We start from the raw sequence: 144,179 nt of genomic DNA on the forward strand, positions 1-144,179 counted from the left end.
CGCATTTCGACGCTATATGTCTCTTCAGTGATATTTGATGAAAAAATATTTGAAAATGCGAACCCAAATTCAGACGTTGAAGAGCTTATATAACCAAATATAACCATATACTAAAGTAACTAAACATGAACATTGAATTAGACGTTTTCATGAGAGAAATGCATTCCTAGATTCAAATTGACTAGTTTTAAATTTTGTTCGTGTTTTAAAAATCATAATCAACAAAACAATAAGTCATATTGAAATTGATAAGATATATTTGTTGTGAATGAGAGGCGGAAGATATCAAAGGAATATTTAAACTTATAACAGAGAGGCAAGGGATACCAAAGGGACATTCAAACTCATAAGTCGATAGAAGAAAACTGGCAATGGCATGGCAAAAAACGAAACACGACCAAAACACCTACAACAGGCTACAAAACACAAGGTAGAAAACTTAAGGCTGTGCAACACGAACACCCCCAAAAACCAGGGTGATTTCGGTGGTAACTAGACATTTCATAACTTAACCATTTCTTACCAAAAATATTACCATATCGTAACCAACTTTTTCCAATTCGTATCTATGATCAAAATCATTTCGTACCCTATTGGCCTATTATATAAACCATTTCATACTTTATTGACTAAACAAATGTTAACAATACCGTATCATATATTTGTAAATCATTGAAATTTTGTAATAACATCGGTATTGGATATTTTGTAAAACACAGATTTGTGATCCAAAAAAAGAAAGATCCTTTATACTGTCTAATCATACTGTTTTCTGCTCTTTGGTCGGGTTGTTGTCTCTTCGACATATTCCCCGTTTCCATTCTATATTCTATTATTATCAGTTTTTTTAAATGTTTTATATTTAATGTACTACTGGTCAATTCGACAAGGAAAAACAACAATTCTTTAAGATAACAAGGTAAATAAAGGCAACAGTAGTATACCGCTTTTCAAAAGTCATAAATAGATTAAGAGAAAACAAATCCGGGTTACAAACTAAAACCGAGGGAAACACATTAACTATAAGAGGAAAACAACAGACCAACAGAAACACTAAACTGCAACAAAAAACAAACGCCAAAATACATAGAAACGGACTATATGATAATAACTGTCATATTCCTGCCTTGTTACAGGACATTTTAAGAAAAAAGATGGGTTGAACCTGGTTTTATGGCTAGCCAAACCTCCCGCTTATATGGCAATGTTAAAAAATATTGCTAAAATGACAACACTACGTGACAGGAATACAATACAAACAAACGCAAGAACATACATATAATCTTAATAATATATAATTAAAATAGAATAGTTGAGTCTTCTAAATAAAGTTGTGTAAGGAATTTATTCACAAATTAGTTAAGTCTGTCCATTATAGCTATTTGTAACTAATTATACGATAATTTAACTGCGTCCTTAACGCTTTGTTCATTTTCACTTTTAAATACCTGTGTATAAAAAAGTTGAAATAGCATTGAATGTTTTAATTTCAGCAGCCAAATAGCCGCAAATGAAGTCAAATTAACCATCAGAAAAATAAATCCTTGAGAGAATATATATATTTCTTCAATCAAACTTGAAGGCTGGATGAAAGATCCTCTATTTTTCATTTTAATTGCGATATAAAAATTTAAAGTCGAATACTTCCCAGCCAATGAAACCTTAAATATTCATACGATCGTAATTGATATATGAAAGAAAAAAAATATTAACACATCGGGGTCGGTGTATAGAATAAAAGCATAGAAACCCATAGAACATTCCATTTTGCATCTTCAGAAAGGTCGAGTGAAGCAGCTGAGATGAACAGGGATGATGTAAGTGTTTTATGATATAAATAATACTCCAAACAGTAATTAAAACTTATTATCAATATCTAATAATTTAGGTTTGAAATGTTTTCATATTTTTTGTATTCATTTGTGAAAATAATTCAAAGTTATGCAAACACATCTTCTTTAAAAAAATAATCTTTTCGACTTTATTCAACCTGAAAGAACTGAAGAAAAATTTGTAGAATGCGAATTCAACTTAAATTACTGTTTCGAAAAAAAACAATTGTTTTTGTTTAACACATATAAGCATTTTATTCCCTAATATTATAAAATTCATAATACTGTGAACATGGACACCTTGGCTGATATGCATAAAACTACTTAAGTTAAGATTTGTTCCGAACGGACTGATTTTTCTACATGTCCTACGATAAATTAGTACTAGTACGATTGGATATCTTAACTTCAGTGGTTTTATGTATATCAGCCCTCGATTTTAATTGTTATCATGTCTGTCACTAACTGACGACAACAAAGATTAACGCAAGTACAGTATATTCTTCAAATTACTATTAAAATGAATTCTGACGTCAAAATTCTTGTGGTATCGACCTGTTTGAAGCAAAATCTTTTCATGTTTACTATTTTTACGTTTCCTTTTTCTGTATATTTTTCTCATGGAATTTCTTTTGATTTTTTGTGTCGCTATGATGCTGTCATGATCATTATAATACATAATATACCTGACATCTCTTTTAACATCGTTCTAAACATGCATGAAATATTTGCCACTGGACGTAAATTAACAAACAACCAATCAATAAAACTCCTTTAATCATATTCTAAGGTAATCAAAACCCTAGTTCTTTCCATAAACTATATAGTTATTACTACAACGAAACACATTAAAAATTACGAACTGCGATTTGTGTTCAATCAAAACATCAAACATGTTATGTTTTATAATTCAAGTTTCTTGCACACAACAACTTGATTGATATGCTTCTTGAAAGATATTTCCACGAGTTAAATTTTGTTAGCATGATATTAAAATGGCCAGGAAAAACTTATCATTGGATTCGTCTATGTGTTCCGTGCAAAACATTATCTAGACTAGAGGACTACAATGATTTTTGTGATTAAAGGTCCGGGGTTCTTATTACTAATAAAAAATGAGGAAGAACATTGATTGTAGGTTTCTCTGATGTTCAAATCGTACGAATAGATTTTTTCGTATCTTTTATAAGCCATAGAACTTAAGTTTTGTGGAAAGAAAAATTATAACTTTTTTTCTGATTACTTGATGATATAACCTCTGAATAAAATATTTCAAAATAAACTTTTTGGTGTGATTATATATATCATATTTAAAAACAAATTGTTATAAACTTTTACGCAAACACTTTTATTTTATGAAAAATAGTAATTATGTACATTCTCAATGAGAGGCCCCTGACATAAAGTAATTGCGTGAAATCTTTGTTGTCGACATGCAGTGACACACATGATATAGATTATAGATACTGACGTTGTATATCATCTTAATTACGTGTTATAGTGTTCTTTTTTTTTGTCTCTTTATTTCTTTAACCTTTACTGTTTATTCCATTTTTGGTAATATACTTTTGGCGAGGCTCGGTATTTATACACCCCACCATTGTGTTATTGTGCTTTATGGTCATTTTTTGTATTCTTGACTTTCATTTTTGCTTATGCACTTTGTCTATAGAGTGTCTATAGGCCATTTTGTTTTTCTTTGTTGAAATATTTTTTTTATAGTGATTAAGATTATAAGACAATGTTGACTGCTGTACCCCAATTTTTGACATTTTACCTATTATGTATATAGATATAAGAAGATGTGGTATGAGTGCTAATGAGACAACTCTCCATCCAAGTCACAATTTGTAAAAGTAAACCATTATAGGTCAAAGTACGGACTTCAACACGGAGCCTTGGCTCACACCGAACAGCAAGCTATAAAGGGCCCCTAAAATTACTAATGTAAAACCATTCAAACAGGAAAACCAACGGTCTAATATATATAAAAAACGAGAACCACTGAACATCAGGTTCCTGACTTAGGACAGGTGCAAACAAATGCAGCGGGTTTAATAGTTTTAATAGGCGCCAACCTTCACTCTACCTGAAACAATAGTGTAACATCACAACATAGAAAGACACACTATAGAATATCAATTGAAATGGCTTAACTCAATCAAAAGACATATTAACAAAAACAAGTGAACATACACTGAACGAATAAATTTGATCTATGACACAATGTAAATACAAAATTAGTAAAACAAGGGGGTTAGATGTAAAACAATACCAGAAAGACAACCATAACCTTGGACAAAATGCCGCCCAAAAAAATAACGTACACAGGTAAATGAAAATAATTTTGTTGTAAGGTAAACATGGAGTACGGAAATAATTTTTACAAAATAAAGAATTTTGTTGTTCCTAGTGCGAGAACAAAAGTGAAAATATATCGTCATACTAAACACATATCAAAGGTGGTATATATTAAAAATAGTGAGACTAAATATAACACTGAATAAGTAAACATTAAATAACAAAAATACATTACAAATTGTATAAACAGGTAAAATTAACCCGAAAGTACGATTTGAGAGTACTCGCAGTTACTGAAAGCTAGTTAAAAGCCAAAAACAATTAATAATAAATTTTTGTCTGTTTGTTTTGCTCACACATTGTTGTCAATATAATTGAATTCTATGCGACTGTCATACAAGTGAGAGGTTAAGCTAGCTTTAAAACCAGGTTTAATCTACATAAGGATAAGGAAATGCCTGTACCAAGTCAGGAATATGACAGTTGTTTTCCATTCCTTTGATGTATTTGAGTGTTATATTTTGCTATTTGATAAAGGACTTTCCGTTTTGAAATTTCCTTGGATTTCGGTATTTTTGTTATTTTACTTTTTATATTTAAATACCATGCGTCTATGTCCTTGTTGTTATGAACTACATTATATTACCTGTATATAATTTTCTTAGTCATCCAGGTAACAGGCTACGAGTTCATATTTACCAAAATGAGCTTTTTAACAACGGGTGAAAGAAGGCTGATATATATAGTCTACTTTTAACATTTGATTTACAATAATTTAAAAAGATATATAACCATTTCCTATGCGTAAAATTTCTAACTTTACACTTGAACTTCATCTCAGCAAGTTATATGCTTTAAACAGGTACGCGCTCCAACACGTAATTTTGAAATTGGCAATGATTCAAACATCCTCTTCATTAAAAAAGAAAGACAAATAAAATATCTCCCCTACTCCTCCCAGAAATAAAACAGAAATATTTTATAGTTGTTAAATAATAATTCAAAGTTTATTCGTCAACACCAATAAAAGTACACATATTGCTTACAAATTAAATAGGTAAACAGATAGTAGTTCATGAGAGAACACAATAAAAATAATCAAAGTAACGGAAAACGCTTAAAACGCTGTAAATTTACTGAAAGCCATCGCAAGGTCTAAAAAATGGGAACAGCTTATAGCGAATTTATAATAAGCCTATAAGATTATTAAATTACTTTCCTTGTGATGGATGCAGATCTAGGTATGTTAGCGGTATTTCAATTGTCATGGTTGTATCAGAACGATTCCACTTATTCATTTAAAGAAGACTTACAGAATTTTTCAATTGTAAGTAAGAAGTAACACACAAAAAGAAGAAATCTGTCTTAAGCTGCACTACTTATGTAACATCGATATCAGATTAGTTGTAATGACCTTTTTATTTATAATATAAATTTTCTCTTTTTTTAGTTACAGATTGGAGAGGTGTTATTTGGGATTATATTGTTTTTCTCTTTTGTGTTATCAGAATCCGGAAATGTATTTCTTCTGTACATCCTATTTGAAAAGAAATTCAAAGGATCCATAGGTTTGTACCATGTCACGTATTATACACATGAGATTGTTTTTGTTTACTAATAATATAATCCCATGGTAACAAAACATGATCTTCATGTTTGTGTGTATATCAAATTGTGTGTGTGTGTTTGTTTGTTCAACGGACATAATCTTGTGTCCTAAACAATATCTTTTCAAAACTTTGTGTGATGGTACACTACGGTTGAAGGAAAACTCGTAGTTTTTGGGGTAAAATATAAAAGGTCAAGGTCAAATTAGCTATTTGACTAAAAGAACGACACAATTTGGTTTGCCGGATTTTATATTCTTAACCATATGTAAACTTGTTTCAAACATAGTTTGACAATGTCACATTGGGTAAGTATTACCACTTATAGATTTATTGTTATTAAGTCAAATGTCAGGGTAACTGATATACTAAAATTTCATCTTTTGAACAATACGTCTGACTAGTACCAAACTTCACCATTAGGAGGGTCAAGGTCAATGTAGTTATTGATAGACAAAAATTGTGCATTAAATGTGTACAATTCTATTCAGATTGCAACTCAGCCTATTAAACAATAGTTCTCTGTAATATCATGAAATAAGACTTTTAATAGTGAACCTCTTTATTATCATTCTGATTTACGTGAATATGTTTTTTGGCACATATCATTTCCGCCGTCATTCAAAATTGTATAATTCATGCAGGTAAACAAATCATCTAGTTGAAAAAGTACAGATTTTAGGAGCGGATTGTTACCTTCTTTTCGTATGATAACACTGAATACCAAATACAGATTGTTGTATTTTTTCTATTATATTCAGGAAACTGGTTGAAAGTTATAACTGTTGCCAATTCATTGACTGGTATCTTCTTGGTTTTACCACCATGCATTAGTATGATAGCCGAAACTTGGTTAAAACAGAAGCTAATTTGTCAACTTCAAGGATTTCTTGGAAATATGTTTTTAACAACAACATCACTACTACTGCTATGTCAGGCTATAGAAAGGTACATACGATATGTATTGTAATATGAAGCGATGAATACGGAATAAATAAGTAATATTCAAATGCAAGATTTTATACTACATCATTTTAATTTGATGACGTCTGCCGTGAATTCCACTGCTGACGGCCGTGGTAATTGGAAACAGCATTGCGCAATAGATGTCAATATTTCATTTATGTTCAAAGTAACTACAAGTATTTATTCGTGTATTGTCCATTTGATCTTTCTACTATAACGAAATCTATTTAAACTTATAAAAATCCAAAGATTGACATGTATCGGTGTATTGTTGTCTATAGTATATTACGTAGGAATAGGAACGTAACATACGATGTCTTTTGTAGATGCAGTGTCACTCTCTCTTCACGTTATAGAGCCCTTTAGCAACTGTATCAGTGGTCCGTAGGCAGCCTATTGAAATATAAAATTAATCCACTGTTCAACAATCAATTTTTCGTGCCCTTCATTTTGGTCGACACTATTACTGGAGATATTTAATTTGATTCTTAATTCGTTCTTGTCTCGAATAATTATGATATAGCTACCACTAGGCTTTTAGCAAAGAGCAATCAATCAACTCGTAATTCATTCCCTTAGTTGTTTTTTTGGTGAACTTGTATATTAGCTTGAACAAATGAATAGCTCTTGGTTTCATGTATTGATGCTTTATGTTCGTAGTTGCCATTACACTTATTATGATATATGTCATACATTTTTAAGATATGCTGTTGTAAGAGGTTGTCGATTTGAACGACTGAAAACATTCTATGGAAGACTGTTGGTTGCAATGTTCCCAATTTCAGGTATGTTTCGTTTTATAATATTTTGTTTTATAGTTGTGTTTATTATCGCCTTCAAAACCTATACTGTAGGGTTCAGTGCCTTTTCTTGACTGATTTGATGTAAATCATTCTATAGACAATTTTTTAATATTTTGGAGTCTTTTTTGCCCAAGAAAACTTGATTATTTATCTGCGTTTTCCATAGTAAAAAATCTCGTCATTGATTGTCTTTGTTGATTTCTTCTGTTCTTGTAAATAAAGTTTATATTCACACATACATATTCATTAGAATTATGTAAAATAGTCCTTGTTCAGTTAATTGCAGTTTAACAACTGCATTACATTTTTTTTATAAATATATATGTACTTTTTATTTTTATTTATTTGAATTATTCTTCTGATAATAAGTCTAAATGTGTTTAATTTGATTAAAAGGAGTACACGTTTTCTACTATAATTTTAATCGGGCCTATCAACAGTTGCCGGTAAAAGTGTTTTGAAACAACATATCAATCAGTAGTGAACAGTCTTCTAGCCATAAAACATTTGTTCAGTTACAATACTCGCGCTAGTATTTCGAACAATTCAAAGTATTGTGTTTTTGTGATGCAGTCGTCGTAAGATGATTTAGTCAACTCAGTAAGAAGTTTCTTGTTTCTGATAAGATCTCTTTAATTTAACACATTCTATTCGTCAAATTTTTCTTTCATTTCACTGCAGAAATGATATGACATTATGCATGTTTATGGATAATGATTAACGTCTTGAACATATGTTAGCTCATAACTCCTATTTATAGGAGATATGAGCTAAAATATATTAGAAAAAAAGATGTCATATGAAACTAAGCACCAGAGACTAAAAAATGTGGATGTAAGCAACTTTAGGTCACTTTCAACATTAATCCCCAATCTGTATATTACGATCTTAAAGGGCCAGATGTTCTGTTTTTGATAATATCTTCAAATGGTTGATATCCCCACTACTTAACATCACATATTTCATGCTTTTCATGTCATGATGAGTTGAATGATATATAGTTCTAAAAGGAGTCATGTTCCTAATCCCTGTCATTTATCTTACAAATTGTTGAGATCATTTCTTGTTTTTCATGTTTACATGAAGAAAATGACATAAGGGATCATCCTCACCCTTTGCCGTTTAATATATTGAAGTATCTTAAAAAAAGTTGAAATCTCCTTACCGTAACCATATAATTTCTTGTTTCACATACCAATAACAATCAAATGATATATAAGGTGAGGCCAAAGGATTCGTTTCCTCTATGCCATTTGCGAATCACAGCCACACCATTATATAATGTATTCTGAAATATCTGTTTAGGTCCAGGGGTTTTCTTCATGCATGCAATTTTTGAATTGTCAAATACCTTGAAAACGACAAGGATCCTAATATAAACCCTATATTTTCTTTTTTATCACGGGTCAAAAGAAACTGACGTATATTTTAGGGACAAAGGGTAAACTCTAACCTCTGCCACGTGTGAATTTTCAACTGTATCTTCCTTCACTGTATTTGATACATGTCTTACATAAGAGTATTAAATATATCGCTGGATCTTCTAAGTACTCCACAAAACCTGTTTTCCAAAATATTTACATCATTTGTATCACAATCAAAAATGGGCTACAAAGTTCTTGTGAAACTGTAAGACAAATTGAAGAATTGGTGCTGCTTTGTTAAAAAAAAAAGGGCAATGTATATACAAGTACCTTGTCTTAGGGAGGGTTAAATCGTACTTAGTAAAATATTCCTCTGATTCAAACAACAAATTCTCTGAAACTGACATTATCAAGATTCTCTTGAATTCGTAATTGACAACATATTTGTTACGTTTGGAGGACGTATTTTTCATTAAACAATCGGTATCCCCATGGGAATCAACTGTGTTCCTCTTTTTTTTGACTTGTTCCTTTAATTTTTCAGTGATATCCATTTGACGTGGCTCGGTACTTATACATCCCGTCAATGTGTTTGTATTATCTTTCATTTTTGCTGGTGTGTTTTGTATATGCGACTTTTTGTGTTTCTTTGGTTCTTATAACGTGACTCTGTAATTTAAAAGATCCCGTCATTATGTTATTGTTCTATTATATGTCATTATGTTATTGTTCTATTATAAATTTGAAAATACTTTGAACGACTAACGACAAATTTATTTTACTCGCGTAGTGGTATTAACCATATGTGGATTCTTAAAAATTCTAAAGAACTTCTGGAGAATTTATAATCTCGGTCTATTTCTGAAATTAATTCTAACATAACTTTTGATTTTTCAACCCTACATACCTACATTCCCCATGTGAAATTATAAAATTGTTTTGAATAAACATTGAACGACAAAATTTCTTCTTATGTGACTTTTACATTTTCTGACGTCAGACACGCGAAGCGATGAATGTGGTTTTTAATTTGATAGATGCTTTTGTGCTTTTTTGTAAATGATTGTTTGTTTTGATATTGTAACACAGTGATGACTGCTGTACCCATATTTTGACTATTTTATTTATTATGTCTGTTTTGTTCACGCATCGTTGTAAATATAACGGAATTTGATGAGACTGTCGTACAAGTGAGAGGTTTAGCGCTATAAAACCATGTTCAATCCACCATTTTCTACATTTGAAAATGCCTGTACCAAGTCAGGAATATGACAGTTGTTGTCCATTCGTTTGATGTGTTTTGTCATTTGATTTTGCCATGTGATTAGGGACTTTCCGATTGAATTTTCCTCGGAGTTCAGTATTTTTGTGATTTTACTTTTTATTCATATCAGGGAGACATCATACAGAAGTTTCTTATGAAGAATGAAAAGAAGCTAGCATTATCCTTTAACTTCAAATTCCGCTATATATATGATGTCATCTCAATAAATAATTCAAAGTTTGGTGACTATGTTGAGTGCATCTATCCCATCGAACTTGAAATAAAGGATACAACAGATACAGTTAAGTCTGCCTCATATCTTGACTTACATCTACAAACTAGCAATGCATTCGAAAGAACAAAACTTTACGACATAGGAGATGGTTTCAGATTCCCAATTGTGAAATTTGTATACTATGTAGCAGCATTCCAGCAGCGCCTACATATGGAGTTTATATCTACCAGTTCATACGATATTCTAGATCTTGTATTTCATATCAGGATTTCCTTGATAGTGGGTTACTACTCACATGGAAGCTATGAACCAAGAGTTCCAAATCGTGAAGCTTAAATCAGCCCTTTGAATATTTTACGGACGTCATCGCGAGGATGTTGGCCGTTATGATATATTTGTTTAACAAATGACGACGGATATGTTCCAATTGTCGTAAACACATTATGTCCTCATTTCCTCGAATATGACTAACCAAATTAAACTTAATACATGGTTTGTACTTACATGACCAGCACAACGGGGGCCACATGTGGAACAGACTCTGCTTATCCTTTGGGAGCACCTGAGATCACCCCGGTTCTTTGGTGATTTTTGTGTGTTACTTACTCGTAGTTTTCTATGTTGTGGTTTGTATATTGTTGTTTGTCTTTTGGTCGATTTTCGATTTTTGCCATGGCGTTGTCAGTTTGGTCTGATTTATGATGTTTGAATGTCCCTTGGTATCTTTAGTCTCTCTTTTAAAATATTTTGAAAATGGTTGATTTTACATATACCGGTATTTTCATGTTTCTCATGTCGAGATGAATTAAATGGAGTATGACCTAGGAGTTTTCATCAGCCTGGGTTTAAAAATGTTGAAAAGATGTTCAGTGTCAAATGTGATTAACCAATATTGATCCCCAATCTCTTTTCAGGCATTGCAGTTGGATTTGTTTTCATGGAAGAAGATCCTATTTCGTATATTCCTGGTTATTTCAGCTGTGGCATAAGGAAGACGGAATTTTCCATAGTAATATCTACACTCACAATAGCTATTCCTTGTCTTATCTGCATTCTGATATCGGTGTTGGTCGTATACAAAGTTCATTGCAATGATGGAAATTTAGTAGAAGCAGATTTCACAAGAGATAATAGTTTGGCGACGGGACACTTACATTTGGTACAACCATCACGTATGGAAAACGAAATTTACAGACAAAGAAGTGATAACATGCCAAGAGTTAGTATCTCGCATTTCAAACGCTCAATAATGGTGGTATCCTACCTACAAGTTATTCTAGCGACGACAATTTTTATATTATTTATGTTAGATCATTTAATGGTTGTAACACATGAGAAAATGTATAACACTAGATTGTTTTTAGCAAGTCTCACATGTTTACTTCATCCGAGCATTGTGCTGGTAATATGTAGACCAATACGAAAAAATGTTATTGATTTTTTATGCAGTCAGAGAACGGTCAATAATACGCTTGGGCCATTTTCTTTAACATCGTCCGTCCCAATGCCAAGAATTGATGCCAGCTATTCAAATGTTTTGCCAAGATTTCTTAATCAAGGCAATGGAATGAATATTGAAGTACAGATCGCTTCTGATACAAGTAATGAAAACGCAACTAAAGACGATAAACGAAGACACACCATCGGTTCTAATTTTTCACTCGATTTCAACATAATGCCTACACCTCAAAATCACGTATCTGAAGAATTCGGAATGACAAAAACAGTTGATAAACGGTTGTCAATCAGAAGTTCGATAACAAGCTCAGATTCCGGGTTAGTTCGTATTAATACTTCGATTGAAAGGAGATTGCCAATTCAACGTTCATCTCAACGTAGCCTCAAGTCAGATAGCTCACATATATTTAAAACCTATCTATCTATAGAAAATCTGACCGATGGGAATAGGCCGTATTTAGAATCAACAGTATCTTCTCCGGATCACGATCTTCCAAGGTGTCAGACAAGGTCAATATTGAGCTATAACATGGTACATAAAATACTTCCACAGGTTTGGGTGTCGGAACAAAAACACAAAAGCCGCCCTTTATCAAGGCGACACTCGATGCAGATAAGTTCGGCACGCTCTGTACATGAACGTCCTGATTTGCTCACCCCAGTAGAAAGTGTCGGATCATTCACGTGCTCACCTCGAATAAGTATACAATCAAACGCTTCTTATATCCGTTCTTCATTTAAAACAAATAGGCTCAACTATTGTCTTGGAAAATTGCAAGAATTTTCGTTTGATAATCCTTCGGCATCTGGGTCCAATCCGGAGCTCTCTCATTCATAAGAATAGCCATTAAGATAAATGATAAAAGCTTAAAAAAAATTGCTTTCTGTGTGATTCAAAGATATGAAATACATTTCGTTATTGTGATAATTGTTACCTTGAACGGGGGGAGGGGGTTACTTCCTATTATTGGGTATACGGGGATGTGCCAAAAATATGGGTCATAATTTTGCGAGATTTTATATATAAATGACCCTCCTTTTTAATGACATCCTATATTAAAATGCATTTACGTTTGATAACTGTATATTGATTTGGGGATTGATTTAACGTCACAGTACCCAAATTGCACCGAGTACCCAAATTGCACCTATTCAACAAAAATAGCTTTTTTTTGAGACTATTAAACAATTTGTATTTTTATGATTTGACATTATACGTTTTTCAACATAGGTAAATATATTCAAATATACACAAAACGTTCACAGTATATATCAACAGATGAAGTATTCACTGGAAAAAAAATATTTACGGAAACGTCGCCATGCGACGTTCACAAACAGTCATCTTTTAAAAATTAGCAAATAAAATATGTTACAAGCATTCATTTCTTAAAAAATGAATACTAAGCATGGACTAATGTCAAATTGTTTTAAATATTTGAAGAGATAAAACAAAACATCTGTTATTCGATTTTTAAGGATGTGAATTTAAGCATGGATGCAATTTGGGTACTCCTCATTACAGAACCCTTGATCGTTTGAAGGTCGGTTCAAAATTATTTTTCTATGATTCAACATGGATTCAAAATTAAATTTGTGTAACCATATAGTAAATAAGGTCAGGTCTACAAAATAATCACAGAATGGAAACTTTTGTCTGGATCATAAAAAAACGTAGGTGAAAAAACAGTCAAAATAGGTGCAATTTAGGTACCCTCACGAATATAAATATGCTATATAGAATCTTACATTATTAATGGTCAGTTATTATATAAGATTAAATCAATTTATTTGAAAGTTCGCCTTTCAAATAAGTTCCCAAATGAACGCTGGATGTCAATTCATATATAAAAACTTAAGGGTAGCTGTATATTTATGAATTATGAGTGATGATATAGATTTAGTGCTTATACAAGTATAGGTCATTCTTTCTTAAACATTGTAAATAACTATAGGTACTGAATTTCAGTGAATGTTAAATTAAAATGGTTACGTTTTTTGAGGCAAAAATGGCACACCCTACCAAAAAATATTGAAGTAACCCCCCCTGATCTTGAACGAACGAAGTCTTATAAGCGTGCTATGTGCAACTGTTATAATTTGTCTCTTATGATATTTTGAAAGTATTTTTTCTAATAAACGAAATAATAACTGTTACATTTGTTCAAAAAGTAATTTGAAATGTAGACACTGGAATAGCTAAAATCCTAGTTAGAGTTTACTCTGACGTCCATCGGCCTGTTTTGGTGACTTATTAGGGTGGGGAGATGTCAGAACACAATCCATATAGAAAACATGAGAACTGCAGACCCATTATTGTGAGGGCAAGTAAAAGAGAGGCAAAATATACCAAAGGGACATTCAAACGCATAAGTCGAGAACAAACTGACAACGCCATGGCAATAAAAGAACGTCTGTTTACAAAACAAAACACAACATAGAAAACCAAAGACTTCAAGCAACACGAACCTCATCAATAACTGTTTCAAACTCATTGTCACACAGAAAATACATTATGTGTTTCTTAATACATTTTATCCATATATATTTGCCTTTTATTCACTTACTACACCTGGTAGATCCACAGAAATATTTTGTCGGCAGCCAAAGCAATCTTGGACTATAAAAATCATATGTAGCATTTGTTGCGAGTTAAGTAAAAAAAGGCGTTGAAATCGACAACATAACATTTGACAAAAAAAAAAATAGTGTCACCATATTAATCCTTACACAGTCTTATATGACTGACATAAAGATAAAATGATAAAAGTTTTATTCTGAATTAGTCATTAATGAAAAATAACTAGAACAACTTCCCGCACAACTTGTAAAGAAGGGAAATTTTGAAGATCAGTAAGATGAGTCAAATCATTGGCACTCATACCACATCTTCTTATATCTATGTAAAAAAAAAGTTGAAAGGAGCTATACTTATCCAAGATTGCTTTGACTTCTGAAGGATTTTTGGGATTACTTGGACCGTAGGATGTCTGAGCGCAATTTATATTAAACATTGAAATTACCGACCCTTACTTGGGGCAGAACTATTCTGTTTGGAAATCTTAGTAGATCGTTTGCAAAGCAGATATTCAAATTGGTTCAATATGCTCAATTCCTTTCAAGTATGCGGAAATATTAGTATTTTTATCTATATCTGTGTCCATATCGTAAACTTGGATATGTAAGATGGCTCGTATCAGGGTATCACAGGAAAGGCTCTTTGTGATACGGCTTCACGAAATGAAAAAATCCTAATGTCACATGATGAAATTGTCTGAAAATTATTTTTTTTTGCAAACATTTAATTACTCTATAGTTTCCTTCTATAATGTATTATATGATCTTCTGCACTTCAAAACACAGAAATTGTAAAGCTCGGTTATTTATTGAAAATATCAACATTTTCTACATCATAACAGAGAGATGTTCTTCATTACGCGACTATGTACATATTAGTACCCCTTGTAGCACAAAAAAGGCTTATTCTCCTTATTCCTCCATATTGCTTCAGCAAATTCTTAAAAGACCGTCAGATATCAGCAATCAGAAAAAAGCTTTGAACATAATGACACTGAAAACCAAAAAGAACATAATTGCACCATCAGAGATGATACAAGTTTGTTATGGATAGATTTAGGTCCTCTTTGTGTCAATAATTTAAAGCAGTTTTATGTATCAATAGTGAGAACACTTTTTTTTCAGATTCGTTCCCAACTGTATTTATTAATCTGACAATACATTTTTTTCAAATTTCATTTTTTTTACCTGTAGGTGCTTGATTTCGAAGACATGAATGTTTTTTCTAGATATTGATTTTAACAATCCTCTGTGTGATGTGCGATAAATCGCTAATAGTTTATATCACTTTATTTGTACCTGTTACCAAAATTGTCTATGACGAGTTGCCGTCATTTACCAATTGAATTAACCAGGTATTTCATGCTAAAACTAAAACGTTATGTAAACTTGGAATACTTCTGTTACCTGTAGACACATTTGTTTTTACTTTATTTGTAGAAATTATGTTTCGTGCGATCACGAAAAAAGTATAATAACAAAAATACCGGTCTCCAAATGAGAAGTTTTATGGATATTATTGCACCATGGGAAGAAACGCGTACGGGTCATGAATGAATCGACTAATGACGTGCTTGATTTTTGAGAACGTACGTACTGCTCTGAGACAACGCAACATCTATGTTTTCTTTAGAATACAATTTCTTTCATGATTTAGCTCTATGGTTCTATTCAAAACAGTTTAACTTTTTGATTCCAAGTAACATCGATCTTGGTAATTAGTTCAAATTTAGAAACGGAAAAAGCCTTTAAAATTAATGGCCGGAATGACGACGAGTTTGGTTCATTTGTTATACTTTCTTTTCTTTTTGCTTGACAAAAGCAAAATACGACATTAATGTCCCGATTAAATAGCAATTGATCCTTGATTTAACAAAGAAATATCATCAGATGATGTTAATCGCCACTTAAATCGTAGAACCAAAGGATACAACAAAAAATGTTTAAATGCCCTTTTCATAACACAAGTCTCCGGGTAAGGCGTTATATGTCGATCAACATCCAATATTTTTACTTTCATCTGTTAAACTCATTCATGTTTTGTTTTGTTTTCTTCTCTTTCCTTGATTTAATAAAATTGCCATTGACAACTGTAATACCTTGTTTCACATCGGTGAACTCATACATGCATAGATTGATTAAAAAAAAATTATTGACCTGAAAATTGAAGAATTTTAAATCTTTATAGTGTCGAAGCCCCATAGCGTCGAAGCTCCTGGACTGAATATTATGTTAACATACACATTAGGAATTATAGTTTAACTTGAATGTTTTGAGTAACATGACGGGTGCCACATGTGGAGCAGGATCTGCTTATCCTTCCGGAGCACCTGAGATCACCCCAGGTTTTGGTGGGGTTCCTGTTGCTAAGTCGTTAGTTTTCTATATTGTGTTGTGTGTTGTTGTTTGTCTGTTGGTCCTTTTCTTTTTTAGCCATGGCGTTGGCAGCTTATTTTCGACTTATGAGTTTGAATGTCCCTTTAGTATCTTTTGCCTCTCTTTGGCATTCATTATTTGCGTTCTTAGTTTTTGTACGGAATGAATCACTGATTAAGACGCCTCGGTGTCGTTTTGATAAAATGCTATTGAGAATGACAATCTGACATAGTCGTTTTGAAAAATACTGACCTCCTCTCGGGGATACAACTAAGTTCCAGAGTCCCAATCTAACGAGCGTCAGCCTAACTAGTTAATTTTAAGTTAATCTATGTTTTACATAGTTTTAATAGCACAATTATTTGTTAACAATTACTGGCCACTTTTTTAAGACTCCATATTGGATGCAATTATGGAATTTTCCTTGAAAGTGTATCCATTTGGTTTAAAAATTCCGGAAAATTTAATCAATATTGTATAAATTGAAGAAATCATATTCATTGAATCTAAGTTAAAATTGTCCTTTATCGTTAAGTCCAGAATTTGGAAGCATCAATAACAACTGCATTTTAGTCAGCGAGAGGCTGAAACTGGTTTGAAGAGTAATCGTTGAGAAAATTTATGTTCTCGAAGACAGAAAAGACAATGGACCCCTTTAGTGCAAATAAACATGTTATAAATGGTGTGATCCCTGTTGAGAAAGAAAATAAATAATTGAATAGTAAACAAACAGAAGGAATGTCACAGTTCATTGTAAAACGTTTTGTTGTGCTGTTATCAGTAAATAAATGTTTCAAGCAATAGCTTTGTCATACATTTTTAAAGTTAAAATCAATGTTACTCTTATGGCCGAAGTACCGACATACGAGTCGACAACGGTCTCCTGTTTTATATGTCAAAACTATATATATGTTAGATAAATCGAATAAAACATTGCAATTATTGTCGTAATTCTGTGCCTACAAGGTTCTCCAATTAAGACAAAAAATACTTCAGAATCTAAATGCGTGGATTTATTAATCCTTATACACATCTCTGTTAAATAATCTATTATATAAAATTAACACCCTGCGAAGTAACGCAATTTTGTGTTTTCGATTTTTATCCCAGGGGAACTATTGTTTAATTTCTCTTTTCAGGAAGAATTTCACATCTCCTTAAATTGAAAATAACACTTCATAAATTTTGTGAGTCCATAGGGTATTACTAGTGTTACCTTCGTCCAAATTAAAAATATATATCAGGAACGTATAAATACCCGACGAACCAAAGGCGACCTTAAAAATAGGCAAAACCATCTAATAGGAAAACAAAGGATATGGGGTATCCATCCATGCGCAAAATCATTACATGCACAGCGAAAAACACACAAATCAAATGAACAACACTTTTATTGCTGTTTATTCATCTCAAAGTCACAGCGAGGCCTACAACACGGAGCAAAAAAAAAGTCTCACCTCACTGCCAGTATAGACGGCCCCTAACACCGGTTTGAGTGGAATTCTTTGCAAAATGATTCGGATAGACTTTGTAAGATGTATCATCACCAAATAGGGCCTGGTAAAAAAGTACATACTAGAAAGAAGTACATTATTAAAACAAAATAGTTCCTACACATATGTGTAAATATAAAACTATGCAGAATATACTTTATTTAATACGGTATGAAATGAAAGGTGAAGGACTGGGGATCCTTGTAGAACACATATTGACTGATAATTTTGAATAATACAATAAATTGAGGGTATATATTACAAGTTTCTCAGATATGAAGTACCGGTTTGGTGTATCCAAATTTCCGGTAACCCGTACGGTCTGTTGTATAAATAACTGTATGGTGATCCCGCCCCCATAACATACTTGGAAGTGAAAAATTTCACGTGGATAGGAATGAAGGCCAAGAATAGGTGGTGTGCGTCTTATTAAAATTTAGTAGACAAACTGCCCTAAAATTGAGAGAATGATGTGGTACACATAAGAGAGGTTATATCAAAAATAAATACACCATAACTTAAAAAAAAAACAGAAGAAAGTCAACTTTGCCTGAGTTGGTTTGAACCTTTCTTTACTTAATAAAGGACAATATTTAAATTTTTGTAATAAATGTTGCCAGTAGCCAGTAGAGAAGCGCTGCCTTTGAGATGATGATGTCCCGATGGACTATTAAGCCCACGAGCTGCGGTATCGATCACGTATTGATTATCCTTTATCAGGAACGCTGAAATAAAAGCCAAAAAAAAGATAAAAAAGTATTTAGGTTGTAACTTTGAAATTTTAAAACGAGAATGTAAAGCATTAACGTTGAAAGTTTTTACTTTATGTACGCTACAGATAAAGATAAAATTTTGAAATAATAAGTATTTAAAATTGTAATAATATGTATTATAAACTAGACATATTTTGAACATTTCAAATAAGGGGAACAGCTTTTACTTAGATGGGGAAATTAAGGCGACAATAGTTTACCGATGTTCAAATCTCGTAAATGGATAAGGAGACAAATCAAGGAAACAAACAGAAAGCAAGGGAACCACAGGAACTCAAAAAAGAGCAAGACCATGTGCGATGACATGATAAGCATCCCCTGCTATGCATACATCACCCACCATGCTGATTCACACTCAGAAAAATGTCAGAATCGGGAAATGAACACAATCAATAAAATTACAGATTAGACGACTATACTGGTATCTAAAAAAACAGTATTGTTCAATGTCACGTGGGATAGTCATAACCAAACAAATGTCCACTTATCCATGATCTTTTACACAAAGTGGAATAGAATGTTCCATTGCCTAACACATAAGATAATATGCAATTTGTTTTAAAGAATCTAAAGTTCCAACTCCTACAGGCAAAGTTAACTTCAGATGAATTAGCTATTATTTTTATGTCCCTTTTGGTGATATAGCTACTAGCATTTATACGTATGTATACATTCCTGGCTTTAAATTATCTTGGTTTTGGCGATCCTGGTGAAGGTAAGTTAAGAGAAGCGCTTCGGACGCACACACTTTATAAAGTGTTATTATCATTAAATATAAAAGAAGTATTTATTTGTCAAAACGTCGAAAAAGAACCTTATTTTAAGTGACGTTACAAAATACAACAATTTGTCATATCAAACAAGCCATCCATGTGATTTACGGTCGATATCGGGTATTTATGGACCGGATGATTATCTCTCAAGACCGAAGCGAAACTGAGGTCAATATAGATTTTGAAAATGACCTTACTTTGAGTAGTTTGTTACTTGACCCGTTCTTGATGACTAATGATGTATCTTATGATATAAGACCGCAAATATATGTCGCTAGTATATCCACGTCATTTGAATTATGGTGGATAGTAAACTCATTGGTCATCATAACCTTATTTCTATATATTTGTAGAAAGTCCGTAAAGTGTGATAATACACGAGCGTAACATATTGAGATATGATCAAAAGATCGAGATATGAATCACACTCTTTTACCGGCTATCAATACAGCAGATGCGATAAGCAATGCAGTTCAAAATCTGTACGAGATTGAAAAATCCATTGTATTGCAATGGCAATCGGGGTCGCCAAACATCTGTTGTACACGATATCAAAGCAATTGTTTTAATAGCAATCGGGAACACAGAACATGCTGTATCGATAGCCTGTAATAGGGTATGTGAAGCAGACCTTATAGTTTTGAATGTATCTTTCATCTCACGTTTTCTTGGATATAAGAGAGGAGCACACTTTCTGAAATTTGGGTTATCTAGCGATAGGACATCATTGATTTACAATGACACGTAAACCACATTACTTTTGTATCATGCTTAATATTGTTGTCTTTGAGATGTTACTGTATGAATACAAAACAAGTTGGTCCCTGGGGGTGCACAATTGGTACCCATTTGAATACCGACTATCTGTTGAAATATCAATCCAACGAACTCAAAAATTATGTTGTCGATCAAAAAGTCGAGCAGTTTTATGATATCCTCAGCTGTACTCGTTGTTGAATAAGTGTAGTTCTTCGTGAAGTAAGAATGTTCATGACCTAAAACAATGATTTTGTAATCACGATTCCCAATGTTGTACAAAAAGCTTTATTAGACGATGTAGTCGCTCTTCACTTCAGAAGTGTAGAGCATAGAACAATCATACGTTTTGATATTACCGCAAAATTGTTACGATTGTTATTGAAGTTTTAAGGAAGAACTTCTGGAGCACCTGAGATCACCCCCTGTTTTTGGTGGGGTTCGTATTGCTCAGTCTTTAGTTTTCTATGTTGTGTTTTGTGTACTATTATTTGTCTGTTTGTCTTTTTCTTTTTTAGCCATAGCGTTGTCATTTTATTTTCGACTTATGAGCTTGAATGTCCCTTGGGTATCTTTCGCCTCTCTTTTAGATTTTCAGAAGTCCCATCTGATTGACACCACTGGTTGAATACACCTATCTCATTACAATGTTTCAGAATGGAAGTATGAACTTTAGAAAGATATTTAGTCGAACATCTAGACGATCCGACTATATATCGTTCGTTTTAAGGAATTTGTGAAGTTTATGTATCAAGTATAAAGACGGGATATTGTCATCGTCCGTTTGTTATGTTAATACCAATGGAAAGAAGGACGGGTTTGTTATTTTCTAAAAGCTCCTCTTTCGGGAATAATGAATACATGTAAAAAAAAAAACATCATTAATGATACCAGGCTTATTAATTTGCAAGCCAGACGCGCTTTTCGTTTACAAAAGACTCACCAGGGACGCTCGAATCTAAAACGTTAAAAGGTCAAATAAAGTAATAAGTGGAAGAGTATTAAGGACCAAATATTCCAAAAGGTTTTGCCAAATAAAACTAAAGTAATCTGTTCCTCGAAGAATTCAGAGTTTTGTAAACAGTTTTTTCATAAATTTGACAATATCGATGATAATTCATGTCAACACAGATGTGCTGACTACTGAAAAAGAGAGGCGAAAGATACCAGAGGGACATGAGTGATAGTATTATGATGATACAGTAGTAAAAGAAAAATATATGGAAAACATGCCACATAGATACCGATCGTCAAATTGTATTATTGTCTTAGATGAGCCTTAACATTTCAGATTCACATACATGTAAAGTTTCCTTCCAACTTAACGAACGGTTTGTTTGCTTATTCCTATACCAAGTAAAGGTATTATTTCAACTCTAAGGAAAACGGTATACGCATTTTTTAGATTCATTTGATGTTGTTTATCATAAATATAGAACTTTTCATTTTGTATCTTCCTCAAACTGTGTTCAGTGTGTAGAAGGCTGAATTAATGGTAAATCAATGCCAGGGTTGTATTCCTTATAGTGTGTTCGTACGCACCTGTAATGATAATAATAATTTTTACCAAGTTATAGCAGACCGATTATCAAACACACTGATTTCCTTCAATTTGAACAACAATTTCAACATAAGTCACGAGTTCCATTTTTTTGTCAACGTGAAAAAAAGTTCGATGGTTTATAATAATAATAATTTTGAATTCATCACATTGATTTTATGTAAACAATGAATTCTAAATCTGTAACAGCAAGACATAGTCTTCAAGAGGGACTTGTATTTTTGGGGTAACATCAGTAATAAATCCAAGGGAAATTTTAATTTATTTTCCTTATTCTAAATATTTATTTGTCATAGTTATGTTGCGGTAAACCAGTAGAGACCAATTAAAATAGTTCAAACGGACATTCAGATTTGATCCAGTCGAAAAATAAAAGGCTTTCTGCCTAATTTTAAATTTTTGTTTGCTGAAAGATTTATCAGACAACATCCGAAACATTCTTAAAACGCCTGATAAAAAATATATTGATATCTTCCAGTTAATAAAAGATTTGTGGTTAAATCAGTTTTTTAAAAAACGTCAAAGAACATTATCAAATTTTGGTTAAAACTTAATTACTAATCATTTTCCAGAATTCTTTGTATGATATAAAATTAATGAACGAACATTTCTTACAATAAAATTTAAGTCTTGGATTACAAATAGACATTCCAACGAAGAAATGTGTAGAAAATATTCACAAACAAGTCACTTCTTGTCACAATTATTATTTTCAGTTTGTATTTAGTGATATTTTGAGAAAATAGTGGTACCAATCTGGTGGAATTTCTTGAATTTAAGTCTTCTGTTTTGACTGTTGTTAACATCAGTCCAATGTATGAACTTCATCCTTGTAAGGATTTGTCTTTCCGTGTCCTGTGAGTTTACTATTTTTTTTATGTCATTCAACAAACGAAGCGGGTATTTATAAAACTTGTAAGAAGAGTTACCAGTTTATTTACTTATTTATTGAATAATTCAAGTTATTTTTTTTTTAAACTTGATGTATCGGTTTTAGATAAATATCAACCAGAACTGCTAATGGCCACCCTGATGTTTTATGTGAGTCTTTTTAACATAAAATTTTCGCTCGCCATCACGAATTGGTTGACCGATCCGATATGTCTGTGACTCAATTTACTAGCATCAAATTTTTGCCGTCTGAGAACAGCAGTTGTTTAATCTGTGATTATATCGATTGTTTCATATTACCGATTGTGAAATTTTGAATGAGTGTTGATTCGCATGGCGGGTGATTCATGCATAACAGGAGACGCTTACACTATCAACGCACCCGGTCTCGTTCCTTTTGGGCTTCATGCGATTCCCTTAATCTATGTTTGTTTTACCTTGATTTATCTTCTGAAGCGATTTTAAGATTTTAACATCGGTAATCTACTGTTGCTTAAATGTATGGACTTTTGATGATAGTTAAATTTGTAACCAATACTTTATTTTGACTTATCTGTTGTTGAGTTGCTGTCTCATTGATGGCCATGACGTTGTAAGCCTTTCTTTGACTTGATTTTATATTGTTGTGTCTTATTTTTAATACAATAACACCATTTCCAACATAACTACAGTGCTTACCATACAATTGTAATCAAAATCATCAACAGCACAACGGAGACAGCAGCTATTACAGGAACTTTTACTGGAATCACTTCTTTATGATGTAAAACATTCAAATCTAGAAATAATAAAACGGTGTAAATACATTTGTACTTTTGCGGGAACCTCTGAATTGTATGCGAGTGTTATAGAATTCATAACTGTGTGGACATGGACACCTGGTTTTTAAATGTTATCGTGACTGTCACTGGCTGACGACAACAAAAATCTCACGCAATTACAGTATGTCAGTGGTCTCTCAATGGGGATGTACATAATGACTATCTATACACATGTTCTTTCATGAAAAAAAAGTTTTTGCATGCAAGTTCATAGGAATTTGTTTTAAATAGATTTATATAATCACAACAAAAAGTTTCTTTTGAAAGAATAAGTTTATTCAGAGGATTTTTCAAATCACTATGCAAATGTGTTCTGACGTCAAAATTCTTGTGGTATCAACCTGTTTGAAGCAAAATCTTTTCATTTTTACTGTTTTTACATTTCCTTATTCTGTATATTTTTCTCATGGAACTTCTTTTGATTGTTTGTGTCGCTGGGATCGTTATAATATATAATATACCCAACATCTCCTATAATATCACCCTGAACATGCATTAAATATTTTCCACTGGACGTAAAGCAACCAACAACCAATTAATCAATCTCCTATAATTATATTCTACATTAATCAAAACTCTAGTTCTTTCCATAAACTGTATAGTTATTACTACAACGAAACACAATAAAAATTACGAATCGCGATTGGTGTTCAATCAAAACATCGACATGTTTTTTTTTTTTATAATTCAAGTTTTTTGCACACAAACGACCGGATTCATATGCTTCTTGAATGATATTTCCACGTGTTAAATTTTGTTAGCATGATATTTAGATGGATAGGATAATCTTATCATTGGAGTCGTCTATGTGTTCCGTGCAAAACAATTTAGTAAGAAAATTGATCGTAGCTTACTCTGATGTTCAACTCGTACGAATAGATTATTTCGTATTTTTTTAATGAGCTATAGAACTTATTTTTTTACAAAGAAAAAAATATAACTTTTTTTGATTGATTACCTCTGAATATAATATTTCAAAATAAACTTTTTGGTGATTATATAGATCATATTTAAACAAACTCTTATAAAATTTAGCGCAAAAAAAAAATGTTTTAGGAACGATAGTAACTATGTCACAGCCAGTGAGTGACAGAAAAGATAACATTTAAATACCATGTGTCCATGTCCACGCTGTTATGAACTTCATTCTATTTCTCGGGAAACGATAACACGTAATGTACTATTGTGTTCACCTTAAATATGCCTTATGCTGGGATAAAAAGTATGTCCGAATGAAGAAAGGGATCATGCCGTTTGCCGTTATATCTTAATTTTGTATAATCCATCAGCAGTAATTTCAAGAAAATAAAAATGATGGAGATATACAAAAGATATCGTTGTCTCTGTATACATTCTCAATTTCAAAATAAAATAACCTATGAGATGCAAGGACAGACTAACAAATACAACATTCTATATCAATAATAAACAATGATATTCTTGAATTCAGATGGTAATTTGCATCTTAAAATGGTTTCCTGGCAGACTCGAAACTGATACCTAAAAGTATGACCGCAAAAGATTTCGTTTTTTTTTTATTTCTGTCGAAGTACATTTGTTACAATTAGGTCAGACGAATATTATATAATTACTGTCTTTTGATGAGGTAAATGTGTGGTTTTATTGACTTTTGAAACACTGATATTCACTGAGGCCAACGACCGAAGTGAATGTCACTAGGTTTTTCAAAAGTCAATTAAACCACATATTTACCGAAACAAAAGACAGTAATTGTTTTATTCCATGTTCCGAGAGAGAGAAAATATGTTTAAAATAACAGTTATTTACCAAAACCAACTAAACGTCATACATTGTATCGTTATAATTCACGTAAAAAGTACGCGACGTTTTGCGCGGTGAATATACTTTTTCGGCAGGTGAATATGCTTATTTATTCAAAACCCCATTCATATAGAAAAACCTACTAAAGTTCTTTCAATATGGAAAAATATACAATTACTGTCTTTTGATGAGGTAAATGTGTGGTTTTATTGACTTTTGAAAAACTGATATTCACTGAGGCCAACGGCCGAAGTGAATGTCACTAGGTTTTTCAAAAGTCAATTAAATCACATATTTACCGAAACAAAAGACAGTAATTGTTTTATTCCATGTTCCGAGAGAGAGAAAATATGTTAAAAATAACAGTTATTTACCAAAACCAACTAAACGTCATACATTGTATCGTTATAATTCACGTAAAAGCACGCGACGTTTTGCGCGGTGAATATACTTTTTCGGCAGGTGAATATGCTTATTTATTCAAAATCCCATTCATATAGAAAAACCTACTAAAGTTCTTTCAATATGGAAAAATATACAATTACTGTCTTTTGATGAGGTAAATGTGTGGTTTTATTGACTTTTGAAAAACTGATATTCACTGAGGCCAACGGCCGAAGTGAATGTCACTAGGTTTTTCAAAAGTCAATTAAACCACATATTTACCGAAACAAAAGACAGTAATTGTTTTATTCCATGTTCCGAGAGAGAGAAAATATGTTTAAAATAACAGTTATTTACCAAAACCAACTAAACGTCATACATTGTATCGTTATAATTCACGTAAAAGCACGCGACGTTTTGCGCGGTGAATATACTTTTTCGGCAGGTGAATATGTTTATTTATTCAAAATCCCATTCATATAGAAAAACCTACTAAAGTTCTTTCAATATGGAATAAACGTATATATTGATGAAATTTGTTGACGTCATATTCTTTTGTTGAAAGGAATTATTGTTATTTCGATTCTTACCACTTGGACCTGTATAAACTGTGAAATTAGTTGCTTTTCCATATTGCAATGATCTAGAACTTATTCTCCATGAAATGTTATACGTTTTATTGTCCTCTACATCATTCAGTTCAATTCTCCTCAGATACGGAGAAGCAGCAGTTGTTTTGTTCTTCACTTTGATACAACAAATAAAATTTGGTAAAATCAGTGTGATAGTGAAAATAAAATAATGTTAATTCTAATTGAATCAAGCAAAGGATGCTAAAATAAAGTTAAAAAAACGTTATTAGGACTTTATGACAGAGTCAAACCTACAGTCTTAGTGTTTTTTGGAATGCAAAATATGAAGAAATTCACGGGAAACTACAAAACAAAAAGGGGATAAAAGTTTTCCAAATTTGTCTAACTCAAACTTTGCATGAAGAAGTTTAATTTTTGGTTTTGATAAAAGTTACGCTACCGTCCAACAACTGGAAATTTGATCAAAATAGAAATTTCCATTGAATTTTGTGCAAAACGAAGTGTTAAATAAAAAGACGATAAAAAAAACCGATCAATACATACTGACCATGTATCTGTGTAGTATAAAGATGTATTATTGCTTAATATTATTTTTTTGTGGGAGGTTCAGCTGTCCTGATTTTGTCTTCTTATTTTTTGAAATTTTTATCACATTTCAATCAAATGTTCAGTTCTACATCAATCAGAAATTATAGCTTGTAGCGAAAGCTTTAAATGTCTGGAAATAAAAAATAAACCTACCTAGTGATAAATCATCCTGTGGGTAGTATGTAATATGATACGAAACTGGAAGCCATTGGTTCTGGCTACAGAAATCATCAGTCAGTATCAGAATCAAAGTGTTCGGTACATTTTTATCTTTATGCGTGATAGGAATTGTTGGCCCTTTAGTTGGAACTAAAATTTGATAAATTAATGAAAACAAACGAACACTTATTGGACATGTAAAGAACATATTTAAAGTCATTATGTTTAGTTGATAATAATTGCATTCGTTTTGTAGATAATGATTTCTATTTTGTAAAACAAAATTAGCTCTACTTATGATGAACGTTAAAACAAAATGTTAAACATGATGTTAATTACCTTAATGTTAAAGAGATGTTTGTACGTTTTTAACTTTGATATCAAAACTTCACACAGAAAGCTTCCAAACAAAGTACGACTTTTCTTCCATAAACGTGTTTTTTTTTTTCATGTGATGGAGATATTCTATTTCTTCCTTTATTTCGGATTTGAAGTGATATCTCAGATTTTAGAGTAAATGTCTTATTTCTGTGCTGATATTTAGAATGTATTATCCTGTGTATTTTTAATCATTCTACTGATTGAAATAAGAAGGAGCAAGATTGAGTATTCACTAAAGCTATAAACCCCTTTTGGCATGAATTATTTTTGAACAGCTTATACAAAGTTCAAAAAGTTCAATAGTTTATTAGAGTCTCACCACATACATACAATTATAAACACAATATGACATTTAATACACAATATAAAATTTGGAATGCATGTGCCATTCTTAAAAGAACTATGAGAGACTGTTATATACAATATTAAAACATCAAAATAAAACATAGTTTTGCTATTTACACAAGACATGAAAGTGCAATATCACCATGCACATTCAAGGATAAAAATATACATATATAAAAACATTAACAATAAACCATCCATCAAATTAATAGATATCGGATCATCTGGAAATAACAATACTACACAAACAGGATAAAGATATACTAGTCAATGGTTTGCATAGTTTCTGAACAGGTCAAATGAGTAACACAGTATAAAGGAAAAGTTGAAAATCTTATTATGTACATGAAAAGAAGACTCATTTTGAAATAATTTTCTAGATTTCTTGTTTATTAACACACTGATTTGTATTTTCTTAACTAAATTTCCGCTTATCATAGAAACGATAGACGATCTCACAAGTATGTCAACTTTAAAAAATGAAAGAAAAAGGTTTATTTTTTTTTATTCAGTTTCATATGCAGAACATATTATAATTGAAACAATTAGGTATCAACAAGTTAAAATTAAAAAGCTACCAGAAAGGAAACCAGTAAAGCACAAGTGTAGTTGATACATTGTGAATGCTCTCTTAAAACAGTAAAGCACAAGTGTAGTTGATACATTGTGAATGCTCTCTTAAAACAGTAAAGCACAAGTGTAGTTGATACATTGTGAATGCTCTCTTAAAAACATTACAAGCAATCATCCTTAAAAGGTATACTTTTTTTCTGACAAAATTTCATCAATATTATGAATCAATTTGATAATTTCGTATAATTCTCTGACCTATGTGAAACGTTTTATTACATTTCAGATAATGAAAACACTTATGATTTATAAATATAAATTTGTTACACTTACCACAAGATCTACATTTAAAAATACAACTCTGCCGTGCCCAAATCATACCAGGTCTTTTTTGTAAGGCCACACCAAATTGCCAATTGTTGTCTGATGCATTATTCAGTCCTAATCGCATATTTAGATCCGGTTTAGTATAATTATAATCGGACTGTATACGTCATGGAAAAGAAAAACGAAGACATCAACAGATGAACATAAGCTATAGACTCTATAGAGCTTGAGTTGCCGTTGATGTCTCAATCAGCTTGAGTTCGAATCTCGCTTTAGGAACTATACGAGTTCGCATTTGTCAAAATGCAGTTAAAATATTGGTTGGCTGAATTCAAGATGTAAATAATGTGCATAACATATATCATTGTATGAACACATGTCTGTAGTTGAAGACTCTAGATGTCTTGATTATTTTTGTCGTTTTTTATCTCCTTTTTATTCACGAGTTTGGCATATACACTGCCTCGGCTAACTAATATATCATTGTCGTTGTATTTGATTGACAAATTTAAGTATAACCCTCTACTATAAACGAAAGAAAAGATTAACTAAAAAGTCATATTTCCCATCCAATGCAACTGTATGATATGCCTTACAACCATAAATTAAGCAGTCGGAAGAAAAACATCCCTTAACCCAAAAAATATTTTTTAACGAATTATTGGTCATCGAGTAAGCTTCGTGGAGTGAAAGTCCACCAGCAGCTACAGCAAAAATCGTATGATATGATTTCCGTGTTTATAAAATTTTGAATTCCAATTCCTTTTTAAGGTATATTTGAAATTGCAAGATGCTGTTTTGACATCGTTGGGCTTAAGTCAAATCTTGCTAAACATACCTGTGTTTTAAAATTAATGCTTCAACGGTTTAAACAATAAACTTTTTACGGTCGTAGATTTCCGTAGATGAAAAAAACTTTGTTCTTATTTACCTATCTATGATGTTTTCCATTAGAAGCAACACATATGGACACAATAATCATGTGATCAAACCAATATGAAAAAATAAAGGCAAACATGTTACATCATATGGAATATTTCTCTAATAAATATGTATGAATATGATCTAACTATTCATTTACCTGACACATCACAATTCTAGACATGCTTATTATCCCTCTACACCAGTATATAGTGGTCACATTGGTTGTGGAAACAGAGTCAGTATAAACAGAGAGCCACACATAACTACTGTTATTCTCCTTTTCCACAACAACTGTCACTGTGTCGCTTTCAACTGTACAAGTTAAAGTACGTTAATATTTAATTTACTGCTTTTTTCCAGATAATACTACATATCTAATTTCACGGTTAAGTTAATATTAGATACAATTTGAGTAGACCAATCATAAAATCAATATCGAGGCTTCCATCTTAGAAATGATTTATAGATTACGGCAACAGTATTTTACCGATGTACAAATCTCATAAAGCGACCAAGAAGACGTATCAAGGAAACACACAAAACTGATGGAATTGCAAGAACTCCAAAAAAAGCGAGACCGAGTTTGTCGTGCTATGCAAGCATCACTCGGGAACAGGACACTATCTATATAAGTACAGTTTAGACGACTATTCAGGTATTTTAATATCTATAACTGCGAAAACATGTCGCTAGTCAGTTGAGCCATAGCCATATCGTATCGATCAACTAGTTCGTGATGGTGACAGTAAAACCTATGTAGTGTCGTTTTAAGTCGTTCTTCCTCATAATTCTGTTGTAGCATTATTTTTTTTTATGGATAACACTCCTGTTAAGGAATAAAAGCCCAATAGATAATTTTCATCTGTTAGATTTTAGCATGATTTAAAAACACTTTTAGATATTAGACCAGAATTATAACTTTAGCGTATCGTGTAATGTTTTCTTGTTGTGTTTTTACTTCAGTTTTATTTTATTCTACAAAAAATAAAAGATAATTCGCTGTCAAGTGTAATGTCGTTGAAATTTTATTAACATTTTTATAATTTTTCGAAACTAAATACCTTCATTGTTGGTATTTATTTGAAGGGAAGTTGGTTCCAATGATGTCCCCTTGATATTCCTGGCATAGATTTCAACAGTTTGATTTTCCCTCTTATTTTCATATGGTATTTCAAGAGTAAGGTAGTCTGATGTGTAGTTGCCTGTAAAATTGCTGGAGGTAACGACTTGATATCCATTAACTAAACCTCTCGACTTTCGCAAATCCATCTTCTAACAAACAAACAAAAAAAAAAACAAAAAATGAAAACGTGTCAAAATTTTTAACCGAAGATGTCACCAGGTACGCTCATGTTCCGATCTACATGAAATCATTCATACTAGAGTGGAAACCAGAAAGTACAAAACCAAAAGACATATTATCCAAACTAGTTTGACGTCTTTCTTTCTTTTTCCAAGACAAGAACATGAAAACTTTTATAGCCGACTATACGGTATGGGTTTTTTGTCATTGTTGAAGGCCGTACCTATAATTGCTTACATCTACTTCATTTGAACTCTGGTGAATATTTGTCTCATTGTCAATCATACCACATCTCCTTATTTTTATATATGTACGGCTGTGTCAAATTTGAAAGTACTTAGGTACTTACTTTTGCCAAAATTGACACCCCGCATCATTTTACATGGAGTATAATCACTTTACATTTAAATTGTTAAAATTTTCCTGACGTCTCTGGCGCTCATGTTTTTAACCTATCGATACACCATAATGTTTGTTTCCATATATATTCCTTTCCAATATAAGTTAAAATTGTGTCAATCACATCAGAGAAGATGTAGGAAGTTTACGGACAACAGCGGGCGCCAAGTGAGCTAAAAATGACTAATCGAAACGAGCATAACTTACCTTAAAATAGATGAATATTGAATTGTTTATATAAATGAAGGAATTGATCTCCAGCTCTGGTCCTGATAGTGGTCCTATAAAAAGAGATAAATTTAAAAAAGTTATAGTATGCGTTTGTATTATAGCTTTATGATTATTTATTTATAACACACACACTTTACTACTCCCCTAAAGAATGATGCAATTCACAGACGTTTCTATAATTAGTGTCTGTATAAGTGGATCTTCATTATATGTAATGTATTCTTTAATTTTTTCGGTAATTTTTATCTATTCTTTAATTTTTTCGATAATTTTTCTCTATTCTTTAATTTTTTCGATAATTTTGCTCTATTCTTTAATTTTTCTCTATTTCTTAATTTTTTAGATCATTTTTCTCTTTTCGTTATTTTAGGCAATTCGCATTTTTTTTTCTCGGGAACTATATGAACATCCCGTACCATTTATGCATTTACATTGTTGTCGCTCATCAACCTCCTGTTTATCAAAAAAATATTCTTACACATAATTGCAATGTATGAAATTTTTTGTTGCATTTTTCTTTTGAACTATTTATCGGAACTTCCTGAAATTTGGTACCAAGGTTCATGTGAACATGCTATATCGTGTGATGTGTTTCCATAGCCATTGCATATTAACCTACTGTTTACCGAATACTTAAAGCGGAGGTAGCATGAGTAAGCAATAACATATTACTATGTATTTTACTATAATTATAGAAATTTTGTTTAAAAAAATTGCAATTATCAAATATAAATACTTCTAATTTTTTATTCAAAGTAAAGTCTTACTGTCAGATTTTGTTGAAACAAGCGCGGACATAACTTCAGGACTCCAATAAGCTGACTTTGAAAGTTTACACTGTACTTGTACTATATAATTTGTTGCCGGGAACAGATTGCTGATGTTAAGTGTCACATTCTTTTGACGGATATTAACCATTACAAATTTCTAAAAAGAAAATCAAGCTGCAGTTTGTAAAATTTTATCTACTGATTTTGTGATAAAAGGCATCCTTCTGATGAATAATTTAATTATTGGTTTATGCTTTTTTAAATTGAGGACTATTGATTCATTTTCAATGTTCCTCCTTATCCTACTCAAAATCTTCAAAAAATGAGAAATTCTATTGAAGAACGAGTACAAATAGGACAGCTCGGAGCAACAGCTGAATCAACTCACGAATCGCTGATACAAAACAGTAACAACGATGCAGTTACCTCCTTTAAAAACATTGGGGGGGGGGGGGGGGGGGGGACGCAAGCAACATTGGAAATCTTCAGGTCACTTGATCGATGTGGTCATATAAGATTACACCAATATCGTTAAAAATTCATAATAGAATCATATAAAATAATATGATCAAACGTTTACGATAAAGCACATACCGAACTAATGTTAAAATAGAGAAATTATATTCTTTGTAAATTACTGAGTATACATTTTTTAGTTCAGTTATTAAAAAAGAACAAAATTTATTCGAACTAACTGTAATTTATAATTTCGATAAAAATACAAATATTGGCAAAACGCCATTCTGTGATGAATATTTCTTATTTTGTTAAAGTCACCCGCCGTCACCATTAAAAACATTCAGCAACAATACTGACCTTTCCTGTACTCGTATTACAGACAGTTTCTACCAAACACGTGACATTAGCATTCAGATTGAAAGGTATTGGAAGAGTTGGCATTGTCCATAAAGCTTGTAATGTATCGACAGTAGAAGTTACATTCAGCTCCTCGACTGGATCTAGAAATGCTTAAAAGCATAATGCATTACTGTTGCTTTCATTTAAAGATTAAGCTGTTTTTATTTTAAGACAAACTTTTGATTTTGAACGTTCATTGTGAAGGTCGTCCAGAATTTAAGGACTGCGAACACAGTAAAAAAATAGAACAATAACAAACAAACAAACTAACAAAATTGATTTTTCTACCTATTAGACAGAACCGTTATCAATACTATTTACATCAAATGGTTTTTACAATTCTATAAAGTCATTTTGCCATTTTGAGCATATGGTCCGATTAAGTTTGATCTACACGTGTCGTGAATGTAGTTTTTTCGTGTTTTTTACTCTGGTAATACCAATTCCTGAACATCGTAGTATGAATCATCACTTCGTTGTTCAATGTGAAACATGATAAAACCGAACAGCTGCCAACACTGAACAAATTTTACAATCCCGTAGCGGTTTGGTTTAGACAGGTGTCAATGTCTGAGGACAAATATTATGTACATTAAACGAAATAAAAAATCTTTATAGTTGGCAATGCATGCACGTATCTGCGGTCTGTCTTCAATTTAAATTAAACGATAATATTATGTTCTAAAGACCATCATGAATAGGTCACATATGGCAAATGTCCATCAAATTTAGGAACATATTTGAATAATTACATTTTGTATTTTTTTAAATATATATATAAATTCTACCACACAATCCCAATGAATACGATATTTATCTACTCGAAAAAGTTAAAGACGACTGCAATGTTCCGAATGGATTTGGCGGGAATTTACACTAAACAAATTTAATTATTGGGTGTTATACAAAAAAACGGAAAGTCCCTTAACAAATGGCAAAATCAAAAGATGGCAAAATCAAAAGCTCAAACACATCTAACAAATGGAAAACAACTGTCGTATTCATGACTCGGTACAGGCATTTCCTTATGTAGAAAATGGTGGATTAAACCTGGTTTTATAGCTAGCTAAACCTCTCATTTGTATGACAGTCGCATAAAATGCCGTTATACTGACAACAATGTGTGAGCAAAACAAACAGACATAATAGGTAAAAATGTCAAAATTGGGGTACAGCAGTCAACTTTGTGTTATAATCTTAATCACTACAAAAAAAAAACAAAAAAACTATGTCAACAAAGAAAAACAAAATGGCGCATAGGCACTCTATAGACAAAGCACATAAGCAAAAATGAAAGACAAGAATACAAAAATGACCATAGTACAATAACACAATGGCGGGATGTATAAATACCGAGCCATGCCAAAAGGATATTACCAAAAATGGACTAAACAGTAAAGGTTAAAAATATACAAAGACAAATAAAAAGAACACTATAACACGTAATTAAGATGATAAACAACGTCAGTACCTAGAATCTATACTTCAAGACCATCATGTATTATTTGTGAAGTTGATACGGAATATCATTATCAACAAGGTCTTGGTGTCTTCCGTTGAACTCTTTTAGAAAAAGGACGACACGTTCTTTGACATAACCCTGGTTCATCAACTTTGTGCTCAGACACTGGTAACGTTTTATAAAGTCCGAGTAGCAGCTGCAAATGCTTGAATACCGAATGAGTTGGGCCATTTTGGCAGTAAATGGAGCGCGTTTGTTTATGTCTTAAATCTATATGGATAGAATTTTACTTTGAACTATGTTTTCTTATCTTACACGTTACTATTAAAGCATTTTAAAAGAACTTCATGGTTTCATTTCTAATGTGATTGCAAAGCATATTCTTTGAATTGTTTTACGGTTTCAGTTTTTCATTCAACGCCAGAAAAATAAAAAAGATATTTTTTGCTATTTTTTCAGCCATTTTATCTCAGCAAAAGTATTATTCGAAACGTTGTTGTTAATAAATAACTTACTGATATTTTCTTGAATATATATTGATCGATTGAACTTAATTCCACCCCAAAGGTTTTGGGCATGAAATGACAAAACCAGTTTTTCGTTTGGTGTTATTTCTGTCGGCTGTATTACACATTGACGACACAAGGACATGTTTTCGTTATCGGATCGAAGGTAACATCTGGAACTTCGACAGTCTTGCTGATTACAAGTATCCGAATCAGAAACACAAATTCCATGTACAGAGCTGAAATGAATAAGAAAATATTGCACATAAATATCAAGATAGACTTAGAATCATCGTCAAAATAACCGTTTCCATATAAGTATTGTCTTTTTTCTTGGATTTAAAAAAAAAACAACACCAAACACATGACGTAATACTAAAAAAAATGTTTTATAAATGTTGAGAGAGTTATGAAAGCTAACTATGTTGCTGCTGATACTAATACTAAATTCATAACACCATGTTCTATGGTACTTTTATTCACTCACTATCTCAATATTGTAAATTGATGAAATCTGAAGGAATTTATTCATAAGAGTTTAAACATTAACATTAACAGATTTTTCAACATTTTTACATACATATATGCAAAATTTCCAATAAAGAAGTATCTGGTCAAATATTTCAAACTTTCTTTGACGTATATATAAAATGTTGAGCCGAAGAACATAAAAAACGGATTGTGTTGTGTTTTATAGAAAATGCAGTTCTTCTTGAAATCAATTTTGGTTTGGGTTTTGAATGTCCTTGTTAGTTGAAACCCTTAGAGTTGAATTGGGTATAGAAATATAATAATCAGTAGACTTGGCACATTCAATAGTGAACCCATGTCCAAAAGGTGAGTCTGTTTGGCTGTGCTTGATGTATAAATAAAAGCTCGGTAGGAATAAGAAACTCGTGCAATAACAGAGACGCAAGTGGTCTATTGAAAGCCACAATATTACTGCCTTTATCCTCCAGCATTCTCCCATTTTCAAGTGGCTGTCGAAATTTTGAACATTGCCCTTACGTTGAAGAATACTTGACGCGCCATTGTATACAGTCATCATTAGAACTCCAATTGCAATGTAAAGTACTATCACTTTTTAGAATACATCCTACTGTGATCATATCTCTTGGTTTTTCTAAAATAGAAAAAAACAAAACAAACTAATTAAGGCTCAATGTCCATATGATCGATATACGAATAAAGAAAGCAATTTAAGGAAAGCGAAATATCTATCTTAGTGAAAACACTTACGAGAATGAAACTATCAAATATTATCACTAAAAATGCGTATATAAGGTTTATTTATCTTCTTTACTAAAAATAACAATAAATGATATGTCACGTTTTATAGAAAATATCGAGACATCTGTAGTTTTCCTTGCAATGAGTAACACGACGTGTACCACTAGAGGAACAGCACCTGATTATCCTTCAGATCACGCGAGACCACCCCTGCCTTTTGAAAAGGTTTGTGTTGTTCAATCCTTAGTTGTGTGTGTAGTGTTTTCTTTTCGGTTTTTCTTCGTCTGTATTTGGCCATGATGATGTCTGTTGTAATCGACTTGTGGTTTTAAAATGTCTCTTGGCATCTTCACTCTTGTTTATACAGGCAACACCATTGCAAAAAATAATAAAAAAAAAAAAACAAGACGAAAAGATTGCCAACAGTCCATAAAATACAACACCAAAACATAAATGTTTTATCACTGAGCTAGTATACATATTTGTTTAGGGGCCAGCTGAAGGACGCCTCCGGGTGCGGGAGTTTCTCGCTGCATTGAAGACCCATTGGTGGCCTTCGGCTTTTGTCTGCTCTATGGTCGGGTTGTTGTCTCTTTGACACATTCCCCATTTCCATTCTCAATTTTATTTACCATCACGAGCCCAACCAAACTTTTGTCGTTAAGTTCTTAACCTACCCTCATTATCAATTTCTAGATACTAGTACGAGTCAAAAAATGAAACAGACTTAACTGCCTCCGTTGTTACCTTTAGTTCAATTGGATAAATGCGACCAAGATAGTCACACAACTTAAATTATACAGTGATTTTTAACATCTATGAAAACGTAGCGGTAAGTTATAGGCTAGCTTTTTTGTTTTATTTAGAGGCTCTTTCTATAGTTCTGTCTAATAAGATAACAGAAAGAGGAAAAGTAGCACAGAATGGCAACTGTCTGCTAAAAAATAAAGGAAAATGTCTGATTTTATTTCTGACTATCATTTGTTTCTTTTTTGTTCAAAAATTGTTCTGCTGTTTTCTGTTAAACTTGTCTATTTTTCTATGTTTTAAACTCCGGAAGTTTGAATAACATGTACAGGTAGAAGATATGGTAACGAACGATATTGATGAGATACACGAAAGACAAATTACAAGCGACGCGAACAATAGAGACAAAAAATAAGGGTTATAAATGTTTCCATCATATCTGGAGCAATATGAGGTGCCCTGGAAAGGTAAGCACATTCAGCTTTACGACCCCATCGTATTTTCCAGCGGTAAAAAACGATGTTTAGTCAAATTTTTTTAGCGAAAATCTATTTCAATTCATATCATCTTATTATTAAAAAAAACATTTGTTTGTTTAAGCAGTCCATTTAATAAATAATCATCTGAGTGAAATATTCACGATAATTAACTTACCACCAAAAAAAACTGGTATGCTTCCCAGATTTTTGCTCAAATCTCTACAGTTTCCTGGGCAACAACAGTACCATTCTAATGTATTTTTGCCTATAAGACTGTTAACTTCTGCGGACAGTAAACTTTCCGACCTGATGCTGGTAATATTGAAGGCAGTTTTGTTTGAAATGCGAAACAGATCATAGTTCACGGCTGAGTTAAAACCTGTTGTATTGCAGGTTACTTTAAATAAAGATTCTGTGCTAATAAACTGGTCGTTGACAGTGACATAATTAGGGCTGTTCGCTAAAGATACAAGAAGAGAATAGATTGTAAACAAGAAGATAAATAAATAGTTTAAGCATTCAATTACCCAATTTCATGAAAAAATTGAGAAAGAGTTTGATCCCATTTTATTTGTTTTATGATTGGATAAGAAGCTTTCTACGTTTCAGACTGAGACTGTCTTTCCCGCAGTTTACGACTTCATCGCTATACACCCTTAGGAAGTACCAAAATCTCAATGGAAATAGCAATAATCTGTATCTCATGTTCCAATAAATTCAATGGGCTTCCTCCGATGTTAAACACCTAACATGCTAGTGGTTGCCGTTGTCTTTCCATGTAGGTAGGTATATTTGAATATTGGTGTTAGTTATTTTTTCATCTCGGTTAAATTTATTCGCAACTTTGTTTAACAAAAGCGCGCGCGCGTATGTGTGTGTGTGTGCTACATGGGTTGGCATCATCGGAGACCATATGTGTATAATTTTTAATACACATTTCAGATATTTTTTACTTCTTTAGGAATCCGAAAAAATTAAAAAAAATTTAAATATCGATAATAAAAAATGAATGATGTGCATCCTACAGCGCAATATGATAGCTCATAAATATCAAAACCGAAAGATGTGTATTCCTATATAGAATTTTGTTTTATTTGGAATGTAGATATTCTCTGAATCACTTCATTTTTTTTTAAAGTACTCTTAGCACTACAAGATTTTATGATAAAACAGTGTTTAGAATTTTAAAGGTAGAACATCTGTTGTTGTATTTTTAGTTTTTTCACATAACTGATCGATAATGTTTTGAATTTTAAGTGTGCAGACAAAGACATATATCTATTTCTTAATTAAATTTAAAAACATAATAGTAATGATTGTGGTCGTTCGTGCATAGTTACTTAGTACACGGGAAAAGGATGTACTATGAAACTCAGAAGGCGAATTCAAGCAATTTGATTGGACGAGGAGTTGTAAGTTGTGCTAACTGTCTGATATTGTTCATATTGTTGAGCTATGGCCCTTTACCTGGCTTATGTTCACTCAGATCGTCAACATCGGAAGGATCCGGCACTACTATTGATAAAATCAAATTGTCATTGAGACCTACACATAGCTGTTAATTTTTTTTTTATAAAATATTGCTTACATTTATTTATTATGTACTTTGAAGATATTACCATGAACCGAAATTTTTTGAGTTGATACTGAATCACAATATATAAGTTTTCTTTCTATAGAAATGCGTATTTGACCTGGATCATGTGATCTATTTTTATCTTTTGATAAACACAAAAAAATGCCAAAATCTATAAAAACTGCAGTTTGGAAACAAGTTCTTCCCATTTATCGTTTGATTTGATGTCTCTTTATATGACATATTGGTTTTAGATTCCAAAATACACTCATGGAGCTGCGATATTGTCAATTATAGTGAGACATTCACATTGCTTTAAAAAAATGAGCTTTGCTTACATCCACTTCATTTGAACTTTAGTGGATAGTTGTCTCATTGGCAATCATACCACATCTCCTTATTTGTATACTGCTGGTGAAAAAAATACCGTTGAAAACCACCATGCATTTTTGCACGTGTAGTGTAACATTTAAGTTGACATTTTTGACATTTTGGATAACATTCAGGTAAATGTTAAATGTGACCATCTTTGCATTACAAGGGAGTTAGGTCGCAAATAAGTGAAAATTAGCATTAAATGATTGTTATAATCAAGAACCCATAAAGGGCATCATTTACAACAATATTAAGCACAATATGATTGGAAAAAAGAAAAACTATATCCTAATATAATACTATCATATATTGGACAGGGTCAGAGCCTAACACATCATGTGTCTTACATAACATTAACAATAATTGCATAATAATTTTATATATTTTGTATTCCCCTGGATCTTATTTCTAAACACTTAATTATATAATTGCCTAGGCACATAAGAGTTGGTAAATGCTCATTTGTGAACAGCCAGAAATATTTTTTATCCTTGGGTAATTCTTTAAAATTATTACAAAAACTGTTTACTTTATCCCATAATAATTTTCTCTGTTCGTTATATAAAGGACAACTTACTGTGAAATGGGTCTCATCTTCAATAGAATTTGATCCATGTGATAGGCAGTGATGACATAGACGCTGACTTCTCTCTATGTATTTTTTACTATACCTATCTTTCTCAATTTTAAGATCATGTGCACTTATTCTCAATTTACATATTGCTCTTCTTATATTAAAATCTTTAATTGATAAATAAGCCTCCTTTACGAAGTCAGTCTTGAGGTTGAAATAATTTTCTAATTTACTATTACCTTGTGATAAGGTATCAGATCTTTTGACCCCCCAAAATGTTTTAAAACTGTTACAAAGTTTACATTTTACAAATTTAATTAATCTATTGAGCTTTGTATTCAAATTTTGTATATCAAGTGATTGAAGGACATATCTCATAGATGAATACCAACAATTAATGTTTCCTGCATCTAAAATTTTATTACAAACATAAGCATCATAAAGTAACCCATCGTCCAATTTGTTAAGCCTGTGTACATATTTTACCATAGATATAATGACAGAAAAATAAAGAGGAAATCTTGCAACCTCTGATAACACTGCCAAATTTGAGGCTTTTTTATTTACACCAAGAATATATTTTAGATACCTGAAATGTGATTTTTCCAAATAATCATTTATGTAAATTAATTCAAATAGATAATCACTTTTTTTCTTGCAAGCAGCAGAGTTAATCTTAAAGGTACCCCAGATTTCACTACAATATAATAAAATTGGTTTTATTGTGTGATCATATAAATGGATTGCAGTATCAATACTTGGATTACAAGCTGACATGGATTTTTGTAGTTTAAATTTTGCCTTTAAGGACTTTTTGAATAGCTCTTCTTTCCCCTGCTGAAAAAGACCACTGGAAGTAAAGACTATCCCTAAATATTTATATCTGTTAACACATTCTATAGCCTCATTATCTAAACAAAGTACATGTCTTTTAAAATAGTATAAAATTTTCCAGATATGTTATTTTCCAATAATTTGTATCTAATACCACAGTGTATGACCCTATCAAAAGCCTTTTTAAAGTCCACAAAGCAAGCATAAATTTTCCCCCCTTTTCTGTTAGTATATTTATCTAATATGGTTTTTAAAACAAACATATGGTCAGATGTTCTGCTCTTTTTTGAGAAACCAACCTGACATGGATGAATTATATTATTTTTATCAAGATGAATGTCAAGTCTTTTATTAAGAATACTGTTAAATAATTTTCCAATGCATGAATTAATTGCTATGCCTCTGTAATTTTCAGGTTTACTAGGACTCCCTGCTTTAAAAATTGGACATATATAAGACAATGACCATTTGCGAGGGTATGTTCCAGAGCAGAATATCAAGTTAAAAAGTTTCTGCAAAACAGGTGCAAATATACTACCCCCTGATTTTAATATCTCGTTTGGGATACCATCTAGTCCTGCAGCTTTATTATTCTTTAGTTTATTTATAGCATCCAAAATTTCTTTTAGGGTTATTTTGTAATCCAGTTCACAAAAAGTTGGATTATTTTCTAAATTTTTTACTTTCTTGTTAATTATTTCTTGTTAATTAATTCTTGTTATATATCTTAAAGGTCGTGTTTCTTATAAATGTTAAGACAGGCGTCTTCTGATAATCTATAGTCCCGGAATTACGATCATAATTGTTACAATTTCCCTGCTCATTTAAAGAATTCAGAAAACTATCTATTTCATGATCAATTACTTTGACATTGATTTACTGCTGCAAACATGGTCATAATAAAATGGTTGATAAGTACGATCAATTACACAGGATGACTAACAACACTATCGAGTATGAAACTTTCAAGCAAAAGGTTTCACGTGACAGTTTTTCTCGTAAAACTGGCAAATCAATGGTCAAAAATCATAACTTTTACAACAAAACACAAAAATAATGTCCAATAAAAAATGGGCAATACATACAAATTTTAATAATCAACTACAGTCAATTACAAATATATCCTATACATTTTGAAAGCTTTCTGATATGGTTTCAGAAAGAGGGACGAAAGATACCAGTGGGACAGTCAAACTCATAGATCGAAAACAAACTGACAACGCCATGGCCAAAAATAAAAAGACAAACAGACAAATAATAGTACAGATGACACAACATAGAAAACTAAAGATTAAGCAACACAAACCCCACCAAAAACTGGGGGTGATCTCATGTGTTCCGGAAGGGTAAGCAGATCCTGCTCCACATGTGGCACCCGTCGTGTTGCTTATGTTATTACAAATCCGGTAAATAGTCTAATTCGGTAGGTCACATTCATGAAAAGGGAAGGGTATTGTAGTTACGACATACGGAACATATCCGATATCATCTGTGAAACGGTTATTCCATAACGGTCAACCAACTCGTGATGGCGTCCGTAAAATTTACGAAGGGATGATTTCAACTTCACCATTTGGAACTCTTGGTTTAATAGCTTCCTTGTGAGCAGCAATCCTCTATCAAGGAAATCATGATAGGAAATACAAGCCCGGGAATAGAATTCACGATATACCAATTTGCTACAATTGACATACATGGCCCAAGTCTAATAAATCACATAAACAATTTCAAATTAAATTGGCGATTTTTTCAACTAGACACGATTAAATACGGTCTCAGAGGAGTATCGACCACAATGTGTCATTATATTGTAAGTCCTATCACCCCAATTGTCAAAGCACAAAAATAAATGTATAGTAAAGTCCCTGACAAACAATCCTACCAAACATGAAAGCTTCCGGCAATTGGTTTTTCAGTAATGGTGCGTCACGTCAGACACGGAAGGATGAAGACTATTGCGAAGGGGACAATACTATTTTACAGAAGAGCATGATTTGCCTTCAAACATTACAACTGTATCAGCCGGAGTTCGAGACAGGGACTACTTCATCCCAGTAATGATGGCGGACTGTACTCGTGGTCTAAATTTCGAGTACAATGCGGAATTTATTAGACGGTCTAGAAAAACTTTTTTGAATTTGGGGAGTATATTAATCATAATGAATATAATATAATGATTACCGAACATAGAAAGGCTACTCGGCGATATTAGTTAAAGAACAATCTATAGGATTTGACACTATACACCTTGTTCACGCAAACCGCATTTATGAACTTGTTCAGGAATACTTATTGATAAGTAGTTGCTATCATCAATTTGACAAAATTAAATAAGATAACCCCAAAGCGAACCAAGTTTACTATAATGTATAACTTCTAACGTTTTACTGCCATCTAATTTATTTTGGGCAAAGCACATATTTTTAAACAGAAAAGAATAAAATCTTTTGAAACAAACAATACGTACCATATCTACATGCTGGAATAAAAGTCGTCGCAAGTACTAAGAAAGGACATATCATATTGCCGATACAATATTCCAAACGGTACCAGTGATTCATCGGTCTCGTTCATTGACATCATTTGCCATAGCTTTAGGTTCTGAAAAAAAAATTATGTGTAAAAAGGATAAGCTCATGGCTTGTAAAAACTTTTTATTGCTTCGCATCACGGTGCGAACTATTAGTTTTCATTCGATATTCACGTCATTTTGAAATTATTACTAAACAAATATCGGTTCTGATTGGTTGCCGTATGATGTGACTAAAATTCGACTAGAATGCGATATAGAATTTGGAACATGTACCGGACTGGAGAAGATATTAAATTACAGTATGGGTATACAGATTTGATCAATAATTATTGATTCGTGTTGACATAATTTATGATACGGCGAGGTACTCCGTACCTTTTTAGAAGGTAAAACTTGTACATATACTATTTCAACTTGTAGATGAACAAGCAGTCCTTTAAAACACACTATATACAATATTTAAACTTGCAATATCGCAAATCAATTTTCACACTGTCTTCAAAAATAATATCGATTTTAATTACTGAAATTTATGTTTAACCAAGAGATTTTCTAGAAATAAGGTCACTTTTCTTATCAAGAGTTTCACAATCATCTATTGCATTTGAAATGTTATAGGGGTTCATGGTCCAGGTTTTAGGGACATTCTTTATCGTCCAAAAGGTAACGCCCGATCTTTTTGTGGGATCATTAATCATTTTAAGATGAAAATGGGGGGGGGGGGGGGGAGGTCAAAATGTAATTCATAAATTGAAGATGGAGATAAAAAATCAATTCCTATTCATTGGAAAGGAGGGACCAAACTACACAAACTATTTCTTGCAATGAAAAAATACTTAAGCTTGTAAGAGCATTTTACACCTAACAAAGGCCCCAAAGAGAAAGTGTCCTAATAAACTGTGACAAAATATTGTTGTCTTTATGATGTTGTCTTACTTTATAAAAAAGACAGAAAAATACCAAGGGCTGATCCAAAACCGAATGTCCAATAAATTCAGAAAACACCATGGTAAAAAGAAAAAAGACTAACAAAAGTTTAAAAACACTAAACGTTGAACAACACGAGCTAGAACAGATGAGGTGAACTTACGTGGTCCAGAAAAATCAAATATTCCTGTTCCACTAATGACAGCCGACGTGACTACAATTTTGGAGTTAAAAATTCCTACCAACTCAACAAAATTGACTTTCCAATGATAACACACACACACACAAGGAATCATAACACTTAACAAGTAGAAGGTCACACGAACAAATCGTTTTGACTCAAAGTATATCGCTTTTTTGTTATTCATAGAAATAATCTTGAGTGTGTCCATTTCAGAAAAAAATATATTCTACTTTATAAAAATGAATTTAAAATGTTTACTTACAGCGCACACCTTTGTCACATAGTGTATTAAAGGTATTTCCGAAATTGTTAACCTGTTTTATTTTGATAATTTTATCAACCAAGATAAAAGGAAGATAGAGTCACAAATAAAAAAGATCATAGTTCATAAATGATTTTAAACATAGAACTTTTCGATACCAGGAAATGAAAGACTCACAATGATAGGTCTTTTCGAGCTTTAAAAAGGGCTTTATTTGGTCTGAAAAACCGAAGTGCTATAAAATATTTATATTTAAATATATCAGACGTATGTGCAAAAGTCAAAGTACAATGAATATCACCGAGATTTCATAGTCAACAGACAGATAGCATAAGTTCAATATTTCTTCCAAAAATGTCAAAAATTGGGTATATATGTGAGCGAATGGAACATATCGATCACCACGTGCAAGTAAATATTAATCAGATAAATGTTTAATAGCACCTACGTTTCAATTAAATTTCAAAGGCATAACCATATTACCTGGAAAAAAGTATACATCATGTAGAACAGTGAGAAATGTCAAAATTTAACTTTTTGCAACCAGAAAAAATACGCAGATACAGATACAGATTTATTTTTCAACATTAAAAAAAATATAATAAAAAGCTAACTATTACAAGAGTGATCACCGACGATATGGCATTCAAAATTTAATGTGAAAAATATGAAGATGCTCTAAAGGGCGAGCGGATAAAAGTATCAATTCGCAACGTCATTTGCTGTATCTAGCTGATATCGGGTATGACCTCTTCTAGACTGCAGCTTTATATCTTCGACGAATCAACCAAACATTGATTTTGAGTAGCGATTTGCGGCTGTTCAATGGTTTCTTGTGCCATTGTGCAATGTCGATAACGCCTTCAAGTTTATCCCGTAAATGTTCGATAGGTGATAAATCTAGTGACAAGACTGACTATGGAAGAACCCGAATGCCGTTCAAATTAGAAATGCTTTTTGTGAGCGATCCAAGAGATATTTGAGATTTCCTTGCTGCAAGAACGTCTACTACAGAATTTAGATTTACGAAAACGTCATCTGGCGTTTTGGTAAAACTTTTGCAGTGACTGGTTCGTCAAACTGCCGCGCTGGATGTGCTTTCCGCTGATACAAGGCAATTACGGCGATAAATGAACCGGATATGCCACTTTGCGTGTAAAGGTAAACAACATCCATTCTATTACATTACACAACAAAGAAATAGAGTGGATGGATAGTTTCACATACCTCGGAGCTGATATAGATACCAGCGATAATGCAACAGCCGACATAATGCATAGAATAAAAAAAGCAAGAGCAGCATACTACAAGTTAAGAAATATATGGGTATTTAACCAATACAGTAGGAACACCAAAATGAAAATTTATAAAAACAATGTAACATCAGTGTTGTTATATGGGGCAGAATGTTGGAAGATAAGCAAGAGAGATGGAGAAAAACTTAACACCTTTAACATTAGAAACTTGCGTAGAATCTTTAGGATATTTTTGCCAACTACGATTTACAACACACAACTACTGCAAAGAGCCAATTAACATGTGCAGCATCATCAACACCATTAAGACCAGGAGACGGAGTTGGATAGGTGCCATCCTAAGGATGGACCCATGGAACGATTGCCAAATCGCCTTGTATCGAATGTAGGAAGAACAAAGGAAACTTGGGGACGAATGCTAGACAAAGAAAGAACAGGCATTAGATGGATGGCATGGGGAAAAGTACAACAAGCAGCAGACTCAGATGGAAGACTTTCGTTCGCGCCCTATGCAACACATGGCGCTAACAGGAGTTGTAAGTTGTTGTAATATGCCACTTTGCGGGTGTTAGACATGTACAACGCGTTTGCCTTACACAACCCGTCAGTCTAGATATTGAATGCGTGAATCTACTCTACAACGTCAGCATGGCGCGTATCAGAATGCACTATAACAACCGCACGTTCTCTATTCCTTTCAAGTATCCGTGGAATCGTATTTCCCGTGACTATTAAAGGTTTCGAAATGATATCTGTTTCTAACTGAGGACATTACAAATAATTATTGAATTTGTTAAAAACGGTTTCAGAAACAAATGTATTACAAGAGGAAAAAAAATAACCAGTATACTTAAATATTTAGACGGATAGACCAGTATCAGCAAAATAAAACAAAGACTAGAGCTCTAAAGAGCATTTTCACTCACGTTGATCTATTTGCCTTTTCAACACTGAATAGATATAAGAAGATGTGGTATGAGTGCCAATGAGACAACTCTCCGTCCAAGTCACAATTTGTAAAAGTAAACCATTATAGGTCAAAGTAATATATTCGAATTCCTAACTTAGATCTTGTCTTGCTGATCATTTGCCATTCAATGTTTTCATCTATAATAATTTTTTAAGATAATAGGCAAAATGCAAAAAAGTTGATAAATCATTTTAGGGAAATAACTCATATAGGGAATCGACTGGCAATTTCGGCCATGTTTGGCTTATTTGTAGGTCTTGTCTTGCTGATCATTAGTGGTAATGAAAGTTTTCAAGATATTGGGCAAAATGCACACAAAAAACAGATAGGTAAAAATCATCATAAATGGACAATAAGTCCTATAAAGAGTCGACTGTCATTTTCAGTCTTGTTGATTTATTAGCCGATCTTGACTTGCTTATTAATTTTGCTGTTTACAGGAAACAAAATTTCACAGACAAGTGCCTGTGTCATCAAGTCTCAAATTCGGCTCCCCAAAGAGTTTTCGAACTTAAAGAAAAACCACATGAATTGCCAAAACTGACCGGTACTTAGTTGATATTGTATTTTTATAGAGAGAGTATACAATTAAAATGGAAGAATAGAACAAGAATTGTTTTTTTGAACATTAGACCCATGTCATATTTTTGCAGAAATGCGTTCAAAACTGTTTACAGAAAAAATACAAAATAGTTTATGAGCACCTTTTTCGAAATTTCTCAGAATTAAACACTCCATTCGTATTGTATGAAATGGAAATATTTACAGCATGTGTATAATTCATCCAGATACTGATGTTTTATTGGTTGCAAGAGTAATCGCCTGGTTCTGCCATAATTATGTTTCCAACTTTCGTAAAAGCAACCCAATTAAGAATAGAATATTTAGATCAGCCCACGTAATTTATCTATTTCTACACGAAGAGGTTTTTTTTTAACGACCTTGACTACGCATGAGGGTCTTGCAAGTCGGTTATTTTTACACATTGGTCGTGGACTGGCGAAAAAATGCTTAATGTTTGAAAACTTGCAAATTTTATAAAATTTGAAAAAGCAGTCAATAATTAAAAGAAATATGTAACAATAAATCGTTTATCAGTAATATATAATAATTATTGAAATTCAAAACATATTTTTTTAGCTATCTATTTGAAATCGAAAAAAATCATTTTGTAAATTTCACCAATATCACGTACATGTATAGTTGAGTTCCTGTGGAAAGATACAACTTTAATTTTTCTAAACAATTTCGAACGAATTTTTGTGTTTCAAATTTTACTTTCAGATTTCAAACATATATATTTTATTTCGAAGAAGTGTTAATATAAGAAGCGAATGCTGCATTTAATTCTATTATGCAACTAAAATGTAATTATCATAGAAAACACATTAAAAAAACCCACCAAAAAATCTACTTTTCATTCCGTATGGATTCATTTCATCAAACAGTCACATCCTTTATGTGCCTATCCCAAGTCAGGAGCCTGTAGTTCATTGGTTGTTGTTGCTTCATATCTCTCATATTTGTTTTTCGTAAATTATTTTGTTATAAACTAGGCCGTCAGTTTTCTCGTTTGAACTGTTTCACATTTTTCATGTCGGGGCCTTTTAGGGAGCTACCATTTGATTTTTATGGGGGGGGGGGGGGGGGTGTTCGGACGAAATTTGAAAAAAGGCAGGACAGGAGTTTTGAGTAAAAAAAAAAGGCAGGATGAGCAACTTGGCCCAAAAAAAAGGCAGGATGACAATTTAATGTAAAAAAAGTCAGGATAAACTAATAAAAAAAAAAGCAGGACCTAATAGAGTGCGGTTGCCTATAATGGCTTACATCCACTTTATTTGGTGGAGAGTTGTCTTATTGGCAATCATACCACATATTCTTATTTTTATATAGTTCAGTGTCAATTGCTATGATTGTTATCACAATGTATTAAATGGTTAATTGTATTTTCAAAATGTAATGCTTTATTTTTATAAAAGTTATAAATATTATTTTACTTACATGACATAAACTGTAAAGTTAAATGACAGTAAAGAGATTGAATTGAATTGAATTTAAATCAAAATCCAAATAATACGTATATCCTGTATTCCAGGGGTTATAATCAACATTATAAAAAAATGTAAAAAAAGTATTTTGAAAGGAAGTATGTGTACGTGTGGAAGTGTCTCAGCAATGGAGTTTTAAATATCCGCGTGGTAGCAAGGGGGTTAAGAGTAGAGAGAATTCACGGAGCTAGTTTAATCCCGCTGAATAATTGAGTGCCTATCACGAGACTCGACAGTGGATGTTTCTGTATCTTCACGTTTTCTTTTAATGTTTAGTACCTATAAGCCTGAACCAAGCATTCTTACCCACTCAACCTTGTCACTTTTTTTATATTAAATTTGGTCTTTTCTGTGCCATGCAACTAGAAACACGTGTTTCTTTAATTTTTTTGTCTGAAAATATAATAATATTATGTATATAAATACAATAATATCTGGAATTAAAATCAATAAAAAGAAATATAAAGAAGTTAAAGTCAATTATTTACACTTGATTTAAAATATCATAAGTATGGATCAAGCTCTATCAGTGACGCGTTTACTAATGGATAATCCCAAGTAAGCCTCAAAATTATTATTACATAATATCTATAAATATCTAATGGCACTTCACATTTAGATTAAAGTCAGTTTTATTCTTGTGTTAGCTGCTTAATTGCAATTGTACTTTAAAAAACTGTCATTCCATATTTTGTCCCATAATGGCCGACAAAAGTTTGTGGGATTCCTTCATTCCAAAAGCTAAGGTAATCGGTAGTTTTGCAAAACATTGTAAAGATCACAATAAGGAACGTGCTGAACTGGTTAAATTTGTTGAACACATGGTAAAAGATTTGAAAGAAGACGAAGAGGAAATAGAGATTACGGAACGGTATCAATTTAGAGTACGAAAATTTTCTGTGGTACCAGCGCCAAAACCTAGAGACGTAGAGTACACGGTAGGTCCATATAATTTATAATGACACTTGAGTTCTCTATTATGACTATTAGAAAAGACATTTAACAACCTCAAACAACAACAAAAATGTTTGTTAAAAAAAGTTTGTCTTTCAGGTATATTCGTGATGAGAACTTTAAAATGCCAAACGAAACATGACCAACTGATAGAGAGTATCAACAATATCTGCAGACATACCGATATTCCCTCTAACCCTGTATACAGTACACGCAGGCACTTGTCTTTGAAAAAAGTGTTAAATTAAGGCATACAGGTAAAAGAAAATCCAAAGACAAGTGCCTGTGACATTACGGCTTTTTAAAAGTTTAAAAATGAGTTTTGAACTCAAATATATTACCCATCTTCCAAACATTGTATACTATTTAAGTTCCCGCGCTAAAGTACGTCCATTATTTTTTTTTTTGCAAAATTCAAAATTCAATATTTCAGCCAATAATGAAATAACTTTTTAGGGTTGACAAATTTGGATATTCATTGCTTCCATCAGATATTATTAAAGTTCAGGAACAGACATAAGCTATATAATTGTAACACAAGAGTAAACTACTTTTAAAGTTGAATGGTGAATAGATGTTATTTGCTATTTCACAGGAGATTCACATGAAACTCATATGAACTGATTTCACGTGAGTTTCACGTATAATCTCGTTTGAGGTGAAATTCACATTAACTTATATTCACGTGAAATTGATGTGAATGAAATTTCCCTGCGTAGGGTCCACCTAAAAGAAAATGAGGTCAAGGTCAAAAGTCAAGGTCATGTTTTGAAGTTTGATTTTGCTTATTATAGCTTCTCATCAGAAACCGTACAAGATTTTGACAAAATATTTTAACAAAATTGTTAGTTACGACATGTCGCAACACGTAAATTTTGGTTGAAAGGGTACGTATACATTTAATAGTTTTCTTCCCTCTTATATATAGAATTAGCTTTATGATGACATAACTCATTAACCATATATAGTAGAGACCTAGGGTCTTTTGATTTGAGGTCCTTGTTTTATGACCTTGATTTGACGTTCTCGATTTTGTCCTTTGCTCTTACTTCTTATTGGTTCAAGATAAAGTCAAATGGTCTTTTACATTTGGTTACTGATATATCAACCGGGAGTGACCTTTTTGTAAACCGGAAGTAGCCATCTTTGCATTATTTTCATGTACAATTTACTAGAACTTTATACTTTTGGAATTGGGGTGAAGTAAGGTTCAAATGTAACCAGACATAGTATTTTGTAAACCGGAAATAACTACTTATATATCTTATTTTAGGCAAAAGTATATAAACATCATATATTTTCGGAATCAACATAAATTAAGCTATTATCTGACACCAGAATTGACATTCTAAACCAATATTGAATATTTTTCTGTCTAGACATGTCTATTTGGGGTGGAAAGACCTTCAATTGTTCTCTGAACAATTAATTTTTAATTTGTTATTGGTTTGTTTGACTTGTGTTATTTATCTTTTATGCCGGTAATATAAAGTCCCGAGTTTTCTGTACTGATTTTATTGCTTTTTCTTTTATATACATTGTTTTCCATAGTACGAGAATAAATAGGAGGGTTGAGATTACAAAACCGACAAATATTCATGTGCATGTCCAAGAGCCGAGCGTGCGGGACCTTCATGGGTAGTAATAGTAGACAAGGTCATTAAACACACCCTAGTAGTAGCGTCCAATGTAAGGAACAACATCAGTGGTTGTCTTTTGTTAATCTACTCGGTATTTTAAGGTTTGAGTCATTTTAAGGAATTTGATGTGTATGGATAATCTTTAAACTGATAGTCTCTGTTAAATATTTTTCCATCTCGAGGCAACTTAGAGCATGACCTACGATATAGTCAGTTGTTTGTTGTTGATGAAAGCATGTTGGAATATAAATTGGTTTTTTTTGGTTTTTTTGTGTCGTTGTGATGCTGCTTTACTGATGTACTCCCTATAACTCCTTCCAAAACCACAATGAAAGCACAGAGTGGCTTCACATACAGAATGTAAAGATTTTTATTGGGATAAACCAAAAAAAAAAAAAAAAAAAAAATAACATCTCAATTTAATATACCAAAATGTCAATGTTAATTGTTACTTACAGCTTAATAAAAATGGTCACGATGAGTACTGTTTTGTATGCGAAGAGCTTTTTCCTCACTTCAGTAAGGATGTATATCCTTGTCGTGTTTGCACCCGTGCCTTCCATAAGAACTGTGTACAATTGTTGAGTGATTCAGAATGTTCCCAGTTTGACAAGGTTACCATAGATAGAAGACATACAAATAGTGGCTGGAGCTGTTATAGATGTGTAAGTTCAAATCAATTTATTCACAAGTATTTGGGGATTTTGTGGTAACCTTAAAATCTGACATCCGGATACAGGATGTTATTTACTTTTACCCTTTCAATAAAAGACAAAGATTGGAAATTTAAAAATATAAACACTTCAGGAACAATAAAATGGCTAAAAGCCTTAAAAACACTAGCCCAATACATTATAAATTGAATATTAGTTTCGCTTGATAAAGTTGAAACCTTGGTTTCAGTAGCAATGAAAATCAATTTGGCTACGACTACATGGCGAATGGTACTAGGATGATCAACCTATTTATATCTGGGGTGAAGGGCAATCATTTTTTCAGGTTTATGATTTAATATATTAGAACTTATGGTTTAGAATGAGACATAATTTGTAAAATAAATGATAGCAAAACACGTCAAGAAAGGATAAAAAAAAAACAGCCATAAATTGTAAAATATGAACCAAAACAAAACAAACCGTATGATATCGATTCTCGCGTGCACGAAGAACGTGTTTCTGGAATAATCCTTTTCATGAACGTTCGAGATCAAATTTTGGAATGCCAAATGTATATAATGTTTGAGAGCACAAGCATACAATTTATGATCAGTTACTATACACATTTATACCGAAACCGAAGTACTGACTCTAAAGTCAGTCCATGCAACGCAAATGATATATGCTTGAAAAGAATATTAATTTTCTTGCAAAGTAAAAAATGTATTAATATGTGGATTTTTTTTTGTGTCGTTGGATTGTTGTCTCATTTAAATATAATCCGCATCTCCTTTTATTCAAAGTATCTTTCTTCTAATCTATCAAAAACAGTATGACAATAAATATTTACGTTTACTTTTAAAATTTAATTATGTCCAAAATCGTCACCAGTTATAATAGGAAGATGTGGTATGATTGCCAATGGGACAACTATCCATCAGAGTTCAAATGAAGTAGATAAAAGCAATTCATTGACTCAACACTCATTACCTATATTGTTAGGACAGCTAACCGAAATTTGTAAAGTTTGATAACGCGTTTTATAATAAGTAAATCTGTTGTTGTTGCATTTCAGTAATCGATACCGACTATGTAAATTCTCTCCTGTAAGTTTAAGCGCTTCATTAATCTCTGAAAAAATAAACCAAATGTGATAGTTTCTAAGTTTGGCATCGTGTCTTTTGTTTTGTTTTGTTCATGTCCTATGTTTTTTTCATTTCCTCTTTTTTTCAGGCAAACTTATCACTTCTTCTAACAGACAAAGAAACCTCAACTCTTTTTGAGATATTTGATGAAATAGACTCCAATAACGGTAATTAGGCTTTGCATAGAAAAGTTGGGCATGATTATAAAGCGCCAAGATAAATACATATGGCATACATTTTAGACGATCATTTATTGATATTTTCCAGATTGATAAAATCAGTAATTTTTATTTTCAAAATAGTATGCTGTTGTGTTTAAATTATATAGCTGTTCCGGGAAATCCCCGACTTTTATAATTTTGATTTCAATGACAATAAAGCATTTTTTTTTGTGTATATAAAAGTAGTATGAGTGTACACACGGTTTTTTATCATTCAGATTCGTATATTTCGCAAGAAGAATTTGTAAATTACAAAAATAAAACGATTCACATGGCATCAACAGACAGCGGAAAACAACAAATCATTTTACAGTTTAAGAAAATAGATACGGACAAAGATGGACGTATAAATTGGTGGGAATTTCTCAGTCATGAAGCTAGACTAATACTTGCAAAAAGGTCAACGGTAAGTTAAGGTGTCATAGTGTATCTGTAAAAACCAGTTATTATGTTAAAAAATAAAATTTATAGAACTTGTGACAATTTTTTTTATTTTTTGTCAGTTTTTATATCACGAATTTCATAAATATGAGCTTGCTTTCAATAACTAATTTGTCGTATTTTATTATTGTTAAACTTATTTCGATATTTTTATATTCTGTAATCGAGTGAAGTGCTTGATTAATTGCTCGTCAATTGTTACAGGTAGTCATTTAGTTAAGATAGACCAGTCACATGTTAATTTTTGTGCATGTCCAAAGTCAGAAACCTCGTCAATCATTACTTAATTTTTTTTTTCTTTTAAAGTATTTGGTGTTAAAGACAACTTTTTATAGTCTGTTAATTTATACTTATTGACTGGGTATGAGTGGAATATAAGTTTATTGTCCTCCGAGGTGCAGCTATTGCCCTGGGGCGTAGCCAAGGGCAATAGTTGAATGAGAGGGGACAATAAACTTATTGTTCCACAAATATCCAGTGAGCAAGTGTTTTATTATACCGAAAGAGACAACAGACACAAAGTTATGCCAAGGACTGAACAACACAGCTGACCAAAATTCACTTTTACATTTGTAAGAGACAATGAACACATAGTGATGACAAATATTCGATTGTAAATATGCATTCTAATAACAAACAGGCAATTGTAAGTTGAAAGCTTCATCTTTTTTTTTCAAAACAACAGAATAAATTCAACAACAGAACAACAATTTTAACGAATTTATTGATCTGTCATTACTTTTGTTGAAAGTAAAAAAATACAGAACAATTGTTGATACTGCTGATAGCGAAACCTGAGCGAGACTGAAATCCGGCTGCGATCTGAAATATGTTTAAATTACAAGTCCTTAATTGATCCTTCCAGATCTCCATCGGAAAGCGACGCAAATCGCCCTGACTGAGCCAAGATCCTGTCGTATGATGCGACTTGGTGAGTATTCGAACGACTCTGGAATCGACGTTAATAATTGAGGTGAATTCCGATAGTCCCGAATGAATTGTTAAAAACCCGTTGAAATTCCGCGAAATATATTGACGCTTGCGGTCAAATAGTTTCATCGAGGGCAAATAGTTTGAAACAATTGACCGGTCAAATAGTCAAACGCTTGCAATTTGAAAAATAATGAAAATATTGTGTACTTATTTTGTATAGAAAATGATAACTGAGGTATAATAAATATAGTTCACAACTTTAAAGGTTGACAGATTCACTGTGTCTAAACTAACCCGGCGAAAAATGTTTGGACTCAACAGTATCTAATGTCCGGTACGGTGACGGACAATCAACAGACAGAGAAAGGTAGAAATTCTGTTTATTTATATGTTGTTTTAATGATATTGAAGAATAAACATACACATATAACTATTTTCGATAGTGTGATGTAATACTTTCTCGAATATGTTTAATTTCTCTTTAAATTGAGCACATTGTACGGAAAGAAAGGTACGGAAAGAAAGATATTAACTCGGTGATTTCAAGACTTGTCACTATGAACACCTCAATATTTGCATGTCTGTGCATGGAATGAAGGAAGTGGGTCATGTCAAAATTGAAGCACCCGGTTTTGTCAATGTGTACGACCCGGTTTTGTCCTTAAATTTCACAAAGCAGACCCTTGAATTCCTGCTATGTTAGAACAAAGCAAATTTCAATTTTGTTTTGTATAAAAAAAAAAAAGGAAAAAAATAAAAAGAAATGAAGGTTTTGTAACGCAATTAGATTTTTTTATATCAACAATGTAAATTTAAGTGTTCAAACTTAAATAGTGTTCGGCCTTGAAAATTTAAGGACGCACATTTGATATGCGATTTTCTGGGACAACAAGATGGTTTTCTTTATGTTCCGCTCTACTTCAAGGGAGAGACAGTATGATCATTTGGAAATAAATTTTCTGAAACTAAACGTTCATTAACAATTCATAAACGGATTTTATACCGCCGAGCGTAGCAAGGGGAACTTTTATTTAACGATTTTATACTAAAAGAAATCATATATAAATCGTAAAAAACATGATAAAATAAATAATTATTTCTAGCCACCAAAAAGGGTATAGGGGAGGGGGATGGGGATCGGCGTACTCCCTCTACCCCTGGATCCACCACTGATATAATGTTACTATATCGTATACCATCATAAAATTTAATAAAAGACGAAAAAACAGAGACAGCCGCCAATCGCATATTTACTATAGGGGCTCTGAAATCAAATGAGTTAAGCCTTTTTCAACTCATTGAATTTTTGTTCATATGTTGTGCTGTTAAACCGCAGTTTTTTTCTTGTTTTTTTTTTTGGGGGGGGGGGGGGCGCTTTCACATTCAACCCCGCCATTCTGTATGTGCCAGTACCAAATCCAGGAGCCTGTAAATCGGTGGTTGTGTCTTTTGGTGCTGTATATCATACATGTATTTGTTTTTCGTTTTTTATTTTGTACATAAATCAGGTTGTTAGTTTTCACATTAGTTTTTTTACAGTTTATGTAGAAAATGTGGTATGAGTGCCAATGAGACAACTCTCCATCCAAGTCACAATTTGTAAAAGTAAACAATTGAATTCTATACGTATACCTTATTGAACTTATCTTCGAACTAAATTAAAATGGAAATAAATAAAAATGTCAAAGTACGGCCTTCAAAACGGAGCTTTTTCTCTCACTGTCCGTCAATAGATGCATGAACGAATGAGTTAATATATTGTAAACATAGCGTATAGTATAGTAAAGCATACTATCCTCACTCTTTTGATAAATTGATATGGTAACACAATCATTCCACATCTTCTTATTTTTACATCATTACAGTAGTATTGAAAATAAACAAACATTTGAGAGATGTATTTCTATTTTTATCCATCTGTGATGAGTTAAGCCTTTTTCAACTGATCTTTATAGTTCGTTCTTATGTTGTACTATTACACCAATTTTCCAGGTAAGGGGGAGGTTTGGGATCCCGCTAACATGTTTAACACCGCCATATTCCGTATATATGTACCTGTCCTAAGTCAGGAGCCTGTAATTCAGTGGTTGTTGTTTGTTGCTGTGTTACATATTTGTTTTTCGTTCATTTTATTGTACATTATTTAGGCCGTTAGTTTCCTCGTTTGAATTGTTTTACAAATGTCAATTCGGGGCCTTTTATGGCTGACTATGCGGTATGGGCTTTGCTCATTGTTGAAGGCCGTACGGTGACCTATAGTTGTTAATTTCTGTGTCATTTGGTCTCTTGTGAAGAGCTGTCTCATTGGCAACCACATCACATCTTCTTTTTTATATCATAAGGAATTAATGTAAGTACATGCTATAAAGTATTTATTACCATTTAAATTTAGTTCGAAGATAAGTTCAATAAGGTATACGTATAGCATTCAAAAATGTCTACTCCCTATTTCGAAAAGTTCCCGTTTGAAATATATTTTAACACGACATGTTTGTATTGCAATAACATCTTTATAACATCTTTTTGACTCACATATTCAATTTCTTCCGATTGGCAATGTTCAGATCCGTGTTAACGTAGCTTTTTATAAATTTGTGATTTCAAAACAAAACAAAACCGGGTCCTATACTGAGACAAAACCGAGTCCTTATATAGTAAACAACATTGACGAAACAGGGTCCTTCCATTTTGACATGACCCATTTCTTTCGTTCCATGCACAGAAATACAAATATTGAGGTGCTCATAGTGACTAGCCATGCAATCACTGTGTTAATATCTTTCTTTCCGTACTTTTCTTTCTGTACAATGTTCACAATTTAAAAAGAAATTAAACAAATTCGTAGCAAGGTTCACTCAATTCACCATTTTCATGTGCCTTTTTACTTATTTCTCCACTAATCTAGAAAGGTTGTAGAAAATATTACATCACACAATCGAAAATAGTTATATGTGTATGTTTATTCTTCAATGTCATTAAAAAACAAATAGATAAACAGAAATTCTACCTTTTCTCTGTCTGTTGATTGTCCGTCACCGTGCCGGACATTAGATACTATCGAGTCCAAACATTTTTTGCCGGGGTAGTTAAGACACAGTGAGATTGTAAAGACACACTTGTCCAGATTGTATGTTGATATTAAGATGTCTTTTCTTTTTTTGTGTTTTTTGTTATTGTTTTCACACCGACGTACATGTATGTTACACATGTCGTTTAGGTAAATTCAACCCTGCAGTGTTCTTTATTTACAATGAATTACTCATATACCGGTATAGTCACGATTCTTCCTCAGGTATTCATATATATAATAGTACATTTCTTTCCATAACTATTCCATAACTTAGTGATCTTAATAATGTCACTATCACGGTATCTCATATTAAAAAAAAAACCGGTATAAACAAAAACAAACTACTCTAAACTGGCTAAAGATTCACCATAGTTTTTTTACAATGTCGACTTGAGTACTTTATCTTTTTTTTGTTTAGGATTTTTTATTATGATTTTATAGAACGCATTGATTTTAAGATGTTGTTGATGTATATTAGTATGTGCGATATGCCATCTATTATTAGCCACATAGTGTGCTAGTAACCTAATACGATATATATAGGGACAGTAAATTCCATATGGGGTTCGAGCCATATGGAATTTACTGACCCCATATAATTTGTAAAAGGTCGCTAGCACACTGTGTAACGAATTTATCTTACAGACTATCTTAGCATGTGGCCTATCAAAGTGGTCAAGTCTTCAATATTAAGAACCTATTTCCATTGGTCTATACAAAACAAATGCCAACAACTGGTTAGCTTTTATTGTGTTTTCTGCATTTATTTCAATCTTTCACCATCAATTTCTTCGTCTGTTGAAACCTATGAGATTTTCCTTCAACACCGTGTTGTTTTTACAAAGGGACGTAACACCACTACTAACCGTGAACCGTGTATTGAAATAAACTACGCCTACTAACCCCATATGAAATATACACGGTTTCCACGCGGTTGCTTTTAACCAATTATATTCTTAGAAATGTATAGGGTGTAAGATAAATTAATATATTTAGATCTTCATTCGTAGGATGATTTATTAGACATGCTCACAGAAAAGGAATTATATTCTTAGAAATGTATAGGGTGTAAGATAAATTAATATATTTAGATCTTCATTCGTAGGATGATTTATTAGACATGCTCACAGAAAAGGAAATAGTTCATGCAAAAGCTGTGTTCTCTCATATGGATGATGATGGTGATGGTCTAGTAACACATACTAAAGCTTTGACAGCCTACAGAAACTGGTACAAAAGATTTGATGTGTTAGTATTGTTAATTTAATGTATTGTATTTTTTCAGAATGGTATACAAGATTCCTAACTATGAATTTCTTTATTCATTTCTATTAAATGTGAATTTTCTCTGTGATAGCTAGACGTACATGTATGTGTTGGCGAGGTTTTAATAAAATTTTCAATCAGTACATCTCTTGTGAATGAATTTACCAGTTATTAAGCAACTAATAGAAAGAAAAGAGTTGTCTTTCTTTGGAGTATATACTATGAATAGTGTCTAACGAACAACTGTGTTTCTTTTTATTTTTTCTTTGTTTCGTTCTAGCGATCGATATTTATGACACAGCTTAAATAAACCATAATAAATGTCGAACGTTTAATTAGTGATATCAAAGAATTTCTTGTATAGTTCTTTCTATATTCCAAAAAGTGATTTTTTTTTAAAGAACGTGTTGTATGTAAATTTCAATCGGTAAAATAGCGGAAGCTTTTAATAGGATTTGTTTAAGGCCAGTTGATAAACATAAATTACAGTAGAATTTTGAGATAAAAAAAATACAAAAAAAATCTTAAAATTTGAATTTATGATATGCAAGCTATCAAGAATATCTGCCCGAATACGTCAAAAAACTGAATTACGGCAGAGAAAACATAATACAGTTACAGAAACTGATAAGCATTATCATACCACTTATATTCCCATGCTGGCTATTAGAAAAAAAGAAGCATAGTTTGAGAAACCAATTACATTCATCATCTGTAAATAGGAAAAGTGTAGTGTTTTTTTTTTTTACAGAACTGACTCGTCAACTTTATCTCTACATGCAGATGTAGCAGCGAAAATGGTAATGGACCATGACAAGAAAAACAAAGGGTATGTCAAACAGACTTGATATGTTACAACTAGTCTTAATGCTAGGTTTTCGATACTTAAGCGGTTATTACATGTAAATATCTGCATGATTTATCTCTTGAAAATGACTATGAAATGAAAAAATTGAAAAACAGTAACTAAAATATAAGCAGAGGATTGATTGATAAGAGTGCATTTCTGTATTTAAATTTAATGAAAATAAACAAAGGACAGAGATACACTGTGCCACACGGGTTTATTTTAAAATAAAGCTTGATGAATGACTATGTTGGTAGGTTAGTCAAATCAGATCATTAATTGACATTAAATGAAACTTTCTTTCCAAATTTAGTTTAAAAATAAATACATTTTTTCTACTTCTGTATTTTCTTACCCCACACACACTTGATCAAAATAAAAACAATTCATTTACAAATGAAACAAATTATACACATATGCACATACATATCATCAACAGTGCAGACTAAGATTGACATGTTTATACCAAATGATCTTATTTTTTTAGGACCGTAACCTGGGTTGAATTCCTGACTGGACAAGCCTTGTATATAGTTTGTGGAAGACCTAATTTATAATGTGTGCGGCTTTGTGAAACAGTAAATTTTTAACGCAACTTTCAAAGACATATAACTTTTCAAACGTCATAATTACCATAACCGTATACAGCTACATATATTTATAATTTATGAACAGAAAGACAGTTAGACACCCAAAAGCTCTCTTTTCATCACAGACTCTCATGAAGATATCTAATAAATTTATCACTTGTGTGCGTTTCTATATTTGACAATACACATTATATAGAACTATAGAATAGCTATACGATTCTTTGAAGCCACTTGTCACCATATGTTACATCAACATTTAAATTGTAGCGTCTTCTTCACATGTTTCATTTAAAAAAAATGTATTTTCATCTATGTGCACACATTTTTAAAAGAACTATCAATGTACGTTAAAGGAGCATTAGCTGTCAAATTCATGTCACCGATTTTACTCAAATTCTCATATCTGATTTATAACATACTAAAACATATACTAGTGTTCAAACTATAAAAAGTCTAAAATAAACAATTTACGATGCATGCACTCGATAATATGTATCAGCATTTCATATGTATTTTAGTCTAGACACCATCTAATTAACCATTGATGAGACCTCCCAAGACTGCCGACTATGGAACGCCACAGCTGTCTTATGTGGAACTCTGATATTACGTTATGTTGTTCTATTATTACTTGATGATAGTTTGTCTTTTATTTACATAATATGGTTTTGACATTACGTAATGATGTTTTGATATAACTCAATATGGAATAGTCATTACATAATGATATTTCGATATTACATGATATGGTTTCGTATTGACTTGATATAGTTTTGTCATTACATAATATGGTTCTGTCATTACTCGATGTGGTTTCACCATTATTTGATGTGGTTATGTCATTAGGCAATGTGGTTTTAACATTACTTGATGTGTATGTGACATAACGTAATGTAGTTGTTTCATTACATGATGTGGTTTTGTTATTTCGTAATAATGATTTGTCAATTCTTTATATGGCTTTAACATTACGTAATGATGTTTCAAAATTTGACAATTTTACACTACATAATGTGTTTGTTTCAGTATTTGATGTGGTTATCCCATTACTAATACGAGGTAAAACCACATGACCACTTTGGAAAAAATATGTTCTATTTTTAGACCGATTTCCATATGTCTTTTGTGTAATGCGGTTTGGATGAGTACCGCTATTCATTAAGTTAAAGTTCAAATTAATGTTCAAGTTGTTGTTCATAGTTATTTGGTATGAAAAAGGGGAACGACAGACAAAATTAAGAAAAAAAGTACTAAAACATTTACAGTAATTCGGACATAAGGGGGATATCCCAAAACCACTTGCCGGTTTTTCCTTAGTTCTCAAATGGAAGCAGTATTATAAAAAAATTCGTAAATGGCCAAGGAACACTGCTTTATCTTGGTCCTGAAGAATAACTCCTATACAAGTTTTATAACAATTCATGGAGGTTTACAAATTTATCATGTCAAAATAGTTTAATTCGGTAATATTCAATGCCAAAAAAAAAACCTTACATAGAAATAAAAAAAAATGTGGTATGATTGCCAATGAGACAACTCTCAACCACATAACAAATGACGTAGAAGTTAACATATATGTGTGACTGTATGGTCTTTAAGAATGAGCAAAATTCATACCACATAGTAAGTTTAAAAAGGTCTCGAAATGAAAAATATAAAAACAGTTCAAACTAGAAACCTAACAACCTAAATGATGAAGACGCCGACGATACTACCGACGACGGCATATAGGTTTGTTGTATCTCACTGTCGCTACATTATTTTCGCAGGTACAACACAAACCAAAAGACTTGAACTGTATTTTCAACAAATGAGACACTTTAAATCAACTCGCACTAAAGTTAAAGGGAAATCGGGAGGGGGGGTATAGGACTAAGCAACAAAGCATCAATTCTATAAAATAAGAATTCTCCATTTTTTTTTAAGCGTGTATGTTCATTTGAACATATGAATATTAAACTTTTTTTTATGAATTGCAGTTTCTGATATACCACGCACTAATTGAAAAAAAAAACTTTTTGAAATATCTGTTTCACAGGTGACGACGAATTGGTTCCAGTTGTCGTAACCACAATCCCGTCATCTTTTCCTCGAATGTAAACTACCAAAAAAACCAAATCACTGGGTTTGTTCTTTCACGAATAACACGACGGGTGCCACAAGTTAAGCAGAATCCGCTTACCCTTCCAAAGCACCCGAGATCACGCTGATGGATTTATGTTACCCAGTCATACTGATCTATTTAGTTGAGCCAATCAAAACTGTCTTCACATTTTCTTCTTATGCTGTGCTATGATACACTAGGTTAGGATAGGGATTAGCGCTTACATACATGTTAAACTCCGCCGCGTGCACTTTCTTTAAATGCCTGCCCCAATTCAGGAACCTGTAGTTCAATGGTTGTCGTTGTTTCATGTGTGTCATATTTGTTTTTATACGCCCGTCAAAATTTTGACGGGACGTATTATGGTATACAAATGTAGTCTGTCCGTCTGTCCGTCTGTCTGTCCGGCGTAAACATGTCGCACCGTAACTTGAGAACGACTTATCCACATTTCATGAAACTTAACATAGTTGTTTCTAATGATGGTCAAACAATCTGTATACTTTTTGGTGAAAATAAGATTAAAACTTTTTGAGTTACGGGACTTAGTAACTAAAACAGGTGTGTGTATTTTTTTCACATGTCGCGCGGTATCTCAAAAACAATTTATGATTATTGCTTAAAACTTTACACACTTCTTAGTTATATTAATCTTAAGTTCTGTATACTTTTTGGTGATGATTCAAAATTTTATTATTGAGTTATTGAGTATTTTGTAAAAAAAAAGGGGGAGGGGTTTTTCACATGTCGCGCCGTATCTCAAAAACGATTTATGATTATTGCTTAAAATTTTATACACTTCTTAGTTATATTAATCTAAAGATCTGTATACTTTTTGGTTTTGATTCAAAATTTTATTTCAGAGATATTGATTTTTTGTTTTTTTTTAAAAGGGGGGTTTTCACATGTCGCGCCGTATCTCAAAAACGATTTATGATTATTGCTTAAATTTTTACACACTTCTTAGTTATATTAATCTTAAGATCTGTACACTTTTTGGTTATGATTCAAAATTTTATTTTAGAGATATTGAGTTTTAAAAAAAAAGGGAGGGGGGGTTCGCATGTCGCGCCGTATGTCAGAAACTATTTATGATTATTGCATAAAAATTCACACACAAGACGACGGGCGTATCATGCGTTCATGGGGCAGTTGTTTATTCGTAGATTGTTTAGCTATAAACTAGACCATTAGTTTTCTCGTTTGAATTGTTACACATTTTCACGTGGTGGTCTTTTGTAGCCGACTATACGGTGTGTTGAAGGCTGTACGGTTGCCTATGATTGCTTGCATCCACTGGATTTAAACTATGGTGGATAATTTTCTCATTGGCAATCACACCACATCTAACTTTATTTCAATTTCTATGTTGTGTTTTGTATGCTGTAAAATTGTTTATCTTTTGTACGCATACCTACCCCTGAACCCTCTTTTCGGAAGCTCGAGCAAAAGCCCTTGATCCACGATAAAAAAAAATAGAACTCATATTAGATAACTCGAATTTCAACTCTTAATCTCTAAATGAGACTCAAATAAGGGTTTACCTTATACTCTACGCAAAAAGGTGACTCAAATTTAAAGTTGAAGTCCAATTGTAATTCGGAACTCTATCTTTAACTGTGACTCAAACTCGAAGTTCAACTCGAAATTTGGTATGTGGTTGAGAGTTGTCTCATTGGCAATCATACCACATTTCTTTATTTCTATATAAGGTTTTTTTAATGCATTTAATATTACCGAATTAAACTGTTTTGACATGATAAATTTGTAAACCTCCATCTACAGAAAAACATGTTTTCCTCCGTTAAGTGTACCGGTTAATGTACAGTCAGTCAACATTTAATTTACGCTTTTACATTGACAGCAGAATTATCCGGCTAGACACAGGGTTAATTAGAATCTTTAATTTATTTATTAATTTACAGCTTCCATTTGAGAACTAAGGAAAACACGGCAGGACCAAATGGTTTGGGATATGTCCGAATTACTGTTAATATTTTAGTACTTTTTTTCTTATTTTTGTCTGTCGTTCCTTTTTTCATACCAAATAACTCTGAACAACAACTTGAACTTTAATTTGAACTTTAACTTAATGGATAGCGGTACTCATCCAAAGCGCATTACACAAACGACATATGAAAATCGGTCTAAAAATAGAACATATTTTTTCCAAAATGGTCACGTGGTTTTACCTCGTAGTAGTAATGGGATAACCACATCAAAGAATCATGACATGACCACATCAAAAACTGAAACAAACACATCATGTAGTGTAAAATCGTCAAATTTTGAAACATCATTACGTAATGTTAAAGCCATATAAAGAATTGGCAAATCATCATTACGAAATAACAAAACCACATCATGTAATGTAACAACTACATTACGTCAAGTCACATACACATCAAGTAATGTTAAAACCACATTGCCTAATGACACAACCACATTAAATAATGGTGAAACCACATCGAGTAATGACAAAACCATATTAAGTAATGACAAAACTATATCAAGTCAATACGAAACCATATCATGTAATATTGGAATATCATTAAGTAATGACTTTTCTATATTGAGTTATATCAAAACATCATTACGTAATGTCAAAATCATATTATGTAAAGACAAACTATCATCAAGTAATAACAGAACAACATAACGTAATATCAGAGTTCCACATAAAACAGCTGTGGCGTTCCATAGCCGACGGTCATATAACCCGATATGAACATAAATATAGATATAACTAGATAGCAAACACGTGCAATTGGATTTTTCTAGGCATGCATGATTTCATATTAGAGGTTAAAAAATATGTTAATCATTGATTTTACCTGTATAAGAATGAGTTTTTGTGGATCGACTAAATGGATTACCATTGTTTCCCTTTCAATGTTGACATTCTTTTCCTTTTGATAGCTGAACACGCCTATTTTATGCGTAACCCATCTCTAGCTAACGGGTTAAATTGAAGGTCACATGAAAACGGATTGTATGAGGTCGAATTATTCACTTGCAGGTGAATAATTCATCAGCGAGTTTTCTTAGCTTATTTTGTCAAAATTCATCCAAACTGGCTGCTAAACGCGAATTATTATTTCACTATTTGACTTTTATTAATGGTTGAACCAAAAAAAAAAAATCGTATTTCACAATTTTTGTATATCTTGTAGCTAATGCCCCTTTGATTACACTGTATAGAGGAGCGTCTGTCTTGGACAGGGTTAAGCACAAGGATCACAATAGTTTCCGTCCACTAAGCTTTATGACAGAAATAACTATTATAGGGGATTCCGTCTTCATTCAGTAGTTTCAACATGAATATTAAACATAGTTATTTACTAAACTTTCATAATAACGGTTGAACCCATATCAAGTTCCTCAATTTCTTTTGCAATATTTTTCATATCTGTCTGATTTGAGTGAGATCCTTCAATGTTGTTCTTGACCGTAGGTAAAACTCTTATTAACCTCTCAATGAACAAACATGAATGTAGCTGAATATTCAAGCATGTCATCCCATGACAAAATTGGAAACAACCTTGTCTATGAGACACAATGCTTTTGTTCAATATAAAAACATATATGTATAAAAGCTATTCTTTAGATATAAAATTGCTTGCAACACGCTTCACAGAAAAATAAAAAAGAGCACAAATGCTGGAAATTATGAAATTTATATTTTTTTGATAACAGTGTAAACATATTTTATTTTCAAAATTGATTGGGTGTAAGTTTAAAAAAAATTAAAGACGTCCTCTGTCAATACAAATATTTACACAAAAACATTTAATGATGACTAAAACATTGCAGGAATATGTATGTTTTACAAAAACAAAATGCAACGGAAGAAGAAAAATTTAATATGAGATATGAGATATGACACGACTGGAAATAGTGAGAATTCAGTTGTTAGTTATATGGTTTGCATCTTCGCTAGCCAAGGGTTACGACTAGTCCCCTCCTCTACACCCTTGTCGGATTAAGATAGCATTTCGGATCCTTGAGGTAATTATTCCATTGGTCGCAGTTGTAGCTGGCTGCATCCGATCTAAAAGCGCCTTTAAGATGATCGCGTGTATATATTGAAAGTGTAAATAAATAATTGCCACATGCTGATTGTGCAACAAGTCTTTAACTCCCCTCCAAAAATACAAAAACAACATACGACGATATTAGGTGACAATTTTAAAGTTCTTAATCAACTAAAAAAAGTTCCTGGGTATGTTTCTTGCGCAAATGTTGGAATGTCAACGTATATTTTCGGTTCCAGCTTTACGATGTTTGTAAATGCTAGACGCAGCCATTTTTAAAACCTCCACACTTAAGAGAGTTGAGGACTGGATCGTAACCCATGGCCAGCGAAGATGTATGTTCTGAATCTATGTGTTCTCCAGATAAATGATTATTCAAAATAAAAAAAATATATATTTTGCTTTAGTGTAAGGGGTCAGTCATATCATTATTTTCAATTTATCTTTATATATCCGTTATTATAGGATATCTTAGCCCACAGTCCAAAAGTAATTGTTGTATGGCGCCTACAGATCAAGGGTCTCAGAATTCCAAATAGCGATAAGATCTATTAAATGTGACTGAACCGAGATATTCGATAAATGTCAATAAAACATCAACCGTAAAAAATAATCAAATTGATACAAACATGTATACGGTCCTAAAAACAAACAAACGCCTAAACAATATATGTCAATCTCTAAATGAACATGATTTTATACAGATTGTAATGGAATTCAAAAGCAGAAAAGAGAGGTAGAAGATACATTAAGGGTAATCAAAAACAAAAATTTGAACAAAAATAGTCAACATCATTGCCAAAACGAAAACGAAAACAATAATCCACAAAACACTGCAGAGTATTAAGATTGGGGAAAAAACCGTGGGTGGAATGTTAGGCAGTTATTGCTCCACAAAACACTGCAGAGAAAACTTAAGATTGGGGAAAAACCGTGGGTGGAATGTTCCACAAAACACTGCAGAGAAAACTTAAGATTGGGGAAAAAACCGTGGGTGGAATGTTAGGCAGTTATTGCTCCACAAAACACTGCAGAGAAAACTTAAGATTGGGGAAAAAACCGTGGGTGGAATGTTAGGCAGTTATTGCTCCACAAAACACTGCAGAGAAAACTTAAGATTGGGGAAAACCGTGGGTGGAAAGATAGGCAGTTATTCCTCGACAAAACACTGCAGAGAAAACTTAAGATTGGGGAAAAAACCGTGGGTGGAATGTCAGGCAGTTATTGCTCCACAAAACACTGCAGAGAAAACTTAAGATTGGGGAAAAAACCGTGGGTGGAATGTTCCACAAAACACTGCAGAGAAAACTTAAGATTGGGGAAAAAACCGTAGGTGGAATTTTCCACAAAACAATGCAGAGTAAACTTAAGATTGGGGAAAAAACCGTGGGTGGAATGTTAGGCAGTTATTGCTCCACAAAACATTGCAGAGAAAACTTAAGATTTGGGAAAAAACCGTGGGTGGAATGTTAGGCAGTTATTGCTCCACAAAACACTGCAGAGAAAACTAAAGATTGGGGAAAAAACCGTGGGTGGAATGTTCCACAAAACACTGCAGAGAAAACTTAAGATTGGGGAAAAAACCGTGGGTGGAATGTCAGGCAGTTATTGCTCCACAAAACACTGCAGAGAAAAACTTAAGATTGGGGAAATGACCGTGTGTGGAATGTTCCACAAAACACTGCAGAGAAAACTCAAGATTGGGGAAAAAACCGTGGCTGGAATGTTAGGCAGTTATTGCTCCACAAAACACTGCAGAGAAAACTTAAGATCGGGGAAAAAACCGTGGGTGGAATGTTAGGCAGTTATTGCTCCACAAAACACTGCAGTGAAAACTTAAGATTGGGGAAAACCGTAGATGGAATGTTAGGCAGTTATTCCTCCACATAACACTGCAGAGAAAACTTAAGATTGGGAAAAAAACCGTTGATGGAATGTTAGGCAGTTATTGCTCCACAAAACACTGCAGAGAAAACTTAAGATTGGGGAAAAAACCGTGGGTGGAATGTTCCACAAAACACTGCAGAGAAAACTTAAGATTGGGGAAAAATCCGTGGGTGGAATGTCAGGCAGTTATTGCTCCACAAAACACTGCAGAGAAAATTTAAGATTGGGGAAAAACCCGTGGGTGGAATGTTCCACAAAACACTGCAGAGAAAACTTAAGATTGGGGAAAAAACCGTGGACGGAATGTTAGGCAGTTATTGCTCCACAAAACACTGCAGAGAAAACTTAAGATTGGGGAAAAAACCGTGGGTGGAATGTTAGGCAGTTATTGCTACACAAAACACTGCAGTGAAAACTTAAGATTGGGGAAAACCGTAGGTGGAATGTTAGGCAGTTATTCCTCCACAAAACACTGCAGAGAAAACTTAAGATTGGGAAAAAAACCGTGGATGGAATGTTAGGCAGTTATTGCTCCACAAAACACTGCAGAGAAAACTTAAGATTGGGGAAAAAACCGTGGGTGGAATGTTCCACAAAACACTGCAGAGAAAACTTAAGATTGGGGAAAAAACCGTAGGTGGAATGTTCCACAAAACAATGCAGATTAAACTTAAGATTGGGGAAAAACCGTGGGTGGAATGTTAGGCAGTTATTGCTCCACAAAACACTGCAGAGAAAACTTAAGATTGGTGAAAAAACCGTGGGTGGAATGTTCCACAAAACACTGCAGAGTAAACTTAAGATTGGGGAAAAAACCGTGGGTGGAATGTTAGGCAGTTATTGCTCCACAAAACACTGCAGAGAAAACTTAAGATTGGGGGAAAAAAAGGGGGTTTGAATGTTAGGCAGTTATTGCTCCACAAAACACTGCAGTGAAAACTTAAGATTGGGGAAAACCGTGGGTGGAATGTTAGGCAGTTATGCCTCCACAAAACACTGCAGAGAAAATTTAAGATTGGGGAAAAAACCGTAGGTGGAATGTTCCACAAAACACTGCAGAGTAAACTTAAGATTGGGGAAAAAACCGTGGGTGGAATGTTAGGCAGTTATTGCTCCACAAAACACTGCAGAGAAAACTTAAAGATTGGGGAAAAAATCGTGGGTGGAATGTTCCACAAAACACTGCAGAGAAATTTAAGATTGGGGGAAAAACCGTGGGTTGAATGTTAGGCAGATATTGCTCCACAAAACACTGTAGTGGAAACTTAAGATTGGGGAAAACCGTGGGTGGAATGTTAGGCAGTTATTGCTCCACAAAACACTGCAGAGAAAACTTAAGATTGGGGAAAAAACCGTGGGTGGAATGTTAGGCAGTTATTGCTCCACAAAACACTGCAGAGAAAACTTAAGATTGGGGAAAAACCGTGGGTGGAATGTTAGGCAGTTATTGCTCCACAAAACACTGCAGAGAAAACTTAAGATTGGGGAAATGACCGTGGGTGGAATGTAAGGCAGTTATTGCTCCAGAAAACACTACAGAGAAAACTTAAGATTTGGGAAAAAACCGTGGGTGGAATGTTAGGCAGTTATTGCTCCACAAAACGCATCCGTCGTTTTATTCATTGCAAGTAAAAAAAACTCGGTGAATAGCAGTAATTGGCAATTTCACAATGGAGGAAACTGGTTGAACATATTCGTGGTCATCTGTGACGCAGATATTCTATAACGATCAACCAAATCATCAAAACTTAAGAACGAATTAAGTTTTTGAAGAACAATAAAAGGTGGATCTTCAACTCTAAATTTCGATATGGATTTAGTATTACTTTGAAGTTTTATAAATGGTTGATTTTGAAAATTCGAAAATTACGTATGATGTATTATAATAATTACAATGTATGATGATTTACACAAGGTTTACTCCAACAAATTACACCAAGATTACACCAACAATAGTTCAATTTCGAATCGATTTTCAGTAATGATATTTGACATCATTTTTTATGAATTATTGTATCCCTTCACATTGCAGAATAATTCTGTGTCCCTGATTTTAAGGCTTCTGTTAGTACACAAATCCACATTTACCTGTAGGACACAGAAATAATAAAATTTTAAATGTATCAAGCTTTTAAATTAAATGTAGGTCAAATATTTTTTTTTACATCTGATATGTTTTGGCAATAAAATCAGTAAATGTACATGTTTTTCCCACCTGTTTAAATTTAAAAGTAATATTACACGTTACACTTTTCTTGTTTAGAATAAGTGAACATCACTGTTCTTGTTAAAATGTCACGAAAAGAAGACTTATTGTCTTTGTGTCGATGTTGAAAGCCACACAACAAGTTTAGTCTGAGGTAAGTTAATCTATTTTCAGTACATTTAAGAATGAAAGCAAGGTGAAGCATAACATTTATACAATGCGTCTAGTGTATGCACAATTTGTATTTATTAAAAATATTATGTATATATCATCTTGCATCATGTATGATATCTTTTTCTGCGATATCCTTCTTCAGGTATGACTCGTGTTTCTCTGATATCCTTCATTATGTATGACACGTGTTTCTCCGATATCCTGTTTAAGACATGACACATCTTTCTGCGTTATCCTTAGAATTTCTCAGCTACGCCCGAGAACATTGATAAAGAAAACCATATACATATACATATAACTCGTCTCAAATTTAGCCCAACAATGATAGATCTTCAAATTTGCTTTAGCAAAGTTTTGTTTTTTTCCCTCAGCGGGATTCGAACCCTTGCTTTTGACACATCGCCCTAGACCACTAGACCACCTAGGCTACATAAAAATATAGCTTTCGGTGGTCGATCTTATGCCTTTCCTCGTCGGCTTTATCTAGGGTTGTAACACAGTACATGATGTATAGTGGCAAGTAAATGGTGTACCTTTCAGATCAGCTATTTTGTCTGGTCTGTCGTAAAGAATGATAATGTTGATTACCATGCCGCCACATCAAATGATATATATATAACACATATATAAATATAAATTGCCTAACAATGTAGTTTTAACACACTATTCAATATGTAAATATTAAAATGTTAAAAATATTTACAATGCGATAAAAAATAAACGCAATATTTCGCTAGACAAAATAGCTTCATCGAACTGGCAATTTATAATTTCATTTGTGTAATTGTATTATTATAATCTTTGTACTGATTAATCCACACTCAAATAGATTTGTATGTTATTTTCTGCTATTTATAGGAATTACATATATATAAATATATATTTTGCACCTCATGTTTGCGGTATACCATCTTTTCCGCAAGTTTATTGTTTTCTGTTTGGTATTAAATTAATAATTAAGATCCATTTTGTAACTTCTGGTGATCCGTTTATTTGGCAATCGCCATGGCAGTCAGCAGGGTTTAAGAACATCCGTTGTTCGACCTGCTAGTCAAATGCGTTTTGTTAAAATATACTTTTTCACTTTTTTGGTCTTTTGGAAAATGTTGTTTGTGCTGTAGTTAGACCCCTCTACCAAGAAATTTGTTTTGCACGCACACGTATAAAAATTGCGGTTTTAACCAACACAATCATATAGGTTTGAACCTTGTTTTCAATTTAGACTTGTTTATATTTTTTCGTTTGGGCTTGTATTATATTTGCCTTCAAGTTTATATAATCCGTTCATCCTATTTCGACTCTTCAAAATTCAAGAGTCTATCCTAAATTGAGGTAAATTATATGGCCTTCCAAATACCGTTTCGATTCCTAACATCACTGAAGAGACATTAATTGTCGAAATCCGGATATGGTGTACAAATTTTTGCACCTCATGTTTGCGGTATACCATCTTTTCCGCAAGTTTATGGTTTTCTGTTAGGTATTTAATTAATAATTAAGATTCACTTTGTTACATCTGGTGATCTGTTTATTTGGCAATCGCCATGGCAGTCAACAGGGTTTAAGAACATACGTTGTTCGACCTGCTAGTCAAATGCGTTTTGTTAAAATATAATTTTCACTTTTTTGGTCTTTTGGAAAATGTTGTTTGTGCTGTATTTAGACCCCTCTACCAAGAAACTTGTTTTACATGCACACGTATAAAAATTGCGGTTTTTATCCAACGCAATCATAGGTTTGAACGTTGTTTTCAATTTAGACTTGTATATATATAAATATATATATATAAAACGTCTAGATATTAGTCAACGATCTTTCTTACGAGGGCGCTGGATCTTTACGAGTAACGATACCTGTTAACAATAAATGAATTATATAAACGCCTCAAAAGTGTACAAAACAACACAAATATTGAAGAAAAGGAAACATTAAATGCTATGCATTATATGTAAGTATCTATAAATATTTCGGATAACAGATATCCTTCATCAGTATGATTATGATGTAAAATGAAATTCCACAGGAGACGAAAGTTGAGTTATTACAACAAAGACTGTGTAGAAATGGTCCGAGGACACAGTTATATTTTCGTTGTCTACAAATATAGTCCCTAGTGTGGACAGTGTATAACTTGCAAAATTTTTTTCATACACTTTCCAAATTTATTTCTTTATATTTTATGCATGAAATATTAAGTAAGGGGATAAAAAATTTGGGTGCTGAATCTATGTTAAATAGTGATTTGGTCCAGTTAAACTAGTATGTCTGAAGCTGTCAAACTGAATTTTAGACCCCCTTAACATAGAATTGTCAATATTTTGAGTTAGAGCTCGTTGACTTTTCTATAATTTTGATATTATTTGTCCCAATAGTAGTACACTACACTGTAAAAATCTTTTTGAGATAGAGCAGGTGCGATTTTTTTAATTTGACTTTATTGTCTAAAAGAAATGCACTACGAAATAACTGTGTTCTCGGGCCAAATACATTCCCAATGAATAGCAGTGACTGATTTGAGCTGGTATAATACTCAAATTTCAAATTTGACGAAGGTAAAATAATTACAACAGAGGCTGCGTATTTACTCATCCCAACTAAATAGCAGTTTGATAATTTTTAAATTGCCAATTTTGTAAAAGGTTAAGTAATTCACCGTGGCTGCGTATTTATACATCCCAAATGAATAGCACCCTGTAATTTATACTGATATAATTCTAGAATTTCAGAGGTGACATAGGTAAAGGAATAACAACAAAAACTGCATAGTAATATGTAATATAACCCAAATGAAAAGCACTGCGCGAATTAGAACTACACCTTTTCATTGATCCCATTTGGTGCCAAAGTTTTTAATTTTCTTATCCAAAATCTTTCCCGAGTGAGTCTATCCTCCCTAGACCAAGCAGTGTTGTGGTCTATGATTGAAATGGTCAGTCGATTGAGATCTGCCTTAGTGTGGCTAGGGGATTTCAAATGTCGACTGAGAGGAAGGTTTGGCTTGCATTCATAGTCGCTACGGTGGCCGTTCATACATATAAATATATATATAACATTGTTGGGCTAAATTTGAGACGAATTATATATATATATATATATATATATTATGGTGTCAGACATGTATAACCACGGGTTATCCGATGGACAATGTCTGTCGTAGAGTTGTCATATGTTTAGACGTATATAATTAAATTAAAATTTGATGTGGCGGCATGGTTAGTAATATTATCATCTTTTACGACAGAACAAACATGGCTAATATGAAAGGTACGCCATCTACTTGCCACTATACATCATGTACTGTGTTACAACCCTAGATAAAGCCGACGAGTAGAGGCATTACTCGACTAACGAAAGCAATATTTAAATACATTTTGGGATATATAAACCCATATCCCCTGTAAAGCCCGAATAAAAATTATATTATACTGGAATGTACTGATTTCAACATTAATTACCATTCTGATCTTCGTTTATGTTTTAAGGGTATTAGATATATATTATATTTATATGTTATTCTTTTATGTTACACTGCATAGTTGAAAAGGGACGAAGGTAAGATCAAAAGTATGTACTATCGGTATTTAATTTAAGGATACAATGTACCTTTTAGTAGAGGATAACAAAAAATGAAGGATAACAATTTTTGTGATAAAGTTATATATAGCATATATGTTCACCGCTGCTATGAACATCTGACATAAAAATTATCAAACATAATAAAAAATCCCATAGGTGTACTGGAGTGAAGCAAGATGGCTACAACATTTTTTCCGTCCTTGCCTCGGGATGTGCGAGTACGCAGACACAGTCGAAATGAATTTTTAATCTGATGCTCCGTGAAAGGATAGTTGTATGGTGTTTACACGTTTAAGGGCTATTGAAATAACTCTTCGAGGGTTCCGAACTTGACTTATTTGGAAGCCAAATTTCTTACACATCCTCTTAGTCCAGTGGCACTTCTGGATCTTCATTCCAGTCAACAAACTTTGTAAAAATACGTATTTAAACTGCAATTTACTCTTGTCCTGTCATTTTATATATTTAAATTAGAATACGTCAATATCTATTTAGAAATTCGAGGCAAACAACCTTAGACATTCATAATTATTCAAAATGAAACAATATCTTAAACCACACTTAAAGTAGAGGCGAAGGGTACCAAAGGGTATTTCAAAGAGTAAATACAGTTACGAGACCAGTGTCAACTAATCAATATTTTGAGTTTTATATTGTAAGGTGCCCTCGACCTTTCTGGTTATATAACAAGAGATAAGTTAAAATATTGAACTCATCTAACTTTGTATATCAAAATATTTTTATTTTATTTTTGTCTTATCGTTTCCTGATCATTTGCTTTTTCATCATAAACCACTTAGAGGGCTATTTGAAGTTCCAACGATAATAAAATCCGGATTACAACTGTGAATTGTTTAAATCCGGTATTGTCTTTGCTGTTACCGAAATTACTTCCCTATAAAAAAAATCTTCATGTATCTGTTATAGACATGACCTCACTGGTAAGATTCAATCTGGTACATGACAAATGTTTATAATTGCAAATCATTATTCAACTTGACATTTATAATATGAGAGCATTCTTGATAGATCGGAAATTTTCTCCTCTTAATAGGTATACTATGTAAAAGTAAATTAAAATAAAACTCTAAAAAATTGGTTCGTCTGATGCTCTTTTTTGTGGATTGACTTTCGACAGGAACGCTTGAAACCAAAACTTTGAAAGCCGGGTAAAAAACTCAGAAGTTTTATAACCAAAACAGAACAGTAAAAACAAAATTGTCTAAGGCGAACTTTGTCGAAGGGGACTAGAACATTATTTTGTTTATAACCTTCAAATTTATCAATAAAAAATTTAAGAAATGTATGTTAAAAATCATGTCAGTGGTGAACCATGCACTGCTAATCAGATGATGAAACCCCGGGGACTATTAATGTAAGGGTTTTGTCAGCAGAGTTTTAGTACTCTTCGATATTTATTTGTCGATTATTGTTTTGTACAATAAATCAGGCCGTTAGTTTTTTCGTTAGAAATTTTTACATTTTTCATGTCGGGGCCTTTTATAGATTGTTTTCCAGTATGGATTTTTGGTAATTGTTGCAGGCCGCACAGATTCGACGAAGAAATATTCGGGAATATTTGTGGTACAACATATTTCTTTGTATATTTGGTTTTCCGGTTTGAATGGTTTTACACTAGTAATTTTTAAGGCCCTTTATAGCTTGCTGTTCGGTGTGAGCTAAGGCTCCATGTTGAAGACCGTACTTTGACCTATAATGGTTTACTTTTATAAATATTGAAATGGATGGAGAGTTGTCTCATTGGCACTCATACCACATCTTCTTATATCTATTGTTTGTATGTGATACTGTGATACGATAATGACGTCATCCAACATGGCAGCATTCTTTTTTCGCTGCAAAAATTTGAGTTAAATTTTTTCAGATTCTTTGGCAATTCTTAATTGATACATCCAAAATTTGATACACATCATCACTGGTATATAAGCTTCCAGTATTGAAGACCTTGATACAATAAAAACACACCAGGACAGGAATTTTCGATAGAAAACATTTGACAGATCGTAGTTTACATCACGTGATCGTCGTTAGATACAACTTCACTATTTATTTCAACCACCAAAATAAATATGACACTATTTATTGAATATGGAATCAAGATCAAGATTTAAATAACCAACATAATGTATTTTAATAAATAAATACTGAACTTTGATGAGTGTGATTTCAACGAGAGTTCGGACATAAACTTCCGGTTTTCAAAAGGTAAACATCAAACAACGAACAAATCAGGATCAGAACCAACTTGTCTAGTGGGGACGCCTCGCTGGACAAACGTGAGTACAACATTATTTTAAAATACTTCAATGGAGCGAATAAACATGAAATCTATGTGTGCAAAAATCTTTTTGACGCTTTCAGCTATTATTCTTGTCACAATTACGGCAAAATTAATGCTGTACGTAAGAACATTGTATGCAATGGTGAAGACACCCTAGACACTAACTGCGAAATAGGATGGACAAAGATACAACTGAAAGGCTGTAAAGCCCTTTACACTGGCTGTTTTTATCGTAAACCAGATAATGACCCTACACCATTACAGAACTTGAATACTTCAATTAGTAGATTGACACATAATAATACTCTGCCTAACATAATACTTACTGGAGACTTCAATTTACCAGACATTGATTGGGATGAAGAAGACTCAAATGGCGGACACACCATCAAATCAAGTCATAACTATTCAAACGAAATAAATAAACTAGCATTAGACATTGTTGAGGAACACTGCTTACAACAATGTGTAACAAAACCAACCAGGGAAAAGAACATTCTAGATCTTGTTCTCACAACTAATGAAAATCTCGTGCAGAAAATGAGCATTACCGATGGAATGAGTGACCATGCAATGATAATAACAATAGTCAACGCAAGACCAAAGGTAATTAAGAACAAGCCCAGAAAAATCTACCAATATAAGAAGGGAAATATGGAGAATGTTAAAGAATATTTAAACAGCAAATTCAATAATTTCAAGGAGAAGATAACAGAGATGAACATCGATGAATATTGGACTCTATTTAAAACTCACCTTTTTCAAGCAATGGACCTATATATACCATCTAAAAATCTGACATCTAGATTTAACTTACCTTGGGTGAATCAACACATCAAGAAGATGATACGTAAAATAGAACGACTATATAAAGTTGCAAAGAAATACCAAACTAAAGAGCACTGGGATAAATTCAAGCAATATAGAAAAGCAGTAAAGACAGAACTTGATTTATCACATAAGAAGTATATATTTGATATGTTAGAAGTAAGCCCATCAACATCAGAAGCCTCAACAAACACACAAGACCAATACAGAATAGGGAAAAAGTACTGGAAATATATAAAATCTAAAAAGAGAGAAACAGTTGGAGTATCAACACTCAAAGTTAATGGAGAAACAATAGACAGCAGCAAAGGAAAGGCAGAAGCACTTAATGCACAATTTCAATCAGTATTCACGATTGAAGACTTTGATAGCTTCCCCAATATAACTGAAAATGAAACATCAAAAATACCAAATCTACACATAAGTACAGAGGTGTTCATCAAACTACTAAAGGGAGTGAACCCAAGCAAGGCAAATGGTCCAGACCATATATCATGTAGAATATTGAAAGAGTGTGCAGAGTCAATATCACCATATTTACAGTTAATCTTCACCAAAACACTAAAAGATCAAAGTGTACCACAAGACTGGCTAATTGCAAATGTCATCGCACTTTTCAAGAAAGGGGATAAGAGTCAACCAGTCAACTATCGCCCAGTATCCTTGACATCAGTTCCATGTAAAATAATGGAACATATCATATTTAAACACATAATGAACCATCTTGACAAGCATAATATACTTGTGGACTTCCAGCATGGCTTCAGAAGCAAAAGATCTTGTGAGTCACAACTAGTCATCACAGCAGAGGACATAACTAGAAGCCTGGACAATAACCAACAGGTAGATATGCTTATATTAGACTTTAGTAAAGCATTCGACACAGTACCACACCAGCGTTTGTTGAAGAAACTTGCATCATATGGTATCGATGGAAACATACTTGCCTGGTTAGAAGCATGGTTGACACAAAGAGAACAACAAGTCACACTGGAAGGGGAAAGATCAAGTACTGCTAAAGAAACATCTGGCGTACCACAGGGAACAGTTTTAGTACCATTGCTGTTTCTTTTATACATAAACGACATAGGGAACGACATAACATCAAAAATTCGCCTGTTTGCAGATGATAGCTTACTATACCTAGCAATATCAACAAAGGACGACTGCAAACATCTACAAGGAGATCTTGACAAAATGGTAAAATGGACCAAAATTTGGCAAATGATATTCAATCCTTCAAAATGTTATGTCCTTACAATAACCAAAAAGAGACAAACCATCAACTTCAATTACAACATCAATGGACATATCCTGGAATCAGTCGCATCAAACCCATACCTAGGAGCTGAACTTACCAACACAATGTCATGGGACAAACAAGTTAACAAAGTAGTCACTAAAGGAAACAGAGCACTAGGCTTCATACGAAGAAATGTTGGATCCTGTCCAGAGGAAGTCAAGAAACAAGCATATCTTGCCCTTGTCCGACCTCACCTTGAATACGCTTGCAGCGCATGGGACCCTCACCTACAAAAACATATATACCAGATTGAGATGGTCCAGCGCCGTGCAGCACGCTATATCAAAAGCAACTACTCAAGAGAGCCTGGAACAGTTACAACTCTTTTAGAAGAATTGAAACTGACACCATGAGAAACTAGAAGAAAAAAAGCACGTATAACGCTCTTTCATAAAGCCATCTATGAAAAAGTTGCTATACCAATTCCATCGCACATTTTAAAACCTAGAAGAACTTCGAGACTCCATCAACCGAACAAAAAAAGATATGTACAAATCAGGCCAAACAAAGATATTTACAAATACAGCTTTTTTCCGAGGACCATCAGAGACTGGAATAAACTACCAGACGAACTATTAGAGATTGAGAGCAGTGAGGAATTCAAGACCAAACTCACCAAGATTCTCTGTAATGACTAATAAACACAAACAAAAGATAGATGATGTTTTTAACCTGCACCTGTACATAAATTATTTTGAGCACAATTTGGAACTATTGTTAGTAAATGTTATATAGAAAGTTTTTTGTTATGTTGGAGGACGTCAAAGTTAAATTTATACTTGAGTGATGGGTCAAAGTACCCTTTTCGAGTGTCGAAGATGTAGATGTAGATGTGTAGTACACGTGAATTTTGTGCTAAGGGAGAAACTATTACATTTTGCATTTGTCTTAAAACAGTAAATGATTTTTTCTGTTTGCTTTGTATCATTTAAATTCTAAGATATCAATAAATAAAAGAGATGTTTGGTTTTACGTGGAGCAGACAACAACCCAAATTATATAAAATGGTTGAGAAAAAACCCATACAGATTGTTCTATGAGTCAACCATGTTTGATGAACTAATTTACGGAGGATTGCTGTTTCAATGACAATTGTAGTACATTTCGTTATTAATTTTCTTCTATAATATAGAAAATGGCTTTGAAACTTATTTGCTATTGTTTGTATATGCACGAGAAATATACAAATCCGGATTTCTACGGATCGTAAACGTAACTCAAATTTAATATCATATATATCAAGGAAATTGGGTCATGTATAACCAAGAGTGTATACAATATGATAACGAGGAATGATGTCAAATAACTGTGACGATGTGTGCCAGTCATCCTTGTTTAAATCTACAGTTTCTCAAAGAAGTGAATTCAACAAGTAAAAAAAAATCAAAATACAATTATAACAAAATCAAATGTGTTTTTAAGTACATGCATGTACACACATGACACTTGAGAATTGAATTGTTAATCATAGAAAACATAATACGAAATCTTGAGAGGTTTACTAGAGTATAGAAAGATGTTCATATATTTTCTTCCTTGCGGAAATAAAATTGATGATGAAGAGGCGTTCGTTTGATTTTAGGAGCGAGATGTGTGAGTACGGAGTCTTGTACAGTTGAAATGGAGACTTGAAATTTGATGATCAGTATAAAGATTGTGGCATAGTAGCTGCACGTTGTCAAGGTATTGCAATAAGTCTTCGAGTATTCCGAACGAGACTTATTTGAAGGCTAAATGATTTACCCTTCTTCTGCATCCTATGTCCCGAGGCACGTCAAATCTTGATCTTCATCCCAATAAAGAAACTTTGCAGAATCGACTTCTTTAAACTGATCTTGTCGTGAATATGCTTGAAATATTTTGTTACTGAACAATAAGAATCAATCAGAAATCTTTGATGCTGTGCTTATTTGCGTATTTATCGTGGCATAAACACAGAAAATATATACAAGAAAAAAAAGTGGAAATATATTTTACGGTTATGTTATCGGAGTTTAAAAAATCCATTATACATTAGAAGAACTCAGTTCCTCTGAATAAAAAGTTTTTATTGCGTACATATACATTCTTCCTTAACATCTTGTTATCAGCTAAAGTGAAACAATAACATAAACCACTTAACATCTTGTTATCAGCTAAAGTGAAACAATAACATAAACCACTTAACATCTTGTTATCAGCTAAAGTGAAACAATAACATAAACCACTTAACATCTTGTTATCAGCTAAAGTGAAACAATAACATAAACCACTTAACATCATGTTATCAGCTAAAGTGAAACAATAACATAAACCACTTAACATCTTGTTATCAGCTAAAGTGAAACAATAACATAAACCACTTAACATCTTGTTATCAGCTAAAGTGAAACAATAACATAAACCACTTAACATCTTGTTATCAGCTAAAGTGAAACAATAACATAAACCACTTAACATCATGTTATCAGCTAAAGTGAAACAATAACATAAACCACTTAACATCTTGTTATCAGCTAAAGTGAAACAATAACATAAACCACTTAACATCTTGTTATCAGCTAAAGTGAAACAATAACATAAACCACTTAACATCTTGTTATCAGCTAAAGTGAAACAATAACATAAACCACTTAACATCTTGTTATCAGCTAAAGTGAAACAATAACATAAACCACTTAACATCTTGTTATCAGCTAAAGTGAAACAATAACATAAACCACTTAACATCTTGTTATCAGCTAAAGTGAAACAATAACATAAACCACACTAAAGTTTAACCAAATTAGCATTTAAAATGCAGAATACGTAAATCGGAATCAGGGCAGTTAAGAGAATACAGTACACTTGTCCATAGTTGAGGGTCGTATACATGTAGCAACCTTCAAATACCTAATACAGATGACTTAGTTATATTGTTGTGTTGTCGCTAAATTTAAGTTTATTGTTTTTAGGTTTTTTTTATAGTATGGTGACACTTGACTTTTTTTTTAGTTATATAACAAGAGAAAAATTAAAAAAAGAGGACTCCTCCAACATCCTGATCATTTTCTTTTTCTACATAAAACCACTTGAAGTAAGCTATTTAAAGTCTGAACAAACATCAAATCCGGATTACAGGATACATTGTTTAATTCCGTTTTTGTCTTTGCGGTCACCAAAATTACTTCCTTATCCAAACCTTTCGTCTGCCTGAAATAGACATGACTTCAATGGTAAGTATGCATATGCACCATAAAAATAATAAAGAGAGCAACAAGTAAAACACTAATGGCTTTCTTCTTCTCTTTGCATGTCCAAATAGTGAATTTTAGAGATTTACAATATTTAAACGAAAATTTAAAAATCAAATTTTGTATATACTAACTTTTAACCACAATATTTCAGTTAACCGCCTTTATTCTACATAATAAGATTAATATTGTATACATTAACCTATTTCAGGTGACATCAAAAGCTGTCATAATGTGATGGGTAAAGGTAAGTTTGACAGCATTATCTTACATAAGAACAACAACATAAAATTACATATTCATTTTATATTCACATAGGAAGTTAGAAGAGTATGCACTTTAGCTTAAGGATACTAATTTGTTTTAGAACGACTTTATATTTATAAAGATAATTACATTTTGTTTTATTATACAGAAAAAAACTTGTCAGATTGACAAGATTGTTTCCGTTAAAGTCGTACTGTATAAACCCTTTTCATTTCTGATAAACATGCAGCACTTAATAAGTTCCTTTGAAGAAAAAAACCTGACGGATTATTTTGTGAAAGATATTTTATTTTAGACATTTGTTTTGGACAGAAATTAATCTGCTATAGGTCGAACAGCTGTTGTGTCTCCAGCGATTTATTGGTACAGGAGTTTGACATTGATAAACTTTTGACTATTTACTGGTCGAGTTATCGTTGGATTTTAAGGTTATAACCTTGCTGAAATTCGTAAGTATCTCTGACTATTTTATTCCTGTTTTACTTAATCAATCATGTTTTATGAAACCGTATTGCTGTATTCAAACGTATTGGATCATATATGGTGTAAAAATGTAAAATCTTAGTAAGTATCTCCCTTGAGGCAGTAAGAGTCATGTTAATTAATGGGAAGGTAGTGGGGTTTTGATATAAATCCCATTGCACAAGGGCAGTGAGAATATCATCATGCACTATATTTCAGTGAATTTGAATGGGTCTTTGACTTTATGTATTTTTTATTAATTTAAAAGAATGGTTTTAAACCATATAAAGTTTATCTCTAAATTGAAAATATTTCCCGATGAAATAAAGAAATAGATTTAAATAAAAATAAATTCTCCTCCCTTCCGTTATTTTGTAGAAAATGGATAAGAACCGAAAATGATTTTTTTTAGCTTAATATTTTCTGAAATAGGATCAGGGGTAATATAACATATTTTACTTAAAAAGAGTAATGCTTTTTAACTATTACCAGTACTGTTAAAGTAGTTTTTTGCGTTCATTGTAATTTACTTCCGAAAGAGGACGATCTTGTCCATCAAGAATGAAATTCGATTGATAATCTTTAAAAATAGAAACATTTTTCTCAAAACGAAAAACGAATGGACGCAAATATACCTGGACCATTCATTGACTTTGACACAACTGAAATGACATACAAAACGAGTAAACAGTGACAATTTCGAAAATAAATGATCAATTTAACAATTGTTACGTTTGTGTCTGTTATAATTAATTCGATTAACTATGCATTATGAATTATGAATCTGCATTTCATTTCCGTCCGTTCCGAATTTTGACTGAGTTATACCTAATTACTTTACTGATGAGATTTCAGCTGTTTCAAATACATGATCATACATGGAAAATAATACACGTGTTTACAGAAAAAAAATTCAGCTTTTAGCGTTTAAATATGTTTAACACGTTTTACGTGTAGTCAGACGTAATACAACTGACGACAGAAATAATAGCCTATGCTTTTCACCTAAATATATCCGATATGACATGTGATAAATGTAACTTTATATCTTATTTGTTACTACTGTTTATTGCTTCGACGTTGCTTTAGTGGGAGAAACAATTTCTTAAATTGTGCGCCATTGTATATTTTAGTTTAGTTGATAAAGACTGTCAATGAATGAATAATTATGAATTGTCACAAAACAAAAACAAATTTATGTTCATCATTCGAAATATGATGCAAATATTGATCATTGTTATTAAAAGGAGTAGATTTGTAAGGTTTAAATGAGAACGATATGAGGTGGCATTTAGAAAAAAACATAAAACTATAGTATTATGGATATTAATAATTTACTTGGCAGTAAACGCGAAAAGTTCTTTTCCTTGGTTAAATTTTCACGCATGGAACTTTTCTGAAGAAAAAGTGCTGCCACATTATTAAACACAACATGTTCAAAAATATGTCATCCGAAACGAAAAGCACACTCGGTCCGTAGATCACCCATAAACACTTATATCTTAGCAACAAAATCTGCACTATTTTATGTTTTATTCGTATCTTTTTGCATTTTCAATATTGTCCGGGTATAACGGAAAAAATAACAGGTTAGGTACTTTGAGCTTGCTTTCAATAACTGCGAGCATTCTTCGATACGATATTGTTTTTGTTTGTTCTTGTGTTTCTCTGTTACGTTTTTAACCGGATTTTTGTGTCAAAAATGTCGGTTATTGATTTGGGGATGTACGGCGGGCGGGCGGTCGGTCGGGCGGGCGGGCGGGCGGGCGGGCGGCAACCAAATGTTGTCCGTGCATTTACTCATGAACCATTCAACCAAACATTTTAAAATTTTAATATGTTGTTACTGACAACAAAATGGAGGTCAAGTTTAATAATGACGATTTTGACTTTTACCGTTCAGGAGTTACGGTTCTTGAAAGTTTAAAAAATGTCGTGTCCGTGCATTTACTCATGAACCGTTCAACCAAACCTTTTTAAATTTTAATATGTTGTTACTGACAACAAAATGGAGGTCAAGTTCAATAATGACGATTTTGACTTTTACCGTTCAGGAGTTAAGGTTCTTGAAAGTTTAAAAAATGTCGTGTCCGTGCATTTACTCATGAACTGTTCGACCAAACCTTTTTAAATTTTAATATGTTGTTACTGACAACAAAATGGAGGTCAAGTTCAATAACGACGATTTTGACTTTTACCGTTCAGGAGTTACGGTTCTTGAAAGTTTAAAAAATGTCGTGTCCGTGCATTTACTCATGAACTGTTCAACCAAACCTTTTTAAATTTTAATATGTTGTTACTGACAACAAAATGGAGGTCAAGTTCAATAATCACGATTTTGACTTGTTGATATTGGACCATAATAGCTATAGGTATTTAAATTCCAATTTCAAGTATTTCAGTTCTTAAACCACATTCATTTTGTGTCACAAACCTATGCTGTGTCAAAAATTCAATCACAATCCAAACTCAGAGCTGTTTTAAGGTTAAATGTAGTGTCCATACTTTCTCAACTGTTCAGGGTTCTACCTCTGCAGGAAAATCCGGTTTGCTGTCACTCTGACAGCCTCTTGTTATATATTGTATTGACCTTTGAACAAATATTTACATTTCGGAAATAATATGGAAACGTATTTATTCATATAATATAGCTCAACTGTTTATTAATATACATATATAATGTAAATATGTTGTCGGCCATACATTTGTTCTTCACTAGTGGCCTCCTAAATGCACATATAGACCATTCATTTATTACACAAAATGATTGTTTTGATTATATAATGATATTTCATAAATATACTGTTGTTTTTCTGTAGCGTTAACTTTCGATAGGACTTTTTTTAATAAATATGTATGTCCGCCTGTCCAAAGTCAGGAACCTCTAGTACTAGAGTCTTTGTTAGTCTTGTGTAAATTTTGGTTCATTTAAAAATAAGATGATGTGGTATGATTGCCAATGAGACAACTATCCACCAAAGTTCAAATAAAGTAGATGAATGCAATTATAGGCAACCGTACGGCCTTCAATAATGAGAAAAACCCACACCATATAGTCGGCTATAAAAGGCCCCTACGTGAGAAATATGAAACAATTCAATTGAGAAAACTAACGGACTAATTTATAACAAAACAATTTACGAAAAACAAATTTGACAGACATGAACTAACGACAACCACTAAACTACAGGTTCCTGACATGGCACAGACACATATATATAAAGAATGTGGCGGGGTTAAATATGTTTGTGTTCGCTCAACCCTCCCCTAACCTGGAACAGTGGTGTTGCAGCACAACATAAGAACAAACTATAAAAATAAGTTGAAAAGGGCTTAACTCATCAGATCGATACAAAGCAGAAAAACATCTAACATAACATAAACAGGACGTGGCAGGGTATTTCTACATCACTAACAATAAAAAAAGACACAAAGTACAGATCTGAGAGTATTCGCAGTTACCGACAGCTAGTTCAAAGCCGAAAAAACTAATAAAAAAAATCATGTATCGTAAGACTAAAATGGTATGTTTCGGGGTTTAGTGTGGCGTCCATTTCGCTGAAATAGTATACATTATTGTTTAGGGGCCAGCTGCAGCCCGCCTCCGGATGCGGGATTTTCTCGCTGCGTTGTAGACCCATTATTGATGGCCTTTGGCTGTTTTCTGCTCTTTGGTCGGGTTGTTGTTTCTTTGACACATTCCCCGTTTCCGTTCTTCATTCTATACATGTACAGAATATCACTAATCATCGTTTCACGCCTCACCATCTTGAACTGCATAGATTTGCTGCAAAATTCAAGCATGTCGTTAAAACTTGGTGTATAAGGAGGGAGGTATTATAATAATGCAAGAAATACAAATGTTGTAAAGGTTTAATCTATTTCAATAAAGTTAAATCCATTTAGATTTTATTTTTATTTTTATCTTTAATGAAATGCACTGCTACACTAATTAAAAAGAGAAAAACATGGAATGAAATTGTACTAAAATATCATATGAGATAATATCAATCCACAAGCGTGTTGTTGACATTCAGGTAAAGTCAGGTTGATTGAAAGTTGACTCCAGCAAAATGTCAGACATAGAAAACTATATCAAAATATCTGTAGGTATTATTAAAAAGGCTATAAAATTTATAAAATGGGATTCATTTAACGATGAAGAAACCTGCTTTTAGCCTTTGACTGCGAAATCAACTCAATGGAACTGTGTTGATATAATTCTTAACTTGACATCATCTATGGACTTATCGGCAATAAAGTTGTAGTTGTTCCCATGGTCACCAATTGTTTCTGTATTGTTTTGAATTGGAGTTTATGACCAAGCTCAATAAAGATGTGTCTAACTTTCACCTAATATAAGAATAGAAAAAATACCGTTACCTTTATGATATTTTTCTTTAAACAATAAAAAATTCACTAATTATACTGTGAAAACTAACCCCAGTAAATTAATCTATATGAACAGCAGTAAATCTCCTTTTCTTGATTTGGATATTCTTGTTTCATAAGGGAAACTCCTACTAAAATTTAAGACAAAAGAGACGATTTTGTGTTCTCGATTGTTAATTTTCTTTTTATGTCCCTTTGTCCCCTTTTTACGGTGTGTATATTTCCTAACTGTCTTGGGTTTTAATTAACGTCATCTACGTAATCTATGTACATTTATAACTGGAAAATTATGTCACGTTTAACGATTTCGTCACTACAGATTACCTTAAAAAACCTTTACTCAATTCTTATCACATCTTCATTTGTACGGTGATGTTGCCTATAGAACATTTAAATAGAGATACAATCCATGCAGACTTATTGATATTCGTCGCCTATTTCTTGCATATTACAGATATTACATTATTTTTCTGATCTGTCATAATTATACCAACGTCCACTTTCTATAGGTTATGAGTGGTTTACAGTGCGGAATTTACATAATGTTAAAATGTTATAATGTCGTAATCTTCCAGAATATCAAAGTAATCTTCAAAATCCAAATCTTCTTTAAAAATCCTGTTGTTTAGACATTTCGGGGAGTTCATAATTTCTGCATACCATATTTGTTTATACTGATCAACAAGATCTTTGAATATTGTCTTTATAGGTACTAACACTGATATTACTGTGAAAAGTTAAATACAGAATACAGTATATTTATTGACAAATAATGGTTTTGCATCGTGTCCATACTTAAATTTTGTCATAGCACAATATTATGTTTTTCTCAGACTGTTTATGATGTCTTAACACTAACCTTCATTTTGTTAGTTGTTGGTTTTTGCTCAGTACCGACATGCTGAATCAATCTCTTTCCAACTTATTTTCAAAGTTTTTTTCTATTGTTGTGCTGTTAAATAACTAATTAACTTTCCCAGATTATGGTAGGGTTAATCGTTCACAACCATGTTAAACCCCGCCGCACTATTCTCCCTGTTCCCTAGTCATTTGCTGTATAGTTTAATGATTTGCAATCATATCACATATACTTATTTCTTATTAAATAGTTGCATATTTTTTATGATTAGTAATACCTATATCTGATGATAAATTTTGAGATTGCTTTTATAAAACTGCGAACATTTTTTAATCAAGTGGTATTTATTATTGCCTTTATTTGTCAGTCATATAGAAGTATTTTTTTACTGATTTTCATACGTTCTTGTTTGTACCTTTTATTATTCCATTGATCGAGACTACTAGGGCGAGGGTCAAGATATAAAAAAAAAAAATTCTACCCCGTCCCATGTTTGTGTGTACATCCTAAGTCAGGAAACTCGTTGGTGCCGTTGTTATTAATTCTTAACTTTTTTGTCATATAGGACATTTGGTGTTGAAAGCAGATCTTTGATAGGTACTGTTAAATTCGTCCACAACTTTCCTAGACTCGTGACTCTTTTTATCAAACACTTGTCTATTGGTGAGGATCGTGAGCTGACCTCTAGATGTTGTGTTTTGTGTTTTCAGGTTGTTGTCCCATTTTATTCACGACATTACTAAAAATTCTGTATTGAAACTCTTTCATTATCTCGTGTTAATTTAAAAAAAAAATAGTGGTTACAAATACAAATAACACAATCGAATTCACAATCAGGTTTTTTTCTTTTTCTCAGGTATGATTTCATGCATTTATCAGTGTCCCTGGCAAAAAATGTCCTCTGAATGAACAGTCCTTATTTAAAAAAAAAGTGCACTCCAGCCATAGTTGAATCTAATGTGGCGTTAACATTCTGTCACACAAGTAAAACTATCACGCGTTTTAACATAAAAGTTGGTTACCAACTGACTTTATGCTTCCCTCATTCAAAGTTGTCCTTAGATGGATTTGATTATTCTTTTAAGCCCTTTTGATCATATAAATCTTCGCGTGTTTAGATAGTTATACATCTCAGGCTTGTATATTTTGGGGTATGAACGTTCCTGATGAAGATAAATTCAGAAAAGCACCTCGGATCTGGGAACAGTATATCAATATATATGTTCCTGCTCGGATGCAATAAATCGGTAAAGTATTATTTTCATTTTTATTAATCTGAAATTTGAAAATCAATTTACATTGTAGTAACCTTTAGTTGACAAGACGTGTCGTCATAGTTTATGTGTTCATCTCCGATTAGTGCCTTCTTTGAGATTGTAGGAATCGATTTCTATGTGCCTGATTTGTATTTTGAATGTTATTGCTTTATGATATTAAGAAGGAAATGTACTAATAAAATATATTGTAAAGACAACAAATAGTTTGTTGATCATCCTTATACGTAAAAAATGACTGGCCTTCGTTGGGTTGTTCAACTGATAACGTTACTAATTAGTAATTTACGGATCAATGTGTGAAATTTGATAGATAAATTTGTTTGAAGATGACTTATTAATTGCGTATCAAAAAAAGATAATTCTGACGCGCCTATTCTCATAGAATTGTTTGCTTTGAATTTCGGAATGTTAACAATACGTGTATTGGTATTCCATAAAGCAGACAATATAGAATATCGGTTTCAAAATTAAATGATTTTTATAATTGCTTTTTATGTTTACTTGGAACAAATTTAAGGACATCATTTTCAAAACGGGTTTGTTTATTCTCAATCTTATGTTACAGGGATGAGAAAACAGAACGATAAAAGTAGGAATAACTCAATTATGTTATTCAAAGGGCCGCGCTTGATACGCCCTTGTTCACCACCTTGTATTTGAACTCATACGATTTGTATTTAAAAAAAACCTGGGAACAGTATATATATGTTCCTGAAAAAACTTTATAAAATACGGGAAGAAAAACAAATTGGCAAAATCGTTTAAATGTTACTTCTGATATATTGATGATATCTGTTCACCCAATAATCCATTTTCAGTGAGAACTTATATTTCAATTCATTGATATTAAAGATATTATATAAATATGAAAGTCTGCTTCAAGACTTATATATTTTTTTAATTAATGCTAATAGACAACTGAAAACTAGGATCTATGACAAACTATGTGGCTTCATTTTTCGAATTGGCAACTGTCTATTATTGAGTAGTGACATAGCAACTTCTCGTGTGGCTTCATTTTTTCCGATTGGCAACTGTCTATTATTGAGTAGTGACATAGCAACTTCCCGAGCCTATAGCATTTATATTTCACCAATATTGATCAGATATCCCGGAGCGTGTTCTCATTATGGTAATTTCACTAACAGATATACTCTGAATTAAAACCATAATCCAGCAAAGCCATCAGCAAAACAGCTGAAACTATCACATCATACATTGTAAGTTCTACGGTTCCAACCATGAATTTTTTTTTCATCTTTACCGTTTCTAAATTTCTCAACTCTTTTTTGACTATAGGTCCACCATGTCCACTGTGTCAATCTTACATAGGTACCCGTTAAGTCATGTTCCTTGTCATGACACTCTCACTTTGTGACTTTGGAATCGTGTGACGGATGACGCATGCATAGCATGAGATGCTTATCCCATAGACACACCTGGTCTCATTCTAATTTGAGTTCATGTATATCATATATCCACTCTCATCATTGTCTGTTTAAAACATGGACTGCTGAGCTAGACAATACTACATTTACTATATTTAGGTCTTGTCATACTTGATCACCAATCTTTGTGCGCTTGTATAAACTGTAATACAATCCAATTTGCAATTAAAAAAAATGCTTAATTTTAATTTTGCAGTTGAATTTATGCTGACCTTTCCTTTGATATTGACGTTTATGAAGTTAATGTGTTAACTTGTTATACAAATTTGATTCGCCACGTGATAAAGTACATAAAGACTATAAAGAGTATGATCTTGTCGTTGTCAATCAAATATTAGAAAGTGGTAATAGTCAAAATAATAATAGGAATAAAAACACATTGTACCGAAGGGTCAAGGTTTAACGGCCGCAAAACGATTGCAATAGATGGAACAATGGGAATTATGATGTCAGTTCACAAAAAAAAAAAAAAAAATAAACACAAATTTCAATGATAGACAAATGCTCACACCATATGGCAATCTTTCAATTGATAATAGTCGCAATCATGATTTTACTGCGTGACTGTTTGTCTATGACGAATGTTTATAATCCACCATATTAGATATACATTTGTTGTATTTCGTTTTGATTTTTTGATATCCTATAATAAGAATGGTCTGCCCTTGTTTTTTTTCAAAATCAGTATCTGATTGTTTCGATATACTATGTTTATTCTACGTTCATTTTTGTTTGTTGTTTTTGTATTCGATCGATCGTTTCATTATCCTGTGTCGGGCTATGATGTAATAATACTTTTGTTCCTACTTTATCCTTAGCCATGAGGTAAATTCAGTGTATTTCAGTCTTGACCCTACTGGATTAAATGTTGCACGATATTGTATTGATGTCACGCAAAATTTTCCTCAAGGTGAATACCATGTTTTTACTAAAATAATCTTGTTATACACTAAAATTTAATACAATTGTATCAGTATAAGGGATAAGCATTTAGTGAGTGAAATATAATTATCATTGGAAGGTAATTATACTGTGAGAGTGAATTTGTATAACATCTTATTCTTATTCTTTAAAGCATTTGTTAAATTATCATAGGATAACAGATATTGAATCTACTTAAGCAGCATAGGATCATTTCACAATGGTATTTTACATTAGCCTCTCAAAGCATGCTATTAAATATTAAATTTTGTGTTTTATCCTTTTGGTTATTTTGTTTTTACTTGTTGGCGCACTCAAGATATGAAATTTATGAAAACATTCTGTATGTATTGTAATAGGGATGTCTTATATGTTATATAACATGATATGAACTCACTATTTGAAATAAGTAAAAGGCAGTAGTAGTTTACCGATTTTCCAAACTCAAATTCATTTTGAAATATACAAACAAGAGTTAAAAAAACCTGATGGACTCGCATGAATTCAAAACAAAGCGGTACCGATATCTTAAAATCTAACACCGTTAAACATTTCTCTTGTGATTTGAGACAAAGACATCGTATTGGTCAACTTATTCGTGCTGGTGACTAATTAACCGGTGCAACATCAATTTCAGTTGCAGCATTTTTGTGTTTTGAGCATTCTTCTGTTTAAAGTGAACATGTATGGGCGTAACGTATCAATTGAAATGTGTAAACGTTCTACGATGGTGCAGATTGCATGTTTGTATTGATTAATGGGAAGTTGATAATGGAAAAACTGAAACTGTCACGTTTGTCATAGATCCTAGTTTCAAGTAATCAATCTATGCCAAAGTTAACAAAAAGATCCAGACATGAAGCTGACTATCTAGTGTCGGTATTATCCTCAATGTAAAGTTCACTAGGATACATGTTCATGAGATTCAACTACTCACTAAAATGTTGGTTATTGAGTGACGAGACATTATCAATATATATCTTAACGCGAAGCTGAACAATTGGCGAGATGATTTTTCTTTTTGTCCTCGAGAATGTTTTGTGTGTATTCTGTCTCATATGATTACAAAAGCCAGTTGGCCAGCCGGGGTACACAATGAGAACCCATACGAATACCGCTCGTTAATTGAGAAATCAATGCAAAATACTCGACAAATATATGATCGACCCAAAAGGTATTTTAATGATATCGTGTTCGGTGTATTAGTTGATGGAATTAGTGTGAATTTTTCGTGACCTTAATCAAAAATTCATTTACGATTCCCATTGAATATTCAGAAGAAAAAGCGCTGTTTATATAATGAGGAGATGTTGTCGAAAGCCCTCAGTGAGTGTTTCGATAATATGACACGATCTTAGATGAACTTTGTTTTGATGTTAACACTTGCAATTTTTATTGCTTTCGTTTTTCTAAAAGTTGGTATGACCTGATTCTTTAATTGATTTACAAGAATCGCAAATTAAAATTTACGTATTGCTTTTTTGATTTGAATTTTCATCTCAGACTGCCATTTTATCAAATCTCCTTTAAATTATTTATATCATGAACAAAAATACTGAAACATGTTTCATAACTTGTTTATCGTAATAACTAAGAAACAATTGCCATTTGGTGTTATTTTTATGCATAGTCGTTTAGCGGATTTTGATACAAATCTCTGATATAATGGTGTGCTCAATACTGTCAATAGACAGAAAAATTCCATAGGGATTATAGGTAATCTCTATAACCTTTCCATATGTAGGTGGATAATTGTGTTTATAGTTTTGTTTTTGTTAAATGTATCAATTCGTAATAAGCTTTTCAATTGACAATTCTATAATTACTAATCATGAATTAATGGAAATGTGCTGATGAAAGTTATCACGACTTGCTTTCTCTTGTGTTTGAATTGTATCCTGGTTATGGTATCATTATTGACAAGAAACATGTAAACTGCTTCAAGCTTTAACTTAGACCTAGACCATTGCATAGTATTTTAAAGTGTTTCAAGTGGGTGTTTTATGGTTGAAAGCATCGATTCATGTCTTGACATGGTTGAAAGAATCGACAAATGCTTGAAACGTTACGAGATTCAGATCTGAAAATGGTATGCACGTTTTATTGGATTTTTTTTTATACGTTCGTTCTACTACCAGCAGTAGTAGATACTGGTAATCTTATTTGAATGAACAAAAAGTATTTTCAACAAAGCAATTTTATTGTCTCCGAGTCTTTGGAGGTTATTTTTACATTATTATACATCCTTACGTATGCATGACATAATGCCGTTTTTAATGCCATAATAGCATTCTCAGATTTATTGAATATGATTCTTGGAAATCCTACTTAGCTGAAATATTTAAAGATACTCATCATATAATTAGATGTGTCTATTAAGTTCATTTTCAAAACGTTAAGTCTCTATAACCTGATCATTCACGTGAAGTGTTTTGATCGTTGTAACCCGGATAAAAATACTAGCTGTATAGCTTATGAAATATTAGTTAATCAATTTGTGTTTGCTTAACGGAGGATATGTTGGATAGGGTGCAAATAGTTTGCCTTGCAACAGGCCACCTATGAAACCCTGGGGTTTTAGCATTCAGATAGCGTGGCAATCTATCTACAAGCGGTGTTCCCTATTCGATCTAACATTAATGCGAATTTACACATCCCGCACATCCGAACGGACGCTTCTCTTTAGCATGGCTTTAACAACCGGATCGAAGAAAGTTTAAGTGACAATTTTTTATACACAAGCAACCCTTGCGATAGCTTATTACAACTCACGACATAGAAGGGTTTATATTTGACTTTTGTGGGACCTACATTGGCGTTACAGGTAACCGTGATTATAAAACAAATATATTTGCAACAGAAACGATGTACCGCAGATGGTTGTCTACGAAAATTTACAACCCAAATACTTATGCTATAACATAGGAAAGACATGTTTATATAAGCAATTGATCTCAATCAATTTAAACTGCATATGGATGATCTTCCTCCTGGTATCTATGATGAGTTTATTTACAATCACTGGGTCGATGGCACTGCCATTGGATGTTTCTTCGAGATGGCCAGGGTATTACCAGCCCAGTATTCATCAATTCTGTGTTGACATGAATTATCATTGATATGATCATAATTAAAATTAATTGTTTGCAAAACTTTGAATTTTTCGAAATACTTAGGATTTTCTTCTCCGGGAATAGATTACCTTAACTCTATTTGGCAAAACCTTTAGGAATTTTGGGTCCTCAATACTCTTTAACTACGTACTGTATTTGGCCTTCTAAACTTTTTTTATTCGAGCATCACTTATAGGTCTTTCAAGATTAAAGTTGTAGTAAATCTTTTCCAAAGGACTGTAAGAATATGTTATCATTTATATAACAGTGTGGACGAGACCATTTCTTGGCGCGCCCAGGTCTTCAATTGACTGGGTTAAGATGAATAATCTTTTTCGGACGTCAAAGTGATTAATAACCTATTGCGGTTTTCTATTTTTTTCACTTAGTATCTTTTAATTTTTATCTTGTCTAAAATCCCCACTGAAAGGCCTCTGACAGACTGAGTGAGCGTAAAATCATTGTTATCGATAGCCGATGACAAACAAGTTAAAGGTAAATAATTCAGTATTATTAACAACATAAGTATAACGGTTGTTCACACTGTTACGGGATTACCTCTATATGTAAGATTATTCATCAATGATCAAGTGATGTCCTACAAAATATTGGTTTTTCTTTCAAATGTGAAGCCTACCAATGCTGTCATTGATAAACATTAGGCTTTACCCGAACGATTGTTACCTTTGAAAATGCACCTATGTGCATATAGGACACATTCGTTGAGATTAATTAACCATGTTCAGTCTTATACATGTACTTTGTTTTCCCCCTAAACATTATGTTTACAGTATACAAACGTTAGACCATAATACATCCAAAGTCATGTGGAAATCAAGAATATTTTGTAAGAGACGTGTCAAAAATATGATTTTAATTCATGCTTTACTGTTTCGGTTCTTCTACATCCTTGGCTACCAAATTTTCGGCTTTGAGCGTTCCTGTTGAAGGTAAATCCAGAAAAGCGCTTCGGAGGCATGGAATTTAAAACGTGTTGTTTTCATTTTTTAATATTATGTATGGAAGTACCTCTGTAATGTTGATAATAAAAGGATGTGCGAAAAGCATACGTTCAAGATTAGCAAGCAGATTGGAGGATGCAACATGTCTTAACTGAAAAGTTGTGCAATTCAATCATACTTAGACGTTAAACGACGCCATGATCATTCCATTAATCTATTATAGCAATCAATAGCTCTTACCAAAAATAGGTCCTTGGTTCTACATAACTTCAACCCTTTGATTTATTAATAGTTCTAATGTTCATTTTTACAAGTAAAAATATGATCTATTTGCAATCTGGATTAAAAATATAAATGCATGATTTTTGCGGTCGACGTATTTTTCTGCTTTAAAGTGTAGACATAAATGAGTTCAAATCCTTACAGTTCCAATACTTTGAATAGAATTAAACCAAAGTGATTTCAATACATCACGAAATTCGAAAATACGTTTGAGAATTTTAGATTATAATGTTGATTTTAAATATAAAATAAATCTGTACTTTAACATGATAATGAATTATCAGATGCAGACAAAACATTAATTAAAGCCCTTTTTGCAAAATGTTCCATCATTATTCATTAATGATACTGTTGATTAAGCTTGCAGTTAACAATCGATCAGCCTTTCCTCGTGTTCTATCAATGTTAATTTAACATTTTAGTCTTTCAAATATGAATTATTTATCGGAGTTGTCATTGGTTGTGGTTGTATTTTATTAAACTCAATTGCAATATTATGCTAGATGAAACAAGATTATTTTATTTTTTAGAAGTTGGATTCTCCATTAATTGGATACCTTAGCCCTCCATGAATTGCATAAGACTTATTTTATAGCTTATTTTCAACATAGTTGTTGTTCAATGTGAAATTGTATAAGTTATTCATATACACAATTGTGCTTTTTTATATACTATAGTGCAATAATATTTTTCATTTGGACTGAAATTGATGGTCTGAAATTATTTTTTCCTAAAGTTACAAATATTTGACCATATTGATGAAACAGAATACAGAACAAATTGTTTTGTTTATATCTTATTCTTAATAGAGTCGAAAAGTTATTCCAGAAATGTAACTTGATGTGAATCAGCTTATCGTACATCAATTTAAAGATTGAAAATAATTGTTGAAACGACCTCATCTTTAGAAAAATGCATTCATGTTACACTGAATACAGCAATAGGATTATAATTTGTGATTGTCTTAAATAGGAATGAAGATTTGTTACTCGAATTTACTGTTTGGTGTTAGCCCGTCTCGATTAATTAATCATTTACACATCTGTAGGGACATTTCTTTTTTGTTTTAAGATTTTTGATGATGCTAACTTCCTTGACCACTCATATCTCCTCTTTGTTTTTTATCAATATAAAAAAACAACTATGATGCCATATCCATTTCCATGCGAACCACTCGCCTTTCTGGAATTAGCTGACAAAAAGTTTGGACAAATGGCTGCAAGTGATTGGTGTACATTTTTAATGAAAGAGGGACGAAAGATACCAGAGGGACAGTCAAACTCATAGATCGAAAACAAACTGACAACGCCATGGCCAAAAATAAAAAGACAAACAGACAAATAATAGTACAGATGACACAACATAGAAAACCAAAGACTAAGCAACACGAACCCCACCAAAAACTGGGGGTGATCTCAGGTGCTCCGGATGGGTAAGCAGATCCTGCTCCACATGTGGCACCCGTTGTGTTGCTTATGTTATTACAAATCCGGTAAATAGTCTAATTCGGTAAGTCACATTCGTGAAAAGGGAGGGTATTGTAGTTACGACATAAGGAACATATCCGATATCATCTGTGAAACGGTTATTCCATAACGGTCAACCAACTCGTGATGGCGTCCGTAAAATTCACGAAGGGATGACTTCAACTTCCCCATTTGGAACTCTTGGTTTAATAGCTTCCATGTGAGCAGCAATCCTCTATCAAGGAAATCATGATACGAAACACAAGCCCGGGAATATCGTATCAATTGGGAGATATATTCTCCGTATGTAGGCGCTGCTGGAATGTTGCTACATAGAAATTGAAAGTTCACAATTGGGAAGCTGAAATTAGCAAATTAGATGTAGAAATGGGATTTATTTGTAAGCAAGATGACCGGTGACCTGATGGAAAAGGATCTGTTTACCTCTTGGAGCACGGAAATTAGATTTTGGTGGGGTTCGTGTTGCTCAGTCTTTACTCTTCTGTGGTGTTTTGTTAACAATGAAAACATCACTTCATGCGTCCGACGCGCTTTTCTGGATTTCTTTTCATGAGAGACGCTCAAAGCCGAATATTAAAAAATCTAGGATGTATAAGAACCAAAACAGTTGAAGAGCTTTATGACCAAAGGTCATAAAAATAAGAGGAAATCCATCTAAGGTCAGCTTTGCCTGAGGGAGTTGAAATGTTTGTTTCTTAATAATTTCTTAAGTCATAAACGGACAATTTTAGAGAGGTTTGTTATAAATCAGGTCAGTACCAAAGAACAGACTACTGAGCTGATGATACTCTCGGGGACTGATAGTCCACAAGCAGCGGTATCGACCCAGTGATGTAAAAAATTCAAACACTTAGAAATTATATGCGTTCGAAGCGCTTTTCTGTATTTACTTCCATCGGAAAAGCTCAAAGCCGAATAAACTTGCTTGTCTTTTCGTCTTCTTGAGTTTTTTTGCATGGCTATGTCTGTTTCTCATCGACTTGTGAGTTTTTAGTTGTCAAGTTTTATGAACTTCCCTTTTTTGGATTTACCTTTGAGTTTTTGTTAATATTTTTTTGTGTATCTTCTGTCTCTTTGTTAATGCAAAACAGTCACTTGAGCTTTGAAATATTATGTATAATCTATGTAACGTAAGGTGACGTTGAAGGATAACTTCATCTTTTCGAATAAACATAACAATTTGGTTGTTAATAAAAACACCCCGATTACATTGAAAAGGATTTTAAGATAACTTTTTTTTATTTGGAGTGGTTTTTCTCAAGTGTAAGACTTGTTCCAGCGAAAAGAAAGCTAGCTGGATCTATGGAAGTCATTTCCTTTTTTAAAAAAGAAATTTGATCGTACTATTTTGATATGATTTGGATATTGGCACTTCATTGAACGGCACAGAACTGAACAATATATGAGATAACTTGGGGGATACGATAAAATTCAAAATTTAAAGAAAATAAACAAAAACCGTAGTCTACTTTCTTGTCAAATGGATAAAACGTATTACCACTGTACATTATTCTTCAGACTTCACACCACTAAATGACATCAACAAGTTTAACAATGTATAAACTTATAAGGTCTGATGGGATATTATCCAGTTTCGATATCTCCAATTAATGTATAGATAGAAGGCAAAATTAATAGACAAATGCATTCAAAAATAATCACAATCACCTTATCAAGAAAAATCTGCTGCTTTAACATTTAAGTATTCCATTCCGTTAATGTCCACAAAATACCAATTATTCTGAGTAATGAAATACTTTAAGGATTAATTTGATCAAGTATGTTATGTAATAATTATGTGTTATATAAATATTCTTTGCAAGAAAGATGTTTCTCACGGGCATCAATCGTTTTCCTGCGTAACATGTTATCAATGAATCTTGTTAAAGGAAGCGGTAATAAACATGGTCCTGCAATGGCATTTATTGATTAGAATAAAGCTTTGTTAAGACATGCACAAATGTGCCCCCTTAATGTTTCTCACATTTTTTATGCAGCCATACAATTGGAAAATTAATTTATCGTACCCTGCAATACATCTTGTACCTGTTTTTTTTTATCGCACTTCTTCACGAATAAATCGTCTTGCATATGAATGTAATATTTTACCAAAAACGGAGGAGTCGGATGTTGGTGAGGTCTATTGTACAATCCAATATTTTTCGCAATTCCTGTTAACCTTTTTTGTGTATTCTTTATACTTCTTATATTGAATTTTATTCAAGGCACGACATTGGCCTTTGACTATACAGTTATATCGGAGCAAATGAAATTTTAAAAGAACAGATTAGTAAAATGCTTCAAAAGCAATCATAATTTATTTTATCGCCCTTCATTAAAACTTTTAAAAACAACTATTTTACTCCGAAGGTACCTGTTCTTGAAGTTATTTTCCTTTTTTTTTTTAAATCAAGACAATGTATTAAATTAATGATAAAATTTTGTACTATACGTGCGAATGTTTATTTATATAGCTCGTAAACTAAGATTAGATTCATAAAAACTCTATGTTCCCCTCAATTAACCCATTCTTGAAGGTTATCAATTCAGCTTTGTAGTAAGATCTTTGAATATTGACGTTATCGGTATTGACATTAATTTTGATATTTTAAAACATAACTGAACATAAAATGCTATCCAGGTACCAACACTTAAAGGTCCTTTATCTTGTCATTACTTTATTTGTGACATTATACAAAGTCTTGTTTTTTCTCAGACTGCTTATGAGGCCTGTAAACTAAATCCGTTGCAGGTGTACTGATTGACATTTTAGTATGCGGGAACATTATTTATTTATTGTATAACACTTTATAAGTTTAATGCGTCCGCAGCGGTTTTCTGGTTTAATCGCCACCAGGAACGCTCAAAGCCAAATATATATATATCTAAAGATGTATAAATACCGAAACATGAGAACAGCTATATGACCAAAACGGTCCTCAAATTAATAGCCAAACCCATCCAAGGTTAACCTTGCCTGATAAAACTTGTTCCATTGGGTCCTTAATGAACAAATTCATTAGTGCGAAAACTACTGTTTGGAACGGGACTAAATAAATCTCTGATTTTATGGTTCAAAATAAAAGGTAGCAGAAGTTCATTAATATTTTAAACTCGTAAATCAATTTGAATATACCTATCAAGAGATATAGATAATCTTGACGGAATCTCATGAACTCCAAATACAACGAGACTGCATGCATGCGTCGACAGCAACAGATGAATTAAACAGAACTATTTAAGATTTATATCTAACATACATTTGGTTACTGTATTATTAAATTTCTTAAATTGGTCAATTGTATATACCATATTCTCCTCAATTTTATATGCCAGTTTCTCCTCAATTTTATATGCCATGTTCTCCTCAATTTTATATGCTATGTTCTCCTTAATTTTATATGCCATGTTCTCCTCAATTTCAATGCAAATTACTACTTCCTCATAGTAAGCGTTATTTTGAGAAACGCGACGAAATAGATAAATTTCAAGTTGAATTATCAGATTTAGAAAAAAAAATTAGTTAGTAGACATTTTTCTGAGAAAAAACTTATAATATCGAGTAGTTTCAACTCTCGACTACATGTATAATCTGCATTGATTGGTGCATATCAGACAACATATAAATATCATTACTAGATTCATTCAAGAATTACACTTTTGAATTTGGCATCAAGCCCAAGCAATATAACGGTATTTAAAGAACTCTTTTATATCTAATAAGTGGATATTTATGTATAAGATTTGTTTGGATGAGACTGTTCATTGGAAGAAGAAGCAAATTTTAAATGTGGCTTGTATAAGATGAAGAATACTACCTAAATGATTTGTACTATTTAAAAGAATTTAGCCGAGAAAGGGGCCTTGGATATGTTTTGTTCTAATCAGATGCGGATCCAGTATTTTGAAAAACGAGAAAGGGGCAAACGAGCCAACGTTTGGAGTGGGACGAATAAAAAGTCTATGCATTAATCTTATATGTAGCTCCATAAGGTGGGCCCCTAAATCCGCCTCTGGTAATGTGATGTATATTTAACGGCCTCTAAATAAAAACTTAAACATAAAATATTAGACAAAGTACTTATAGATTAAAGACGACAGGTGATATGAGTGATTTGCCGTATTTGGTTTTTTTATTTAATTTTGCAGGCAGCTTGAGCATTTGGAACTGTTACAGTATATAAGGTAAGGTGGAAAGAATGATACATATAAATATTTTATCGCGGGATTTTCCGAGTTAAAGGAAATTATATATTTAGCAACTAGAAGTACAAATGTATTAAATTCATATTTATTTTGTAAAAACAATCTGTAATTCGACTTATAATTTACTTTCCTCGAAGCCATATCTTATGAATTTTCTTTAAATAAGTTGATATTGCAACTGAAATTTCCGTTTTATTGATGCAAAATGTGTATCTGAAACCACTAAATTGATGCTCATCCCAAAAGCAGTGAATATCTTGGCCTGGTAAAAGCTGGAAAAAAAACCGCATAGACAGGATAAAAAGGAATATTGTGCAATAGCAAATGCAGGAAACAATTGTGTATAAAAGTGAAAATTAATTTTCGCGCGTAGAATCGTAGGAAATAAAATAAGATGATGAAAAAGAATAGTAAAATCTGCAAAAAATCCTCCTAGTCTCACCCCCCCTTTCAGAACATTCAATGGTCGTATCCTAATTGGAAACAAATACCATAGATATATTTCACTTTATAAAAAAGTATATTGAAAATAAAGATAATAGATGTACGAGGAAATAAAATAGAAAATGGAAGTTCTCCTCACGACACACTAACGATGGTTCAAACCCTATACTATTTTATTCTACTTTTTTGTGGGTAAATGTAAGTTGTAAATTTGACAGCAAATTGATACCTCATGACATGTTGTTTTCATTTTCATTTTACTTTAAAAGAACTATGTTTATGACTTATCGCCAGTCATATGACGTAATAGGGGTCATCAAAAATTTAGTTTTTCAACATTATACCAACATTTGTTTCTTCATTGACTCCTATTCGTAATTGCACATGAATCGTCTTAAATATATTATGTAAGATTTATCCTTTGATAAAATGAACCGTTACTTATAATTATCCCTTGCAAGATGTGTGAATGTAGAAGCTTTTATTCTTTTTTATGTTGTACCAAGGATAGATCACAGGTGAAGATTAGGACAGGCGTTTACCATGATGCGATGGAACTAATAGATTATATAAATTAATATTATTTAAAACATAATTTTCATAATGAATATTTTCTCATCCTACAGGGAAATTAGGATATTTTTTCGATCGTATACATCCTCTATTAAAAGACAGTATCTCAAAATTGGTACGAACTCATAAAGTTGCGGAATAAATCGTGCTTTTTCAAGAAACCTTTCGAAGAGTCTCTAATCTTAGATAACGTAGTTTTCTTAATGTCCATCCAAGGTATTTTTAAAAGTCGTTTGATTGCTTACTTTTTATAGTGACTGTTCCTTCCATTAGATATAATTGTGGCTTATGAAAAATCAGTAGGATAACAACGAGATAAATGAATCAATCCATAAAGTAAAAAAAGAATTACAAAATCAATGTATATTGTAAAGAAATCAAAGTGAAGAAATATGTTTCAATATTATTCGAATTGAATATTCATTTGTGGATTATTTAATTGTGTTTCACGTCCAGCTCCAACTATTATAAGCATATATATGACGATGAAATGTGAATGCTAAATGAATACATTGTACTTTGTCACGATTTGTCGAATACTCACAAAATTACAGGCCACGCTCAGACATGATACACTATCCGGACACATCGTTCCGACTCCAGGTCGACCAGTATTTCCTCTTGCATGTGTAACGCGCTCTCTAAATAAACATTTCGGCAATAAAGTTTATCGGCAGGTTGTAGGTATTCCTATGGGCACCAATTGCTTCTCTTTAATGGCACACTTGTTCTTGTACTGTTATGAATCACAGTTTATGGCCAAACTCAGTAAAGACCCGTCTAAATTTCATTTAATTGATAAATTCAACAACACTTATCAAGAATTTTCTAAATATACTGCCTAAATTTACCCAAAGGAACTTACTTTAAATAAAGCAAACATAAACGGTTATAATTGTCCTTTCCTAGATTTAGATGTTCCACAGGAAACTCTAGACTAAAATTTACGACAAAAAGGACGAGTTTTCATTCCCTATTGTTAATTTTCCTTTTTATGACGTTGATGTTCCTTTGGCACCATCTTACGGTGTTTGTATTTCACAACTCGTTCGCTATGCCCGTGTCTATTGTGACGTTTTGGATTTCAATGAACGTAATCTATGTATTACTGGTAAATTATTAAGTCAGGGATTCCGTTACCACAAATTACTTAAAACCTTTACTAAATTCTTCCACAGATATAAAGATTTGGATTGGAAGTTTGTTTGTACCTGTAGAAAACTTGTATTTAACGGGATAGCACATCCTAATTTTTACGGAGATGTTGTTTACCGAGCCCGGAAATTTAGATACGATCCGAGTAAACTTATCGATCCTTTAAATAAATTTATTCTAAAAGGTTACCAATTCAACACTATAATTAGATCTTTGAATATTGTTTTATTGGTATTAATATTGATTTTGCTATCAGTAAATTAATATCAAACTAATTATCATTTTTATATACATATGCACATGCATGGCTCTACAATCTGTCGTTAACTGTATATTGGCATTGCACAATACCATGTTTTTCTCTGACTGTTAATGACGTCTTTACACTAAATCCATTAGACGTTGGATGTGAATTGGTTGATATTTTAGTCTTAGATGCATGTTTTTTTTATTAGTTGTTATTGGCTAGCTGTCAGTAACTGCGAGTACTCTCAGATCTGTACTTAGTGTCTTTTTGTTGTGGGGAAGTACCCTGCCACGTTCAGATGTATTTTGTTAAATGTATTTCTGCTTTGTATCCATCTGATGAGTTTAGCCCTTTTCAAGTTTTCTTCTGTTGTACTGTTACATCACTATTCATGGTTAGGGGGAGGGTTGGCGCCTTCAAACTTGTTTAACTTCGCCACAACCTATATGTGCCTGTCCCAAGTCAGGAGCATGTAATTCAGTGGTTGTCGTTTGTTGCTGTATATCATATTTTTTTTTCGTTCATTATTTTGTACATAAATCAGGCCGTTAGTTTTCTTGTTTGAATTGTTTTACATTTGTCATTTCGGTGCCTTTTATAGCTGACTATGCGGTATGGGTTTTACTCATTGTTTAAGGCCTTACGGTGACCCATAGTTGTTAATTTCTGTGTCATTTGGTCTCTTGTGGAGAGTTGTATCATCGGCAATCATACCACATCTTCTTATTTTTTTATTTGTACACAAAAGATCATCGTTGCTGTTGTATTCTGTAGAAAACATCAGACGTTATCCGTTTCATTTATTTGCATCTAAGTGACGATCATTTGACTATTCGATAAAGGAAAAGACTTCGGAATGCAGTTATTGCATGTTTTTGTTACTGTTACTATGATATATATGTATATATAAAAAAAATCTAATTATTCTCCTTTTACATTGAAAATCAACCAGTTGTCCTTTGAAATATACATATTCGTTGTGCGTTTATGTTATTCAATAGTTACGCCTGAAAAAATGTCTCAATGAAAAGGAAAATACTTGATATATACAAAAAATTAAACACATTTCCTGTTTCAATGAAAATCGGCTCTTGTCCCTTGAAATATACAAACATTTATGTTCGAAGCGTGTAATTCGATGGTTGAGCCCTAGCAAAACTATGATTAGAGAAATAGATTTTTGATTAAATCCCAGTTATGATCTCTGAATACTTTCAATAAATAAAATTTCTTTTTAGCTCACCGTTCCGAAGTGAACTTTAGTCATCACTTGGCGTCCGTCGTCGTCGTCGTTCGTCTGGTGTAAACTATTTCAAACATCTTCTCCTCTGAAACTACTGAACCAATTCCAACCAAACTTAAGCTGAATGGTCCTTAGGGTATCTAGAATAAAGTTTGTGTTTTATTTTTTGTTTCGTCAAAAAACATGGCCGCGATGGCTAAAAATAGAACATAGGGGTAAAATGCAGTTTTTGGCTTATATCTCAAAAACCAAAGCAGTTAGAGCAAATCTGACAAAGTGTTGATAAGGTAAAGTTCTATCAGCCCTGCAATTTTCAGATGAATCTAATAACCCATTGTTGGGTTGCTGCCAATAAATTGGTAATTGTAAGGAAATTTTGCAGTTTTTGGTTATTATCTTGAATAGTATTAATGATAAAGATAAACTCTAAACAGCAAATATGTTCAGCAAAGTAAGATCTACAAATTAGGTTTATATGACCAAAATTGTTAATTGACCCCTTAAGGAGTATTGCCCTTTGAGGACAATTTTACACAATTTGTTTATCATGTTTTTTTTTAACTTGAAAAAATATTCTCCTCTGAAACTACTGAACCAATTCCAACCAAACTTAAGTTGGATGATCCTTAGGGTATCTAGAATAAAGTTTGTGTTTTATTTTCTGTTTCGTCAAAAAACATGGCCACCATGGCTAAAAATAGAAAATCGGGGTAAAATGCCGATTTTGGCATATATCTAAAAAACCAAAGGAGTTAAAAAAAATCTGACAGGATAAAAGTGTTCATTGGGTAAAGTTTTATCAGCCCTGAAATTTTCAGATGAATCTAATAACTCATTGTTGGGTTGCTGCCACTAAATTGGTAATTTTAAGGAAATTTTGCAGTTTTTGGTTATTATCTTGAAAAGTATTAAAGATAAAGATAAACTGTAAAGAGCAAATATGTTCAGCAAAGTAAGATCTACAAATAAGGTTCATATGACCAAAATTGTCAATTGACCCCTTAAGGAGTATTGCCCTTTGAGGACAATTTTACACAATTTGTTTATCATGTTTTCTTACTTTAAAAAATCTTCTCCTCTGAAACTACTGAACCAATTCCAACCAAACTTAAGCTGAATGATCCTTAGGGTATCTAGAATAAAGTTTGTGTTTTATTTCCTGTTTCGTCAAAAAACATGGCCACCATGGCTAAATATAGAACATATGGGTAAAATGCAGTTTTTGGCTTATATCTAAACAACCAAAGGAGTTATAACAAATCTGACATGGGGTAAAAGTGTTCATTAGGTGAAGTTCTATCAGCCCTGAAATTTTCAGATGAATCTAATAACTCATTGTCGGGTTGCTGCCACTAAATTGGTAATTTTAAGGAAATTTTGCAGTTTTTGGTTATTATCTTGAAAAGTATTAATGATAAAGATAAACTGTAAACAGCAAATGTGTTCAGCAAAGTAAGATCTACAAATTAGGTTTATATGACCAAAATTGTTAATTGACCCCTTAAGGAGTATTGCCCTTTGAGGACAATTTTACACAATTTGTTTATCATGTTTTTTTTAACTTGAAAAAATATTCTCCTCTGAAACTACTGAACCAATTCCAACCAAACTTAAGTTGAATGATCCTTAGGGTATCTAGAATAAAGTTTGTGTTTTATTTTCTGTTTCGTCAAAAAACATGGCCACCATGGCTAAAATTAGAACATAGGGGTAAAATGCAGTTTTTGGCTTAAGCAATTAGAGCAAATCTGATGGGAGGTTAAAATGTTCATTAGGCCAAGTTCTATCAGCCGAATCGAACAGTCCATTGTTGGGTTGCTGCCACTAAATTGGTAATTTTAAGGAATTTTGCAGTTTTTGGTTATTATCTTGAATATTATTAATGATAAAGATAAACTGTGAACAGCAAAAATGTTCAGCAAAGTAAGATCTACAAATAAGTTAATATGACCAAAATTGTCAAATGTGTCCTTAAGAAGTAATTGCCCTTTAAAGACAATTTTTCACAATTTGTTCATCTAGTTTGCTTACTTTAAAAAATCTTCTCCTTTGAAACTGCTGATTCAATTTCAGCCAAACTTTGGCTGAATGAGTTTCAGAGTATATAGTATAAATTTTGTATTTTATTTTCTTGTACGTCAAGAAACATAGCCACTATTGCTAAAATGGAACATAGGGGTAAAATGTATTTCTTTGCTTTTGAAGAAAATATGACAGATACAAAGAACATCTCAATGGAATTTTTAAGCCACTCATTAATATATATTTAAAAGCAAAAATAATCATTGATGAAAGATTTAAGCAAAAAATTACAGGTGAGCAATTCAGGCTCTTGAGAGCCTCTTGTTTCTCTTTCTTATCATTGGCAGCAAATACAAATATCACATAAAAGATCTTTTAGGGGAAAAAATATTGATAATTTAATCACCGCTAGCTACGTCAATTTTGATTAGACGGCCATATGTAAATAATAAAATCTAAAGGAAACTGAGTTCAGTGTATTATAAATGGTTCGATTTATTCGAAATATATTAGTTGTAGCGTCTATCAAATGTAAAGTGCCTGCTTCGTATTTCACTTCTGGGAATAAGACATACAGTATATACTTGGATCAAGGCTCACGATGACGCAGTTTGTTGGCTGACGGTAAATTGAAAAAGTACAATGCTTATACTAGACAAAAATTATTCAAAATTTAGTTGGACTTTTATTTTTCAGTTCGTTCACTTTAAAATATTTGGTCATATAACATAAAAGATGTACACACAATTAACACCGATTGCACAACGATTATCTAAACATATATGGTATAGCAGTATTGATCATCGCAACACGTGCAACATTTGTACATTTATAATCCTTTCAATATGCAAGGTATTAATTTTGACTTTTACAAAAATACTCTTTTCACAAAACATTAATATTACCAATTTGGGAAACACATCATATAATACAATTTTATATTAAAGATATTAAGTTTAAAAGCTATTAAGATTTAGCTTTGAAATGGTCCCTCCGTAAAGGTTCATTGACTCATTTAATGGAGCCAATGTCCGATAATAAAACCTGAATAACTTAGTACGGGTAAGGGCTCCATCTTATTTGATATACTTCTAGAACTGGTTTGACATCTTGTCGATTCCTGTACCTTTTCAGAAACTGTGATGATATTTAAGTTTATAATAAACTTACTGTTATAAAAGTATCGTTAAGCAGGAGATCATACACCCTTGAACACAACTTGTCTCTCCATCTTGAGTTGTGTCCGTTTTTATCTGGACTTATTATATGTAATCTGTTGCAATTGTTGTCCATGAAAATTACACCATGCATATGCAAGAGGAAAACAAGTTACACTGTAAATCAATTTGATAGGTATTGGGACAACCGCGATGAAGGGCAAGACATTTTGATTTTTACTTGAGTAGGGTAGACATATTACTTAACAGGTTAACTAAGGATCCTTCAGAAAGTTTTTTTCAATGTCTGATTTACGTGCAAAGAGCATAGCACTCTTTCAACAATAGTCGTATCTGATGTAACATACTGATTGTGCTTAGCTGTTTTATTATATTTATACACCCTGTACAGAAAAACAACCGCCCCCTTCCACAGTCAAAGGTATTACTGCCGGATGGTAGACATTGGGGTGATCATTTTACTTTAACCCATTCATATCTCGGGTATATTTAATCAATGCATTTCTGTGTGTATATATATATATATATATACATGTGATGGACAAAAGATTATAAAATAGCATGGGACAGTACATACAATAAGTTGAAGAAAGCCACGACAACTGCATGCCTAAAAAAGGAAGAAAACACTATACTGAAATATGACATGACGGCGTTACACTTAACCCGACAAAAAGCGGGCATGAACTTTGCTGCTCCGAAAGAGTAGGCAGTTATTTCATCGTGTTGCTCATGGCAAGCAAAATCCGACGATGTCGCATTCAATGATGTCCTTTAAAAGAGGAAAGTTGTGGATATCACCAGAATTCCATTTCTAGGCCCTAGTAAAGGACTTCTGATAATACTGATTGGGCACATTCCATAACGGTCAACCAAATCAGGACAGGGTCCGTAAAAGTTTCAAAGATATGATTTTTACTTTACCATTAAGAACTTTTGGTTCCATAGCTTCCTTCGCTTGTAAGCAGCAAAACTCAATAAAGTAAATCATGATAAGCTAAATCTGGAATACTTTATTGATTGGGATATATGAGACACTCCATGTGCAGGTTCTGTTATGAGTCCTGAATAGTCACTGTTATAAACCTGTTATAATACTACTGTATTTATAACACTTGAGACATATAACATTTAATTGTAAAAGAGGGATAGGTTTTATGTCGAATGTTAAATCTTTTTCTTGATTAAAAACATTAAATCAACAGCAATTTACGTTTATTTTTTTCTTCATGTGCATTAAAAAATAGTCGTATGTATCTTTGTGATGATAACATACACAACAAAATGTTATCACCTGACTTTTTAAAATAAAATTTGAATCAGAATAATTTTTTAAACCCTGCACCAACTTCAAAATAAAGGTTTCTTTTTAATAGAAAACGTATTGTTTGTGCAAATTCGAACATTTTTGAAATTCTTATCCGGAATAGAAACATAATTTAAATTTGCACACAGCTGCATGTTTTGAGTAAGTTTAGGTTTTATGTGAAATTAATTATCCTGAACAGGATATATATACAGTTCATAAAGAATATTTATAGATCATTTTAATTTAGTAGAATTTGATGCATCAGTACTCACTAATAACACTATGAATGTATATAATCATATCTACGACTGTTTTTTTTTATTTCCATTAGAATTGTGAAAATGTTTAAAGTTAGAGTGTATGCGAATTGAATAACGCTTTTTGTGGGCGTGTAAACTTTATTGGGACTCAAGTTTGATGTCATTTTTAATAATTTACTAAAATATTACCTATTAATGTACTATTATATAATAGACCAATGTGATTAATTGGCTGAAATATAATTATCCAAACATTTTTTTATCTTTGTTTCAGGAGTGTGGCGTCTAAAAACCAACACGCTGAAATCATTTATTGATTGCTATTTTTATCAATTAATAATGACAAGTCGTTATAGGATAATTTAGTTGAACAATCGATCGCAAATAAAAGTCATTCAATGGATCTACACTATCTGACAGGGAAGTTCGAAAAATGATACTTCAAATATAAAAATAGTTATACACATGTGATTACATTATTTTTCAAATATCCTAGAAATGGAGAACTATCGGAAGTTTGTTCAAAAATAGGAGTGAGTGCTATCGAAGAAATGAATATCAGCAAAAATTGAAAAATTAGAGCTACCAATAACTTCAATGGAAGAAAGTAATTCTTCGCCGTCAGCATTTATTGGTAACAACACCACAGTTTTGGAAATGGAACCACATACTTCTTTGTCTCCAATAGTTCCCGCTTTAATGTTTGCAGCCGGTGCAATAGGCAACATAACTGCTATAGTAGTATTATTAAAATCAAAGAAAGAAAACAGGAGAACAATATTTTACCGACTTGTGGGACTTTTGGCTGTTGTAGATCTCTTTGGAACAATATCAACGTCGCCTGTTACATTCCTCCAGTATGCACATTTCCCACAATGGTACGGTGGAGACCATTTATGTCATTATTTCTCTTTCATGTTAATATTTTCCGGATTAACAACTATGTTTGTTGTGGCTATTATGGCTTTAGATCGTTATATAGCTCTTCTGCATCCTTACTTTTATGCTGGATTTGTAACAAAAAGAAAAGCCGTTTATATTTTGTCATCCCTTTTCATATTTTCTGTAGCTATTTCCAGCCTGCCTTTAATCGGTGTTGGCAAAAATGTAGCACATTATCCCGGGACATGGTGTTTCTTTGACTTTAGAAGTGAAGATTCAGCAGGGAAAGCATTTACATATATCTATTCATTGACAGGACTATTAATCATTACTTTGATAACCGCTTCCAATGTGGCAGTGATCGCAACTTTGATACAAATGCGTGATACTTCTAAAACTATTTCCTGCAATAAAGATGAAATTTGCAGAATAGATCGTGAAATGCAGATGATGATATTTTTGATAGCAGTGGTGCTTATATTTATCATATGTTGGGCACCATTAATGGTACGTTTTTAAATTTGTTTTCTTTTTCAAAATGCGAACATTTTACCTATTCAAAGCAGCGTCACATCTCATTATTGTACCATAAAAAAGCTCATGAAAAATACAATAACACAAACAACTGCAATAATAGAAGAAAACTATCTCGGTGGACATATGGTCTTCTTTTAAGGAGATGGACACAAATGACTATTTAAGATCCACAGTATGAAAGATATATTTTGCCTTAAAATATATAAAACAGAGAAAATGTCTCGCACATTAAAATTAAGGGAATAAATAGGACAAACTGTTTAACATCACAACATTATTACATTACAACATCATAACATTATAACATTACAACATCATAACATTATAACATTACAACATCATAACATTATAACATTAAAACATCATAACATTATAACGATGTCAGTATATACCACTAAAGTTCTTCTTACATTTTCATGTACATTAGTTTTAAAGTTTCTTTTTTTTTGTCTGGACCATTGAATTTGACATCATTATAATATGATCATGTGTGATAACATTAATATTCCAATCATAATTATTTTGGACCAAAATAAATATCAAAGCCCAACTTTTTTTAACAACGCCAGTTCATTCTATGAATTAGTGTTTGTGGGCAACCTTACGAAAGCACACATTCTAAGAAGTCAACTAATTTTATAAAGTGTCATTTTCATAGTCCGGTTCTGATTTTTTTTAAATGTTACAAAGTTCTGTATAAAAAGGTCGATATATATATAAATTGAATGGTTTGTAAAGAGGTCGGGCAAATTTCCCTTTAATTTATTTAACACAAGGGTCATGTTTATAAAGAATTTCAATTAAACCAAATTTGCATAATACAGCATCATGTGTATCCTGTAAGGTTCTAATAATATTACGGCATATTCCTGAACATATAACCAAATTAAAATCTCGTAAGATGGCTTAAATGCAATTTTGGTAGGTTTTGTCAACTCATTTTACTTATTATCACAAAAAGGAATAAAAATAATATGCTTAACCAAAACCAAAATTCTATACGAAAGGTAAAGTTATGTTATCACTTTCAGATGCAAATCAATTCATGTTCGTCAGTGATGTCCTTCCATGAATTAAATTTACAATTTGCGATATTGATTCAAAAATTTATTTCACAATAATTTCTGCCGCTGTTAGACTCTTGAATACCCGGTATTCAAATTCCTGTAAGTTTTAACAACTTTTAGTTGCTGCACCTGTTAGTGACAGGAATTCATGTGAAATTAGCGCTTCTTCTACGGATTTGAAAAAAATTTCGTTTGATTGTTATTTTTGAGTACACTTGACCATGCAATAAATAAGGAACCTTAATATATATAAAGAGACAGGTTGGATATGCGTCAATTAGACAACACAAATAACTAAAAATACATCTACAAAAAGTTTACGAATCAAAATATTTCGAATTCGAAATGAAAAAAAAAAATATTTCAATTGTATTAAATAGGCTCTTCGACATAAAATTTTCAATAGTTTTGATCAATTTTCGGGTTTTGACCTTTTGGGGGAAACAAATTCAGGTGAAATTGGCCAATACATATACCTCTTTGTGTCGAAAATGTACGTAAACTTTAAGAAGTCTATTGTCAATATCATCTGTAATTTATGCAAGAAGAGCTCATGTATTGCCATGTGTGCAAACAGCACAGTTTCAATTTTAAATTTAATTTGAGTAAGTGGAGTAGCTGCGGGATAAGCGACCAACAATGTTGTAGACAAATTTATGTGATAGATTATATATATATATAGATTGTATTTGATGGGTTACTGTCTCGTTGACATATACCCTTCGTCTCTAGTTTTCAAAATCTGTATCTTTTTAGAAGTGAGCTTGGCTGTGGACAGAACATTGCACAAATTAAAATCTTAGTATTACTGGTTAATTAAACAACGTATAAACCATTTTGATAATAATAAAAAAAAACATGGGATTCATCTTCTAATATGACTATAAGTCAACCTACAGCTGCTATGAATCATTTGGATTATATGAGACGTTCTATTATTACAGAAATTTAATTTGAGTAATAGATGATTCCCCAACCTGTGTTTAATGTGACATTTGATTATCCTTGTACACCAATTATTTGATTATCCTTGTACACCAATTATTTGATTATCCTTGTACACCAATTGTTTGATTTTCAAGCCATTGATATCTGTTTGAGTATGAATAAATATTTAAGAAGGGAAAATTGCAGACACCTGATCAGTGGTGTTGCCTGTAATCTTGAATACAAAATATTTTTGCCAAGTCAGCGTTATAATTAATTACTAAAATTCAACATGCACAAAAACGAAGATTGATTTCCGGTAGCAATGATCAATATAGTTTGCAAATTAAGCAAACGTTGAGTTTATGACCACACTTTTATAAAACGTTGAAATTAACAACATCTTGTCATACGATATGTTTTACCAAAGTACGTACAACTGAACCTAAATTCTTTTCATGATAAATATATTTAACATTATGTGTTGTAGGTTGTAGTCTTACTCTGTACTACAGGGACAATAAAACATAGTGATGAACTGGACTTGTTGGTAATTCGATTGGCGTCATTTAATCAAATACTTGACCCATGGGCCTATATCTTATTAAAAAAGAGACATATCATTTTATGCATTCGATGGACCAGAAAAGCTTTGAGAAGTGCAAGAGGAAAGTTGGCTCTTCAGACGAACTCAAATAATGAAATAGCTGAAAGTCGACCTCTTCCTAAAATAGGAGTGTCTGATATCAGTCAATCGTTTGAAAAATCGTTGTCGTCAAGTTTTCGTGGAGAATGCACAAAACTGTAAACAATTTCCCGCATATCCTTTCCACGTGCTTTCATACATTTTTACAATAAAATAAGTGCAAGTTTTGACATGTGTTTTATTTCAGTATAATTTACCAAATATTCAAGCGTTAAAAAAAAGCTGACGCGCACCGTAGCATCTACATAACTCGGAAAATGCCTGTACCAAGTCAGGAATATGACAGTTGTTATCCATTCGTTTGATGTGTTTAAGCTTTTGATTTTGCCATTTGATTAGGGACTTTCCTTTTTGAATTTTCCTCGGAGTTCAGTATTTTTGTGATTTTACTTTTTACGTCTTAGAAATAGAGATCCTCGTTCTGACGTTGAAACATTCGCATCGTATATGAATAGCCATATCAATGGCATTTGGGGTTTATTTTTCTTCCAAATTATGCTGGTGTCATGTGTGGTCGGAGATACAATTAATTCGCTTAAAATAAACAAAGCTTCAAAGAATACTGGAGAAATTTCACTCTATTTACAGACGTTTGTATTAGTTCTTGATCATGCATTGCAATACTCATCTACTACTGGGAATAAAGATATGACTATTTTATAGCAAGTTTCAATTTATTTCTTGGGAAGAATATTACTAAATCGTTTCGTTCATTTATTTGTTGACATTAAGATACGCGAGGGACTGGTTACGGATAATCACCGGTAAGCAGAGTTTATGTATTCGTCCAATTGTCAAAACTTGCAATTAATTGTGTAATTCTCGTCAGAAAAATAAACAATCGCTCATGAACAAAGAAAAGGCCAATTTACGTCACTTTGTAATATAATTTGTGCATATGTCATTTTAAGTGTAGTAAAGGCCGTTATGAATAAATATGTCATGTACTTTGTAAAGGTCAATAAGGTTAATTGCCATCATACACATCTACTAAAGGTCACAATATCAAAGTGTTTATACATGTGTACATGTGCGATTGAAATCTTTTGTTTGTTTGAAGTTTGTTGAAAAAGGGGATAGCGGAGTGGCAGGATTTAACATTAACCCAACAACTAATTAGAACTAAAATCATGTGATTGCCAATGATTGATAGTTCTCCCAGCAACATGTTTTGTGATTAAAGTCAAAGCAGCCACCACTGAATTTTCCTACAACATCATACTACTGAGTGGACAAAAACACCAAACAATTAAAACCGCGACTACTGGCATGAGGCAGACATAAACATGTACCCCTGTCAGTACTTACCCCTCTTCACATTACGTCGATCAATGGATCAACAAACAAGAGAAGAAAGGAGACAAAAATTAAAACAAACATTCTGAAGAAGACATTGCATACTAATGCAATTGATTCAGACATGCCAGTAAAAAGTGCCAAAAAACATAATTTAAAGTAATTTTCTATGTCAAAGTGTCACAAAACCTCCTCGATGGTGTGATGGTAGTGTGCTGACCTTGAGGTTAACGGTTCGATCCCCGACCGGGGTAGTCTTTCTTGCATCAATTCTTAAATGCTGCTGTTTCTTCGCTAAGCAAGGCCAACAGTTAGCATCAATTAGGAATAAAATTAAAGACTGGCCGGTGGGAGTCATGAGTACGATGTGTCCGGAAAAGGTGACATGTCTTCCTGTTGCCTGTTACTTTACGAACTAGTACGTTAAACATCCGGTCCAGTGTGACTGTCTAGTACAAAGCAGGATTTCTATTCATATCATATTGACATGATCTTGACTTGAGTGATATGCATGTAATATTTTCGAATGAACGATAAACCTCAATACATCATCATCATCATTCAAGGGCTATGCCTTTCACTGACATCTCTCAAGCGGAACGAAACCCAGGACGCGATCTGGAACTTGATATGAAATCATTATTTACCAAATATCTCATCAAATTGATGATAAGCGTTTCTGACAAAAAGGGAACGACGGAATGCAAACCTATGGTCCCCTTTGGTATCACCGGTAGTGGACTAAAAATCAATGACCCCTTCACACATCACGCACAGCTATAAGTTAAACATTAGGAATAATACCGTATCAAAGACTGTTGCTAAGCTGCTAAAGGTTACTAATCTGCTGATATAGATATCGATCCTTCATATCCTTCGAAGTAAATTTCGGACATGAAAGTCGTGGATAGTACTTACATAAAAGACAAAAAAGTAGTTTAACGATGTTCAAATCTCGTTAACCCACCTTTAATATACAAATCAAGAAAGTAAAAACACGATTGAATCGGAAATGGAGTATGACTGAATATAAAAAGATTTTCTAGAATTGGCAAAATTAAGACGACAGTAGTTTACTTTTGTTCAAATCTTGTAAATCCTTCAGGAAATACAAATCAAGGTAACAAACAAAAACTGAGTGCATCGCATGAACTCCAAACGGAGAGGAACACGTTAAGTGTCTTCTGTTATGCATGCATCACCAACCATGCGAACAAACATTCAGTCTAAATGTCCTACTCGGAAATAGGACACAATCGGGAAAAAATACTGATCAGTCGACTTAACTGGTATCTGCAGGTCAACGACCGCGAAAACATGTCGGTAGTGAGTTGAGACACCCACCGACACATCGTATGCAGTGTCTTTTTTAAACATTCTTTCTCGTAACTGGCAATCTTTGTGTAAGGAGCACGCCTCTCTTAATAAAGCCTGTATAGTGTGAACATGCACGAGCATAGCGTATTAAGGTAGATGGGGTGTCTAAATTATAATCCATAGAATTTTTTAATAATTTGCCAAAATGTAGTTTATATCATGCTTTTTAAAAAAAATAATAAAAAGAATGGGTCACGGGGCTTATTTTCACGCTACAGGTTGTGCAAAATTGACAGATTTTGTATAGATTATGCATGGAAAACCCAATTTTCTGCCATAAAGCGAAAACTACACCATAGAATTTTGAGATAAAATATGAGAATATAGCTCTAATAGTATGCTTTCAGATAAGAAAAAGAAAATATGGGGTCACGGGACCCGTTTTCTTGCTACATAACAAAATAGGTAAATTCCTAACACATTCTATTGTAAAAGTAACTTTATCTGAATTATCTGCCCTTACATTTGAGTTGCCTCCCCTTATGTTGCAAAGTTAGAAAAAATAGAATCAAACAAAAGTATTCTGTTTTTTGTAAAATACAACCATAAATATGGTAAAATATGTCATTTTCTATATTGAATTGAAAATTCTTACACATGAATTACCTGCTACTCTGAAAATTTGCACCTTTTATTATAGATCTAGACCGATTGTTTTCTGGTATTTCAAAATCCAAGATGGAGGAAGACACCCTATCTACCTTAACCGAGATATGTACACGCCATACGAACGAGAAGTGGGTATGATGTTACTGCTGAGAAATGGGAAGTTGACAATTGGAAAGTTGAAACCATCACGTTTGTCATTGATTCTTGTTTAAGGTAGTCTATATGAGATGTAAACACTCGTTGAAATGTGGGTTATTGAGTGATAGAACATCATCAATATATACGAAGGTCAAATTATAGAACTTGATGCTTTTTCTTTTTGTCTTTGAGAAGGTTCTGTTTGAATTCTGCTTCATATGAGTATAAAACAAGTCGACCAGTAGTGTGCACAATTAGTACTCATTGGAATACTGACAGTTTTCTGAAATATCAATCCACTAAACTCAATAAATATGGTGTCGATCAAAAAGTCAACACTTCGGTGTATTTGTTATGGGAATCAGTGTGGTTTTTCACAAAGTAAGATTTATCATGATCTAAAACAAGGAATTTGTACCTACATTTTCCATTTTTTTTTTAAGAAAAAGCTCTGCTGAAGGTGGCTTGGGTGTCTTCCTCCATCATGGATTTTGAAGTAGCAGATAACAATTGGTCTATATCTTTAATGAAATGTGCAAGTTTTGAGAGTAGAGTGTAATTCATGTGTAAGACTTTTCATGTTAATATAGAAAATTGTGTGTTTTATCTTAAAATCTACGGCTGTATTTTCTAAAAAACACAACATTTTTGTTTGATTTATTTTTTTTCAACTTTGCCAAATAAGGGGAGATAATTCAAATAGTAGGGGAGATAACTCAGATAAAGCAACTTTTATAAAAGATAGTGTTGTTAATTTACCTATTTTAATATGTAACAAGAAAACAAGTCCGGTGACCCCATTTTTTCTTTTTCTTATCTGAAAGCATGTTATAAGAGCTATCTTCTCACATTTTATCTTAAAATTCTATGGTGTAGTCAGTTTCTTTTTATCACACAAAATTAGATTTTCTATGCATAATCTATACAAAATCTGACAATTTTGCACAACCTGTAGCGTGAAAAAAGTCCGGTGACCCATACTTTTTATTATATTTTGGAAAAAAGCATGATAAAAACTACATTTTGACAAATTATTAAAAAAATTCTATCGATTTTAATTTAAGACCCACATATCCACCTTAACCAGTCGATGTCGTCGATTTTTCAATTGAGCTTGGGAATGGTAAAGATCGTGATTGCAGATTTTGGAGTAGATTTTTAGAATTTTTTAAAATCCAAAAAATATATTTCAGTCGTGTTTCCAGTGTTTGAAACTTAAAAATAACACCGATGATTCACTGGTTTAGAAATATGGTCATCAATACGTGTCCTATCCATTCTAAAGATATGCGTCTTTTTGGCTATTTGGGATGCAAAACGAAGGAACGTCTGTCGAAAGGAACGTGCCTCGTGTAAGGAGAATGCCACAGTTACAGATCTTTTACAGGTTACCGGAAGTAAAGCAACATTTCTGACACTTTTCAACAAAACATTTTTTCAAGTGACAGTCTAACTTTCATATTCTTTATATTGGATGTATTGTAAATGTGTTATCGTCCTGAATGTGCATGAAATGTTTGCTTTTGAATATTAGATAAACAACATTCAATCAATCAATCAAACTGTAAATAAGAAAACCTGACGTTTATCCGTCAAAATATAGAGAACAAGATGTAGTAACCAGAGGATGTTCACATTCATTCTCAATAAAGCCTATTCAGCCAAAAAGATAAGATATAAGGAACCTTTTTAACTTGTTTGGTATAAAAATATACAAAAGGTACGTGAAAATAACATTTTGATTACATTCCTGCAAGTAGATTGTACTTATAATTAATTCCTATATTTATACATCTTAATATTAAGTAATGTCATTGAAATCTGACTTGTCCATTCAAACACTTGCATATCGGACCGATTAGAAATGTACACTTCATAAGAACATCACTGTGGTAATGGAGAGAAAAATTAGCGAGATAAAAAGGACACGTACGTGTGCATGTATATATAATGTAAATATGTAAATCCAAACTTTGATATATTATATTTTGACAGAAAATGTCACATTTAACTTAATTTTGACTCTGTGGTCACATTAAAATCGTTGCTTTCCTGTTGAGGTAAATTTATGATGAAGTAGACTTTTCTCAGCAGACAACACTGCATGTACATATAAGAAATTGTTATAGCATAGTCAATAAGTAATTCATTTTTTTTTTCAAAATCGAGAACAGGATAACAGAGATAATTTAATTTTATTGGTCATCAATTCTGAAATTTAAAAGAAATATAAAGATACTTAGAATTAATTACCATAAATTCGAAAAGCTGGAATATTAATTAATTATATCCAATTTTATTGTATGATGAAATAAAAAAAAATAAAGAGGAACAATATCATACGTTCAGGCTACTAGGTCGTTTATACAAATCATAATTTTTTTTGTCTATGAACTAATGCCCTTAATGTAGTTTTTTTTTGTATAAGGCATCATATTATATAAACTGCTTTATAAGGGAACTAAATATTGACAATTTACACACACACATATATATATAAGTACGTCTGAACCAGTGACGACTCTACAACAGATTTTATCATTCAGATCACCAGCAGTGATAGTGATACAAGGCTGAAAATACATTCTGTATATATAATTCGTCTAAACAACAGCCCATCAATGTTAGATCTGTAAATTTGCGGAGGCAATTTTTTTGTTCTTCCCTGGCCGGGATTCTGTACAGTACTGAGATATCGTGGCACCAAATCGCCTTGCACTATGCCCGACGCGCTATGATATATAAGGCATGAAGATGGAATTGTTACAGATCAGCTGAATTATCTATTGTTGGGCTGTTGTTTAGACGAATTATATATACAGAATGTATTTTCAGCCATGTATCCGATGCTGGTGATCCGATGAATAAAATATGCTGTAGAGTCGTCACTGGTTCAGACGTACTTATAACATAATTATCTCTGTGACTGCATCTTACATTAATTTGTAGGATCCTTTACATTAGATAATTCATCTGATCTGTAACAATTCCATCTTCATGCCTTATATATCATGTACTGTGTTACGACGCTAGATAAAAACTGACGAGGAAAGGTAACACTCGGCCACCGAAAGACTTATTTTTATAGAGCCTAGGTGGTCGAGTGGTCTAGCGCGTCGGGCATAATGCAAGGCGATTTGGTGCCACGATACCTCAGTAGCATGAGTTCGAAACCAGGCCAGGGAAGAACAAAAAAATTGTTTCCGCAAATTTACAGATCGAACATTGTTGGGCTGTTGTTTAGACGAATTATATATATATATAATGTCAAAAAGTAGCTACAATCAACATCCAATCTATTTAGGCGTGGATCAGTTTGTGAAAATAAACTGATACAGTTACCGAATTAAAATTATAATATAAATGTCTAAGAATATAACTTAAACACGCTAATTGATACATTAAAAAGTTCTATTAGATTTTATATAGAAATACGCAATATTTCGCTAGACAAACTAGCTTCATCAGGCGTGTGCATCTCTCAAGGTGAAATCGGATACCTGACAAAAAAAATAACTTTGTATTTTCTTTTCAAACGGGATGTATAGAGACACACACACGTTCATTTTTATCTATACAGAAGTCACTCCTAACTATCCTACTACCTGTCGATACATTTATTTTTGGCATTGCACAAGTCATGTCTTCTTTGACTGTTCATGACGTTAAAATACTAAATCCCTGGGATGTGTTTTAGTTGATTTCAGTCTCTGATGCATGATGTTTTATTATTAATTGTTTTGTCTTTTAACTAGCTGTCAGTAACTGCGGGTACTCTCAAATCGTACTTTCTTTTTAATTTGACCTGTTGATACTATTTGTAATGTTTTTTTTTGTTATTTAATGTTAACATGGATCTTGTCTATATACCAGCTTTGATTATTTGGTATTACTACAAATTTTCACTTCTTCGTACTATGAACATCAAAATTATTTCATTTCTCCTTAAATTCTTGCACCTGTAGTACAGGAAGTTTTATCTAGCACTTAATGTATAGTTTTATTGTTGATATTCACCCCATATGTACCAAGTGTTAAATTAGTTTTATTGATATTAAAGAAATTTCTTGGTATTCCTAAACGGAAGATTTTATACACACAGAAGAAGAAGTATACTTAACAACAAAATTATTTTCATTTACCTGTGTATAATATGACGCAGGTTTTTTCAAAAATGATTATTTTCTAAATATTGTTTAACATTTCACAGTGGTATCATACTTTAACTTTGTTTAAACCTGTTTATTTACTTTTGACCTTAATTATTTATCCCTTATAATTTTTATTAACTATGTATTTGCATTCAGGTATCACAGATCAAATTTATTCGTTCATTGTGTGTTAATTTACGTTTTTTTTTATTGAGTTACGCCTTCCAATTGATATTTTATAGTGTGTCTTTCTATGTTGTGATGTTATACTATTGTTTCAGAAAAGGGAGAAGGTTTGGTACCATTAAAACGTTTAATCCCGCTGCAAATGTTTGCACCTGTCCTAAGTCAGGAATCTGATGTACAGTAGTTGACGTCTGTTTATGTAGTTCATACGTGTTTCTCGTTTCTCGTTTTTATATAGAATAGACCGTTGGTTTTCCCGTTTGAATGGTTTTACACTAGTAATTTTTTGGGGCCCTTTATAGCTTGCTGTTCGGTGTGAGCCAATGCTCCGTGTTGAAGGCCGTACCTTGACCTGTAATGGTTTACTTTAATAAATTGTAACTTGGATGGAGAGTTGTCTCATTGGCACTCATACCTCATCTTCCTATATCTATCTATAAACTACACAAAATTTGAGTAAAAGTTTAATATGTTTATTGATATTCTATAAAAAAGATATATGTTTGTAGCTTAAACTACATAAAGTTGGAGTAAAAGTTTAACATATTTATTGATGTTCGATAAATTGTATGAATTTCTATAAATTGTATGATTTCAAGATTATTGTTTTGATTTTTTTTTAAATCTTTTTTCGTCTCTCTCATTGAGTCTATCAAGTTCAAGAGTTCGTAACTGGTGCATCCAAAATCTTTCTCTCTTTTGTCTTCCTTGTGTATCCCAATTTTGGTTTTTCTCAATGATCTGAAATGTGACGTTTTCAAAATCATGCCCTTCTCTAAAAAGATGTCTTGTAATTGAGCAGTTTCTTTCTTTTGTATAAAATGACCAATGGTTATTTAGTCGGTATATATATAAAATCTATGTCCAGCCTCAATTTTGTATCCTTTTCTCAAATCTGTGCCATGTAGCCGTTTGTTTATTCATATATTTGTCCTTTATTCGGAAGTCACAAAATATGTGCCCTTTGGTTCACCTAAATCAGTATTACAATGTGGCCCTAAAGGATTCGTTACTTAAATGACGAACACAATGCTTCGTAACAAACGTAAAAAAGGGGAGGCATAGTGCTTTACTTCTTAACAAATGATATCACTTGTATAGGCCATGTTATGACTTTTCTCCCATGGAAGTATACAAAAAAAAACATAAGCAGGTAATTATGGCATGGTATTGGTTGCAAAAATTTGATATTTTTCATTTAAGGCGAAGTGTACGTAATTAACTACTCCACAGAATTTTTTAAAATTTTACATGTGGATTCTGCTTGTAAAAATACATCAGACAATAAAATAAAAAAAGGGGGTAACCGTTTTTGTTTTTCAGATACAAGCTGTTGAAATTAACAGCTTGATACGCCAAAAATACAAAGGATATATAGGGAAAATCATAAAAATCGGCAGATATTTTTACTTTATCAAGATTTTCTAATTCGTTGGTCCACAGAATTTTTTTAAAAATCGATATGCGATTCAAAAATGAACGACGAACCCATTGGTGCAAAGAAAGTCCTTAGCAACCGTGCTAGTTTTCAAGCTATATCCTGTGGAAGTTTGATTTTTAGCGGAAAAAAATAAAAACATTCGGCGACGTTATTGATGTCTACTGTAACGTCATCACAATTTCTACTCTATAACGCTATTATACCGTATGTAGTGTCGTAACAAAATCGTGAGTGTGTATAAAATTGAGAATGGAAATGGGGAATATGTCAAAGAGACAACAACCCGACCAAAGAGCAGACAACAGCCGAAGGCCACCAATGGGTCTTCAACGCAGCGAGAAAATCCCGCACCCGGAGGTGGTCCTCAGCTGGCCCCTAAATAAAATTGTGTACTAGTTCAGTGAAAATGGACGTCACACTAAACTCCAAAACATATAAATGAACTAAAATTAAAAAAACATACAAGACTAACAAAGGCCAGAGGCTCCTGACTTGGGACAGGCGCAAACATACGGCGGGGTTAAACATGTTTTGTGAGATCTCAACCCTCCCCCTATACCTCTAGCCAATGTAGAATAAAGAAACACATAGCAATACGCACAGTAAAACTCAGTTTAAAAGAAGTCCGAGTCCGATGTCAGAATAGGTAACAAAAGAAAATAAACAAAAAGACAATGATACATAAATTAACAAAGGACTACTAGCAGTTACTGACATGCCAGCTCCAGACCTCAGTTAAACTGATTGATAGATTATGTCTTCATCTTATGAAAATCAAGAACAATCCCTCCCGTTAGGGGCTTAGTATCATACAATCATAAAATATATGAGAAGAACATAACCCGTACCATGCCAACAACTGGTTTTAGAATAATAGTGTTTATTTCCGATGCAAAGATCCTATGAGTGAATCAATATTAATACCAAAATATGCAATCCTTAATGACCTGACAACAGTATCGTAACTATATCCTTTCCGAATAAGTCTGTTTAAAGGTTTGGTTAGCTTTTGAGGTGAATGTCGACATTTTTGTGCTTTGTAAAGAATATTACCATAAAATATTGGATGTGAAATTCCTGAACGTATAAGATGTCTACATGTTGATTTATATTTACGAATGATTTATAACCCATTTTCCTAATTATTGCAAATGCTCAAGCGTAATCAATTGATAAGGAAATAAACTGAGTATTTTTTAAGGATATTTCTGCTGCCAAAAAAAAAAAAAAGAAGCAAATTGGCAAATAAATATACTGCAAGTGAAAGAAAGTTACTGTATAGACTTTAACTCAATCTTTTCTTAATTTGACAGGGTTCCACATCTTTTTTTGAAATGCTTGTATTTATAGCTGACTATGGGCTTTGATCAATGTTGAAGGCCGTACGGTGACCTATAGTTGTTAATTTCTGTGTCATTTGGACTCTTGTGGAGAGTTGTCTCATTGGCAATCATACCACATCTTCTTATTTTTATATTGTATTGTTCTAATAATTATGAATCAAATATCAAGTTCGAAATTGTCCCGGTTAACACAGCGTTGACAGAATGATTCTATATGTATTTAAATAATCGGTTATAATTATCGCGTATACACGTCTTTTTTAAAATCTTATTTCTGCATGTTTGTTTTTTTAAAAAAGTGAATATAATTTGCTGCTTCTTTTCATCCTCACCATTACCGGCGCTATTCGAGGTATTGCGCACAAAACATATTTTATTTGTCAGGTTCACACACGTGCACGTGACACAACTCTGCAATTTTATTTTTAAAATTTCCTGTCTCAATCGCTTTCCCTTTTCTTTAACTACACGACAAAGCATGATATAATGTTTGCTGGAGATTTAAAGTAAAAAAGAAAATAATTTCTTGTACCATTATTTGTTAAATATCCACATGCATGACTCCCAAAAAATAAGAAAACTGCATCTGCATATTATCTTTAGAATTTTTATGGCTGTAATAAGGTGAAAAGAAGAACACGCATATGAATTTTAGCAAAGTAAAACAGATCGGAGTTTTTGATATAACTTCCCGTAGCACAGATCATTCCCAGTGTTAGCCTTAACATTGTGTATATTGTGTATAATGCTATAGCATTGTGTATAGTGTAATGCTCAAGCTTTGTGCATGGTGATATGCTATAAATGTACTGGTGTTATACTATAAATGTACTGGTGTAATACTATACATGTACTGGTGTAATGCTATAAGAATGTACCAAGGGCGATGCTATACGAGTTTACCTAGTGTAGTGCCATACAAATTGTTCCTGTATATAATGCAAATGAATTGCAGTTTTGTTAATATAATATGCAAATAAGGAGATGTGGTATGATTGCAAATTAGACAACTATCTGCCACAGTTTAAGGTAGACCGGGTGTCTTTTTCTGAGCGTCCGTTCTGATCATGTTGCAAAAATACTTTTTTGTTTTAAAAATATTTTACCAAGTATCATTTAATATACAACAAAATACCTTAAACTTGAAATTTAAAGATTGAACTATCAAAACATTGAGTGTCGTAAAGTATATTTAAAATTTTTGGGGATTTTTTCAAGAAAATAAGGCCCGTGACCCCCTATTTTTATTTGATATTTCGGAGTTATTAATGAAAAGCAATTCTCTCATCGAATTTTAGCCAATTCTATCGTTTAATGTTTCCGCAATAAGGAAAACTTAAGTTTCCTCTATATTAACAATATAAAATAACCCAAATTTCGTTAATTTCAATGTGTTATTACGAAAAAACAAGGTCCGTGATCCCCAGTTTTTGTATTGAAATTTGAAATTACGTTGACCCCGAAGTCTTTTACAGAAGTTTAAGAAAAATCTATCGTCCAATATTTAGACACCCCAGCTACCTTAAATCATGTGGATGTAATTATTATAGGCAGCCATACGGCCTTCAACAATGAGAAAAATCCATACCGTATAGTCGGTTATAAAAAGCCCCGACATTATAGACCCTATTTTTCTTCACCCCCTCCCCCTTCTTCCCCTACCTTATACTACTGCTGAATGATACACAAAACCACAACAAAAGAAAACAAATTTCGCTATCCCTTCGAAATTGGAATTTGATAAAGAAAAAATAACACGTTCTATTTTTATCATACATGTGTAGTTTCAGTTTCAACCATGGTTCTAAATTTAGATTTTACTTTCCCCAAAAATTGCGGACGGAATAGAAAACACCTGTTTATTTTCTGCACTTTGAAAGCTGAGATTTGGATGACATAGATTTTACTTATTCTGAGATAAAAGTAATAGTGCTCAATTCTTAGTTTTTGAGTGTGTAATGTTTTGTGGACGGAATCTGATGTTTTTTTTTTTTTTTTTGTTGTTGGCTTTTTCTTCGGCTTATAAATGTTGTACTAGTGGTCGATTACCCTTAGTATCTTTTATACTTTTTACATAAATAATAAAATATAAAACATCAATTGCATAAAATCGGACATGCCAACGTCTTTCTTGTTCAACACACAAATTCACATGCAATATAATTATTCGTTACCTACAATTTTACGCTACACTGAATTTCATTCAAAACTATGGGTTTTCAAAAAATATTGTGGGGTCAATTCTGGTTTGATTTTAATGAATTTGATACGAATAGAAGCAGAATTGTCACTGGTTTATTTGTTTATTTGGTTATAATTTTGTTGTTTAGGCGTTTTGGTTTTACCTTCTGTTGAAATAAACACGAGTCCCTGCTTCTGCGTGTCTAAAACAAAAACAGTGGTAATAGAGTCAGACTAACTCACAATAGGATACTCAGATTTCTGATTGGAGTCATTATAAAAATTTCTTTGAAGTTTTGAGATAGCACATGAATACTTGTTTGGATTCATGATAGACCGCACGAAGTCATTTTTCTTTCATGTGCCCATTTTTCCTTTCTTGGAGTAGGGGAGATAACCCGCGTAACTAACGACGCACGTTTTTTATCCTGAATTCCGCTAGAGGCGTGCAATTACGTACACTTCGCCTTAAATGCAATATTTTTTATTTAATTGGTATATTTCTTCATTTAAATGCAATATTTTTTTTATTTAAATGGTATATTTCTTCATTTAAATGCAATATTTTTTATTCAAATGGTATAATTTGTCATTCAAATGCAATATTTTTTATTCAATTGGTATAACTTGTCATTTTAATGCAATATTTTTTATTCAATTGGTATAGTAGTTTTTTTTATTTATATGCAATAATTGCATTATGGGAAATTCTTTGACGTCACAAGTTCAAATTTGCAACAACGTTTGTGATTGGTCGGTAATTGTTTGGATTTCTTCCCTTTCTTTCTAAACATGAGTGACCAAGAATTAAAAAAACGCGTCGGAATATCACCCCTCTAACTAAATCTGGCGTTCGTGCGAGTTCGTGCACTGGCTGTTAATGCCAATAATGGCCAGGTCGAGCAAAAAATGCGAGTGACAAGTAATAATAATTAATTTGACACACAACCTGTTCATGGATAGAAACAGATACCTTCGTGCATGGCAAAAACGCCTCCAATGAAAACCCTTTCTGAAGAAACGAATGCATGTCGTTTCGTAACCTGGTCGTTTCGTACCTGGTCGATTCGTAACTACGTTGTTTTGTAACTGAGACGTTTCGTACCTGGTGTAATTATATATGGTTATAAAGTGTTAGTTTAAATTAATTAGTTTAAATGAAACAGTTAAAGTTATTATTTAAAAATGATCAAATTGTTCATCTAATAATAACTATATTGTAATATTTTTAATTTAAAACTTTCTTAAATCTTTTTAATTATTGGCTAATTGGCTAATTGGTAATTACGCTCGGTGACAGCTTTAATGGTTTTATGACAACTAATGACAGATAATAAAAAGTAAAAATATAATTATTTTCTCCTTTTTTCACTTTTACATGCAATTGCATAACCCTCCTTTGGCGGAGTTAAAGTTTTTTTTAACTAGCTTGTTAAAGGCAGTACTGATATGCTCCACTGGCAGGAATGGTAAGGCCATCAACTTACGTAAAAATTTAAAAGTGTTGCCCTTGGAATTGTATGAAACTACCAGGCCAGTCTTTTGGATTTTAAGGAAGATGGTTTGACTCCAGTGAAATGCACAACCTTGGACGGGGACAGTTTCGCAAAAGATGTCAAGCGCTTAGGTGTTTCTTCTGTAGTTATAGGCTCCGACATCGTCAGACTATAAACAAGAAACATGAAAGAAACAACTTATGATAGAAAAAAAAGAAGATAAATAAAGAACAAAGCAACATAAAGATGAGTGGTGTCAAGTATTGGAGACATCAAAGCACGTGGCAGAAGACTAAACACTTTGATAAAGACGGGGTACATCTAAATGATGATGGACAATTTAAATTCTTCTGTACTATTCGCATGTGTGAAAAACTGTACTTGTAAAGTGTAAAATTATGTGCAATCAATTATTTAATAAATAAATATAGATATATATATACATCAATAAGTCTTTTTATTATTTTTTACGTAACCTACGACTCACATATTGTTATTATATATTGATATAAGGTTACAAAACGTGTAAGGTACGAAACGACCTAGTAAGTTACGAATCGACTTGTTACGAAAGGACCAGGTTACGAAACGGCCTGCACCCGAAGAAACTCCCCTACAGTCTACACATTGAAATAAAAAAAAAAAATACATAGCTAGCCCCCCCCCCCCCCCTTCTCCCCTTCCCCCCTCTAAGTCCAGATACATGTAATCATGACGTTCTCTGATGCTATGTCATTTTTTACTTTTCTTGATCCTCAGAGACATTGCAGGAAGGCAAACATAAAAAAGAATAAAAAGCCTTCCAGGACGTTATAATTATTTGGACTAAGTCCCCTCTTTTTTGCTACATGTAGAAAAAAAATCACCTAATTACGACAGCAGAACCAGCTCACAGAGACCCACAAGAAGATACCTGAGCTGTGATACGCCGGAACTAATTCTTTAATAAAGACATTTCGGGATAAATTGGAACCAGTTACTAACCCATGTTACAACAATAGTCCTATGACATAGGACGTACACTGTATATGAAGGCGTGAACTTCATATTTTGGACTATCTATAATATGTGCTCTCATGTCTTATACCGCATATCATTTTACATTTAGGATTCGTTGCTGAGCTTTTTTTACTGTTCCCATCTCCGTATCCCTTAAATAGAATTTTTTTTCAAGCCCCACAGTAGTTCAATAACTACTATATGTCTTTGCATAAATAAGTATGCAGGGCATATTTCAAAACATATTTTTTCTTCGGGACTTTTAATTGATTTACTTTTCAATACTGCATTGGGAAAGGGGGGTGGTATACAAGTAACTTTATTTTGTGACACAGTATATAATATAATTAGATACAAATCTCTAATGATTTGTATCCAACAAATTGTAGGATTGTACGTTTAGCTATTATCTAGACCCGTACAAAATGTATATAATAAGATACGGATCCAGAACCTCGGTGTCTAGGGGGGGAGGGGGTTCAGATTTAGATATTTGTATAGAGATGTATATATGCGAGTATTGGCCGTCATGGTTATGGTGTGTGTGTGAGGGGAGGGGGAGGGGGTTCAGATCAAAGATCGTTTCTATAATTCTAAATTTTTTAGTTTTTACCATTTCACTCTTTTCTTTATCCTTTGATCTCTATTATATTTGTCCTAAACATGCGTGAAATATTTGCCACTGGATATAAGGCAACCAAAAAACAATCAACGTATTCTTTATATTTCATCATTTCTTTATTATGTTATCTATAGGTTTGGTCCCGCCCCTTGTCTATTTTTTGCACATTATTCTCTCTATGTAAACCCAATTCCTGTCCTGATAAATGGTGACTCATGCATAGCATCATATGTGGTTATTAAAACAAGAAACATATTCATATTATAATAATTTACTGTATGCTTGGACTTATAGATAGATGTCATTAGTCCCAGATCATTTAATAAAGTAGATCTTATAAAAATACAATAGCATTGTAATGATGATTATATATATGTATATATATTTAACAATGCCAATTTTTGGGAAAAAAGGGTAGGGACAAGGCGTTTTTAAAACATATTAATGGGGCGCGTTTTTTTGTTCTTCGGTAGTGAGCCAGAAGAAGTCCATTTCTGTTTTTTTTTTTTTGCATTGGGAAGATCTTCTGGCTCTCTTCCACATATTCTTTTTTGATAGGTTGTTTAGACGGCAGAGGCACATAACAAACATATGGCGTCGTTTAGTCTAAATGACTAATACATTTATGAATGCAGATATATTAGAATGTGAGCTGTGTTATAAACGTTTTTATGGTATGACAGCCTTAGTAGGACATCCTTGTAGGACGATAAGCTGGATAAATATAAGAACTACACCGCGTCGGACAATAACAGTTAAGGGACGATTATTTGATATTCTAGGGAAGGGATTTTGATTGATTGGTGTTTAACGCTACTTTGAACACTATTGAGCTATTCCGTGGTGGTCAGTTTAAATTTATAGATGAAGGATGAGGAAGGGAAGAGAGGGTATTATTATTCATTTTAATCTGTCGCTAATCATGCCTATTTTTCAGCTCTTACCAGGCAACCATATTCATATATGAAATCCTTCTGTTCCCCACCCCAACAAATAGATAAATATCAAATGGTTTTCCACTTATTAACCACAATTTTAAATTGATTGATTGTTTGTTGCTAATTTTTAACGCCCAGTGACAAGTATTTCATGCTTGTTCAGGAAAACAAGAATTTAGAAGTCGGGTATATAATATAAAAACGAAGAGATGTGATGGGATATGATTGCCAATAAGGCAACTATCCACCGGAGTTCAAATATGAAGTGGATGTAAGCAATTATAGACAATCGTAAGGCCTTCAACAATGACAAAAACCTGATACTGTAAAGTCGTCTATAAAAGGCCCGATATGAAAAATGTGAACAATTCAAACGAAAAAAATTATGGCCTAATTATAAAATATCAAATATGAGTCGAGACATGAACCAACGACAACCACTAAATTACAGGCTCCTGACCTGGGACAGGCTAATAAAGAATATGGTAGGGTTGATATAAAAACGAAGATGTGGTATGATTGCAAATGAGACAACTCTCCACAAGAGACCATATTACACAGAAATCAACAGCTATAAGTCACCGTACGGCCTTCGACAATAAGCAAAGCCTACACCGCATAGTCAGCTATAAAAGGCCCCGAAATCACAAATGTTAAACAATTCAAACGAGAAAACTAACGGCCGAATTAATGTACAAAAAATGAACGAAACACAAATATGTATAACACAGCAACAAACGGCAACTACTGAATTACAGGCTCCTGAATTGAGTCAAGCACACACATACAGAATGTGGCAGGGTTAAACATGTTAGAGGGATCCCAATCCTCCCCCTAACCTGGGACAGTGGTGTAACAGTACAACAGCATGTTTGTGAGCACTCAACCCATCCCGAAGCTGGGACAGTGGTGTAACAGTACAATAAAAGAACAACCTGCACTAATCAGTTGCAATTAGTCAAAAGATCGGTACGAGACACACAAAAAAACTAACATTAAGACAATAGACACAAAGCACCGACATTAGAGTATTTTCAATTACTCAGTGGAAGTTTGCTCAAAGCTAATAACAACTAGTACTGAAATAAATCTTGTTCTCCCAGACTGAAGTATCAATCAGTAGACAACGCGCGGCAAAGGATTTATTAAAAAAGAAAACAGTCTGAGAAACGTCTGGTTAACGTAGTATATAGATATAAGAAGATGTGGTATGAGTGCCAATGAGACAGCTCTCCATCCAAGTCATAATTTGTAAACCATTATAGGTCAAAGTACGGTTTTCAACACGGAGCCTTGGCTCACATCGAATAGCAAGCTATAAAGGGCCCCCAAAAATGACTAGTGTAACACCATTCAAACGGGAAAACCAACGGTGCCGTCTAATCTGTTTAAAAAAAAAACGATATACTTGCATATAGATCCATATACAATGAAAGTTTTTGAAAAGTTGTGGTCCGAACGTTTTGACCATCGAAATTTTGCAATAGAAATAATAGTTAGGACCAGAAGATTTTAACAGCCAGTGCAGGACTCGCACGAACGCCAGATTTAGTTTGAGGGGCGATATTATGACGCGTTTTTTAATTCTTGGTCACTTATGTTTAGAAAGAAAGGGGAGAAATCCAAACAATTACCGACCAATCACAAACATTGTTGCAAATTTGACCTTATGACGTCAAAGAATTTCCCATAATGCAATTATTGCATATAAATAAAAAAAACTACTATACCAATTGAATAAAAAATATTGCATTAAAATGACAAGTTATACCAATTGAATAAAAAATATTGCATTTGAATGACAAATTATACCATTTGAATAAAAAATATTGCATTTAAATGAAAAAATATACCATTTAAATGAAAAAATATACCATTCAAATAAAAAAATATTGCATTTAAATGAAGAAATATATCAATTAAATAAAAAATATTGCATTTAAATGAAAAATATCAAAGTTTTGCAACCAAATAACATGCCATAGGTAATCCTTTAAAAATTATTGACTGAACAAAGCTTTAATGTAAGTAAAAATTTAGACAAAGAAAAGCATTTAAAGCTGATCATACAAATGTCAATAAAGGACGCATTTAATAAGACGGTAACGTGTGTGAGACATTATAGGACACGGCATGTTGAAGAGGACTCTGAATTGAGATTAGGAACGACAGATTTGTGACGTCTATGACGTAATGTATGCTATGCATGGATCTTACATATATAAACGAACTTTCCAACTAAAGATGAAAAATTGTATCTTCCTTCACTGGAAATCCAATAAAACCGGGGGTGATCATAGGTGCTCCGGAAGGGTAAACAGCCCCTGCTTCACACGTGGCACCCATTGTATTCTTCATTTTACTGGAAATCCCCTAAAAACCGGGGCTGGTCTCATCAGGTGCTCCGAAAGCGAAAGCAGCTCCTGTTTCACAAGTGGCACCCGTCGTGTTGCTCATGCAAGTACACATTCGGTGAGTGATATGTATAATTCAGTGATGTCACAATCGGGGACGGGATTGGGGTTACGACAGTTGGAACATATCTGTCGTCATCTTTGAAACGGATACCTTATAGTCGTCAACCAACTCGTGAAGGTGTCCTTAGAATATTTGAAGCGATGGATGGCTTCAACTTCACCACATGGAACCCTTGTTTTGATAACTTCCTTGTATGCAACAACCTTCTATCAAGGAAATCATAATAGGAAACGCAAGCTCTGAAATATCAACTGGGAGATATATACTCCATATGCAGGCGCTGCTGGAATGTTGGTACATAGAAATGGGGAGTTCACAAATAGGAATCTGAAATCATCTCTCTTGTTATAATATTTTGTTCTAAAACAACCCTCATTGTCAGTTTCTAGATGTAAGTTACGATATGCTTAATTTATCAGTTGTATCCTTTATTTCGATCGAATAGATGCGTACAATACGGTCACCAAACTTATTCAGCCAGAGAACATTATCTATGTAGCGGAACGTGAAGTTAAGACACAACTAGTCCTTTTCATTCTACCCAAGACGCTCCTGTATGAAGTCAGCCTTATGTGAATAAAGGAACAAGTCGGCAAGATGAGTTGATTCCCATGGGAATGTAATTGTTGCTTGTGAAAAAAGTCCTCCAAACGTAACAAACACCTTAACAATCAAGAAATCAAGCATCTTGAAAATGTCAGTTTCAGAGAATGTATTGCTTAAATAGGAGTTTTTTTCAAAGTGTGATTTATGCCTTCGTAAAACAAGATATTTGTATCTACGTTGACTATTATTTTTGAGGAAACAAAGAAGGATCCATTCTTTCAGATTATCTTTCAGTTTGGAATGAGGGATACTTGTCTAAAAGTTAGTAAAGTGAAATGTTTTTTTTTTTATAATATGGCAAAGGGAAGATACATAGATTGTATGTACCCTAACAGATATTTGGAATTTTTTAGTATTCACATCTGATTCACATCACCCCTAGAGTAGGTACTTTTACAAGACCGCAAAACAATTATTTCGTGAGTTGAGACACAGATATGTCATAATCGTGAGTTGAGACACAGATATGTCATAATCGTGATGGTCACTATTAAACTTAACGAAGTCCTTGTATAACGGATTTGTAAACGCCATTCGATGGCACATGACAGCAAATGGTTGCATCTCATTACTCCCAGTGAACTTGGCACTTATGACGCTACTCTAGCTCAAAGTTCTGCTTCATATCGGGATCTTTTTCATGAAATTGACACAGATGGACGACTTAAAACTAGGGTTAATGAAAAACTTGACGTTGTTAAATTACATACCCTTTGAGGGTATTAAGTGACTAAAAATCACCAATTTGTGTTTTCTTCATTTTGTGATTTAGTAGGGTTGTTATGAAGAATACAAAAACAAGTCTGCACGAAACTCGACAAAAATGTTGTCGATAAAAAAATCCAGCACTTTTAAGATAAATCGTTTTCGGTGTGAAAACCGGACTTCAAGAGATAATCGATAATTTGAAACTACCTACCCTTAGGCTGTTGTGAATCAAGTGTGGATACTACATAATTATGATCTGTTAAGAGAAAATTTGATCCATGTCCCCTCTCCACTTGCAATAGTTTAGAAAATACATTTAACTTCTCTACTCTTTGTAATAGAAATTCGTCATTCTAATGTTATTTCATAGAAAAGAATTGCTAACGTTGATACATAGATCTTATTTTTGGAATGGACAAATCATATTTTGTAAAAAAAATAGACGAAAAAAAAGGATTTTATCCAAGAAACAAATGCTTAGAAACTGACTACACCAAGATGATTGATTTTTTGATTGAAGACATATTTATTACGTTTCATGGACATGTTTTGGTGTTAAACGCCACTTACAGCACATATCATGGCGGTCAGTTTTTAAGAGCGAACAGAGCCATTTTTACTATATTATTTCAAGTATTTAAACTATTCAAAATATTTATTTGTATCAATAATTAAAATTTTGTTTTATTAAATTATACCTGTTTGGTCAAGATAACAAGATGCTAGAAATGTTCTTTGTGGAAAAGTAAGGAAAACAGGGAATAAAAACAGTAGAACAAAACAGAAAAGTGTAAAGCATCTTATTGTGTGAAACACAACTTGTATAGATTATGTGATACATTTTAAGGAGAACAACTAACGTCGATGATATACAAAGCCTGTCTAGGTTTTACAGATTACAGATAATTTCTGTTGAAAAAAATGTTTCGAACACGATTTTTAAAGTCATATTGCACTGTAAAAATACAGTTAATTCCATTTTCTTCACACAGCAACAACAATGTCTCTAAAAAGAAAATATTATTTGATGAACTGAGGAATTATTTAATACTGATAGATAAATATTTAAAAGTTGATTTCCTTTTCAACTCAAGTTTTAGCACATTGCCAGGACATTTTAGCGAAAAAAATCGCCAAGTATAACCCTTTTAGCGCAAGATTTGTAACCCTTTTTAGCTAAAAGCTAAATTATCAATGCCCATTTTAGCTACAGAAATTATAAATAATAAATAATAAATTTTGATAGAATCAATAAAGCACAATATAAACAAATTTCATGTCCATTACAATACAGCACTAAAAGTCTAAAAGGCTATAACTTAAATCAAGTCCGTTCTACCTTGAAATTTTTTTCCTATAAAACGTACGTACTGGGCTCTTTGTATACCTCTGTACAATAATGTTCATACAATTGGAGTAGGAACTGTTCCTTCTCTTAATCTTGTCTAGGTTGAGGTGCACATACATCTATACTTCTTATTTTGATACATGTTGTTGTTTGCAATTTAATGATAGAATCCAGAAAAACGTAGAACGTTATTTCCATGATGAACAAAAGTGTAAATGCAAACAACTTCAACATTCAGCCAGCATAAATTACTGTTCATGGTTTTAGTATGGTGAGTATTATTCAACCAGGCAGATTTGCGCTAAAATGGGCTATAATGTCCCCTAGTAGTTTAAAATGTTTCGCTATATATCCTGCGCCCGATTTTAACATGGACTAATACTTGTGAACGGATTAATTCTGCGCTAAAATGAGCTATAATGTCCCCTAATAGTTTAAAATGTTTCATTAAATATCCTGCGCCCGATTTTAACATGGACTAATACTTGAAATAATATAGTAAAATAGGGAAAATTAAGAACGTAACTTAACAATCATATACATGGCAGTTTAATTAAGTGCAATGATTTAAAGCAATTATCGTATATGCTTTTACATAACATTACAAGATTGTTGCCTTTATTCACTATCAATTTTCGTTGTATGTTGATGTTTGTATGTTGTAAAGCCTTGCTTAAAACTTTCTGCATTTTAGTAAATAAGCAGGTGCTACTGGTAAATAATTAAGATGATACTTTGAGTATCATCCAAAAGAAAAGAAAATATACATTTAACATTTTTAAACTTATTTTCTGACAAGTTTGAATAGAAATATCATTATTTATTCACCAGATATCGACATTTTGATACGCACCCTCTTTTCTAGGGATGTTGGTGTAAATGTATACTAGGCATATTAAGAATGATAGAAGTTTGCATTATCCTTCGACTTCTCTGTCTGCTGTAAATATTATTCCCTTTAAGGGAATAGTTCAAGGCTTGAAGATGACTGTTATTTGCATCCGCCACTTTGAACTTGAAATACAGGATATTACCGATACAATTAGGTCTTCTTTATTGTTTGAGGTGTAAACCTTACGACAAAAGAGAAGATTTCTATTTCCTAAAGTGACCTTTCTATCTCTGTGTAGTAACATTCTAGCAATGCGTCCATATAGATCATATGTATCAGTAGATACGACATTATTATTAGGCTTCCGTTTCACAATGAATTCCTTCAAAGAGGGTTACTGCTTACTTGGAAGCTATTGCACACAAGTGAATTCATCTCTAATAATTTTTTTTCGAACGTCATCATGATTTTGTTGACCGTTATGGAATATTTGTATCTCGGATGAAAACGGATAGTTCTGTTTTTCGCAGCCATATTCTCGCTCTCTTTTCTTTGTATGTGACCTCACCGAGTGCGAATATATAACCGGACTTTTATTTTTCACGACAAACACGACGGATGCCACTGGTTGATTAGCAACTGTCCAACCTATCGGAGTATCAGAGTTCACCCTGTTTTTATAGAGTTGGTGTTGACAATTGCTTGTGTAATGTTTTATTAATGTTGTTTGTTTATTCGCCTTTTTTTAACCATGGTGTTGTCGGCGTATAGTTTTTCTTTAATAAAACATTGGTATTTTATCCTTTTATATGTGATATATATATCACTGATTAAGAATTTAATTGAATAATGGCGATAAACTTGCTATTTATTAACTACTAAATGAAATATGTTTATATACAGTAACTATTGACACACTGCAATGTCCTGCGTGTGACCAATATCATGAATAGTACTTTTAGATATAAGAAGATGTGGTATGAGTGCCAATGAGACAACTCTCAATCCAAGTCAAAATTTATAAAAATGAACCATTATAGGTCAAAGTACGGTCTTCAACACGGAGCCTTGGCTCGCACCGAACAGCAAGTTATAAAGGGCCCCAAAAATTACTAGTGTAAAACCATTCAAACGGGAAAACCAACGGTCTAATCTGTAAAAAAAACGAGAAACGAGAAACACTTATGAACCACATCAACAAACTACAACTACTGAACATCAGATTCCTGACTTAGGACAGGTGCATACAATTGCAGCGGGTTTAAACGTTTTAATGGTACCAAACCTTCACCCTTATCTGAAACAATAGTGTAACATCACAACATAGAAAGACACACTATGAAATATCAATTGAAATAGCTTAACTCAATCAAAAGACATGCATGTCTGTAGAGATCGCCGGAACATCTGCTTCAGACTCTGAAATATATGTCTGTTCAATAGTATATATTTTCATAAACAGATACATTTATTAATTTATTAATCTATTTTTAGATAAATATACTAAATTCATACTGATTTACTGAATACTTGTATACCAATTTACCTTAAATATGTAAGTATACCCGAAAACATTGTGTCGTATTACGGTTTCAGTAAAACACTACTATCAAAAATGCAACTTTTACCAATACATTGTACTTCTCCTTACTTGTTAATGATTTGAACATTAACAGAAGATGTAAAATGATTATGAGTTAATATTTCTATTTTGTTTATATCAAATTCCTTCATGGATGGTATGTTAAAAGGTTTGTATGCCTGTTACAGTGGACATCAATTCTTCAAGGTTTTGGCTTTCTTCTTGCTTTTATTCTAGAGCTTGCATTTCCTATTTTGATTTCTTTGATGGAGGGTTACAGGGAAGCTATTTAACCAAGGGCTCCAATTGGTTATGTTGGGGTCATCACTTCAAAAATTATACGGCCAGCACAAGTTTGTTGACCTTTATGGAATACCCGTTTCACAGATGACGACAGATGAAGATGTTCCAATTGTCGACGGGTGCAACATGTGGAGCGAGATCTGCTTACCCTTCCGGAGCACCTAGAATCCCTCCCGATTTTTGGTGGGGTTCGTGTTATTTTTCGTTTGGTCGGTTTTCTTTTTTTTTTACCATAGCGTTGTCAATTTGTCTTCGACTTATGGTTTTTTAATATCCCATTGGTATCTTCCGCCTCTCTTGTCTCATTCGTCAATGAAGTAACGTAAAATGAGACATTTATGGAAGCATTCAAACTACACTAGTACTGTTTAAATTTTCTCCCATTTTCAGTTGTTAAAAAGGTCCTTATATCATATTTTGGTCATTTTTATATATATATATATACGTGGTTTTCGTATGATTTTAATTAACAAAATGTACCGGTACTAATTTTTTCATATCGATTATTAATTTTTCATCTTCCTTTCATTAGATTTACAGCTCAGAATGAAAGCTGGTGAAAAAGTTAAAGATGCCATAGTTTTATTATATTTGGCTTTAACGTAAACACATTCTTGACTCACCACTCCCAAGTATATTCTGCTTCGAACGTCTAATCTAGAGTTACGTTGTTGGTCAATCTGTTCACAAGTAAATCATGCAAGTATAATTAGACAGATATTGAATGATCCCGTCATGAAAGAATTATGTATAAAAAAATTATAACAGCACCATAATAGATTTATCTCTCAAATGACAGACACTGCTTCTCTTTATCGTCATTCCATTGTGTATACCCAATCTGGCAGCATTTACAATTTACAATAGTAATAACCTTATTGGAAACAAAATTCTATCTAGACGTCATGACAAGGAAAACAACCTAATAATTCACTAAAAGGAATTAAAGCTGTCATACTTATGTCAAGTCATTACAAAGCGAAATTGCGTCCATTGAAATATGAGCCCTATCCACACCAGACAAACACCATATCAACTTCGTTTGGTTAATGTAATTTCTTTGTGAAAAAAAACATTTTTATTTCTTATGTGAAATGTAAAACTTCATATTTTAAAATTAATGATAAGTGTTTTAACTTTGAAGATTTACATCAGAAGTCCCATTTCTAGCAGATAAAAAAAAATGAAATATACATTGAAAAAAACATGAATGTATTTAAGCGTTTAAAAATGGCATTTATTTCAAATTGATATGATATTGAAAAATCAATTCGTTAAATTAGAATGGAAATCATAGTTTCTTTTGAAAATAAAGTGGCATTTTTGAGAAGGAGAACAATAATTTAATTTGTTTATTCTATGGGAATGTCTTGTTTGCCAATATCCTGTTGACTTACTCATTTACTTGCTAAAGCTCATAATACGTAATTTTGTCTGCTTATAAAGACCATTTTTATCGATGAATATTCTTTTTGTTATATGCAAATGGAAAGACTTGGGATGAACCTTGAAAAGGACAGCAACATACAATTGGGAGTTTTTGTTTTATACATGTTACTCTTAGAGGAACATTGATGGTCAATATAAATTTTTATTTTGAAATGAAATTATTCAATTAAAAGGGTTCTTTATGAGTGAAATTATATTTGAATTACGAACGGCATATACTTCGATTTACTATTTACTATTTTAATACTTAAGGGATAAATGTTTTTATTTTCAACATTATATTGATGTTCTTCAGCCACCATATCTTGGAATAATCTGAGTAAATAGTATTTCAGTACTCCGATATCTTTGTTTGTCGTGGTTTAGTTCGTTTTTCCTTGGCTTATGAATTTTGTTCACACCTCTGGTATCTCCTTTACCTATTGTGAGTGCTGTTTGTACTACCTAATTATTGAAGAACACAAGGGATCATTACATCCCAAGGCTACCATTTGGGTTCCTCTGTTGATATATAATTATGTTAAAGCTGATACAGTTAGTACGAAGACAGAACATCCTTATATCGATTATTGAATTGTTGGCTTTATGTTTATGTTACCTAAGATTGATTTATCGATGAATGTGCTTTCTTTATTTCAATTCGCTATAGTGTTACATTGACGAAGATAGTTACTTCATTTCTTTTGAATGAGATGTAGATTATTTATGTCTAACCTATCCCTGTATTCATAGTACCTATGGGATATGGAAAGCAATCGGATATACTAACATGATTAATAACATGTCAAATAATTATAGGTTATATAACTCAAAGATAACGTTAATAGCTAACGATGACACCATAACACGTGAAAGTCTATTCGGCAAATCACTTAAGTCGTGTTTAGACGTAAAGTCATGACAAAAAGCCATTGAAACAACAATACTAAATGATTAACCGATTGAATTTAATGCATTTTTGTCTTTTTTGTAGACTACTGTCATTGACTGTATTCTCTTCCGGTTACATTTTGGTCACCGCAAAAGTTTGTACAATTTTATTGTATAGCAGTAAAGCCTGTTTAGTATTTTTAGGTGTCATGAAATTTACTGTATCTTAACTAATGATGTGGATCTAGTCTTCAGTCAGATAAAGAATTATTTTCCAAGGAACAAATTCAAATATTCACGACGTTCTTAACCTTACTGTGTAACATGTTACTGAAGAGGCAATGTCTGTGTGTAAACAATGAGGTTATGATTTATGATTTAATAAAAACATTCTGCCAACTTTTGAATACGCGGACTAAGATATAAGTTCATCATCTGTGGAAGAGAATTGGACATTTTTAAAAACCTCTGTTTTTTAAGTTATGGACGAATGGAAGATGTACCATGAATGTTAAAGGAAATTAATAGAATGATCCGTAAGAAATAACGACTGTAGAAACAAGCACTTAAGAACGTAAAAACAGCTAAGAAGCCGAAAATTTCAGACAATTCAGAAAGACTCTTCGAAACAAACTTTTTTTTTTATATTTTTATTATTTTCAAGAATTGCAACAAATACAACACATCAAACATACATACAGTAATATTAGCAATACATTTTGAATATCTATCTATCTATCTATAACAATATACATTGTTGAAAATTCATTTATATATATATATATATATGAAAAGAGAATATAATTACGGAAAGAAAAGATAATTTGAGTTAATGTTTATGTACCACATGAGTAGGGAAAAATATTATATGGAAAAGGAAGAGGTTTAAATAATCTGTAAGATTTCAGCATATAATAAATTGTGCTATTAGATGAAATAATATATTATGTTAGTTTTGGCAATAAGTATTTGCAAACAATAAATGACAAATTGAATTATAAAAATAATTCTTTAAATGCATTCCACATGGTATCAAAGTGCCCTTTTCTTTTATTTTTGACTGCCATTATTTTTTTCTAAATTGTACATATATTTTAGCTTTTCTTTAATGGCACTGAGTGAATGAACCTTTGAAAAACATCTACTGTTGTATATATATTGTTTCATGTATAGAAAAATCAAATTATATGGGTCACCTTTTCGAACTGTTGGTATATCACCAAAAATAAAATTTGACTTATTCAATGGTAGGCTTACCCCATAAGATAAAAACCAATAATCAATATCTTGTAAAAAATTTTGGATAATCTCACAATTCCACAGAACATGTTCAACAGTTTCATCTTCTAATTTACAAAAAGTACATAAAGCGTTATCAATAGGTTTGATTTTACATAAAAATTTATTTGTGGCAAAAATTCTGTGGTTGGTTCTGTACTTTAGCCACTGTAGTTTAGTATTGACAGTGACTGTAAAGGGTAGTTTGAATATATGTTTCCAAATGAGATCTTCGCCTAATATTTCACCCCACTTCAGTTGTCCTGTTGGAGTTACATTATTATTAATAAGTATTTTATACATATCTTTAGAACCTTTTCTACTTTAACGCTTCTAATGAAATAAAAAATCCATTTTCATCTATTACATCATTTATATATTGTAAACCATGATTAAACCAAAGTTGATAAAAAAACAGGTTTATTACCAATTCTGATCATATTGTTAAACCAAATAGGACTTGATAAAAAATATTCATAGTCCATATTTCTCTCTTTATCAATTATTATTTCCCATGCTCTGAATACATCTTTCCAAAAACTTTTTTAATTATTTGATATACTGAACACCACAGTTCAAAAGTTTATATTTGTCAATATCAGACATCAGAATACTTTGCCACTTATTATCTCTCTGAAAAATCCTTCTTATCCATGACGATTTTAGTGCCATAGTAAAACTATAAAGATCTATCATTTTTAATCCACCCTCCAAATATTCGTTAATCAATACATCCTTCTTCACTCTATATATAGGAGAATTCCATACAAATGTATAAAACATTTCATTAACTCTTTGGAATACACTGTCTGGGGGATTAGGCAAAGAAATAATAAGGTGGTTTAAAATAGGTAAAACAAGAGTTTTTATCACAGTTATTCTACCTATTACTGTAAGTTTTCTTT

The 144,179-nt window shown here is 32.6% G+C and overlaps 3 protein-coding genes across 7 annotated transcripts; 2 read left to right on the forward strand and 1 right to left on the reverse strand.

Moving 5' to 3' along the window:
- Positions 1-21,474: 21,474 nt before the first annotated feature.
- Positions 21,475-29,244, reverse strand: LOC127728580 (uncharacterized). The gene is made up of 5 exons (XM_052236095.1): positions 28,987-29,244; positions 27,352-27,507; positions 26,608-26,763; positions 23,709-23,808; positions 21,475-22,120 (listed from the first exon to the last, which is right to left on the reverse strand). The coding sequence occupies exons 1-5, from the start codon at positions 29,102-29,104 to the stop codon at positions 22,048-22,050; spliced, it is 603 nt and encodes a 200-aa protein (XP_052092055.1). The 5' UTR covers positions 29,105-29,244; the 3' UTR covers positions 21,475-22,047.
- Positions 29,245-50,090: 20,846 nt separating this feature from the next.
- Positions 50,091-61,668, forward strand: LOC127728579 (PHD finger protein 24-like). Its single transcript, XM_052236079.1, has 7 exons — positions 50,091-50,366; positions 52,481-52,687; positions 53,912-53,990; positions 54,263-54,450; positions 59,594-59,736; positions 60,506-60,583; positions 61,089-61,668. Exons 1-7 carry the CDS (start codon positions 50,130-50,132, stop codon positions 61,156-61,158), a joined length of 1,002 nt encoding a protein of 333 aa, XP_052092039.1. The 5' UTR covers positions 50,091-50,129; the 3' UTR covers positions 61,159-61,668.
- A 9,723-nt stretch (positions 61,669-71,391) lies between these two features.
- On the forward strand, positions 71,392-115,211 carry LOC127728564 (prostaglandin E2 receptor EP4 subtype-like). 5 transcript variants are annotated; one of them, XM_052236024.1, is made up of 6 exons: positions 71,392-71,576; positions 83,029-83,064; positions 83,397-83,533; positions 102,437-102,472; positions 111,199-112,313; positions 114,828-115,211. In XM_052236024.1, the coding sequence occupies exons 5-6, from the start codon at positions 111,522-111,524 to the stop codon at positions 115,143-115,145; spliced, it is 1,110 nt and encodes a 369-aa protein (XP_052091984.1). In that variant the 5' UTR covers positions 71,392-71,576; positions 83,029-83,064; positions 83,397-83,533; positions 102,437-102,472; positions 111,199-111,521; the 3' UTR covers positions 115,146-115,211. The 5 variants fall into 5 exon arrangements, with proteins under 5 accessions (XP_052091984.1, XP_052091994.1, XP_052091973.1 ...); XM_052236034.1 differs by lacking the exon at positions 102,437-102,472 and having other exon boundaries at positions 83,380-83,533; XM_052236013.1 differs by lacking the exon at positions 102,437-102,472.
- The last annotated feature ends 28,968 nt before the right edge of the window (positions 115,212-144,179 follow it).

Source organism: Mytilus californianus, unplaced genomic scaffold (assembly GCF_021869535.1).
Source record: "Mytilus californianus isolate M0D057914Y unplaced genomic scaffold, xbMytCali1.0.p SCAF_1, whole genome shotgun sequence".
Lineage (NCBI taxonomy): Eukaryota > Metazoa > Mollusca > Bivalvia > Mytilida > Mytilidae > Mytilus > Mytilus californianus.

Bases quoted from the DNA above. Each gene is read 5' to 3' on its own strand.
- LOC127728579 (XM_052236079.1), top strand. From the start codon at position 50,130: ATGGCCGACAAAAGTTTGTGGGATTCCTTCATTCCAAAAGCTAAGGTA. The intron at 50,367-52,480 runs GTAGGTCCATAT...TGTTACTTACAG, and splicing joins CTAGAGACGTAGAGTACACG to CTTAATAAAAATGGTCACGA. The intron at 54,451-59,593 runs GTAAGTTAAGGT...CTTCATTCGTAG, and splicing joins TACTTGCAAAAAGGTCAACG to GATGATTTATTAGACATGCT.
- LOC127728580 (XM_052236095.1), bottom strand. From the start codon at position 29,104: ATGCGATTAGGACTGAATAATGCATCAGACAACAATTGGCAATTTGGT. The intron at 27,508-28,986 runs GTAAGTGTAACA...ATCAAATTTTAG, and splicing joins TTTTAAATGTAGATCTTGTG to TTCCAACTAAAGGGCCAACA. The intron at 23,809-26,607 runs GTAAGAATCGAA...TATTATTTCTAG, and splicing joins AGTTTATACAGGTCCAAGTG to ATTTGAATGTTTTACATCAT.
- LOC127728564 (XM_052236034.1), top strand. From the start codon at position 111,522: ATGGAAGAAAGTAATTCTTCGCCGTCAGCATTTATTGGTAACAACACC. The intron at 112,314-114,827 runs GTACGTTTTTAA...TATGTGTTGTAG, and splicing joins TATGTTGGGCACCATTAATG to GTTGTAGTCTTACTCTGTAC.